The sequence below is a fragment of the Microtus pennsylvanicus genome, chromosome 14 (assembly GCF_037038515.1).
Source record: "Microtus pennsylvanicus isolate mMicPen1 chromosome 14, mMicPen1.hap1, whole genome shotgun sequence".
Taxonomy (NCBI): Eukaryota; Metazoa; Chordata; class Mammalia; order Rodentia; family Cricetidae; genus Microtus; species Microtus pennsylvanicus.
The window spans coordinates 42,339,843-42,484,021 of record NC_134592.1 but is presented as its reverse complement, the minus strand read 5'-3'; the positions used below and the strand labels follow the sequence as shown (position 1 = coordinate 42,484,021).

Genomic DNA, 144,179 nt, shown 5'->3' with positions numbered 1-144,179 from the left:
ATGCCAGGCTAAGCCTTCTTCTCTGAGTGACCTTGGACTTTTGTGACCTTTGACTTTGTCCTGACTCTGAAAGGCTGAGAAGTCCTCAGATTTTGAGGAAGCGACTCTCCAACCCTGTACCTTTGGCAGGTCGGATTCTCCAGCGATTGACCATCCATAGTCTGTACAGCCATGGAGCTGCTTCTGCAGAGAATGATATTGTGAGCAAACTACTTCACACCTTTGAGCTAAAACAATCTCATGGAAAACCTAGGCAGCCCCAGATGTCTTCAGTCTAACAGATGCTGGTTGTGAGTCCAGAGATGAGTCACTGTGGGACTGGAGAGATGCTCAGTGCTGGGGACCAGTCTCCACAAAAATACCACTTGCCAGGCTAGGGGTGTGGGGATCAGAAATATAAGTAAAGAGTAAAAAGAAATGAAAATAGTAAAGCAGAAACCATAAAATAGTACTGGGAAGGGGTTCCTGTGAATACTGAAAATGCCTGCATTTGATTTTCCATACACTTTTATACCCAACACAAAGGGGGCGGGGAGACAAAAGACTGCTTTAACACCGTACAAAGGACAATTCAAACAGTTAATTGCTTCAATACTTTGAGACATCAAGCCATTAGCATTCTGTTGTTTAGGCATTGAAGCCACCCTCGACCAAGTTACCTGAAAGCAGCCCTTCCCCAGGTTAAATCTCCAATTACAAAAGGAGGAACAGAAGTATGCTTGCATATCCTGACCATCTGTCAGGGTGGAGTGGATCTACCTGTATGGGCCGTCTTACTGTCAAAAGAATCAAGTAACCACAACCTGATTCAGCTCTGGTGGTTGATAGCAAAATTGAGCAGCCTCTAACTCTCTGACCTTCAGACAAGGTGAAAATAGGCTCACATTTTTGGACCTCCACAGCTCAGCCGTTAAGAGCACTGGCTGCTCTTCCAGAGGTCCTGAGTTTGATTCCCAGCACCCTCATGACAGTTCACAACTGTCTGTAATTCCAGTTTTAGGGATCTGACACCCTTTACACAGACATCCATGAAGGCAAAAGACCAATGTACATAAAATAAAAATAAATAAGTCATTAAAAACTAATTGATTAAAAAAGAAAAAAATCGAGTCTTTGTAAGCCCCTGTTAGGAGCAGACTTGATTTCCAGATTTAAATAAAAAAAATCTTATACTCAATAGAAAAACATGCAAGATGAATGGAGTATAGTTCTTTATACTGCTTATTTTAGTGGCTGTTAATGTGTACTTGCTTCTGATATTACTAAGATTATCCCCTTGTAAACTGTGGTCTAAATGCATTGAAATTGCCAGTGAGCATCCCAAGCAGTCCATACTACCATGGAAACGGAGCCAAGGACATTGAGATGACTCCTCTAGGGCATAATTTGGTGCTTTGGATACTTTAGATTGGTTGCTCCCCACTCTGCCACCCCCTCTCCGGAATCAATCGTGTTGGCTGTATTTATTTTTATTATCTACTGGAGCACACAATTCACCAATAGTGAAAAGTGCCATTCATCCGTCAAAGCCCTTCTGAGACATGGGTGCCAACAACATGGGCCAATCCATGTGTGTCAGAAAGCAAAGGCAGATTGCTCCGGAAGGATTTGGGTGTTGCTCAAGGATCTGTGAGGTGAGCTGCACCTTTGAAAAACATTATTCGTTGAGAAGAAAGAAGGTATATAGGCCGATTCTTTTGCAGAATACCGCCCAATACCCGGCTCTTAAGAATAACCACTTAGAGCAAAGGTATTCATAACAAGGCACCAAAACTGAGAAGTTCATGCCTGACTGTGTCGTTAAAGTATAACGACCTTGATAAAATTACCTGACCTGAGTTTTTAATATGTAAATGACTGTATGGAGTGGGGAATTGGCAAAGGTTCAGTTTGAGGTCAATGTGTTTGTAAACTAACGAGTCCCTAGATGAAAGATCTGCTACAGAGAACAAATATCACTTCCCTTGGCTGTTTCTTCAGTCCGTGGTGAAGATAGGAGGATGTGTCAAGGTCAAGTCTGTCTTTCCTGCTTAAGAAATCCCACTGGCGACCTGAGCATTGACCTCAGCCACATAAAGGCACAGAGCTCCTCTCCTTTCTAAAATTATTGGAGCTATGAAATGTTCACAGGCTCAAAGCAAATATTTGTGACTGTTTGGATTTTCTATTCTTTCTTTGGAAGTTAACTTGAAATTCTCTGGGCATATGTCAACACACAGGGACAGAGAACAGCTGCTCCTTGCTAGATCACAGCACAGTAACGAAAAGAAGCAAGGGTCAGTGTTGGACAGGATGAACCTAGCTGACCTTCACCATGTACAGGGAAGAGCATGGCTCCAGAAAGATTAAAACACTGACAGCTGAGGTTAACCTTGGTAGGATAGAAAGACTCTTCTACAAATCTAAATAATATATTAATAAATACACTCAGGCACTTCGCACAGGAAAATGGGCAAGGGAAACCAAGTGATAGTTTATGCTAATAGCTATGAAACCGGCACATAAAACCTTGGGATGAATTTGATAATCAGATTAAAAACGAAAAGCTGTTTTACTAACAAAAGCAATTTAATTCTTATTTAATTGTAGCAGTTATGGAAGGTGAGGTGGGCATATACCATGTCCATGGTTACCAGCATTGTTAAACAATCTTCTTCTATTTGGAGACGGTCCCAAATTGTAAGCCCTGCTTCTTTTGTTGTTAATTGTTTTGTATTTGAGACAGGGTCTCATTGTGTAGCCTTGGCTGTCCTGGAACTTGGGTGAGAGCCAAAGCTACATTTTAAGTTTTAATTACTGTGCCTAAGAGAGCCATGAAACAAAAATGCCTCTGATCTGCCAGCCCCTTGCCCACTGAAAAATAGTTCCCGAAATGCTGAGGCTGATGTTTATGGGAGATAACAAGCCTCATGTGTTCACTCCTCTGAACAAGTTTGTTGGACCCATCTGCACCGGATGTGCTTGACCGCATGTGGGTGAGAGGTTCACAGGCAGGAAATGCATCAGGATGCACGCTTGCCCCTGATTGGATACAAGCTGGAGGTATGTCAGGCTGTATGCTTTCCCGATTGGACCTGATGGCAAATACTTAAGTCGTTGTAAACTGTCTCAGGGACATCTTCTGGAAACCTGGCAATGGGCCTAACCAGAGCCCACTCACGAGACCAGCATTTAAGTAAAACTTGCTTCAAGTTTGGCTTTAAACTGTGATCTTATTCTCAAATGGTAGGATTAACAATTGCTGTGTAGACCAGGCCAGCCTTGAATGTAAAGATCTGCCTGCCTCTGGCTTCATAGTACTGGGATTAAAGACATGCACCACCGTGCCCATTGAGTCCTGCTTTCTAAAGAAAAAAATAGAACTCATTCCCTGTGTCTCCTTAGCAACAGAGATGCAGGCATGCAACACAGGCTCCAGGGTTGAAAATGACCAATTGAGACTTGGTTATAGATGAGTGAATCAGAGAATGCAGATGCTTCCCGGAATTCACCTGCTCATGAAAATGTGAGCCTAGATGGTAGCCAAGGCCCAGACACCACTGATAGGTTATTGGGGGGGGAGGTCTCCTGATGACAACAGTCTTCTCAGGAGCAGTGCCATATGGTAACGGGGGCATCCTTGTGATTGCACAGTCTTCAGACCACTGCAAGCACCAATTCAATCCTAAGTGTGCAACTGAGAACACCCATAAATATAGTATTGCTTATTTTACATCCTTGATGGGAATGTCAATTAAAACATAATTTTTAAAATATACTGTAACTGTAGTAGAATTACATCAGTCCCCGTAACACTTTCCTTCCTCCAGCTCCTCTCAGGTACTTTTCCTCTGACTCCTCCTGTGTCCCCTCCTCTACTGTCAAATCAATAGCCTGTTTTTTAAATTATATTGTTATATACATAAATTTATATATGTGTATACACAAATATATACACAGCTACCTGCTGTGTCTGTTTTTGTTGTTTGTGTGTATGTGGTCTCAGAGCTGACCACTCTGCAATAAAGGGGTGCATCCCTGGGAAACGCTAATTCTCCCTCTCCCATCCCTCATTAGTTGCCTGTACGTCTTGATCTAGGGACAGGACCCCAGGAAATGCTCCCCCTTTCACACTAGCTTGTGCATTGATATTGCCATTATTTCAGCTTGTTTATTGCTTGTTTACATAGCCATTTCTAGGAGCGACTTCTTCACAGCAGGCTCCTGGTATTCTGGGTCTTATATTCTTTCTGCTCCTTCCCTGAGACACCAGTGCAGGAGCTGTGATGCAGATGTTGCAACTTTTAAAATGCCTTGTATTATATTTAATAATCCATGGGAGAAAATGGACATTTAACTCACCAAACCTTCTTACAGGATTTATGCTGAGAAAAGAGACTTATGCCAAGGAAATAGTCTAAAGAAGGGAAATGGGGGCTGGAGAGATGGCTCAGAAGTTCAGAGCAGCGACTGCTCTTCCAGAGATCCCGAGTTCAATTCCCAACCACCACATGGAAGCTCACAACCTTGTGGAGTGATTGTTTTATGGCCTAGACTATAGCATGACTTGGTGAATGTGACAGGTATGCTTAAGAAGCCAGAGGCAGGTGAACCTCTGTGAGTTCGAGTTCGAGGCCAGCCTGGTCTACAGAGTTAAAAGAACCCTGTCTCAAAAAAGGGAAAAAAGGAAATGACATATGGATAAACATGATTTAAAATCCCAATGATTAGCAACAGCCTGAGGGTGCAGTACAAGATCAGTGAGTCGCTTGTGGTCCCTGTAGCCCAAAGGACCAGCATTTCTAGGTGACAGGAGTTTGGAACATTCTTTTGTAAAGAGGATTCTGGGAAAGAACAGCTGAATTTTGAGGGACTGCTCCTCAAGTGTGTGTGCACGTGTGTGAATGTGTGTGGGTGTGTATGCACAAGGGTGTGTGATCTATGTGCACATATGTACAGAACCCAGGGAAAGGGAGAACAGGATCCATTCCACATGCTTGTCCTCTGACCTCCTCAGCTGTGCTTTTGTGTGGGCTCACATACACTTTAAAAAAAAAAACAACTTAAGGATGAAGTTCCTATTAAAAGGAATCCTAGTGAATGTGCACAGGAGGTGCTCTTAGTGGCTACAGCTGAGGACGTATATCCCAAGGTCAAGCCAGTGCAGGCGCCTGAATCCTAACAGTGGTTACCTCTGAGAGAGGAGGAGATTAGGGCTAAATTTAGAAAGGAGCATCCTGGGACTTGTAGCTTAGGCAGCATTCTTTCTTAATCAGAGAGTCCTTCTGCAAAAGTTCATTTCACCCATTTTGTATTGACAATGGCGTATTTGTGGTTGCTCTCCTTCCTATGTATATGTTGTCATAAACACTGAGTGGATAGAGAGATAGATGATAAATAGATAGGTAAATAGATACAGAGAGCTAGACAGGCAGACAGGCAGATAGATGGATGATAGGTAGATTTTGTGTATGGTGAGCTTGCATTTGAACCAACAATCCTGTCTGTTTGGCAAACACTACCATTGTGCTACATCTCCAGCCCAGTTGATTATATTTAAAAAAAAAAAAAAAAGAAAGGAAAGAAAGAAGGAAGGAAGGCGATACTAAAAGGAAGGAAGGAAGGAAGGAAGGAAGGAAGGAAGGAAGGAAGGAAGGAAGGAAGGAAGGAAAAAGATACTAACAAATAAATCCAAGGTTAGGATGAGGCAATAGAAAAATTGCCTTTTCTAGAAACAAAACTTACTCTGGGTCATTGAATGAGGAGGCGAAGGGAGATGAGGATGTAACTGAAACCTGAAGAGATGCCATGGAACAATTTCAGATATTTGGTTACAGCGATGAGCACGGTTCTGAACACTGCTTAACAAATCCAGGTGCTCTTTTTTCTTCCTTCACAAGAAATCTACACCACTACAGATCGAACTTTTGAAGGTTGTGCTCAGAGGAAATCAGGCAAGTCCTGGAAGCTGTTGTATGGGGCAAATGTATCTGCTTATTTCAGACCCGCACCACCTCCTGCTGCTGCCTTCTTTACCCTCTCCGTTCCAGCTGAGAAACTGAGGAAGGCTTGGATCTGCCAACAGAGAGGTCAAGGCTGTAGTTTCCGCATCCAAACAGGAAGGACCATCAGCAAAGTATAAAACAATTGATCTTTAAAAATTGACTTACGTCCTTTATCGTCAGTGGGTACTGTGTTTTTATTGCTGTGTAAATGCGCTTTTTGATGACTTTCAACCCCAAATGCAGTTTTTCCAAGTTATTTATTTTAGGGTGTTGCTGTTGTTTGTTTGTTTGGGTTTGTTTGTTTTCCAGCCACGGTTTCTGTATGGAGTACCTGCTGTTTTGGAACTCAGTCTATAGACCAGACTGGCTTCTAACTCAAGAGATTCACCTGCCTCTGTCTTCCAAGTACTAGACCTAAAGTCATTTGCTATCGTGCCAGGCTTATTTATTTTAATGCACGAAATTTTCACAATTTTATGTGTAGTGATTTAAATGAGATGCCCCCATAGTCTTAGACATTTGCATACTTGGTTCCCAGTTGTTGACACTCTTTGGGGAGTCTTAGGAGATGTGGCCTTGCTGGAGGAAATGTCAGTAGGGGAAGGCTTTGAGGTTTCAAAAGCCATAAGCCACCCCAGTTAGCTCTCTCAGCTTCTTGCTGTGGGTTACCATGTGAGCTCTTCGCTGCGGCTACCGCTGCCTGCCACTTGCTCTCTCCACTCTGCCATCATGGCCTCTAACCAGTTTGATGTGGGATTCCCCCTATGTATGCTGTGAATATGTTTTATTACCTTTGGTTAATAAAGAAACTACTTTGGTCTATGACAGGGCAGAATACAGAGATACAGAGAGAGATGGGCGGGGTTAGGGAGATGCCATGTAGCCGTTGGAGAAACAAGATGTGAAGTAACAAACCACAAGCCTAGTGGCAAAATATAAAATAATAGAAATGGGTTAATTTAAGATGTTAGAGCTAGCTAGAAATAAGTCTGGACCATTGGCCAAGCAGTGTTGTAATTAATATGGTTTCTGTGTGATTATTCGGGTTGGACGGCTGAGAAATAAACAAGCAGACTCAATTTACACCTGTTGTAGGATATTTGTACACTGTGTGGAAGTTTAATTGCTGTGATTGGTGTAATAAAAGTTGAATGGCCAATAGCCAGGCAGGAGGTATAGGTGGGACTTCCAGGCAAAAAGAGAAGGAGGAGGATAAATCTAGGCACAAATGAGAGACAGACCCAGTCAGACACACAGAATGAGATAGAGGCTAAATGTCACATGGTAGAACATAGATTATTAAAACTGTGGACTGTTCTAAGTTATAAGAGCTGGTTAAGAGCTGGAGAGATGGCTCAGAGGTTAAGAACACTGGCTACTCATCCAGAGGTCCTGAGTTCAATTCCCAGCAACCACACAGTGACTCACACCTGCAGCACACCGCGTCCCCATCTGTGCTCTATGCCCTACAATACAGTTCGCGAGCTTTGGGCAAGAGGCTGGAGGTTGAAACACACAAACACACAGACAGACAGACGCATGGACGTCTAATCACTGCTACAAAGCCCTTTATTTCATAGCACCATGGAGGCTTAAATACCCAGCAGTCAAGTGGGCCAACAGGTGAAAACCCCAGCCCCTGATCCTCAAGGCACAGCTTTTAGTAACTCCAATCAGAAGGCTCTAGCAGAGAAGAGAAGCTGAAGGCCAGAACTCCAATTGGTCCCAACCCACAACCATCTGTAATGAGATCTGGTGCCTCTTCTGGCCTGCAGGGATAAATATATACATTATATGCAGGCAGAACCCTGTATATAAAATAAATAAATCTTTTTGAAGAAGAAGAAGGAGGAGGAGGAAGAGGAGGAGGAGGAGGAGGAGGAGGAGGAGGAGGAGGAAGAAGAAGAAGAAGAAGAAGAAGAAGAAGAAGAAGAAGAAGAAGAAGAAGAAGAAGAAGAAGAAGAAGAAGAAGAGCTATTTAAAAACAAGCCTAAACTAAAGATCAAACTTTCATAACTAGTAATAAACCTCTGTGTCATTATTTGGGAGCTGGCTGGTGGGACAGAGAAAGACTGGTTACACCAATTCTCTGGAACTGTAAGCACCAAAGGCACTCTTTCTTCTCTAAGTCATTTTGATCATGTTTTATCACAGCAGTAGAGAACTGGTTAACGCATATATATTCAAGGCAAGTTGCTTGTTATGTCTTCTTTTGTTTTGAGTTTTTCTTTTTAAAGTGTAGGGGTGCCACAGCACACTTGAGATTGGAGGACAACATTCAGAAGCCAGTTTGTTCCTTCTCTCAGGGGACCAGACTCAAGCTATCAGGCTTGGCAGCAAGTGCTGAGCCATCTCCCTGGCCCTGTTTAAGCTTCCTTAACTTCAACTTGACAGGTCCATTTAAACCCTGAAGGATGATTCATAGACATCTTTATCATCTATATTTACTTTTCATCCATTTATATCTTTTTGTTTTAATTATCTTATTTGTTATATATCCATTATACAAAATGATGGGTTTCACTATGATAGTTTCATATGTGGACTGTGCTTTGTTCATCACCCCATTGTCTTTTTCTGTCCCCTCCCCCTTCCTCTGGTCCCCTTCCTCTGTCCATATAGTGCTGTAACCAGTCTTTTGCCAACTTGACAGGAGCTAGCATACTCTTGAAAAGGAGCACCTCCATGAGGTTGACTTGTAGGAAAGTCTGTGGGGTGTTTTCTTAATTAATGATTGATGTGGGAGGGCCCGTCCCACTGGGAATGGTGCCACCCTGGGCAGGTGGGCATGGAGAGCAAGTCAGTGAGAACACCCTTCCACAGCCTGTGTGTCAGTTCCTGACCCTAGACTCTGCCTCAGTTTCCCTCAGTGATAGCCTGTGAGTAGGATACGCAAACCAAATAAATCCTTTCCTCCACAGCTCCCTTTAGGCGTGGTGCTTATCACAGCAACTGAAACTAAATGAAGACACCTCCTTTTACTACTATGCCATATGTATAATAACATATAATAACATATCGTTGTAATTATAATATATAATACACATAAAATAATTATAATACATAATAATCTTAATTCCCTCATAGGAGAAAAGCCTTGGGCATGTGCCTGAGTCTGGTTTCTTTCACTTAACATGATGATGTTCGGTTTTGACCAATCTTTCTGAAAATCACAGACTTTCGTTGCTGAATAAAACTCCATTGCTCTATGTACCATGTTTTCTCAACAACTCATCTGCAGTTGAACATCCACACTGACTCTGTAACTTGGAAACTATAAATACTGCAGCCAAGGAAATGATGTGTAGCATCTGTATGGCATATTGACTCGGGTTCCTTTGGGTAAATACCCAGGAGTTGAGCAAAGGGGAGCTGTATTTTCAGTTTTCTCAGGCACAGCTCTTCTTAGCCACTGTTCAATTACTACGGAGGGACATCGTGACCTAGGCAACTTTTATCAGAGAAAGCATCTAATTATAATCCACATTATCTTAAGTTAAGCTCCTTAAGGAGAGGAACACTGACTAACCACTGACTTCTTGCCTAGCAGCAGGTCCCCGGCACTCACCATGTGGTTATGTAATATATAAGAAGCATAAGGAAATAAGGCAGATAAGTAATGGTACTGAATGCAAAATTGTTCTGATGATGGGATTTGTTTGTTTGTTTGTTCTTCTTTTGTTTTCTCTTCTTTTCTTTTTCAGACAGGTTCATAGTATGTCACCCTGCTGGCCTGGAACTTAAATTAACCAGGTTGCTCCAACTCAAGGAGATAAAGAGATATGCCTGCCTCTGGCTTCTGAGTGCTAGTATTAAAGGCGTGGTGACTCGATAGGATTTGAAATAAAATTTATTTCAGTTTTGTTTTTCTTGTGGACGTGGCTGATGAACCAATCTGCCTCCGAGGCTTAAAAACCATCTTATAGTAAAAACAAACTAGGTTCTATGATTAAGCCTATGTTTCTCAAGGATTGGTCTATGTACCACTCATAACCTTAACTACAAATGGTTCTGTACTACCTGTCCCAGGAAACCAGATCTTTGTTTCAAAAGCCAGTTATGTTAGTTGTGGCTCCCTTGTGATACCCACCTTGTCACCATGTCTTTGTCTCAGGAAGTCTTTATGACTAATTTGCTATGCTTTTGTTCTGCTCCTGTAATCCGGCCTATTTTGCCCACCCAATTCTCCATTTGGAAACTCCCGACCCCTGAGCTGTAAAAACTTTGTCCTCCTCATGTCCAGTGCTGACCTATCAAGCTCCACCTTAGAGGGAGGCAGCCTGTGTACATGAACAAAAAAAAAGATTGCTTTAATTAATTGCTTGTTTTAATTAATTTGGGCTGGTGGTCTTTCTCCTTGAACCTTTTGGGATGGATTAACAGAGGCATCGTTGCAGATTTATACACGTTTGATAGTCTAGGTGTCTTGATCCAGTTTGTTTTTTGTTTTTTGGGTTTTTTTTTTTTTTTGCCAGTTAAAGAATTAAAAGTCAGGCTGGGCGGTGGTGGCACAAGCCTTTAATTCCAGCACTCGGTATTATCATTCATAACACAGGTGACCTAGGGTAGGTCCTGAGGCTTCAGCAGGTGGCCTGAGGATTCAGCTTGAGACAGACAGATAAGAGTTTAATTATGGGTAAGGGGATAGAGAGGAAAGGGGGGTAGGTGAAAGATCCACTTGGCTGTGTATGGGGGGGGGGAGATTGGGAGTGTATGGGGTTTGTCTCCTGAAGGGACAGGGTACGGAGGTGACAGGCCAGGTTGGCAGATTAAGATTACAACGCCTGAGAGGCAGACAGATCTCTGTGAGTTCGAGTTCAGCCTGGGCTACAGGACAGACTCCATGGCTACTGAGAAACCCTGTCTTAAAAAACGAAGAAGAAGAAGAAGAAGAAGAAGAAGAAGAAGAAGAAGAAGAAGAAGAAGAAGAAGAAGAAGAAGAAGAAGAAGAAGAAGAAGAAGAAGAAGAAAGAAAGAAAGAAAAAATTCTTCAGCACAGCAAGGAGCACCAAAGTCAGCCGCAGACAGAATCAGCTGTTGAAGAAAGGCGCTTGTTGAGGGTGAGGAAACACGTATACCCAACAAACAAACTGACAAAGACCTTTGCAGAGGGGAACCTCAGAAAGCCAATGATCCAGCCTTTTCCAGAGGGCAGGGCTTTAAATCCTCTGAAGGGTTTTCCTCCCCTAATTAAGATTGGTCAGTTTAAAGAGAGATTGGATGGTTGATTGGCCCAGAGCTGTTGAGTGGCATGTCCAGGTCCCGCCTTGCACTTGTTGGAGGGATGCAGTCCTTAAACAGGGACCTGGGGGTGGGAGACAAAAGCCCAAAAAAGCCTTTGTTTTAAACTGTCAGGCTTTTGTCTCAAGTCAGGAATGCAAGGAAGAAGACGGCCATTTTGGAAATTCAGCCCCCTCACATGCTAGGATTATAGCTGGCTTGTCATGCCCACCTATCATTTCTGATAGCTCTGAGGATCTCAACTCTGATTATCACCCTTGCCTGGCCCTAGTATCTTCCCATAGAATGAACATTTTACCAGATTTGGGAGCCACAACCCATCCTCTGACCAAACTCAGCCACCCATCCTTAAAAAGCCAATTAAAAGAGTCAAATAGTGTAAAGCAAAAAAGGAGACTTTTTCAATATAGCCACAGTGGGAAGAGGAGCAAATGATCCCATGGTTCCCCCTCTTTAAGTCTTCTTTGTGAGGGAATCTGAAGGGAGATTAAGACTTAAATAGAGGGCCAGAACAGGCACACCCAAGGGTTTTCATCTGAAGTGACCCTACACACCTTTGACCCATCATTGTATGGGCTTAGTCTCATCCAGTGAGATGATCCAACAGCTATTAACCCTGTGTGAAGTCTCTTTCACAAGTTCCCTCTCTTACTGGTGATCTTTTCTTCTCCCAACATGAGATTCTTGAAGAAATTCCCCGTTTCCTTGTAGTCCATTGTTTCAATATGATAGCCAGATGAAGAGGCACAAAATGTCTCTTTAGAATAACTTTTTCTGTCAGGCCCAGGCTTACCTAAACCCAGAGGAAGAGATATATCAATAAGGTAGCTAAAAATTGAAAAATGTTAGGAAAGTCATGCTGTCTCCACAAAAACAAAAATCCAGTTATGTCTAGATATTTCCATACCCTTCCAAAATGAAAGTTTTAATTAGAATTTTTTTCCCCATTGTGATTTGATTTCTTAGTGTCAGGGATGTAAAGTTTCAGAGATAGTTCCTCACACACACACACACACATACACACACACACACACACACACACCAAGAGAAAGTATTGTTTCTCTGTCTCCCAAGCTACTTCCAGGCCATTTTACTCCGCCCTTTTTTAAAAAAACCTCTTTCTTCCCCTAGGTTCACATTGTCCCAAAGATACCCACCCCACCCATCTAAAATAACAGCGCACTTTCCTTTCTACTCTCTGATGGAAAAGCCTGGTTTATTCCTTTTACTTCCTGGAGTCTACAGCCACAGCCACAACCCTCAAAGATTTTATAGTACCCTGGGGTCACAGTTCCCTACTAGCCTCCTGCTTCCTGACTATTCTCTCCATTCTTCCACAGGGTCTCAGGGCCATGGTGAATGCCTAGCTTTTCACCCCCATAAATTTATTACCTCTGCAATGGTCTGTCCTATCCCTTTAAGAGACAAGCTCCACCCACTCCTTTCCCTTGCTACTGAGGCAAGTGGATCTTCCTTCTGCTTCTAGCTTGAGCTTTCTGTCTTTTCCATCTCTCTACAGAAGAGGTAGCTTCTCTTTTCCTCCTCCCTCTCTGTTTCTCTTTCTCTATCTCTGCCTCTTTCTCTCTCTGCTCTTCCACTTTCTCCCCTTTACCTCCTTTCCATTTCCCTTTCCCTCCATAACCCACTAAATAAATACCCACTTTCTCTGCATGGCATGTCTCTGTCTCTCACCTGTTGCTCACTGGCTCTCTGCCTAGGCCCTGGCCTGCTGCCCGCTGCCACCCCTCGGGCACTACAGAGTTTTATCATTACAACCTCACCAACGACAAATTTAAACATCCCATCTCTCAGCCAGTTTCCTTCTTCCTCTGTTCCTGGTTAAGCCCCATGGGTTTTTTGACCTGTGATCTTTTTCACTCCTTTGATTTTCATCATACTCAACTGTCCTCCCTCTCATACCCACTTAGATGCCTAAGCCTATCGTTAACATCATCCTACTATGATAGATGCTGGGCCTGATGGCCATTCTCTTCCACCGCATCTGCCTACACAACTCAGTCCTAAATGAAGGCCACCATTCACCTCCCTTGTGTAAGGACCTGCCCACCTGAGTGCTGGCAGAGAAATCGCCAAACCAATTCAGATTAGTATCACAACACCATCTTAATTACAGAGTTCTGTGGGTGATCTACACAGCCTAGAAATCTTAACTTTTGTCCTCTCGACAGCCTGAGATCCCTTTGACTGCAGTTGTTATTTCTCTGACTCACTCTCAGAAGACAATTTGCTGCAGACACTCTATGTCTGACCTTGTTTGTAGAATCCTAACTATATTTAACTGACATACAATCCATTTAGTCTGAGCTCAACGGTTTGTAACCTGAGTTAAAACAAACCCCAAAGGAGTACAGGAGCACTCAAGGGAATACAGACACACATACTCAATTACATTGTGCAAAGCTTTATAAATTCTTAATTGATCCATCTGATAATGTTCCCATAAATTGTCTGTTCTTACCACCCCCTCTTCTCAGTTTTGTTTTATTGTTGTTATTGTTTGTTTTTTGAACTAGAATCTCACTATGTGGCTTTGACTGGCCTGAAACACACTGTGTAGACCAGGCTGGCCTCCAACTCAGAGAGTTCCATCCAGCTGCATCTGCTTCTGCATCCAGGAGTTCTGGGATTAAGGGCATGCTCCACGCACCCAGCCCATTTTGTTGCTGTTTTTACTCTAGATAAAAAGTGTGTCACATTCCGTCCCTCTGAAATCTTACTGCAGTATGCTACCCAGTGATGTAAGGTCATGAAAAAAATAATTCAGGAGACATTTTAAAACTTGTTTTTTTTTCCTTCTTTGTGTGTGTGTACTTTTTGTTCTTTTTCTTTCTTTCTCTCTTTCATTTTTTTTTAATTGAGACATACTATTCTCCATAATCCTTCCTGGCCCCTATACTACATATGTAACCCCTTGAACTGTGTCAATCCTCCTGTTTCTGCCACTTCAGGAGTGAGTCACCACATCCAGTTTCCAGGGTCATTGCTAAATATTAATATCACTGAAGCTTTTTTTAATCAATACACTCTAAGCCCACAGCTGGGATTCATGTCTGTAATGTATCTCCCTTAAGAGTTTTCTAAATGGAGCATTAAGCCTAAATGAAGGTGTTTTGAGTTTGCACAGATTGGAAGGTACGGCACAAAGAGTGCTGGCAATTTTGTTACTGACTCACAAGTGTGAGAGCCAAAATTATGGTTTAAATTTTAATTACGGTGCCTACGAGATCTATAAAACAAAATGTCTCTGCTCTGCAAGCCCCCAGCCCAAAGACAGATGCTTCCTAAGGTACTGCAGGCTGTCGTTGATGGAAGATGACAAGTCACATGTTTTCACTCCCCTAGACAAGTTCAGTTGACCCAACTACTCCGGATGTACTTGGTCATGTGCGGGTGCGAGGAAGTACGTCAGGATGCATGCTTGCCCCTAATTGGATGAAGGTGGGAAGTACACAGCCTTGTGGGTTTTCCTTTTATAAGCAGGTGACCAACATAGCTTATGGTCATTTTCTGGGAACCTTGGAATGGACCTGGCCAGAGTCCATCATCCTGGCCAGAATTTAATTAAAGCTTGCTCCAAATTTGGCTCGAAACTGTGGTAGCAGCCTTATTCTTGCCTACTAGGAAAGATGATGGGGTTCAGTAAGGGTTACTTCTCCAGCTACAGCAAGGTTCTAGGACTCAAGGGGGTGAAGAGAGAAAGAACAATCTGGAACAAAGTGAGTTTCTGAGTTTCCCCATTCACACTGAGAATTCTATGGTAAGATTGCTGAATGCTGATCACCATTTACCAGTGTGCACCATTGTATGCCAGTCACATATTTTGTTGAATTCAAGGAAAAGGAGCTGTGGTCATGTCTTAATCTCTGTTTCTGTTGCTGTGATAAAATGCCCCTGACAATAGCAACTGGAGGGAGAAAGAATTCATTCTACCTCAAAGTTCAAGAGTACAGTCCATCATGACGGAGAAATCAGGCAGTTGTCAATGTGAAATCATAGCTCTCATCTTAAAGGGAATACAAGATATTGTTCTGGAGTCATTTTGAGTATGCCTAGCTCGGGAAAACGGAGTTAGGTTACCCCCAATTCTATGTTCCAACTCAGAAGCAGTTTCATGAAGTATTTCTAGTTTTACAGAACAGAGAAACTCGGAAATTAAAAAAAAAAAAATTAAATACTTTGGTGAGTACATGAGAGAGGCAGGTACAGTGAGATGGGGAAGTTTCTGTGTAGCCCTGAGATGCTACCTGATGACATTCTCAGCCTTGGAGGGTGGAAGACAGTGAGTGGATCTGTTGGGTTTCTATCTATTAGCCTCATGGTGTCAGTTCAGACACAGAAGTAGGAAATGAATGAATTTTCTGGAGGGCTAGCATGAGCCCTAGACAAAGTAATCAGCCATTAGACCTGCAACAGTCCAGTCTCCCCACAGTACTAAAATTCTGGTCAACGAGTCAGTCTCTGAAGACACCACTTCCTTTCAAGGGTGTCTGTCCACATCCGCCAGAGCTTGAAGCCGCTGGTCACAGGGACTTCAGGCTCAAGAAGCAGATGGCAAAGAATGCCTCTTGCTGCTCACCCCCTTTCTCCTTTAGACAGCTGTACAGTCCAGGACAGCAGCCAGGGGATGGTACCACCCACACTGGGCAGGATTTCCCACCTCAGTTAACATGACAATGGGTGCCCAGGGGCCATCTCTGGGGGATTCTCCAGTTGCCAAAACTAACCTGCCCAAGGTGAAAAATGCCATGTTGACTATCAACAAGTAAACAACGAAGCTTTTTGAAAAAAGGAGCCTGGCTCCGGCTCGATGTTTCCAACCTTTGTTCTGACTGATGGGAAAAGGTTTTCATCGACATTTATCAAAATATTACTAGTATTATAAATTCATAGGCATTTTTCCTTAACCTCAGGGGACACTGTCCCAATGCTGTCTTGAGAACAACAGTCATGAATGATTCCCTGGTGAGTCTGAATTCACAGAGGCCCATTATTCTTTCTCTTTTTAATATTCTCCAAGTTTTCACAAAGCAGACATGACAAGTCTTATTATGCACAGATTACAACAATCAGTTCCCTAAATGTAGCCTAGACTGTAGAGCTGGCGTCATGTTCTCAGGTGAAGATTTGTGATTGTAACGATGATGCTAAATTCATAACCGTACTTTCTGTTTTAACTAGGCATGGAGACAAATGCCAGAATTTAGAAGGTGGAAACAGGAGAATTACACGTGTGAAAGCAGCCTTGGCTACATAGTGAGTTTTGGGCCAACTTGGGTTATATAGGACTACTAAGAAGTAGATATTTGAGACTTGAAAAATAACAATATCATCTCACAGTTAAACAGTAGAAAAAGCTCACCTTCCTAATACTCTTAGAGAAGGACTAAAAAATTAGTACTTGAACTAATTATAAACATTTTGTTCTTGACCAAAATAAAAACTCTAAAATGCACAATTTTCCATTTTACAGAATATTTAACAGGCTTAATTCAGTTTTACTTCCATAAATAAAAGAGTGACTAATAAAATAATTAATAGCTGACACTTAACAAAAGACATTTCAGAAGGCTTTTTAAAAATTCCTCTCTGATATTGAGCAAATTAGTCACTAACATTTGTTGGTAAATTTCTTTTCAAAGCAAATGAATCATAATACTAATTTATTTTTGTGTTTTGGTATTTTACCTGCTTATATGTCTGTGCACTGCATGTGCAGTTCTTGAGGAGTCCAGAAGAGGGCATCTGATCCCCTGGGACTGGAGTTACAGCCACCAGGTCGGTGAGGGGAGTCACATGGGAGTCACACAGCCAATGGTCTTAACTGATGAGCCATTTCTCCAGCTCCTTAGTAAATAATTTTCTCATTACATACTTATGTTGTTTAATCTGTATTACTCTGCTCATTGCAATGCTAACTCAACCCAAATAAAGGTATTTTACCATTTTAAGTCCCACTTATTCAATTTTTAACATTGAAATTTAATGCGTAAGCATGCTGTTAAATGCATGGACATGTGTTAGAGCAACCTGTAAAAAAAAAAATTCCAGGCCACATTAGGACAAAATTCTGTGCTAGAACCAGAGTAAGACTGTGAATTGAAAAATGAAAACAAACATCTATGTATTCACTAAGTTTGTTCATTTTTATGACTAATTGTGGTTAATAATTACCATTGTATTTGTGTTCATAGATATATGTAAATGAATTATGTGAAAGCTTCCTTATTTGATAATAATTTATATTATGTCAAATAGTGCTTTTCTAGTTTTGGATTTTTTTTATATTTATTTATTATGTATACAATATTCTGTCTGTGTGTATGCCTGCAGGCCAGAAGAGGGCACCAGACCTCATTACAGATGGTTGTGAGCCACCATGTGGTTGCTGGGAATTGAACTCAGGACCTTTGGAAGAGCAAGCAGTGCTCTTAGCCTCTGAGCCATCTCTCCAGCCCCTAGTTTTGGATTTTTGAGACTGAGTCTCACTGGATAGGACAAGCTTCAAACTCAAGAGCAGTGGTTCTCAACCTTCCTAATGCTTTGACCCTGTAATACAGTTCCCCATGTTATGGTGACCCCCCCAACCGTAAAATTATTCATTGCTACTTCATAACTGCAGTTCTGCTACAGTTAGGAATCGTAATGTAAATATTTGAAACGCAGGGTGTCTGATACACGACCCCTACATGGTTGCCACACACAGGTTGAGGACCACTGCTGTAGATCTTCCTACCTAGGTCCTCTGAGTGCCGCCCTGTGTGTGTGTATATACGGCACAGGGGTTGTACCTAGGACAACACAAATGCTAGCAAGGCAAGCATTCTATCTCTCAACTGTGTCTTTGGCCCTCGTGCCCAAGCTGGTCTTGAACTCATGCTATAGCTCAATCAGGTCTTAAACTCGAGATCCTATTGCCTCTGTCTCCCAAAAAGCTAGAATTGCAAGACCCCCACTTACATTTAAGCTTTCTGAGACACGTGTCTTAGTTAGGGTTTTTTATTGCTGTGAAAAGACACCATGACCACGGCAACTTTTATAAGGAAAACATTTAATTGAAGGGGTTCACGGTAAAGGTTCAGTCCATTACCGTGGAGGAGCGCACAGCGCACAGCGGCACCCAAGCAGATGTGGTACTGGAGGAATAGCTGAGAGCCCTACATCTTGCAGGCAGCAGGAAGTCGAACGACTGTTACACTGAGAAAAGCCTGAGCAAAAGAGACCTCAAAGCCCACCCCCACAGTGACACATTTCCTCCAACAAGGCCACACCTCCTAATAGTGCCACTCCCTTTGGGGGCATTTTCTTTCGAACCATCACACAGGATCACACTACGCAGCCCTGCCGGACCCATAACTTGCTACACAGACCCAGCTGGCCTCAAACTGAGCTCATAGAGATCCACCAAGGCTTTGCCTCCCAAGTTCATGAATTAAAGTTGTGTGCCACCAGGCCCTGCAATGTTTAAACTGTTGATGAAAGTGTTCAGACGTTAATTTTAAAATGTGGAAAGGGTATTGAATTTTCAAAGCTCCTTTTGTGAATATCCAAGCAAACTTTTTTTAAACCAATCCAGTATTTCTATTCCTCTTTCCAGACCTATGGGTGTAGAAATCCCAGAGGTCTAGGTGGCTCCTTGGAAAGGAATTCTCCCTTTTTCTTTTGTTTTCAGTGCTGTCTCGTGAAGAAAGGAGACTTTTTGCCAACACAGCCTTTCTACAAGTTCAAAAGAGGCACTGCTCCCCAACTTAGGGTGTTAGAGTGGAAAGATAGAAAGGTCGAAGTCCTTGACCTTGCTCAGCTGCTGCTGCTACAAAACTGCTAGGCTCTGGACTTTCCACCCGGGGAGGAAAACAAGCTTCTATTTGCATAATCTGCTTGGGGTTGGGTTTTTTGTAGCCCGCAGCCACAGCATCTGAACTGATTTCGTCTGTTAATTCAATCTCAGAGAATTCTCAACCGTCCCCCATTAAGCTTCCAGGACCCACACACCCTTTCTGTGTTGGCCTTTCTTCCTCTGAAGCCACCACTGCAGTCACTTGTCACCCACCTGAAGACCTTTAGCATCCGACTTCAGAAGCCTTGGAAGCAGCAGCAAAAACATATTTATACAAACAGACCTGATCTACAATGATTCGATTTAGGATTTGTTTTTTCTTCCAAATGACTTCCCTCAAGACTTAGGGATCTATGCACAAGAGGAAGTGGGAAGATAGAAAGAGCCAGAGGTGGTGGATGATTGACAGAAAACAGCATTTTCCAGACACAACAGGGCTGAACAAGCTCAGGGTAGACAAAACCTCTGCATGGAGGAGAGGAGGTAAACACTGTTATAATTCTGCTGGGTACCCTGTCACCTGAATACCCTGTCCCTTTAAGAGACAAGCTCTGCCCCCCAGCCCCACCCCAGGCAAGTTGAGTTCCTGCCACCTCTCCTTCTCTGTCTGTCTTCTGAAAAGGCAGCCTCTGCCTTTCTCCTCCTCCCCCCTTCCTCTTTCCTCTCTTTCTGAGTCTCTCTCTCTCTCTCTCTCTCTCTCTCCTTCTTAACCCATTACCCTTATACCTTATATTCTCCCGATACTCACTAAATAAACTCTGTACCCAAGCTCTCTCCTCATGGCCTATCTGTCCCTCACCAGCTGGGGCCTCGGGTCACCAGCTCCATAAATCATAACAGGTGCCAAGTCCCTTCCCTAGCCAAAAAGCTACTTGCAAATGACAGCTATCATAAGGGAGAGGGTCGGTTTTCTTCAATGGAGTGGCAGGAAGCTCATCAACCACACTCCGGGACACCCTCAGGAGTGTAGCAAGCTTTCTTGTTGGACTATGTTTGTATTGCCAGTCCCCAAATAACAACATGGAGACTTATTAATTATGAAAGCTTGGCCATTAGCTTAGGCTTGTCCCCCCTAGCTCTTATACCTTAAATTAACCTTCTTTTATTAATCTACGTTCTGCCAGGTGACTTGGTCACCTCTACTCTGTACCATACGTCCCACCTCTTCAGTGTCTCCCTGGCATCTCCTCCTTTCTTTTTCCCTGTGTTCCTCTCACTCCCCAGAAATTCCACCTATTCTCTCTTGCCTACCTATTGGCCATCCTGCTTTTTACTAAACCATTCACAGCACACATTTTCACACGGTGTAAGCAAACAGCCCACAGCATGGGAGTGTACTAGCCAGCACAAACCAGACTCCATACTGTTGTTTTTAAGAGAGAGAAAGAATATGCAGTTGTGTGGGTCAGAAGTTATAGGAAGATATATAGTGTGTGTGAAATTCTAAAAGAATAAATACAATTTTAAAAAGTTTACAGTGGTTACAAAAGCAATATGCAATCAGTGGAAAACATACTTTGAATTGTGGATCCTTCCCCCGTGGCCCAACCCCCACCATGGAGACAGGATTTCCCTGTGCAGCTCTGGATGCCCTGAAATTTATAGAGGTCCACCTGCCTCTGCCTCCTGAGTTCTGGGATTAAAGGTATGTACCACCACTCTGTGGCTTGAATTCTGGATTTTAATCGGGGTTGGGGGTGTTGTTTTTTGAGACAGAGTCTCTCTACAGAGCCTCGGCTGTCCTGAAACTCCCTGTGTAAACCAGGCTGGCCTTGAACTCACAGATACCTGCCTGTTTTTGCCCCCCACGTGCTGGGATTAAAGGTATAGGCTACTATACCGGGCTTTGATGGATTTTAATTTTAATTGACAACTTGATTTTATCTTTGGATGTCTCACAGATATTTCAGAATGAAGACTTATGAAACCAAGTCTTAATCCTCATTCTTTCAGGTGTGTTTCCCCTTCATTCTTTCCTCAAAGTCATTTCCGTTTCAGCTGTTGTAAGAATTCTAGTTATATCCTCTTTTCCACAGCCCCTACTTTCCTTCTCATCTGCCTCCTTCAGCGCCAATTTTAATCCCAAATCAGTCATCACTAAGTCCTATGGTAAAACTTCTGTACAGTCCCTGTGAATTGACTTCTCTTTGTTTCTTCTCTCACAACCACTAAGAGCTTCTCTGCTGTTTTATTTTGGCCACTGGGACTCACTGTGTAGCCCTGGCTAGCCTGGAATTCACTTTGCAGGCTAGGTTGCCCTCTGCCTCTCAAGAGCAGGAATTAAAGGCGTTCGTTTGTTTGTTTGTAAATTTAATGTCATTCTATGTGTATTGGGTTTTTGCCTGCATGTATGTCTGCATGTATGTGCCTGGTGACCACAAAGATCAGAAAAAGACATCAGATTCCCCTGGAACTAGTGGTAACGGACAGTTGTGAGCTATTATGTGGATGCTGAAAATCAAACCTGGGTCCTTTGGAAGACAGACCATCCAGTGTTCTTAACTTCTGAGCCATCTTTTTAGCCCCTTTATTACTTTTTTAAAAAACAAGGTCCTGAATTAGTGAGATGTCTCGTCGGGTACATCACACAGCAAGCAACCTGATGATCTGAGCTTCATCCTCAGAACTTGCATAAGGGCGCAAGAGCAGAATAGACTCTGCAGAGCCATCCCCTGACCTCCACGGGGGTGTTGGGGCACACACACCCACTCACAATAATGCACTTAAAACTTAACAACAACAACAACTAAACAGGGTCCTGCTATGCGAGCCTGAAACACAAGATCCCCAAAGTCTTGCCCTGAGATGGAAGAAGTGTGCTATCGCTCCTGGTTCTGTGGTACCTTATTTTCCTTCATCCTTTATCTAATCCATTATCCTCACAGAAGCCAGAGAACAGCCAGAAAGATAAAATTGATCATGCCATTCCAGCTTTCTCCAATGACTGTCCATTGTATTCAGATAAAAGTAAACTACCCTTCATATCACCTATAAGGCATTAAATGACTATATCCCACAGATCGATAATCTTCTCCCGTACACATCCCCTTGGTTCCCTGTGGCTCGAACACATTACCCCTCTTCAGGTTCAGGGGTGGGCAGGTGATTCTTTGCTTATACAAGACACATTCAGTATACAATATTCTTTGCTCATTCAAAACGTATGCAGTATACAATATTCTTTGCCAGGCTGTGCCTTCTAGGCTAAATTTGAATGTGTTCTTATTTTCTCCTAGCAACCTAGTTCAGTTGTGTTCGGTTGTTATACACATTGCTTTTCACTGACCGTATCCATTTTCTCACTTCTCTGTTATTTCAAACAATACTCCTGTAATATTTTCGTATTTGCATCCAAGAGTTCCTCTAAATCAGTATGTATTAAACTGTGAGCCACAACATGCTGGTGAAATGTGTGTGTGTGCACGTGCGTGTGCATGTGTGTGTGTGTGTGTGTTTAAAGAAAAGAAAAAAGAGGGGCTGAGAATGTAGCTGAGTTAGTGGCATAGATACAGTCCCCAGCACTGCATAAAACAGATGCCTGTAATCCCAGTGCTTGGAAAGAGGAGGCAGGAGTTTCAGGAGTTCAAGGTCAGCTTTTGTTACACTGAGAGTTTGAGGCCAACCCGGGCGATGTAAGACCCTGTCTCCAAATAAAATAAATGAATAAACAAATAAATAAAAGCATAGAAGAAGATAGAATGTGTGCTGTGTGTCACAAGTATAAGCTTTGTTTCATGAAACATTTATTTTAGGTGTGTGTGTGTGTGTGTTGGGTCATAAACTAAAATAAATCTATTTCTATAAATTTAAAAAAATGTAGATTAGAGAGATGTCTTAAAGGTTAAGATCACTGGCTTCCTTTCCAGAGGACTCAGGTTCAATACCTAGCACCCACTCAGAAGCTCATAATTGTCAGGGACTCCAGTTCTAGGAGGTCTGATGCCCTTTTCTGACCTTCCTGGGTGCCAGGCACAAAAACAAAACATCTATACACATACGACTAAAGCAGAATGGTAGGACAACTTTTTGAGGTTAGAAAGTCACGATTCCAATACATATTTTAGGGACGGTATGTATTGTTTAGGGCCTGACATCCAGTTAGACGGATGCACGTCCGCCATTTCCAGTGGAAAAACATCTAAGCGTGCATGCGTTTCACACTTTGTTCTTGGATCGCTCGCACCAGTTTCCATAAACTCCTGTTCACATAAACAGTACCTTTTCTGCAAAGGGGGGAGATTCTCAGAGTTAAACATCTTACGAACATTTTATAAGAGTGAGTTATCTATGGAGAAAGTCGTTGTTTGGGTCCACAGACAGTGACGGAAACCAGGCGGTCCGCCGTTTTAGCATGCATTCTCTTTTCATAACTTTCCACATCACCAATTTACATTACGGCTAGAAATAAATCTTCTATGTTTATTTAAACACTGAAAGTGCAGAACACATTCATTTTATTGTATAAAACTCCACTGGAAAAATCCTGCCTGCTTAGGGTAGTAATCCCCAACCCCTGGACAGAATGCCATGTTCATGTGCTGTTTTCTATTCTGGGTGCCACTCCGTCCACTGCTGCCCTTTAGCCTACCTTTATTGCACAGACAAGGACTGTAACTTAGCCAACCCTAGCAAGTCAGAGCACACAGCTGTCTCTGCCTAGAACTGGAAGGGAATTGAAAGGCAATCTACCCTGAAGCACTTACCCTATCTCTGACTCCCCATCATCCAAGGCCTGTTCGGTATTAGCCAGAAGACCTTTGTAAAATGCAAATTACTTACTATGAAAGAGGCAACATTTTTTTAGCCATTATCCGTTTGTCGAAAGGTAGGATCAAGTCCTTGAATTTGAATGAGTGGGATAGAAATAATTTAGATCTTAAGTCAGTACAAATGAAAGGCAAGAAAAGATCTGTGTGTGCGCGCGTGTGTACATATGTGGACATGGCCATGGAGACAGAATAGAACATAGGCGCCCTGGATCTGCAGTTATAGGCAGTTCTAAGCCACCTGACATAGGTCTTGGCAAGCAAAATCAAGTCCTCTGAAAGAGCAGCAAGTCTTTCAGCCCAAACCATCACCCGAGGCCCTCGGAAAGGTATGTCTAAAGGGGAACACCTGAGTATCCCTGCTGCGTGGGGAGAAAGAAGAGCAGGAGACAAACACTCGCCACTTGGCATTAGAGGACTCTTGGGAGTGTCGTGAAGCACAACCAACATCCCAGCCCTCCTCAGTTCTGTCTTTCACATGCTTCAGTCATTGTGGCTCCCAGGTGTCACTCCATCCTGTCACAGCATCCCAGAAGCCAGTGCTGGGACACAGAAAGCATCCAAGCTCAGGAGCCCTTTTTTTTTTTTTTTGTCATGATCTCAATTTTATTGCAATTTCTTTAGGACCTACCTTGCCCTTATTTTATTAAGTTTTTTTTTTGATCGACCTAAACAGATATTCTACTTGAGCAAAATGAAATGTATTGCCCAAGCCAGCAATGGAAAGACAAATACTGAATTAAAAAGCAATTGAAGAAGGCAAAGAGCAGGTCTGTGTCTTGGCCAAATAAACCTTTGGCCATGTTGTGAGAGCCACGTTTTTGTTTTGTTTTATTTTGTTTTTAACTGAAGGAGACGAATGACAGTGTTTTGTTAGATAGAAGCCCTTTATGACAGATAAAAACAAGAGGTCTTTTGAAGGGAGGATAATGAAGATAATTGAAGATTAAGCTGTCATTGTGAGTCAAGAATCAGTTGTAAGAAGTGAGCTATAAATAGATCACTTGTCCCATTGCTCAAGAACCCAGGGCTCCTTCATTTTGAAGTATGAAAACAGAGTTCCCCACATCAGGAGCCCACAACTTCTCTGATTCCACATCACTGTCTCAGGCAAGATTTCCATTAAACCCATTTGCAATGAGGTATAAAATGACAAAGTTGCTCCTTTGTTTTTCCCCTCCTCTTGCTCAAATGTCATAGTTCATGTCAACATACTAAACACTAAGAAGCCCCTACAGAGAAGAAACCTGTCTGATTTCGTTTTATTCCCAATGTCCACTGTATTTGACAATGGACCTCCATCCTGAATAACTACTAAAATTTAGGGGGAATCTTAAGTCTCATGAATCACATGCTCTTTTAGGTTATTTTTCAACCAATAGTCCTGGAGGCCTGGTATGCACTAGGTATTCGTGAGTGGGGTGGGAAGTGTGGGAGGAAAAGGTGCAAGCAAGAGAGAACAGTCGATATGGGCTTCCTGTTAGAGCCTGAGAAGCAGATGGTGTAATATTGCGTTAGGAAATTGATTGGGAAAGGATCCGTCTTGATCCAAGAGCCTTGCCCAGTGTTGCTGAAATCACACTACCTCTAAGAGTTGGATACTGGCCAGGTCCTAGGTAGAAGCAGGCAGGCCGCTTCTGAGTAGGACACAGAAGGTCACAGAAGCATGTCACCTGCCAAGAGACATGGCCACTCAGAGACTGATTCAGGTTTAACTCTGCATTGTCTAAATCCAAAGCCACATACTAAATAAATAGCAGACTCCTATCAATGCCACCTACTCAGAAGACCCATGCTGTCACTCATTCCCTTTCCAGTGTGCTTGCTTTCCAAAGGCTCCTGCGGGAAACCAAGACCAGAGCTTGGGACATAGCAGAGGAGTGATAATGCACGTCTTCTTCGGTCTTAGAGAACACGGCAGCAGAACACGATATATCATCTTTAGAGGTGCCGTAGCAGTCAGATGACCACAAATGAACACAAATCTCCATGTATGCATTAAAGTAGCCTACTGTCCTGAGCTTAGAACAGAAGACTAGAGTAGCTTTTCAAAGTTCTGGTTGCTCTGCAGTTCTGAGTTCTGAAAGACAGAAGAGCCGGGTGGTGGCGCACGCCTTTAATCCCAGCACTCGGGAGGCAGAGGCAGGCGGATCTCTGTGAGTTCGAGACCAGCCTGGTCTACAGAGCTAGTTCCAGGACAGGCTCCAAAGCCACAGAGAAACCCAGTCTCGAAAAACCAAAAAAAAAAAAAAAACCAAACAAAAGACAGAAGAATCCTTTACTCATCTAAGAAATGCAAGTGTATGCATCCCACCCAGGGCTGCAATGTCACTGCAGGCCCCAGGCCTTCTCTGGGAAGCTCAGGAGTCTCTAGGGGGAGGAGCTTGATGCACACATGGCCTCAGGAGAGTTTCAGCTGCCACAGATTCCCCCAAAATGGATTATGGATGTTTGAAACAAAGGAGATTAGATTCAGAGTTCTTGTTTTGGAAAAAAAAGGGGGGGGGGGAGCAGGGGATACTGTGGGACAATGGTCTTGTACCCTGTAAAGATTTGTCACTTGTATTGGGTTAATAAAAAGCTGATTGGCCAGTGGCCAGGGAAGAAGTATAGGTGGGGTGATCAGAAAAGGAGAATTCTGGGAAGAGAAAAGGCTCAGTCTGCTGTCATCACCCAGACACAGAGGAAACAAGATGAGAATGCCTCGCTGATGAAAGGTACCAAGCCACATGGCTAACACAGACAAGAATCATGGGTTAATGTAAGATGTAACAGTTAGTTAATAAGAAACCTGAGCTAATAGACCAACCAGTTTATAATTAATGTAGATCTCTCTCTCTCTCTCTCTCTCTCTCTCTCTCTCTCTCTCTCTCTCTCTCTGTGTGTGTGTGTGTGTGTGTGTGTGTATGTGTGTGTGTGTGTTTGGGGGAAGACTGAATGGCTGTGGGACCAGGTGTGACAGAAGCCTCTATCAACAAATTGGCATGCCAATGCGGGATGTGGGATTTCCCTCTGTTTGCTTGAATACCATTAATGAATAAAGAAACTGCCTTGGCCTGTTGATAGGGCAGAAATTAGGTAGGTGGGGAAGACAGAACTGAATTCTGGGAGGAAGAAGGCAGAGTCAGAGAGATCTGCTGCCAGAGATAGGTGCAAAACTTTGCTGGTAGGACACAACTTCATGGTGATACACAGATTAATAGAAATGGGTTAAGTTGATATGTAAAAGTTAGCCAATAAGAAGTTAGAGCTAATGGGCCAAGCCGTGATTTAATTAATACAGTTTCTGTGTGATTATTTTGGGACTAAACTAGCAAGGCAGCCAGGACAAACAAGCAGGCCCGCCTCCTATAAATGTGTGCCAGTTAAATCCACATAAAAACCCGAGAGAGCTTGGAAAGGAATTCTAAACACAAAAGAACAGAGTTAAGCACAGCTTCTTGGTAGCTGGCAATTTTTTTTTTCAGATGGACTCTGCTGGCGGTGAGCTTAAGAGAGGTCTTCCTGACTCAGCCTTGGCAGCAAAAACCATGTTGCTCCTATAAGAAGGCTTCCTGGTTAATTCTAGTTGCAGGAACAGTTCTGGCTCTTTCAGGAAACTGAGCATGGAGTGTATGAGCAAAGTGCTACAACTTGCTTACTGGCAACATAGCCCGCTGTGTGCCTAAAAATGGTAAATGGCTCTCGGAGGCAGCAAGCATGCATCCATCATGTTGGACATAGCAGAGCAATCAGGCAGGGTCATGTTGGCCCATGCCAGCTTAGCATTTTTTTTAAAAAAGGCACTTCTGGTCAGAAAATAATCACAGATATACAATAAAGACAGATTCAGATTGAAAAAAAAGACCTCTAAATGGGTCACAGTGTTGGATAAATGTGCATAAGCTGGGGAGAGAGAAGAAAAAGAGTATAGAGAGTTATAAAAGGTCCTAGTTCTGCCATCCTTCTCCAGACTGTCTGAGCATGCAGTGGCAAAAGGGACTGGAAGCCCATTCCCCTGTTTTCCAGTCTAACACACACACCCTGTTCTTTCCACTCCACACATGTATAACATATTATTTCTTTATTCTTGTGTGTGTGCTGATGATATGTATATGGCCATGTGTGGGCTGTTGATATGTATGTGGGCATATATGTCAGCTGGTGTGGATGTGCGAAGACCAGAGGTTGACTCTGAATGTCTTCCTCAACCTCTTTTCACTTCACTGAGACAGAGTCTGTTGCTGAACTCAGAACTCACCATTCAACTTCCTCTGGATAGCCATCTTGCCCTGAGAATTTCCTATCTCCCTTTCCCAAGTGCTAGGATTACAGGCAAGCTTCCCTGTGCATCTAAACTTTTTTTTTTTTGGAGTTTTCGAGACAGGGTTTCTCCGTAGCTTTTGGTTCCTGTCCTGGAACTAGCTCTTGTAGACCAGGCTGGCCTCGAACTCCCAGAGATCCGCCTGCCTCTGCCTCCCGAGTGCTGGGATTAAAGGCATGCGCCACCAACGCCCGGCTGCATCTAAAGTTTTATGTGAATGTAGGGACCTAAAATACAATCTTCATGTTTAAGCAGCAACCACTTTCTCCACCAAGCCATCTTCTCCCCAACCTTTAAAACACTGCATCTCATTTCTGGTACAGCCTTTATACTCTTTTATACTGGATGGGATTCAGGTTAGCGATGCCCTTTGACACGTCCCTTTAGGGCAAAATTGGAGCTCCAGGTTCCATCTTAGGGGTCTCACACAGATTGCAGATGGTCAATACAGAGCAGTGGGGTTGGAGGTAGGCACTGGGAGATCCAAAGAAGCAGTTAATTCCTTTAGACAGCTCCTTCCCTCTAGAGTACCACTGTCCCCAAATCTCCTTTCATGGACTTTGATCCCACTTACTCTGACCTTGGTTCATGGCTTTACTGAGGGATTCTTGCATTACATTCAGCCTCAGAAGCACATCAGAAAATGAAGACCTAATACCCTCCTGCATGGGGTGGTTATAATAACTCAGTTCATATATATCATCAATTCATACAGTGCTGGGCAGTAAATTGTTGGCAACCCTTTTAAATGGTGGTACTACCTGACAAACAAAAGGCCAGGCTCAAGAAAGATGAGAAGAAAAGAGTAGCTGAAAACAACCCTGTAATCCTTGCTTCTGCTGACCCAACCCCTCCCTCCCCACTCTGGTCTCAAATCGAATCTAAAGGTCCATGGAAGAACTGATAGATAGCCTCGGCACCCAGCCATCTCCTTCAAGCCAGGGCATGACTCCAAGACTGAGGCCACACGGGGTAGTATATCTGGAATTATCCTCACAGAAGCTCTGTCTTCATCTTTTCTTGGCTGTCTCATCTTGAGCAAATGATCTACAGTCCCCTCCTCTTGCTACTCTCCTGTGTAAAATGTCAAATAATAATGACATCTACCTCACAAGGCATTTGTGCCGAGTAGCATGATTGTGTAGAAATGAACTTCAGGGTATGGTTATATTTTATGTCAGAAGAAAAGAGTAATTGTTCAAAAACAGCCTCATCTAGAAAACTTTCTATAGCAATGCACTAACAGGAAGGTAAATGGATTATTGATGAGCAATAATTGTTCAATGTTTTCCTTTACGTTTTGGGTATTTGCTTTTTCCTTTCAACTCTGACCCAGATGTCTTCATAGCACAAGCCCAGACACTCTAAATCAGAACTTCTGGCAGGAAGATTGTTTGTTTATTTGTTTACATATTTGTACAGCCCCGGAGTGGCATTTGAGGAACAACAGGCTACCCACTCCTGCCTTATTGCCCAAAGCTGAGCACAGCTGGGACTAACACTGGTGAGCTCAAGTACTATGGGTCAAAAGGACAGAAACGTACCCTGTCTGGCTCAAACTCTCCCCTTACTTAGGAGCAGGAAAGGTGATGCTGGGGAAATCACCAGTGAGCTGAGAGGACACACAGAGGGTCACGGGAGGGTTTTCTAAAACTGAGAGAGAGAGACAGAGAGAGAGAGAGAGAGAGAGAGAGAGAGAGAGAGAGAGAGAGAGAGAGAGAGAGAATGAGAATATTGTTAAAACTCAGGAGTGGTCAGTATGCTTAGAGCAAAGTGAGAAGTTAGAAACTTCCTATCTTTTATGCCCCTCCCATCTTCCAAGCCCTTCCCATCTTCCAAACCCTTCCATCCTCCATACCCCTCCCATCCTCAAGACCCCTCCCACATTCCATGCCCCGCCCATCTTCCATGCCCCTCCCCTCATTAGGGGCACTTGTAAAGACTTGGAGTTAAACAATCCCCTTTAAACCATCAAGAATCTTAAATCCATACTTCATTTCTGAATATGGAAAAGGTTCAGTTCAGAGGTCAAAACTATGTTTTGCTATGGAATGTATCTTATAGAGTAATTTCTTTAAAGTGTGAAGTGAAAGCAATAAAAAAATTTTAAAGAATGTATATTGGCTTCCACGGTAGCATTCTTTTCCACAGTCCTCATATTGGAACACATTTATACACCCTCCTACATTACCATGTTACACTGAGTTGCATTTTTCTCCAAGGAAACTGGAAGCTCCAATTCCCATCACTATTGGTGGGCTGACTGGATATGTGAGCCTCAAGAGAACAAGGCCAAGGAACTAGCCTTATTTCTCATTAGTACAGCATCAGCTCTGGCAGCACATACACTTTTTGTCTCTACTTTACAATTCTCTAGGCACAAACTTTGAAGAGATTCCCTACAGCCACCACAACTGGATACTTTCTTAGTTCTGTCCTTTAGATCCCAAACTGTCCTGAGAGTTTCTGCTACATCTGACATTCTCATTTCAGCAAATATAAAATAACATCTTCCCAAGACCTGAGTTTTTCTCTTTTGGAACTTTCTCCCTCCCCAACAGGGTGAAGAAAAGGTGATGGAAACCTGGAGCATAATTTGGGGTATTAGTTCTGGGCCCTGTTCTTAGCACCCCAAAGCTGCACCACTCCCCCAAAGTCTCTTTGATTCTCGGCTGCCCTGGGTCACAGCATATTTTCCCATATCTTCCCACTCCACTGCTTCATGCTCAGCACGTCACCAGCTCTGATGATACCAACCACACATGCAGAAACAAATTCTCTGAGATCAGTAAGCAGCAACTAAGCACAGCTATTTCTCCAGCAGTGTGGGTATTATCCAAAGCCTCACAGCCACCCTGACAGGCATCCACAGGAATTCTGAAGTAAAAGGGTTTTTGCTATAGAAACTCAATGATCTGTGAAAAAGATGCCACGTAATTATGACTCTCTTAAAAATCTGCTTCTCATTGAGTGGTGGTAGTGCATGCCTTTAATCCCAGCACTCATGTGGCAGAGGTAGGCAGATTGCTGAGTTTGAGACCAGCCTAGTCTACAGAGCAAGTTCCAGGATGGTCAGGGCTACACAGAGAAACCCTATTTTAAACAACAACAACAACAACAAACCCAACAAATTAATTAATTAAAAATCTGCTCCCCTAAATGAGCAATCACTCTATTTCTCCATTTTCTCACAAGACTCCAGACAACTTAAATATGCTTATACATTATTAATGTAACAGTCCACATTTAACCTTCAGTGTTTACAGTGGGACCTGTTGGACTTTCTAAGGGAAAGGACACTGTGTTGCCCCTTGGAACTGAAGTGGATTGCTCTGATTTGCTTCTATAACATCATGTCCAAGTAACCCACACATCTGAGAATTAGCAAATTATATTTACTTAGATTTGTTGCAGGGAGGCTGCTTGTTGGTTCCTGGCTTCTCAGTCCCGAAATAATCACACATAAACCATATTATTTAAATCACTACTTGGCACATTAGCTCTAGCTTTTTATCGGCTAACTCTTGCATATCAATTTAACCCATTTCTATTAATCTGTGTATTGCCATGTGGCAGTGGCTTACCGGCAAAGTTTCAGCATGTCTGTCTCCAGCAGGGCTACATGGCTTCTCACTGACTCTGCCTCCTTTCTCCCAGCATTCAGTTGAGCTTTTCCCCACCTACCTGAGTTCTATCCTATCAACAGGCCAAGGCAATTTCTTTATTCACCAATGGTATTCACAGCATACAGAGGAGAATCCCACATCACCTCCCCTTTTCTGTTTAAATGAAAAGGATTACAGCAAGAATTACAGTTACAATATTTATATATATTTTATCTTTTATCATAAATAAGGAAAACTATAACTATCAATTCTTCAACTCCATCAAAGACCCCAGAAGAATATATTATTACCTAAGTAAACAAAAAGTACATTGTAAGCAACTTCCAAAACTCTAGATTTGACAAAGACATCTTGCTGCCAGGACAGTCACCCAAAGTTCTTCTGTACCATTGGGGCATCCATCTTTGGCCTACTGGCCCATAGTATCTGGCATACTTTTCCATGGAGGAAGAAATTTCAAAGACAGTTCCACCTATATTGGCAGTTTGTCAGTCACTTTCTTCTGTATCCTTCAGAATGTCTGGCAGACTCTTTCATGAAGCAAGAACCCTCAAGGACAGTCTCACCTTTAGGCAAGTTCAGCAGCCATTTCTCTGTGGGTCCTGCATATTCAAGGAGTCCAGGCAAGAGCAGTTTCTTGCCCAAATGGCTAACAAACTTCATAATGAGCATCTTCAGTGCCCATCTTCCTCTTGAAGCTTATTGGAGCTGCCAGGAGCAGATGTGTTTCACTGTAATGAAAAGTCCTAAATTCTTAAAATACTTTGAATGCCATATTCTGTAGCCTTTGAAAGATTTGAAGAATTCCTATTCATCTCTATACATCTAGAAAATCTAACTAACATGACTACAAGCTTGACTACTATAGACAACTATCTATTAACCTATATTTCTTAATTATACATTACATTTTTAAATGAGCTGCACAAACACAATACCTTAATCAAAAGAAAAATATACATATACACAGAATAACAAAGTTGACCTTAAATTTGTATCAATAGACCAAGATCCATACCAATGTAAATTATTCATCTCTATAGCATATCCCCCTTTAAATGTAAACATTTATAGACAATATTCGAGAATTTGGGTGTAGTTCTATCCAAACTGCTTCCTGCTATTTATTGGGCAAAGTAATTTTTTGAGGGGTGTTTAAGGCAATCTTTCAGGGGGTGGGTGGTCCACCAAACCACATTAGTCTGGAAGTATTCCACAGGTTCTCATCCTCTGTGGAAACAAAAGAAGAACCTCTTTTCCAAAGCAACATGTTCTTAGATCTATATTTTGAAATAAAAAGACCTTTAAAGTATACATGTTGGTTTAGCTTAACAGCCCATAAAATGTAATGTCTTTCTATACTTAGCTCCTTCACAGTCAAAAAAAATTCAAAGAAAACATGATAATATACATAATCCAGACTCTCTGTGAATTTTCCATCTTTATATGGCTTATTTTTTTATTCCTTTTAATCTATGAATGTCTGTACGCTGTCTCTTTAAAGATTTTACCTTTTTTAAACCATTTACTTCCTTTTATAACTGCCTATATTCTTTTTCTTCTCTCTCCAAGCCTATGTACATTTATCCAACACTATTACCCATTTATAGGTCTTTTCTGTCTGAATTTGTTTTTATTGTATATTTATAATTATTTTATGACCAGGACTGCTTCTTAAAATCCTAAGCATTTCTTAAAAACATAAGCTACAGCATTACTTGGGTATAACAGCCCTGCCTGCTTGTTCTACACAGTCCAACATGGTGGAAGTCTGTTCACCGCCTCAGCAAGCCATACACATTGCCCCAGTTCCAAGTATGCAGCAGCTCTATGTCGAGCCATTAAGCAATTTGTAGCACTCTGCTCACAAAAACCCATTTAAACGCTCCATAGCCGAACCTCCAGAAAGAGTTAGAGTTCGCACTGGCAGCATGGCCCCAAAAGCTGGCATTTCAAAAGCATGGGTTTTTTTCTGCTATCATTGAATCAAGCAAACCTCTCTTAAAGGAGCTGCAGCGTGCTGCCACAAGCAAAGCCCATTTGGGAAAAAAATGGGGCTAAACTTTGTTTTTTAGTATCTAGAATTCCTTCCTAAGCCCTCTAAGGTTTTACATGGATTTAGTTGGCCACATGGGCACCAATTGTTATTAGGAGGCTGCTTATTAGTTCCCAGCTGCTTGTCAGATCATACCTAAAATAATCAAGCAGAAACTATATTATTTAAAACAATTTGGCACATTAGCTCTAGCTTTTTATTGGCTAACACTTATGTCTTAATTTAACACATTTCTAGTAATCTGTGTATCACCACATGGCTGTGGCTTACTGGGTAAAGTTCCCAGCGTCAGTCTCCAGCAGGGCTACATGGCTTTTCCCTAATTCCACCTCCTTTTCCCCAGCATTCAGTTTAGTTTTCCCAGCCTAGCTAAATTCTGCCCTGCTATAGGTCCAAATCAGTCCTTTATTCACTAATGGTACTCACAGCATACAGAGGGGAATCCCACATTATAGATTAGAAAATGTGGCTGCTTATTGATCTAACTTCAGATCAGGGAAAGCCCAAGTTAAAAGCAGACGGGAAGAGAAGTTAAACATGCCTAATGCAGATAAACTGGTGCAGGCTATTATTAAAAATTCCTAAATTAAGGGGCTGTCTCAAAAGTTAGGAGCATTTCCTGCACTTGCAGAAAATCCAGGTTCAGTTTCCAGCACCTAGAGGGTGGCTCACAACCATCCTTAACTCCAGTTCCAAGGGATCTGACATCTTCTGACCCTCACAGGCAGCAAGCATACATACATGCAGGCAAGACACTCATACGCATAAAATAAAATAAATCTTAAAAAGGATTTTTTTATTAGAAAAATTCCCAAATTATATTAGAGGTCAAAGGCCAAATAGATTAAAGAAAAGATGAAAGCCGAATAACTGTCAAAGGATTCGCTGCGTCATTGTTACAGGAGGGAGAGCTGGAGGAGACACTAGAGAGAGATCTCTGCTCCAATGGAAAAGTCATCAAAAAACACCATTCCACAATTCATAAAAGAAGAATTGCAAAGTAGGAGAACAGTTATACACGATGTCTATCTTTAGCATACAAACAAATGCAAGTTTAAGTGAGGCTAAGGCACTGTTTTTGCCCCTCCTATGATAAAGGGTGGACTTCTCCTTCTTGTGAGGCTTGCTATCTCATTCCTATCCCCTGGACATGCAGAGACTCTAACCTATGACATCTGTAGCTGTCATACTGAGAAACTGGGAGGGAGCAGGGCTCCTTCTGACCAGCAGCATCCAGTTTCCAGGAGCCTCCAGGACAGGGCTGCCAACCCAGTGTCTGGTGTCGTATCCAATGTCCAGGCTCAGTGCCAGCACAGGCAGGCTTTCTGGTGGCAGTAACAAAGAATCCTGGCAGGATTGGATCCTCATGGAGGCTTTGCCTGGGCTTCCAGCAGCATAGCCTTCCTACCTTCCCAGCCACTTTCAAAACCTGAGGCTCTGGCTTTCCTGAAAAGACCGTGGGCTGCCCACCACCTTGCAGTAAATTCCTGGGTAGTTTGTCTTCCTTGACTGACAGAGTCTGGCATTTCCAGCTAGTGAGTCCTAGCGACATAAAAAACTGGAAATGAGCATACTTAAGTTTACAGATGTGCTAAGCCCTCTTGAGAGTAGCAAGATCACAGAAGGTGTGTAAATCCTCTATCCTAGAGAGGTAATTAGATAAATTATAACAAGGAATATTAAATAGCAATTAAAAATCTGTTCTTAAAAAACAATAGCTATGTCTTGGGCTGGGGATGCTACTCAGTGGGAGGCACTTACCTAGCATGTAAAAGGCCTTAGGTTCCATCTCCATTGCTGCAAAACAAACAAATAAATGAACAAACAAGCAAACAAGTAAATAAAATTTTAAGGGCATGGAGACATGAAAATATTCATAGTACACTAAATTTTAAAATGTTTTCTGAAAAACTGGTTTTTCAGAGAGCATGGTGGCATTGTTTATGTTACCCTCCTTCTTGGGGGTTGATACAGGAGAATGGCGAGTCAGAGGCCAACCTACCTAGTTAGCTCCACTCCAGCGAGGGCTACACATCTCTCAAAGATGTGGGAGGGATATCAGAGAGATGGCTTAGTAGTGGTTATGAGCAGAGGATCCAAGTTCAGTTTCCAGCTCCCACAGCGAGCAATTGGCAAGGAACTGTGTAGTGGTGTGAATGAGAAATGTCCCTGAGAGGCTCAGGTATTTGAATCAAAATGAACACAAAATACTGTAAGTTGTTTCTTTGTGTATGACTTCCATCTATTGCAAATACATCTTTTATTACCTATATCTACAAATCAAATACTGTATTGGACAAATGTATTGATCTGAGACATCAAGTGGAGAAGTTGACTTTTTGCTTAGTTGTGTGCTTGCTTTGTGCAGTGTGGTAACAGATCACAACCAGCAGAGGCAAGAGGGATGAGGCTGGTGAATTTCTGAAGAGATCCTATAACCCATTTGATGAATTTGCTCACCGCTGCCCCTGAATAAAACTGTTCCAATAATCTTTTTATGTTTGTAAATCTGGTTTTTGTTTGTTTGTTTATTTGTTTGTTTCAGAGTGAAGTTAAATATTTATTTAGTGGGTTATGGAAGGGAAGGAGAGAAGGGGAAGAGCAGAGAGAGAGAGAGAAACAGAGAAAGAGAGAAGGGGAGAAGTGGAGAAAAGGGAGAGACAGAAGCTACCTCTTTGAGAGAGAGAGATGGAAAAGCTGATTGTTTAAAGTAGACTCGAGTTCACTTTTCTACCTACAGCAGGAGATTTGAACTGGGGGAAAATTGGTGATGAACTTATGAAGAGCCACAGAGAAGATGGAGACTTGAACTCTTCGACATCCAGGGAACACAAACACACCATCCTTCGCAAATGAGCATGTCTTTGCCTTAGCTGACGGACCAAGGGGCCCTCCTCTCAGGGCCAAGGATCCTTTCTCTCAGAGGACAATTTCTTAGCTGATGAAGCTCTTGGACTTTCCCATAGTATTCTTAGGCTCACTTTTCTGAGGAGAAAATTAAGCCTAGAGGATCAAAACAACATGGGGAAGACCTCCTGCTTATTGCTCACAGATACCCTATTTCTAGGCAGAACTGGGCCTGGGAAGCAGGCCTGCTGTTCTTTTGTTTCTGGAGCTTGAAGACCTTGAACTTTGGGACCAGACAAGCCTGTGCTGCTGTGAAGGAGCAATACAGCAAGCCATTTTATCATTCACTTTCTGTATGACCTATTGCTGGTGCACAGACACAGTTGACTTTTGTGTGTTGGTCTTCGAGTCTAGAAATTTTGTGAATTCATTAACTGGTTCTGGTTATTCTTTTGTGGATACTTTGCATAAAGTTTTACTTCTTCCTCTCTTTTGGAAACAGGATCAGAAGAGTCAATTTATATTTAGACACCATGGTATCGGTGGGACTATCCAGTATGAGTCCAGTAAAACATGACTGACATGGGACATTCACAGGACGATGAGTCAGCACAAAATGGCTGGCACTGGACGCCTGGGAATCCCGAAAGTAAGTAGTGATGTAATCTGTTCTGTAACCATTCCTGGCAGAATGCCACTTCTGTGTGGATTTAGTATGAATATGGCTGTGAGTTCAGAGGCCTTAGTCCTTTCTTGGTGCTTTTACCAAGTCACTTGTGTGCATCTGCCTGTGGATCTGTGTGCCTACATTCATGTGACCTGCGTGCCAATCTCTTCTGGGCCTGCTCCAGCCTGTGTGTGGCCTGGGTGGGCCTGAATATGCACTGTGCATGAGTGCTTGCCTGTGGCAGCCTGCCCACTGGCTATAGCTCAGATAGACGAATTAAATAAAGTCTGTCTTATCTGACCTCAAATCCTTGTACTCGTCAGTCTCCTGACCTGTGACCTTCCTTCTTCCTGGTTCCGTACATTTATCAGTCTGGAGACTTTGTTTCTCCTTTTCTTGTGTATTTGGCTTAAAGCTCTAGTATCACGCTGTCTAGAAGTGACAGTGATTGATATTCTTATCTTATTCTGAACCCTAGAGGAAAAGGATTCAGGGTTCTGGGGTGTGTGTGTGTGTGTGTGTGTGTGTGTGTGTGTGTGTGTGTGTGTTGTTTTGTGCTATGATATTTGTTTGGTTTGGCTTGTTTTTTTTTTAAGATTATACAATATACTTACACCATTTTCTCTTCTCTTTCCTTCCTCCAAACCTTGTCATAAACCCCTCCTTGCTCTCTTTCAAATTCATGGCCTTTTTTCCCATTGATTCTTGTTATATAAGTATACGGACATATGTATGTATGTATGTATGTATACATATTCCTAAATATAACCTACTCAGTCTGTATAATGACATTAGTATGTATGTTTTCTGGACTGACTATTTGGTGTTGGATAACCAGCTGGTGTCTTCGTCCCTGGGGAAGACTATGTCTCCTGCTCTCAGCGTTCCTTAGTTGTCTGTAATTCTTTGTGGAAGGTTGAAGCCTTGTAGACTTTCCGCTATCCACTTTGGCATGTCTATTGCTGTCATTAAAGGTGTGTGTCACCAAGCCTGGCAGTGACTATAATCTTTAATGGATGACGTTGATTTCGTTTGCTGGTATTTTGTAAGGATTTTTGTATCCGTGTTCATATACACATGAATATAGAGCTAAAACTTCCTTACCTTGTGATAATTTGTCTGATTTTTACAAAATAGTAACACCAACCCAATAGAATGAGTTGGGAAGTGTTCCCAACAGTCTATGTTTTGGGGTAAGTTCATGAAGAATTGCTGTTAATTCTTCCTTAAACATTTAGCAAATTCAAAATGGTCTATGTTCTCAGGCTTTGTAGTATGCTTGTGATAACTAAGTCGGTCTCCTGAGTTGATGTAGATAGACTGCAATTTTCCAATTTTTCTTAAATCATTGCCAATAGTTTATGCTTTTCTGTGAATTGTCTATTTCATTTAAATTATCCCATAATAACTTATGAATTAAGGCCTGGCCGTGGTGGTGCAACACCTTTAATCCCAGAACTCAGGAGGCAAAGACAAGCAGATCTTTGTGAGTTCGAGGCCAGCTTGGTCTATAAGAACTAGTTCCGGGACAGGTTCTTCAACTACAAAGAAACCTTATCTCGAAAAACAAACAAACAAACAAACAATAAAAAGTTATGAATTAAGATCATTTATTTCATTGATTGTTTCTAGATGCATATATGTATATACATGTATATTCCTAAATATAACCTGCTCAGTCTGTATAAGACCTTGTATGTATGTTTTCAGGACTGGCCGTTTGATATTGGATAACCAGTTGGTGCCCTCTAGCCTGGGGAAGACAGTATCTCCTGCTCTTAGCATTGCTTACTTGCCTGTGCCTTTATGATCTTCTATATTTCTGTAAATTGCTAACCATACCCCCTCTTTTATTCCTGATTTTAGTAATTACTTGTTCCTTCTCTGTCTCTCTCTGTTTCTCTTTGTCTCTGTCTCTGTTTCTCTCTCATTTTTTCCTTGGCCAATGTATTACTTACTTTTCTGTTTCTGTAACAAAGAACCATGACCAAGGCAACACACAGAAGAAAGAACTTATTTTGCCTTGTGGTCGCAAGGACAGGAGTCCCTGAGGTTGGAATGGAGGCATAGAAACAAGTGCTGAGGGCTGAGATCTTGAACCACATGCATGGCACAGAGAGAGCCGACTGGAAATGGCATGAAGCTTTCTCTCCAGCAAGGCTGTACCACCTAAACCTCTAGCAAACATTGCCACCAACTGGGGACCAAATCTTCAAATGCCTAGGACTGTTGGGAGACATTTCTCATTCAAGCGACTACAGTCGGATAGCTAAAAGTTGTCAGTATTTCTGATGGCTAGTATTGTTAGTGTTTTCTTTTCTTCTTTTCTTTCTTCCTTTTTGCTTGTTATTTTTGTTTGTTTGTTTATCTGTGTAGCCCTGGCTCTCCTGGAACTCGCTCTGTAGACCAGGCTGGCTCAAACTCAGAGATCCTGCACCACCGCCATCCAGCATATTAATATTTTCAATAACTAACTTTTATTTCATTTATTTCCCCTCCTGTCTATTTTATTCTCTCTGCTTCTTCTGGACTTGATTACCTCATTGATTTAGTTTTCTAGGAATATTGGTTGAAGATTTTTTTTCCTTCTTAAAATAATCACTTGGCCGGGAGGGAGGTGGTGGCACACACCTTTAATCCCAGCACTTGGGGGGCAGAGGCAGGCAGATCTCTATGAGTAGGAGGTCAGCCTCATCTACAGAGCAAATGCCAGGACAGGCTCCACAACTACACAGAGAAACCCCATCTCAAAAAATAAAAATAATAATTAATAATAATAACAATAATAATAATAATCACTTGATAGCTACAACTTTCTCTCCAAATTCTACTATAATTCATAAGTTTTGAAAGCTAGGTATGGTAACACATGCCAGCAAAGCTGATGTTTGGAAGAATGAAGAAGAGACCCAGGCGTTTCAGACCAACCTAGAACACACACTGAGATCTTGTCCCAACAAACAAACAAACCTCAGAACACACTTGTAATCCCAGCATTCATGGGGTGGAGATAGGAAAGTCAAAAGTTCCTTCTCAGCTACACAGCAAGTCTGAAGGCAGCCATCCTGACCCACACGGACCCTGCCTAAAACCTGCACAATAATGTTTGGGTGTGATATAAGATGGTTTTCTTTTTTTTAATTAATTTATTTATTAAGTATACAGTGGTCTGCCTTCATGTATGCCTGCAGGCCAGAAGAGGGCACCAGATCTCATTTCAGGTGGTTGTGAGCCACCATGTGGTTGCTGGGAATTGAACTCAGGACCTTTGGAAGAGCAGGCAGTGGTCTTAACCACTGAGCCATCTCTCCAGCCCGAGATGGTATTCTTTTTGTTTCCAAAAACTCAAAGGGACTTTCTAATTTCTATTTTGATTTCTTATTCAAACTTTTTGCTATCTAGGAAGATGTTTAATTTACACAGATCTGAAGATTTTCTTGTGCTCATTAATGACATTTAATGTCATCCCTTTGTGGCCATTCTTTATAGAGCACCAATCCTTTTAAATCTTTATTCAAAACTTTTGAAACTAGATTTATTCATTTTATTTTATGTGTGTTTTTCCCGCATTGGATTTATATACCAAGTGTATACTTGGTGCCTCTGATTCCTTGGAACTGGAGTTATGGATGGTTGTGAGCCACCTGCTATGGGTGCTGGGAACTGAACCTGGGTCGTGTATAAAAATGACAAGTGCTCTTACTCTCTGAGCCATCTCTCTGGCCTCCTCAGGTCACCTCAGCTTGTACGTCCCTGAGATGGATGATGGACATCTGATGTTTCTTTTACCTGGAAAACTAATGATTCCCTTAGTCAGTTCATTAACTAATTGTATGAGTTAGGGAGGGTTTAGTTTCTGTAATTCTTTTACATTTTAGATATTAGTCCCCAGTGGGGTATGTAATTGGTGAAGACTTTTCCTCTATTTTATGGACTGTCTCTTCAAGCTGCTGATGGTTCTCTGAAGCCAGAGGAGGGGCTCAGTGTGTTAAAGAGCACTTGCTTCCCAAGCCTGGCAGCAACCTGAGCTGACTTTGCTTTCCCCCAGTACCATGTAAAAAGCCAGGCACGCTTGCCTGCATTTGTAATTCCAGGCCTCCTACAGTAAGGTGGGAGGCAGACCCAGAAAAACTGGGTAGATGAATACCTGCCTCCTCTCTCTTAAATCTCTTTTCTTTGTGGTGGGGGGAGGTGTTGAGCAGGGTTTCTCTGTGCTCTGGCTATCCTGGAACCAGCTCTGTGGACCATACTGGCCTTGAACTCAGGGATACCGCCAAGGTCTTGGCTACCACCTCCTGGCTAGAAAGGCTTTTTAACTCCATATAGTCACATCTGTCAGCTCTTAGGGTTAGTTACTGTGCAATTGGAGTCTTTTCAAAGAGTCCTTGCCTAGTCCTACACCCCCCCCATTTTTGTTTAAGATTTGAAAACTTCATTTTATGCATGCATGTTTGTGGATTGTATGCTGGGTGCCTGCAGAGGTCAAAAGAGGACATCAGAGTCCCTGGGGGTGTAGGGAACACCAGATGTAGCAGACAGGAAGGGCAAAAGATAAAAGAACGGCAGTTGACCAAAATGGCTTCTCTATACGTAGAGAAGAAAGGTTGCACAGCCCCTGGACTGGAGAAATTTACAGTAGGGGGCAGGAATGCTAACCATACCCTGTAACGGGTAGGGACGGAGGGATGCCGGGAGAACCTGGAAGTCAGGTCTGCTTTGATATCTTAAACAGGCACCTCTGCCATTTGTTCCGGGGTTTGAGACTAGACACTAGTTTGACCAGCCGTGATACCCCTGTGGTCTCTTGCTGCTCAGGATTGCTTTAGCTGATTAGGGTCATTTTGTGCTTCCGTGTATTTAAGTTTTAGGATTGCTCTTCCGTTCATTGAGGAAAAGCATTGGAATTTTGATGGCAGTTGTTGACTCTGTAGATTGTTTTCAGTAATAAAACCATTTCCACAGTATTAATGTTATCAGTCCATGAGCGTGGGACATCTTTCTATCTACTGACATCCTCCTCCATTTCTTCCTTCAGCATTTTATTATTTGTTTGACTCTTTGTTTGCTTATTTGTGCTTTTGTCTTTTGAGACAAAAAACTCTCCACATAGTCCTGGCTGTCCTGGAACTTACTCTAGAGACCAGGCTGGCCTCAAACTCACAGAGATCCACCTGCCTCTGCCTCTCCATGGCTGGGGTTAAAGGTCTGCACAACCACCACCCAACTTCAGCAGAAAATCTTAGTAAGGGCTCATTGTATAGGTACGGCCAGCCATGTGTGGGAAGCTTTCTTCCCCTCTACCATGTTGAGCTAATCTAATCCAACTAAAGGCCCCAGTTTTAATATAGCTGTTTTTATATAGCCACATAGCTGGCTTTTATGGAGTTTTCTATTTCAGAAACAGGATTTTACTATGTGAGCTATCCTGGAACACATGGTCTTCCTGTTCTAGCCTCTGGAGTGTTGCTATGACAAACATGAGCCACCATACCAGGCTTGCTGGAGTATTCAGTCCCCATCCTGAGTTGTCACTGTTAGGGACCCATCAGTAGCATTAGCTACCACGGACCATGAAGAATAACAAAGATACCTTACTCACACAGGAAATTCCAACAATTTTCCCTAAGAAATAAGAGCAAAACTGACCAAATTCTTCTTTTTTTATCTCCTCCCCTCCCCACAGGGTTGTTGGGAAGCTCCACCCAGTCCCACTCCTCCCATTTCAGACTCCGCCCACAAATGAGCCCACCATCCACAGCTCCTCCTCTGGAACTGCTTGAGACCCGGTCATGGCTCTGCCAATTGCTCTCAAGTTTTCTCTCCTGCCTTCCTGAGAGTCACCCAGGAATGCTCTGATTTTCATTGTCCTCTTTATTAAATCTGGATTTATTTATTAGGTCTGATTTGGCTCATTGCATCAGCGGCAGAGGAACCCAGTAACTGGGGATCCAATACTTATCAAGGGTTTCTGGGTGTCACAGCCCTGGATGTCCTGGAACTCGCTCTGTAGACCAGGCTGGCCTCAAACTCACAGAGATCCACCTGCCTCTGCCTCCTGAATGCTAGGATCAAAGGCGTGCACCTCCACCGCCTGGCCACCCAAATTCTCAATTATAAAGTTTCTATGTTTTGAGAACCAGAAAAATAAAACAGTCAAAAGTCTTTAAAATACTGTATAAGATATAGTCTGGGAAGGAAGTGGAGCACACCTTTAAACCCAGCACTCGGCCAGCACGCTGACACTCAGGAAACAGAAACAAGGGTGTGTTTACTAACCAAATCATCCTTAAGCACTTCAACTAGACTGGTTTTTCCTCTGTGTCTACCATCCTTCCTATTCTATGAAATAGTTTATCTTATGTTTTCCATATTTGAAATCACGTTTTCATTTTAGTTTTCTTCAGGCTCCTTTGATCTTATGGGCATGACTTCTTGTGGCCAGTTTTAATTTCAGGAAGTATCAGTCTTTAATATCCAAATTCTTCTGTCGCTTGTGACAAGCTATTTTGTCTTATCTTGTTATTACTCCAGATGTAGGGAAGTAGATGACTATTTACATTACAGAATAAAACAGATAGCAACATAGTATCTCTTCAATAGTGTTTCCAATTACATCATCTGTCTTAAAGTTTCCATTGCTGTGAGGAGACACCGTATCACAGCAACTCTTAGAAAGGAAAACACTTAATTGTGGTGGCTTATAGTTCAGAGGTTCAGTCCGTTATCATCATGGTGGGGAACATGGTGGCGTGCAGGCAGACAGGGTGCTGGAGAGGCAACTGAGAACGCTACATCTTGCAGGCAACAGGAAATCAACTTAGAGAGACACTGGGTGGTATCCTGAGCACAGGAAATCTCAAAGCTGGACCCAGAGTGACACACAAGGCTTTACAAGGTCAGCCGTACTCCAACAAGGCCACACCTCCTAATAGTGCCGCTCCATTTGGGGGCCATTTTTTTAAACCAACACACCATCCTTTCCCATATACCAAATGTTGATGACAGGGGTAGAGAGAGGAAGCCAGACAGGAGAAATCAAGATTTCAAAGCTTTTGTAGCCAGAGTCAAATCTTGTTTTATATTTATAATCAAAAAATTGGGAATGGAATATGAATATTTTTACAATATTTTCTATCTTCTTCTCACAGAATATGAGTAGTGTTCAGGTTTTCCAGGGTTGGCCTGGAGCTCATAACAATCCATCCACCTGCTTCTGCCTCCTGAGTCCTGGAATTAAAGACGTGCACTACAATGCTTAGCCATTTTGTTTTTCTTTTTAGAAACTGTTTCTTTTTTTCTTTTTCTTTGTTTCTCCATTTTGCTTGTGACCGCTCTGTGGTTGTTCTAACCCAGTCGGTTGGTGGCTGGAGCAATGGGAGCTAATGACAGTCTTTATTGGCTAGCTGGACACTCTGGTCTTTGGTTGGTGACTACTCGCTAGGCACAGAGGCACTCCCACACCTTCGGATCAGCCTGTCACCTCAGGCTGAGTGACAGTGAACTCAGGAGCTAGTGCAGTCCGTTCCTTGCTCACAGCCTGTTCAGCAGGGCTTGCTATTTCTTCTGGATTTCTTCAGGATCTCTGTAGAAGTAGAGATCCGTCAGGACCTCCCATGGATGCTCACGGGAGATGCTGGCATGCATATACAGAACTCTGCAGGCCAGCATCCACATCAGACCCAGCCAATGAGCTCCCAGACAGGCGCAAGGGATGGCAGTGTGCACCCTGCCTCGGGAGAACCTATGTTACACTGAGCGACGGGAGACAGGTTGAAATCAGATGCCTTCGTGAGGGACTGGTGTTCAGCCCTGGGTTCCCTGAAGGATGCTCGGAGCTGGTTAACGAAGCAGCCAGCGATTAGAGTGGCTCCACTGGCAGCGGCAAAGGTCAGCCCAGCTCACTGGCCACTGTTCCGGGAGGAGATGTCAATGACATCTGCAGGATTCTCCATGGCAACAAAGGCTAGAGCTGTCCGCAGCCGCTTCTCGCAGCTCTTCGGATTGGTGAAGTAGATGCCATCATTTTGCCTTTTGTAGACAATTCCTTCTAGAAATCAAGGTTAGTCCCACCAAAGTGTGTTCCTGCAGAAAGGCCTCCCCCTTCTTTATTTGCAAGACCTTGAAACTCTGGGCATTTTGTTGTGTGAGGTCCTTTCATTATACCCAGAAGGAAGAATCATGCCCTATGGGCCACTGCTCTTTCGGTAGTGTTGAAAAACCTGCTTAGTTTTTTTTTTGGGGGGGGGGCAGGTGGAGGTTGGAGACTAAATTATAGCAGTGTAAAGGAGTCATCAAACCACATAATAACCACAATACTGACTTGCCTGATTAGTAATATTGAATACTTACTGTCCTATGGGATACCTGGAAGACTCATTTAGTTGAGAAACATAGTCCCTTAAAATGGAGTCTCATTTTAAGGATTCCTTCTTTTTTAAGATAACACAAGCATTATATGCCTTATGTGTGAACATTTCCTTGTTTTTAATATATGTCTTTTTATGATGATAATGGTGACAACTGCTCGTTGTCCTAAAATTCTTAGTTCCAAACCTATACCACTAGAGATGAAGCCTTTGGTTCTAGCATTTGGTCAATTTTGAGGACACACACACTACATATACACACGAATGATATTCTTTTTATTTTTATTTATTTATTTATCTATTTATCTATCTATCTATTTATTTATTTATTTATTTTGAGACAAGGTTTCTCTGTAGCTTTGGTGCCTGTCCTGGAACTAGCTCTTGTTGACCAGGCTGGCCTCGAACTCACAACTCACAGAGATCTGCCTGCCTATGCCTCCCAAGTGCTGGGATTAAAGGTGTGTACCACCACCACTCAGCTACGAATGATATTCTTATTTGAGATTGTTTTCATATAAATTGGATGAAAAAGAGTCAACCTGAGCCTGGAGTCAGAGCTCAGTGGGTAGAGTGTTTGCTACCCCAGAACAAAGACCTCAGTTTGTCCTCCAGCAACCAATTAAAAAGCAGCATGGCTCTCTCACTGGAATCTGGTACTTGCCAAATAGGCTAGGAAAGCTGTCATAGAGCCCCAAGCATCTTCCAGTTTCAGCCTCCCCAAGGCTGGGATTACAAACATACCACTAGACCCAGCACGGTGGTGCAGATCTTTAATCCCAGCACAGTTAGAAACAGGAAGATCTCTGAGTTCGAGGCCAGCCTAGTCTACAAGGTGAGTTCTAGGACAGCCTAAGCTGCTACACAGAGAAACCCTGTCATGAAAAAACAAAACAAAACAAATGCACTACCATTTCCTACATTGACTCTGTCTGTGCTATGGAATACTTTGAAAGCTCATTTAATTGAGAAATGTGCACATAAAAATAAATAAAATGGAAAGGAAAGAGACTCAAATTAACTCTGAAACCTCACTTAAAGATACCTGCAATAATAGCATGAGATGTTTCTATAATAGTCTGTTTTGTCCCTTTAAAAGACATGCTCTGCCCACTCCCCCCCATCCATCCGCTGAAGCAAGTAGATCTTCCTTCTGCTTCTAGCCTGAGCTCCTTCCCTTTCTCTCTCCCAAAGAGGTAGCTTCTCTTCTCCTCTCCTCTCTCTCCTTCTCTCTCTCTCTCTCTCTCTCTCTCTCTCTCTCTCTCTCTCTCTGCCTCTCTCTCCTCATCCCCTTTCTCCCTCCCTCTCTCCTTTTCCCTTCTCTTCCATAACCCACTAAATAAATATCCAACCTCACTCTGCATGGCTTGCCTATCCATCTCTGTCTCTCATCCGCTGTGGACTCCTCGTGGGACCTGCTGACCTGCCGAGGTCTCTCACCCGCTATGCTGCTCCCTACCTGGAACCCATCACCCCTCGTGGCCTGTTGCCCTCTACCCCTAGTGGCCTGCTGCCTGCTGCCCCTCAGGGAACAGTGCCATTTTATTTTTACAATTACAGTTTCCCTTTAGGAGGCTTGTCTGCTCAGTAATTATTTTTATAAGGAGAAAACTATTTTCTAAATGGGATAGATCTTAGATCTGGAAGAGCTAATGAGAGTCTTCAGCTAAGGAAGTCAAAGGCCTTTGTCAATTTTAATTATTGATTGTTTAAATTTTTTTTCTGTCTATTTTACCATTGATCAGAAAGACTGAAGGTTGTAGGCTAAATAAAAGTTCTATACAATAAGTCCAATTTTACAAGTAAATTTATATTATTTGTCTACTAAAATAGTTTCATAATTACTGTGTAATTTAGTCAGAATACCCTAGGTAGAAATAAAGTTTGTACAAAAAGGATTCCTATTCTGCTGTTGATATTAAAACTATTCAGAATTGAAAATGTGGCTCGTCTGGCAGAGGCTTGCATCCAACATGCACTAAGCTCTGGGTTTTATTCCTATCACCACATAAACCAGGCATGCTCGAACATTTTTATAACGCTAGCACTTAGAAGGGAAAACCGGAAGATCAGAAGTTCAGCTATAGAGTGAGGTTGAGGTCATAGAGGAAAATAAAATATGACATTTGCAGGAAAATGGAAACCAGTATATAAAAACTAAATAAACCAGACTGAGAAAGACAAACGCAACATGCTTTCTCTCATATGCAGTTTCTATATATAAATGTACGTTATATATATATATGTCTGTACTTACATGTCTTTGCAGACTGTGGAGCAAGAAAAGGGATCATGAGAGGAGAAATAGAGATCTTAAGGAAGGTGGAATATAGGGTAATAAAAGACGAGTAACAAGGAGGCAGAGAGGGGATGCAGACTGGGGTTGGAAAGGCAAACACCTGGGGCATGGAGGAGGGCAGTGGGGGAGGGCAGTGGGGAGGGCAGTGGGGGAGGGGAATGACTGAGACCAAAATGTAAAGACACGCATGTGTGAAGTCTTGAGATACAATTTATTACGTTTATTAAAAGAAAAGGTGGGGAGGGAGGGAAAACACACAACATATATCAAATCTGAGTACAAAGCAAGGTAGTGTTAGAAACACACAAAGGGTAACCTTGATGTTGCATAAAATAATACCCAATCAAAGGGAAAGTAACTTGACGTGGTGATTCTTATTGTAAAAAGTATGTGCCAGAACCCAAATCAGCTGACTGGGAAGAGGGGGCAATATGGCTTTCTCCTTTTATCCATAAAATAGATAGTGGCTGCATCTCATCCCACTGGCAGAGCTCAACTTCACAAGCTGATGTGATTGGCTAACGTTGCACAGGGAAGGGGAGGGAAATACAAATCCTTGCCAGGTTAGCTACCTTAGATAAGGGGGAAAATTTTCTCACAGTAGAACATTTATATTTCTATATCTTTGAGATGTAAAGACCCAGTGAAAAGTCAAATGTGAGTTCCCGTTTTAAGAACTTAAGACAGGCTGGATGGTGGTGGCATGTGCCTTTAATCCCAGCACTTGGGAGGCAGAGGCAGGTGGGTCTTTGTGAGTTCTAAGATTTGAGAAAACTTAGGTTCCTCAGTGTTCACCTGTAGTAATATGGGCGCAGCGGTGGGGCTACGTCCCCAAAACCCCAGCCACCTGCCCGGCTAGCTTATGCCCCGAAATAATTACACACAAACTGTATTCATTTAAACACTGCTTTGGCCCATTTCTATCTAGCCTCTTCTAGGCTAATTCTCACATATTAATTTAGCCCATTTCTAATCATCTGTGTAGCGCCCCTAGGTGCGCTTACCGGGAAGATTCTAGCCTATGTCCATCCTGGGTCGGAGCTTCATAGCGTGCATCTTCCCTGGAGCGGGCAGCATGGTGTCTCTCTGAAGGCGTCTGCTCTGGAGAGGAGAGCTGTCGAGTCTGACCTCACTTCCTCTTCCTCCCAGCGTTTTGTTCTGTTTACTCCTCCCACCTATCTCCTAACCAATGAAAGCCAAGCAGTTTCTTTTATTTTAACCAATGACCTTCCTCCATCAGTTCACCTTTAGCTCTGAGGCCAGCCTGGTCTACAGAGCAAGTTCCAGGACAGACTCAAAAGCTATAGAGAAATCCTGTCTTAAAAAACAAAAAACACAAAATCAAAACAAAGAGCTTAGAGAAGTCATTACACATGGAACTGTCTTATAGAAGTGAGAGGAAGCCCTGTTTTGTAAGTCAATGGTGTGCTAAGGCTGGGAAATTCTTTAGCAGATCCTAGCAGGTCCTGATGACTCAGGAAACCTCATAATCCCATTTTTAGCCCAGTATTTGTCGGGAAATACAGATGGTATCAGGATCATTTTTTCCTCTAGGCTCTGTTTTCACGGGCTTTAAAATTGTTCTCCTCTGATGCAGAGTAGAAAGAGTGAACCACAAAGGAGGAAGTGACCATATCAGAGGACCGATGAGAATCGGATCTGAGAAAACTTAGGTTCCTCAGTGTTCACCTTTAGCTCTGATGTAGCCTCTAAAGGTTTTAATTAATAGCCTATGTTTATGTCTTTATTTGGATAGTTTCCAAGACGCTTACTAATTTTTGTAAGTTTAAATTGCATCATTTCTGTTGGGTCTCAGAAACCTGGGTCAAATGGCTGACTCGGGTTCCTATTAACATATTAAAATAGATGCTGCCCGCTCTTCCCAGCGCTCCTTATTCCATCTGTCTGTACCCTATACCTTGTACCCCCCCCAAGCTTCCATTTCCCTTCCCCCAGCCTGATTCCTGCATCACCCAACCATTTTGGCCTGCGCCACCTCCCTCTCTTGCTCTCACGGCCCACCCTCTTTTCCTGGTTTCTTTTCATGGCCCGGTTTAGTCCACCATTGGTATTCAGCCTGGACTCCTCCCCTCGGCCTGATTTCTTCTTTTGTCTACCATGAAAATCTTCTCCATAGTTAGGAGTAGTCAAGTCCTCCTCCTTTTACTTCATTTCTTCATTCAATTTCTATTTGGGGGAAGTTACAAACTCCAATTAAAGTAGTCTGCCCCTTTTGGATCTTTGCTTTGGTTCTGTTGCCTAGGACTTCTAATTTGTTGGGGGGGCAGGGGCGGCGCTTGTTGGAGAATATTGGATTTTCTTCATTTTTTAAGACTTGGGAGTTGAGTTATTGTAACTTTGCAATGTAAATTCGGCTGCATACCCAAGGAGGGATTTTTCCAAAGCTTTCTTTCCCTCAATTTCAGTTTCCCATTTTAGGGAAGTTTTGTTGTTGTTTGGTTGTGGTTCTTTCTTTCTTTCTTTCTTTCTTTCTTTCTTTCTTTCTTTCTTTCTTTTTTCCTGAAAATGTCAACATTCTATGTCAGCTTCAAGGATTTGGGTTTTGGGTCAGATCATGTGCTGTTTGGGGGAGGAGTTCTCATGGGGTTTACCCTGAAATCAGTTCCCCCACACTGCACCTAAGTCTTATGCTTAAATCTATACTAAAATACTGGTAACTAAGCCCTAACCCTAATTCATAGACACCTGACTAGATCAATGAACCTTCAATTGAAACAAAAGGGGGGTCCAGGTCCTATAAAGAACTCACCAACAGGGACTGGAGAGATGGCTTAGCAGTTAAAAGCACACTGGCTGTTCTTTCAGAGCACCTGAATTCAATTCCCAAAACCCACATGGCAGCTCACAACTGTCTGTAACTCCAGTTCCAGGGAATCTGATATCCTCATACTAACACATACATTAAAGTTAAATAAATTATTTAAAAAGAAAGAAAAAGAACACACCAACATTCACCTGACAAGATGGTGTGGCGGACTGGGCACAGAGGACTTGTATTGGCACCTGGCACGAGCTTGGGTAACTCCTCTATTGGAGTAGGTCGTTCTCAGGGCCCACACTGGCACCACAGTTGACTCAAAACATAGTGAGTCAGAGGTAGTTCCCACATGGCCTGGGAAATGTGTCCAGGCTGTCCCCAGCAGAGCACAACATTGCAGCAGCACTTACTTGAGCTTTGAGTCATAGAACAAAAGAAAGTCATGCATTGAGGGGACTGGGGAGATGGTTTGCCCAGCAAAGTGCTTGCACCACAAGCATAAAGATCTGAATTTATATCCCCTGTACCTCCATAAAAACATGGTGTGGGGGCCAGGCATGGGGGCCCGTGATTTAGGTCCCAGCACTCAAGAGACAGAGGAAAGCAAGCAGATCTCTGAGCTACAGACTAACCTGCTCTCTATATATTGAGTTCCAGGCCAACTTGATCTACACATTGATCTCCAGGCCCACCAGGGGTACATAGTGAGACCCTATTTGTTTATAAAGGGGGTGGGGGATGGCGGCATGTTCCTGTAACTCTCCAAAGTTGGAGAGACAGTCAGCGGGATCCCTGGGGCATATATATATATATATATATATATATATATATATATATATATATATCAGGTGTTTGCTATAGTATTCTTAGTGGAAGCAATTACACTGCAAATTTAATATATTCCAAATGTTCTACTTCACAGTTGAAAGTATTTTAGGTCAGACAAAAACATAGACAACAAATGGCTATTAAGGGCAAAAACAGCCCTGGAGAATTTGGCTCAAACATTCCAATTCTCTACATCCAGAAGTTAATCAGCCTGGTAGAATCTTCAACATAGGAATGTCTCCCTCCCCATTCTCTACCCTCTCCACCCCCCGTGCCCCTCCCACTTCCTACACACCCAAGGTACCTGACTTCATACCATCAAGTCTGAAGTCCTAGTGACTTTGAAAACCTTTGACAACTGAATCTCAGTGCTTGTCCCTTCTGATGCCTAAACGCTTCCCCATCCTTTGCTTCCAAACCAGGAAAAGGGGGATTCCTAGTCAGGATTCCAGACACAGCTCCCTCTGCTACAGATTCTCCTCTTCATACAAATTTCCTGTGGTCCAAGGGTGTACCCGCTGTGACCTCTAAGCACCAATGGACAGAGATGCCAACATGTTAGAGCTGATGAAACCAGAATTTCCTTGCCTCAAGTGTCTGAATTACACTGTGGCTTTAGGAACACTCAGAAGAGCCACAGCCTCCTCCCTGTCGCTGTCGGCAAGGTTGGGACACGAGAATGCTTGTTTTGGTAATCTCTGAACAGTTGCTGTGGCGTCCTCTAACTGGTCCGCTTGGCTTAGGAGTCTAGCCCTACACCAGATTTTGGACTTACAGCAGGAATTTACTGAGAAGAAGGGCAAAGTCTCCCAAAGGCCCTGGGAATACTATGACCAGTGCACTGGGGAAAATAGATGCTCGTGAAAGTAGGGTTGTTTTCCTTGTTAGAGATAAATGGTCAAGCCTGCAGGGGCCGTGAAAGTGAACTGATCAACCATTTTTAATTCACATTTGTAGAAACTTAAAGTTCAGAAGGATAAAATGAATGTTTACCTCATACACAGTGACCTAAAATCTAAGACTGAAGACTAAGACTAAATTCTAAGATCAAAAGTAAAACTCTATTTTACCCATTAATGATCTGGTACAGTGGTTCTCAACCTGTGGGTGGTGACCCCTTCAGCAAAGCTCTCCCTCCAAAAATAATTACACCACGATTCACAACCGTAGCAAAATTACAGCTATGAAGCAGCAACAAAGATCATTTTATGGTTGGGGGTCACCACAACGTGAGGACCTGTATTAAAGGGTCACGGCGTAGGAAGGGTGAGAACTGCCGGTCTGGTTTCTTTTTCAAATGTCAAGGTTAACTTTAAATCTCTCTGTGTTCACTTTAAATCTTTATTTACTCACGCGCTCTACAGAGAGGACAAGTGGCTTCTATTACTCATCCTCAAAGCGTAGGTAGCAGCACCTGCTTCGAATGGACAGTGACACGGTTAAGTAAATGGTGTCTAAGTAAAGATTCTCAGTCCCAGCAAGAGGGGAGTGGTCACCAAATGGTAGGTGTTGTTTACATCTCTTGCCATTTTAATAGGGCTTGAGACTATATTTTCTTTTCCTCTTCATTTTGTTCCTCCTTTCTTTCTTTCTTTCTTTTTTTTTTTTTCGGTGGTGGTGGTGGTTTTTGTTTTTTTTCCCAGAGAGGGTTTCTCTGTGTCGTTCTGGCTGCTCTGGATCTCTCTCTGTAGACCAGGCTGGCCTCAAACTCACATAGATCTGTCTGCCTCTGCCTTCAGTACTGGGATTAAAGGTCTGCACCTCCACCCCACCTGGCAATATCTTCATTGTGTATGTGGTGTTTAACCTAATTCTTTGTGGATGTGAGGGGTCATGGCTTGCGTCATCTTGAACATTTCACTGAGAACCCATTTATAGTCTTCAAATCTATATTAAATAGATAAAAGGATCTGACATTGCAAGGAATGTATCATGGCTTTGATTTTTATTTGTTACATTTGTGTGTGTGTGTGTGTGTGAGAGAGAGAGAGAGAGAGAGAGAGAGAGAGAGAGAGAGAGAGAGAGAGAGAGAAAGAGAGAGAGAGAGGAGGGGCATGTGTCTGGAGATCAAAGGACTGGTTTCTCCTTCCATTATGGGTCCCAGTTATCAAACTCAGCTCTCCGACTTGTCAGCAAGCACCTTTGCCCTTTGCCCATTGAATCACCACACTGGCTTCTTACAGATTTAAGCACATTTTTTTGTAACATTACCTTTGAGACTCTAAGTGTAAGTAAGGCAGCAGACAAATTACAGATCGTCTGTTTGTCCATGTGTTGCTTTTATTTCAGTTTTGCTGTTGAGCTCAGGAGGCCCTGGCGTGTGATGATGATTCTAGTGACAACATTCTCAGCAGTGTGGCCGCCCTCATCCAGTGTTCGTGGGGACGTAATCCAGATACGGCACGCATGACTCACCAGATCGTGCAAACCACTGGTGTTCTCTATCAAGCCGAGCCTTTTCTTTTGACATCGCATGTTTCAAATACTCACATTGTGGCCCCGCAGGCTTTCCAAGCGTTGTTGTGGTTGACAACACAAAAGAGGTTTTTGTGTCTTGCCTATCTGGACAAAGGTCAGTTCATTTGCTGCCCTCCCAGGCCATATACAAGTAGTTTCTTTACAGTTCAGATGCATATATTTTATTAATCATTCAAGAATTTGGAATTGTCATAAGATAGGATTTGAACAAAATAATATCAGCAAGAGCATTGAAGAGACATGAGTCTGATAAGTAGGAACTCTACGATATATTATACTATCTAATATATAGTATATATTTAATGGTGCTTGACACATAGTAGGTGGGGTTTTTTTTGAGACAGGGTTTCTCTGTAGCTTTGGAGCCTGTCCTGGAACTAGCTCTTGTAGACCAGGCTGGCCTCGAGCTCACAGAGGTCCGCCTGCCTCTGCATCTGCCAAGTGCTGGGATTAAAGGCGTGCACCACCATTGCCAGGCCCATAGTAGGTGTTTTATTGGGACTCTTTCTTTTTTTTCTTATTAAAAAAAGGTGTTATTTTTAACATAGTAAAATTATATACAACCAAACAGTTATTAAGTAAGAATTACAGATATAATATCTAGTCTATTTGTATTTGACAAAATTAAAGAAAATACTCTATTATCTACTTTATCATTTTGAGTCTAAAGTTTTATTAGGGCTTTTTCTAGGGGCAAGTCCTTGTTAGTGACACTACCTGATGTGTTGGCTGAGCTTAAACTCAGGATTCTATGTAACAACTATAGTGCACTGATTCTATCGCTAAGTATTTCTTGGCTGATTTTAATGACTTAATTTATGTTGTAATTAAACATAAAATTAATCATACGCCTTTTCCAAAGACCTAGTCTTGGTTTACTTTTTTAAATGTGGGTGCGAGGATGGGGGTTGGGAGAGGTCTTTCATCTTGTTTTGTTTATTGAAACAGATGCTCTCTATCAAACCTCTGGCTACCCTCAAACCCACTGTGCAGCCAAGACTGACTTTGAACTTTCAGTCCTCTTGTCTCAACCTCCTGAGTATTGGAATTACAGGCACAAGACACTGTGCCTGGCTGTATGTAGACAGATTTTTCTTTGGGCTACCAACTCACAAAAATGACAGGGACTTATTAACTATGAAAGCACAGTCTACAGTTTAGGTTTGTCCCACTACCGCCTCTTATAACTTAAATTAACTCATTTTTAAATCTATGTTTTGCCTCGTGACTTTTTACCTCTCTTCCATCTTGTATCTCCTGTTTCCTCTTCCTGTTTCATCTCCCCTTCTCTCTACCCATAAGTCCTGCCTAACCTCTTCCTGCCTAGCTATTGGCCATTCTGCTCTTGATTCAACCAATCAGAAAGTGACTTAGCAAAGACACATCTTCACAGTGTATAGAAAGATTATCCCACAACAGCTTTAGGCTTACTTTGAAGATTTGCAACAACAGTGTCTAAATTAGACAAGGGGATCCTAGCAGTTGGAAGAAGACAAGCCATACAAAGCAAAAGCTATTCTTCCCTTGGGTTCCTGAGAAGGAGCTATCCCAGCTGGTGGAAGAAATGCCACCCGTCACTGGTGTTACAGAGGTCTTCACTTAAGGTTTTGTTTTTGGCTTTAACCCATTTCACCAACACATGCCAAGGCAATTTTCTCCCCCATGGGTTAAAGCTTTTCTATCCAAAGGATCTTGTGACTGTATCCTAATATAATCCCTTGCCCCATGTGAGGACATTTTAATTGTCATCCTCACTGGAGAGCACGAGATAGAAATTAATCGGCAAACTATTTTCTTCAGCATACAGACATATCCTGACAGAGAACAAAAAAAGGCCTAAGTAAAGGGATTGTATTGGGGACTATGAAACTGAACCCCTCAAGTGTGCCTCTGCCTTCCCTATACTAAGCCCGGCCTTTTCTAGGAGATTCTCATCCTTGCTGAATTTCCTAAGAAAGGTTACTTGATGAGTCATTGGCAGAAGTATCCAAATATAGTTTCCAGAAAATAGAATCATGAGTCCCAGGAAAAAGGAGCTTTCAAAAGGCTACACGCTCACTACCAAAGTGCGACCACTTCCGGCTGGAAACTAATTTCACTTCCTCTTTAGTGACAAACAGAAGTGACATGAAAGGATTTTTTCCTGCTCTTCCTTCCTTTCCCTAAAGATCTATTTCCTATGGTACAGGAAAGCAGAACAGAAATCAGATTGTACCATCCCTCAAAAAAGCAAGCAAACAAACCTCCAGCGGTTTTCTACGGGAACGTTCTTATCATTGCCTCTGTGCCCACATCTATACAGCACACACACACGCCCTCGATGGGTGCCAGACCTCCCAGAGCGGTATCTATTCCTGGACCTGCCAAACTTATTCTCATTCTAGGGCCTTTGACTTTGTTGGACTGTCTATCCAGACATGACGTGAGTTTTCTTCTTCTGCCATTCAGGCCAACTCAGCTGCCAGCCTCCTCTCCTGACAGACTCACTCAGACTACCCATATATATCAATACTATATTGCAGTAACCTGTCCTTTGCTCCCTCGCTGACCCCACCCACCATGGCCTGCTTTGCTTGTTTCCTTTACAGAGTGATCTCCTTTTGCATTGACCTTGCTTACTGAAAGCCACCTCTCTCTACTGAATGACCTGAAGCATCTAGAACTATGTCTGCCATAGCCTAGGAAGTACCTGTTGGTGGAGAAGGATGTGTGGTGACTCAAGATCTTTGACAGAAATGTAAGAATAGGTTCCATTGAAAACAAATGGGAGCCGGGAGGAGGTGGCACATGCCTCTAATCCCAGCACTCAGGAGGCAGAAGCAGGTGGATCTTTGTGAGTTCGAGGCCAACCTGGTCTACAAGAGCTAGTTCCAGGACAGGAACCAAAGCTACAAAGAAACCCTGTCTCAAAAAACCTAAAAAAGAAAGAAAGAAAGGAAGAAAGGAAGGAAGGAAGGAAGGAAGAAAGAAAGAAAGAAAGAAAGAAAGGAAGGAAGGAAGGAAGGAAGGAAGGAAGGAAGGAAGGAAGGAAGGAAGGAAGAGGAAAAAAGAAAAGAAGTGGAGACTGGGTCCTTCTTGTGAATCATTCTAAAAAATACAGGCTAAAGATGCCATTCAAAACGAAGTGGTGACCTTTGATACAGATGGCACAAAGGAGAAAATGCACACAAAATGAAAATGGGACAGTAGTGGTGGGGGGATAGAAGTCTACAGAGTCCTCTGTGGGCTTTCATTAAACTAAAGGACCAGATATTTAAAAAGTCTTAGAATGATTTAGTCCTCTCCTTGGCAACTCCAGTGTAACTTACAATAGTGGGTCTTTACTTTTTTAAAATTTAGTTAATATACCCACCCCTGGACCCGCCTGCGCGCCGCCTCTCCCCCCACAAAACATCACAATGACACATGAGCTTGAAATGATTCTATTTCCTTGCTCTTGTGTCAGGCACAATGTGGCATGTGCATTACACGCAGGATCTTATCTGTGGCCAGGGGATTAATCTTTGTTCCAGATGAGGACATTGGGCCCTAGAGGTTAAACAACTTGTACACATGCTAGACAGTGCAGAGATGGTCTTTGAACGCCAAGCCTTTGTGATAGACAAGAGAGATGGCCTTTGTGACCACAGTACACTTGAAAGGTCTTGGAATGAGAGGTTTTTAAATCCCCACCATTCCCTGTTTCATTACACCCAGCCTGATGTAACTAACACTCTTAGTCTGACCCCTACCTGGGTGCTTGGGTCTTCAATTTGGTTTGATTGGCTTACAGTGCCAGGAACAGAACCTGGCCTCAACAGGCTAATAAGTCCTATCCTGAACCCTTGTGAGTTCACTCTCGGTCTCTCACCAAAACCCCCACCACCTCCTGTTCCCCTCATTGGCTGCTGCTATGGTCATCCCTGTAACAGGAGGCCTAAAGATTCAGCCTGAACATGGAGGAAACATGGGCGTTGTGCTGGGCTTTGTCTTATGATGTAAGATTTATAATAAGTGTGCAGAGAAGAAAGGGTAGTGTATTAGCACAAACAGGGGAGGTCTTTTTGGGTGGAGAGAAAAGAATGGAGAACAGACAGTTGAAGGTGAAATTCTAGGCAAAGCAACAATTCTACAGGGAACATGATCACGTTTGCTGTGTGACACACACCTCTTCTCTTCCCCCAAGACATGGTTGATTATGATACCACTGTTAGAATTGTCCTTTTTGTGATCTTATTTGGGAGATTGTTGTTTTGTTGGGGGGGGGGCTCTATGGTTTTGTTTTCATTTACAAAAATTTCCAGGAGATAGCAAGTCATCCCAAGAAGGCTCAACCAGCTTTGCAACAGCAAATACTGAAACCAGAAAATCATGTTACCCTGTATTTGCAAAGGATTTCTTTTTCCAGGCTTAACAATATATGTCAGTGTGTGTGTGTGTGTGTGTGTGTGTGTGTGTGTGTGTGTGTGTGTGTGTAGACATATATACCACGTATTGCATATATCTAATTCACACATATATAATTTATTTCTTGGCAAAGTTATAAGAATTATATTCGATCACACTCATAAGGGGCCTAGTATGAGGTATGCTATATTCTAGGCCAAGGTCTTTCCCTTTCCTATATTGAAAGGAAATTTTCTCTGTAGTTCTCATGAGTTAGTTCAGGATCTCCTCTGCCAAATGTACTGCTTCTGAGACCTCATACATTGAAAAGTAGCCCTTGTCCAGGCTCTTCAAGAGAAAGGACATGTCGTCTCTGTATTTAGTTGGTCTAAGTTTTAAATGACTTTGCAATTACTATTTCACCAACTAAAAAACCAAACCAAACCACTGTTACGAGAGAAATGAGATAAAGAATAAAAGCGAAAGGGAAAATGAACAAAAGTCTTCAGATATTTAAGAGATAAGATTAGTGGCCAGGCTGGGTATCGGTGGCACACACCTTTGATCCCAGTACTTGGGGTAGAGGCAGGCAGATCTCTGTGAGTTTGAGGCCAGCCTGGTCTACAGAGTGAATCACAGGATTGCCAGGACTATTTCACAGAGAAACCCTGTCTCAAAAACAAACAAACAAAATAAAGATCAGTGGCCAACTGACTGTGTTAGTTTTTCCAAAGACAAAGGACCCAGTGTGTAGATTTGCTCAATGAGCTCTTGCCAGGTGCCACAGATGAGCTGGTGCTCCTGCTGTGTGCTTGGGTGCTCATAGTTACAAATAACCAAATTTTTAAAAAGTGGTCTTATCAATAAGGAACATTTCACATCCCCTCTCCCTGAGTCAGGCGTGCTGGCGTCCTTTACAGCTTTAATCCCAGCACTCAAGAGGCAGAAAGGGGCAGATCTCTGCGTTCAAGGCCACCCTACCCAATCTACATAGGGTGCCTTGCAAGCCAGGGCTATGTAGTAGGACCCTATCTCAAAATCAATTAATTAATTAATCAATCCCTGTAGTGAGGAGCAGCGGGTCGCTTTACCCAAAATAATTACACGGAAACTGTATTCTTTTAAACACTGCCTGGCCCATTAGTTCCAGTCTCTTATTGGCTAATGCTCACATCTCGATTAACCCATTTCTAATAATCTGTGTAACACCACAAGGTGGCTTACCAGGAAAGATCTTAACCAGCGTCTGTCTGGAGTGGGAGAATCATGGCGACTGCCTGACTCGGCTTCTTTCTCCCAGCATTCTGTTCTGTCTACTCCGTCTACCTAATTTTCTGTCCTATTAAAGGGCCAAGGCAGTCTCTTCATTTAACCAATGAAATTAACACAAAACAGAAGACTCTCCCCCATCAAATCCCTACTTTAATAAAAGTTCCAGAAGTAGGCATTTGCTGCAGAAGTAAGCTGAATGCGGTGGCTGTGTGGTACACAGATTGGCCATCATTCCCCTTTCATCCTAGAAAATCCAGGCTCACACATATACAAAACATGGCTACAAATGGCACGTTTTCCTCGTGTGACTCTTTTTTACAGAGCTTTCCAGATTCAACTCATCAGGATTTCTCAGGTCCTAATGGGCAGAAGTTGGGCGCATCTATCTGCACCCCAAGATGATGCTTTCTACCCCTTTCGTGTCATGAAACAACTAGATTGTGTCCCTAGGGTGCAGAGGGTCCTGGATGAGGTAGCTGGCAGCTAAACTGGGAACTTCGCAGGACTTCAGTGTAGTGGCATTTCAATTGTATTTTAATAAATAAAAACTGCCTGAGGATCTGAGAGTAAAACAGTCCCACTGGTCAGCCTTACAGACCAGCTAATGGTGACACACACCTTTAATCCCAGTAGCCACATTAGTTGCCATAGAAACCGGGCGGTGCAGGATTTTAATCCCACTGGCACACGTCTTTAATCCCAGCCCAAGAGAGGATTATGAAATGAGAGGAGACAGCTCTCAGACACAGTCTCATTCTGAGATTCCTGGAGGCAGGGTCGCCATTTCGGACTGAGGTCGGGGTCAGAGCCAGCAATTAACTGCTTTGCTTTTCAGACCTTCAGGTTGAACCCCAATTCCAGTCTCTGAGTTTTTATTGACAGTGCTTTACTTCAGCATTTTAGCTGCACTCTGGTGTTCCATTTGCGACATACCAATGCCCTGCTGGTACATAGACTGGGATATAGTGTTTGTCGCATAGCGATACTTTAATGACAGACCACAGGTCTGGTGTTGTCTGTAAGTCCGAGAAGATTATTTTAGGCCCACGAGGGGGTAGAAATTCATACCCTCTAGCAGCAAGAGAGCTGTGATAACATCCTTGCATCACACATGACTCCTGCTTGAGGTGATGCTGGAACAGAGTTACCGTTCTGTCAGCAGTATTAAAAAAAAGCATAACAATACAATCACAAGCAGCATATAGTACTAGAAAAATGATGATAAACAATTATGCTACTAGTTTATATACTTTTGGTGTTTTATTTATTAATTTTTGGGGGCGATTTTTCAAGACAGGGTTTCACTGTGTATCCTGGCTGTCCTGGAACTCACTCTGTAGACCAGGCTGGCCTTGGACTCAGAGATCTGCCTCTCCCTCCCTTAAGAAACTCTGCCATCACCACTCAGATTATTATTATTATTATTTTTGGTGTTCACCTACATAAACAATGTTTCCTGTGAAACACTGCTGGGCTATTGTGGTGATGACCTCAAATGTGTCCTGTTCCCCACATCTCTGGATTGCATCAAGGCATGGAGTGATTGAACTTCAACAGTTAGGTTTGCAAAAATCCTCACACGATGATGAATGCCTAACAGTTCTCAAGGCATCTCCCAGCACTAAGAGGTGCATGATTGAGTCTGGCAGGGGTGGTGCGTGCCTTTAGTGAGGCAGGTGGAGCTTTGTGAGTTCAAAGCCAGCCTGGTCTACAGAGAGTTCCAGGAGAGCCAAGGCTACACAGAGAAACCCTGTCCTGAAAAAAAATACAAAGGCAAAAAAAGAGAGGTGTATGATTTGCACTCTGGTCTAAGATAAAATGGAGGAGAGAATACGCACCCACATACAAACGCTGGTGAGAGAAAGAACTGCCAACAGGGAGGACTTTGTTTGCCGTGGGTTCAGCCAACAATGTCAGCCATGACTTTTCCAAAGTACCTGGACTCCTTTAACCCTTTTAGCCTTGGAGGAAGCATTCTGTGCAGGAAGAAATTGACATTAATTCAAATGATTTACTTAAGTTTGAAGAAGCAGTAACGGGGCCCACAGGGCACAGGGACTGCAGATCCAGGGATGTGCTGGCCCATGCGTACCAAGAGGCTCTCCAATTGTGGTTCTGACATGCCTGCTGGCTCATTTGTTACTGGTAGGAGGGACTTTGTGGTTAACTGCATGTTTCTGTAATAAATAAATAAATAAATAAATAAATAAATAAATAAATAAATAAATAAAGGAAAGAAATCCCATGAAGAAGTTAGAGATATGACATGCCTAGTTTAATCTGCAGGAAACATTTGCTCGGTTCTTTTTCTTAAATTCGAGTAGAAGGTACCACCAAGCCTTTATCTGTGCAGTGTTAGTTCTCCCTTCATGGTCAGTTTCCAGTCACCAAAATTAGGTCTCTGGATTTCCACCGCTCTGAAACCTTATGCATCAATTACCTCAGAAACACAGATCACACTAAAAATGCCAAAGCAAAGTGGAGGTAACTCATTTTAATCAGGTTTAATCTTTATTTTAGTAGACCTACCTATATTAATAGTTAATTTTTATTCTCTGTTTCATTTATTTATGAATAAATGACTTCTTTTTTAAAATATTATTTAACTTTATGTGCATTGGCATGAAGGTGTCAGAACCCCTGGAACTGGAGTTATAGACAGTTGTGAGTTGTCGTGTGGGTGATGGGAACTGAACCCGGCTCCTCTGGAAGAGCAGCCAGTGCTCTTAACCACTGAGTCATCTCTTCAGCCCCTATTTACTTCTTTCTTTCTTTCTTTCTTTCTTTCTTTCTTTCTTTCTTTCTTTCTTTCTTTCTTTCTTTATTTGTGTTTTTTGGGACAGGGTTTCCCTGTGTAACAGCCCTGGATTTCCTGGAGCTCATTTTAGACCAGGCTGGCCTCAAACTCACAGAGATCCGCCTACCTCTGCCTCCCAAGTGCTGGGATCAAAATCATGCCATCGTGTCTGACGTTAGTTAATTTTTAATAGTGGCTAATATTTGGCAACAGCTGTAAGAACTTCTGTAAGTTAACTGAGCTTGCAGGTTAGCTGTCCACAGCGCTGTCTAACTGTAAGATCCATGAGCTTCCCTTCTCCTCTCTGCTGCCTGTATTACTGTCGTGGAGAGGCTAGTGGGAAAAGTCCAGGGTACCAGCCATTGCTTCCTGTGAGCCTGAGTAATTGCTGCCACTCTGGAGCATGGTTTTGTCTTCTTCTGTAAAGGAGGTTCCCCCGGTCGTTGGCCTGCCCACACACAGGGCTTGTTGACAGGATTAAGTCACAGGTCTCTGCGCCATTTATTTGATTGTTTCCAACCACGCTGTCATTGGTAAAACGCAAAAGGGTTGCGATTTTACTTTTAAGGATGTGGTTTAGTTTAGGATCTCCCACAATGCCAGGAATAGAGGGAAAGCCAAGGGAATTGTTTTCAAGGAGTCTCCCTAAAGGTTGCTAGTATTGATAACCAGGCTGAGCTCCCAACGTCCAGTCGAAGGGGGAGGAGCAATAATATGAGCAAAGGGGTGAAGACCACGATGGGGACACCCACTGAAACAGCTGACCTGAGCTAATGGGAGCTCACCCACTCCTTCCTAACAAGGGTGAGTGTGTGGGGGATGAGACACCAGCATGGGACCAAACTAGGCCCTTGAATGTGGGTGACAGTTGTATGACTGGGGCAGACTGTGGGGCCACTGGCAGTGAGAAGGTTTTATCCCTTCTGCGTGTACTGGCTTTTTGGATCTCTTTCTCTTTGGAGGGATACCTTGCTCGGCTTCAGTACAGTGGGGGAGAGCCTTGGTTCTGCCTCAAAGTAAAGTGCTAGACTTACCCTCTCTGAAGAGTTGATGGGGGATGGGGTGGGGAGGAAAGTGGAGGGCAAGGGAAGACAGTGGAAACTGGGATTGATATGTAAAGTGAAAAAAGATAGGGGGTGTTTGTTTGTTTGTTTGTTTTTCAAGACAGGGTTTCTGGTAGCTATTGAGCCAGTCCTGGAACTTGCTCTGTAGACCAGGCTGGCCTTGAACTCACAGAGATCTGCCTGCCTCTGCCTCCTGAGTCGTGGAATTAAAGGTATGTGCCACCACTGCCCGGCTGAGCTGATGTTTTTTGTTTTGTTTTGGTTTTTGGTTTTTTGAAACAGGGTTTCTCTGTAGCTTTGGAACCTGTCCTGGCACTAGCTCCATAGACCATACTGGCCTTGAACTCACAGAGATCTGCCTGCTTCTGCCACCCAGGAGCTGGGATTAAAGGTGTGCACCACCATTGACCAGCTGAAAATATAGTTTTTAAAAAATATAAATTAAAAAAATAGTTTGGTAGTATTTACTGATTAAAAAAAGTTGCCCCACGAAATGACTCAGTTTGTAAAATGCTTGCTCTGAAAGTCTGAGGAACTGATTTCAGATCCCAGTAACACAAGTAAAAAACCAGGCATGGCTGGGCTGTAGTGGGAGGCAGAAGCAGGCAGAACTCCAAGAGTTCGAGGCTAGCCTGGTCTACAGAAGGAGTTCTGGGACAGGCTCCTAAGCTACAGAAAAACCCTGTAATCCTATAGGGGAAGTGGAGATAGGAGGCTCGGTGGCCATTCAGTCATAAATGAAATGGCAAACTCCAGGTTCAGTGAAAGGCCTTGTCTCAAAATAAGTAACAAAAAAAAGTGATAGACAGAGGAAATCACTGGATGCCAACCTCTGGCTTCCACAGATGCATGTGCACACATGTCCACATACACGTAGATATGCACACACCACATGCACAATTACCTCTGCCTGAAAAGTGTCCCCCAATTCTTTATCAAGCTAAACTTCTTATTCTAAACATCTGGGTTCAATTCACCTCCTCCACTGCCCCATCTACCACCTCCATGACATCTAATTTTATGTATCCACTCACTTCGTTGTGAATGTCCCTTATTATAAGGCCTCTTCTGTGGGGGCAGGGATCTTTTCCATTGATGTCATTTGCCACCACCTCCAGCCCAGTGCCTGGCACACAATGACTATCTGTCAAACAGAGACGCTTATCTGCTAAGAGCCAGTGTTAGGCATAGCCACATGCCGGGCTTTGAGGAAAGAAACCCCTCATTAGGACTTGGCTACTAGTGTCTAAGAGTTATCCACCTTTTTCTCAGGGACCAGGAGGCGATGCAGAAACAACAAAAAGTCCTTGGCTCCCTTGTGCCCCACCCCGGAAGAGCTACCCTGCCCCCCACCTTAGTGGTGACATCACATAGGGCAAGATTCTCTAACCCTTCTCATTCCTCCCCAGTGCTGTAAACAGTTGTTTTTCATTAGCATGATATGGTGAGGGGGGAGAGGGAGGGAGGGGATGGGGTGGGGTACCCCACCCCTGAAGAAAATTAGTTTAGGGCTATCTATGTTCAAGTTCAGGAGAAAATGGGTAACAGAAACTACATTTTGGATTAAGCTATTCAAATCAAGGAAGAGAAAAATGAAGGTGAGAAAGAAAAATGAGGTAAGAGTACAGAAGAAGGGGCGAAGAGAGACAAGAAGAAAACAGACAAGAGGACTCCACAAGTGGCTTTGGGAGAGAGAGAAGCACAAACCAGGTAGTGAAACAGTAGAAGAGGCAGAGGAAGGGAGAGCTGGACCTCTGGCGCCCGTGGCTTCCAACTCTTGGGTAGTTCTCAGCATGTTGTGGAAGGATGGTTGGCTGGCTGAGGGAGGGGGCTTCTCAGGCATCCTGTGCCCATCACTTACCTGCCTGAGAAGCACTGTGAGAGGCCCAGGTGAGGCCATCTCAGGGCTGAGTCTCTGGGTGCATCCCCAATAGTTATGGAATATGGAATGTCAATCACCTTCCAATGCTTTTTCTTCTCTTAAAGTCAGGATTATAGAGAAAATGTATACTAATAGATCATCTTTAGAAATGGGAGACTATTGAGCATAGTAGGCTTTCATTGTAAATTAATAGTGTATTTCAATACTAGACTTTAGCTTTCCTACTGTAGTCATAGTCCTTGCCCAGGTCTCTCAGTCCCTAAGCTGCTGGGGCACAGTAAATTCAGCACTTTGAAACCAACCTTTCAGCTTCCTTCCTCAGTGTTAACTAAAATAGAAACATCAGATTCTCCGTGTAGAATACGATAGTTTGAGATATGTAAAAAATGGCCAAACTGATATCTCACCAAAACTTATTGTGAAGACTTCATACATGTGTTGGAAGATTAAGTAAAGTCTTATAGTTCAAAATGGAAAAACATTTACCCCCCCCCCCCCTTTTTTTTTGGTTTTTCGAGACAGGGTTTCTCTGTAACTTTGTTTGGAACCTGTCCTGGAACTAGCTCTTGTAGACCAGGCTGGTCTAGAACTCACAGAGATCTGCCTGCCTCTGTCTCCCGAGTGCTGCTGGGATTAAAGGTGTGCGCCACCACTGCCCACCAACCCTCTTATTTCTAAAGTTCCTTTCCTCCTATATACATTTTCCCTTCTTTCTAGGTATAAGATTTAATAAGAGAGCTGGGTGTGGTGGCACTTATCTTCAATCCCAGCACTGAGGCCAAGGCAGGTGGATCTCTGTGAGTTCAAGGCCAGCCTCTTCTACTCAGTGAGTTCCAGGACAGCTTAGAGCTATATAAAGAGACCCTGTTTCAAACAACAAAGCAATTTAATAAGATAAGGGAATAGCATAACCAACATTTTAATTAGACAATATTAAATATGTCTTATTCCAAGTTTTTTAATGTTAGCTTTACAGCACACAAGTGTCCTCATTCATTTGAAAATGTCCCTGCAAATTGTGTCCAAAAATGAGACTTGGTAAGCACAGCTGACTGGCTGGCTGACGTACTGGGAAGACTCCTGGAAAATCTCCTTATATTGCATTTTTAAATTTTCTACCTCTCTTGTTACCTGGGCTTTCTAACAAAGGTAGAACAGAGAAGCTTCAGGAATGTAAACCTAGAAGAAGCCTGACAAAACCCTATAGCGTACCCAGGTGACTCAGCTTCTCCTACAACAAGAATATTTATTGCTTCGGAGCACTCTAGCCAGGTGTGGTGGTGCCCCCAGGAGTAGTGAGGTGAAAGCCAAGGGGGGGGGGTGAATTAAAAGAGAGTTGAAGGTCAGCCTGAGATAAGATTCCAGTCCTGAAACACACACCCACACAGGGAGAACTAAATGATGGCTGTCACATGACTTTGTATGGCAGAATGTTTATGAATTCACTAGCAAGCTCCTCCTGCCGTAACTTGTTGGTGTATTAAAAGTACTAAGAATTTAGCCTGGAGTGGTGGAACATGCTGGTGATATCAGCAATCCAGGGGCAGAATCAGGAGGGTCACTGTATGTTTGAGGCTAGTCTGATCTACATAGAGAATTCTAAGCCAGCCAGAGCTACATATAGACTCTGTTTCAAAAGCAAAATAAGACAAACACAGGCACATACACACAAAAACCACCACCAGCAAAAACCCTAACCAGGGCTGAGGACAGCGATTGTGTACATGACTAACGAGCAAAAAGCCTGACTTCAATCCCCAGCATCTCTACTTAACAACAACAAAAAAAAAACCCTAAATATATTAATATGTATTATAATATGATAATATATAATTCCAACAAGGCAGCATTTTATTAAAAGATTTTCCATTTAATTTCATTTATTTTCAACACTTGTGTAGAGAACTAAGAAATGCATAGCGAATCTTTACTTTAAATTCCTGGAATTCTTACATTTTCATCTTACTCCTAGATATTGAGTGATTTGGAGGTTCAGTGAAGATGAGGTCATTGCCGTTAGGTGTCAGGTGTAAAAGTGAGGGAAACAGAATCTTCTCTCAAAAGCCATGCTGAAAGTATCTGAAATGGTTTCACAACTTCCAAAGTAGAGACATGGTCTGCTGGATTGCAGACAGAGAAAAGCAGTTTGCATTTGATCTAACAGCCAAGACAATGGAGTAATTTTAGGAGACACAAAGTAGCAGGGTGCAAATTGCGGCAGTAAGCTCCAGCGTGAAAGAGGGAAGGCCTTAATGCAATTCATCTTCTTACTGGCCAGAACTCAATTTGGTCAATTAATTAGTATTCGTTTTAAAGTACTAGCTTATTTCAACAAAATATTTGGTTTTCCTTTGTATTATACCAGAATCTCTCTTAAACTTCGGTTCCTGCGAATTTGGTGCAAGGGTTAAACTGGTGACCGAGAAGCTGGGAAGGCACCCCAGCCAATGGGAACTCATACTGGTGATGTACTGCTTTCCAGCTCTGATTCATTGGCTGCCTAGGGTTTGTCATTCTATCTCCCGGCGTCTGCAAGCAGCGTGGGTCGGGTTTTCTGTGGTCTAGCTAGCTAAACTGGATTCTGGCCGCCTGCACGTGCAGTTTCAACTACCTTTAGCGCATCTCTGGCTTTTCGAGGAGGCAGCTGTCACGTTTCTGATTGTCCTCTAGATTTTGAAAAACCCTCGGTTCCAATAACCTCATTGGAGGTCTTTGGAAATGCCCGTTGAGACGGAATCACGTGACCGTGTAACGTGCACATAAATACAATTCGGAATCCTTGGAGCGACACAGGGACAACCTGCCAAAAGCTCTAGGCACGTGTCCCAAGGCGTGAGCTGGTTACACGTACACACACGTATGCGGTATGTGGCACCCGTGTGGGACTCCTGGGGTCGAAGGGGAGGCTGACTCCCCCAAGCAGAGCCCTAACCGCGACTGCGCCAGAAGATCGGCGTCGGTAGGCAGGTGTAAGAAGGCGGTGTGACAACGACGGCCGGGTCTGGAGGGGACCTCAGCGCCCCAGCGCGAAGGTCTGGCGCCTGGCTCCCACCCAGGACTCCAGGGCTCCCTAGAGACCAGCCCCAGGCGCCGGCCGCCCTACAGCAACCCGCTAAGGAGCAGCGCCGGGCAGTGACGTCACCGCAGCCCCTCCCCCGCCCTCTCCGCAGTTCCGGCCCTCCCACATCCGGGTCCCTCCAGCCGGTGGGCCGCGCCGCAGCTGCCGGGCGGGGGAGCGGGCGGCGCGGGGCGGGGCCCGGCGGGGGGAGGGGCGGCGCCGTCGAGAGCGCGCGTGCGCGGGGCCGCGCTAGAGGCGGCGGCGGCGGCGCGAGGGGCGGGAGCGCGCGCAGGAGCCAGAACGCCGTGGTCTCCGCGCCGGCCGGGTCCGCAGCTCGGGATCGGGTGGCTGGGGCGGGGGGAGGGGGGCCCAGGCAGGTGGGGCGGCAAGCGATGAGTCCTCGGCGCCTCCTCCGCCTCCCGCGGGCCCCGCTCTCTGCCTCCCGCTCCGACGCCCGGATGATCTGAGCCGCGAGGGCTCCGAGAGCTGGGGGCCCGGACCCAGCCCGGCTCCTCCCCTCCTTCGCCCGGGCCCGGCCGCTGCCGTCGCGGGACCCCCGAGCCCGGCCGCTGTCGCCGCCGCCGCCGCCCCGGCCGATCAAGGGACCCGCCCGCCCGCGGCTGCTCCGGGTAAGCGCGTCGTTCGGGCGAGGGCGGGCGGGCGGGCCTGCGCGGCGGCGGCGGCCAGGCCTGGGGCCTGTAAACAAGCCGGGCGTTTGCCCGGGCGCTCCCGGGAGGAGACGCGACAACTCCACCCCCTGGGCGGCCTCCTCCCGGAGCCCGCGGCTGGCGACGAGGGGTTAACGCGCGGCGGGGGCGGGGGAAGGCTGAGCGCGGTGGCGGGGAGGGGGGCGCGACCCTCGCCCGGGCGGGGCGGGCCCCAGCTGCCCCGGAACTTTCGGGGAGCCCGAAGCGGGGCCGCCCCTTGGAGCTGACCAGCCCGCGAGTCCCCACGATTTGGAGACTCTGCGGCTGGGCTGAAAGTGAGGCCCCTAATTCGGTAATGATGCCTCCAGTTCATTCATTATTCCGGCTTCAAGCAAACCCATTGAAGTCAACGACAGGTTTTGCATCATTTTGGCCGTGTGTCTTGGAGGAAAGTTCTTTTATGTTAGAGTTTAGTTGAGGCGCGGCTCGTTTCTGTTTGGAGGTTGTAAATACACACTCGGATCCTTTTCTTGAAAGACAGCTGGTTGTGGAGAGCCTCCTGCCAACTGGAGTTTTAGATGCTTTGCAAATTTCACCATCCGAAGTTATTTTTCTCAAGCACCGCATGGTACTTAGAAATTCACAGAGATCAGAGTCTTAAGCAACCTGCAGTGCCACCCCCACCCCAAGTTTCCTGCTAGTTGGAATAATGAGCCTGATGTATTTTTAAACGTGGTTAGTGTATAGGAGAATGGCATGGTTTGGAAAGAATAAATGATTTGACGGTATGGAAATTAGTAACTTTAAACATTTGTGAGAAGAAAAAAAATGATTCTTTTAGACGCGGGATTTGAGATTTCAAACATGACCACTTTCTGGATGGAGGAGAAGCCTTTTGGAGATTCATAGAATTTAAACGGTTTCTCTTCTGGGCCTTAGGGTTCCTGAGCCTTCGTTCGTTCACTCCATAGTCAAATAGTGCTTGGTTCCCACCTCCCTTTAACCAGACAGAATGCCCCACTTTTACACTTTTGTCTTTTATATATATTCTGGGCCCTTTCCAAAGATTATTTCTGTAGTTAGAGACGAGGAAACTTGAGACGAGGAAGATAGCAGTTTTACCCCGTTTTTAAATCTTAGATACTGCCTTTATTGGTTTAATGTCTGCTTTAGCGCTTAATAGTTTGAAGCACAAACCACATCCTCCTCCCAGTGTTACAATTCTTTCCTGGGGTTTTTATGTTTGTTTTGTTTTTGCATTGTTGGGCATAGGTCTGACCCAGGGCCTCTCCCCTAGTGCAAGAGTTACATTGTTGCCCCACGTTCTCATTTGTCTACCTTGTATATATTGATTAACATTCAACTGTGTTGGGATGACTGCCTTTGACCCGGTAGCTTGCAGCAGTAACGCATTGCAATTATAGCGACCTACATGTGTAAGTTGCTTCAAACATTTTTAGTTAATATTAAACACATCTGGGAAGTAGTTATGATGGTGGTATGAAATATTAAGACGGATAACATTCCACATTAGTTACCTTAATATGTGTTTGAGAAATAGTATAATTGGCTACTGGAAGCGTCAAGTTGCTTCTTGGGTTTGTATCCATATTTTCACATGGATTGGATAACTATATTTCAGTATGAAGGGCTGAAGAGCTGAACCATAATTATAGTATAACCTGTTGGAAGGAACGCTGCCCTGCTGGAATTATGTAGGAATGGCTGTGCTCCGAAATATTTGTGTTCATGGACAAGTCCTCTAACCTCTGGAGTCTCGGTTCTGAGTCAGTGAAGCTGAGGGGTAGATTATGTCATCACATGTCCACTTGGTGAATTTTTTGTTCTCTTGGCATCCTGTGGCAGTTACACATACCTTTAATGAATACATGCCTGGTAGGTGCCAGCCACTTAGATATTTCAGCCTTCTGCAGCTTATTTTTCTCTGGGCTATAATGTATTTAAGAGAACATGAAGTTTGGGGCTGTGCTTTAGGAAACTTCCTGTGGTGGCCCTCACAGGTCTTTCTCTTGCCATTGGGAAGCCTAGAAGAACTCCTGGGAGAGTGAGGAGGGTGGACATCGTATGTCCTATGGCCTGTTTGAAGAAGTTGGGACCCTCAGTACTTGGATATGATGGGCATAATAAGAATATATATACATATATGGTGTATGTGTATATTTTTGTTGGTTCAAGCTGAGTGTTGTTGATTTTGCCGTATTAAACTTTTGTTTGGAAATTTTTCTGATCCCCCTCCCCCCAAGTGTATAGCAACCTCATTTGTCACCTGGTAAATATTGCTAAGTGGTTGCTAAATGCCTTCATCTTTTTAATTTTTTTAGACCATACCTTGACTTTTTACTGTATGACCAATAGATTGTATTGCTGATTGTGGTTTCACCGAAATTATTTACTTTATAATTTTAAACTAAAGACTGGATTATCCTAAGGTACAAAAATAATTCTGATATTATATTTGATTTTTTTCCTTCAAATGATCATCTGTTGTCTGAGTTATAACCTTGAATACTTTCTATTATTAGTTAAATCAGAAGACTGTCTTAAACAAAAAAAACAGCTTAAGCAGAATTTTGTTAAGAGTTAACACAAAAAGATAGAATGTCTTGGCCGTATGACATACATATAGGGATATACCTTGGGAAAGGGGAAATAGATGATATGAGGTAATTAGGAAAATATTTCTTTGTGTTGTCACGTTTGTCCTGTTTTTAGGTAGCAAAAATGTTTAAAAACTCACTTGCCTCATGAATTATGTTGCTGTTTTTAGCAGGATGTATTTATTTTCTGGCACATTATTTAGCCATTCTCATAAAAGAAGCTTGGATTAATGTATAGCAAAAGAAAGAGTGATTATGGTTTTCCATGCTTTAAGCTGTCTAATGTTTAATGTACTAAATATTATTTAAGTTACATTTTTATAAATGTATTTTTGTTGTTTTGTTTTTTGAGGTGGGAGTCTCACTGTGTAGCCTTGGTTGGCCTGGAACTCACTGTGCAGACCAGGTTGGTCTGAAACTTGTAGAGGTCCATGCACCTGATTCCTGTCTCCCCAGTGCTGGGAATAAAGGCGTGTGCCACCACACCTGGATACAAGTAACAATTTTATACTTCATTATCTTTCCAGAATCCCCCCCACCCCCAGGTGGGAAGAGCTAGAGAAAGTGTTGAGTGCAATGAGCTCATAAACCTTTACCTAAAATGTAGTAAGACTTGACAATTCTTATAAGAAACTGAGAAGTGTAGATTTATATCCATTGATAAATTAGACTGTGGTGTCTCTGGTTAAGAACATTTACTACTCTTGCAGCAGAGAACTGAGATTTGGTTCTTAGCACCAACATGGCAGCTCATAATCATCAATAATTCCGCTTCCAGGGAATCTGATGCCTTCTGGCCTCCCTCCACCAGCTGTAGTATGCAGATACACGTGGCAAAGTATTCACATACATAATAAAAATAAATAATTAGGCTGTAGATACTGATCCATCTGCCCCTCCCCCTAGCCTTGGCTGTCCCAGAGAACTTGCTCAGTAGACCAGCCTGGCCTTGAGCTCACAGAGAATTTTTGTTTGTTTGTTTGTTTGAGCCGGTTTCTCAGTAGCTTTGGAGCGTGTCCTGGAACTAGCTCTAATAGCCCAGGCTGCCTTGAACTCACAGAGATCCACCTGCTTCTGCCTCCCAAGTGCTGGTGTTAAAGGCATGCACCACCACAAGTGCTGGTGTTAAAGGCATGCACCACCACCGCCCGGCTTGAACTCACAGAGATTAATAGTGTGTTTTTAATAGAGATGTTTTAAGCTATCTTTGAGTGAGCGATGAGTTTTCATAATTTAGTTTTTTTGTTGTTGTTTTGATTTTGGTTTTTCGAGACAGGATTTTTCTGCTCTGACTGTCCTAGAACTGGCTTGGTAGACCAGGCTGAACTCAAACTCATAGAGATCCACTTCTGCTTCCCGTGCTTTCTGAGTGTTGGGACTAAAGCATATGCCACCTTGTTGGGCTGAATTTATTTTTTATTTTTATTTATTTATTTATTTTTGAGACAGGATTTCTTTGTAGGTTTGGTGATGTGGGAGTGTCATATCAATCTGTTGATTTCATTGGTTAAGTAATAAAGAAACTGCTTGGCCTGTTAGGTTAGAACATAGGTGGGTGGAGTAAACAGAACAGAATGCTGGGAAGAAGAAGAAGGGAAGTGAGCTCAGACGCCATGCCTCTCCTCACCAGGGCAGACGCAATGAAGCAAGCCACCAGGTCAGACATGCTGAATCTTTCCCAGTAAGACTGGTGCTACACAGATTACTAAATATGGGTTAGGCAAGATAAGTCACCACCTCGTGGTGCTGCACACATTAATAGAAACGGACCAAGCAGTGTTTATATGAATACAGTTTGTGTGTTGTTATTTGGGGGCATAAGCTAGCCAGGCGGTCGGGAGCTGGGGGGCAGGAACATCCAACTCCATAAGGAGCCTCTTCGATGCCCGCTGCCAGGAGCAGACGTGTCTCATTGTCATGAAAAGCCCTAAGTTATTAAAACATTTAAATGCCATATTCTGCAGTCTTTGAAAGATATGAAGAATGCCTAACTGAAATATATCTATATATCTAGAAAATCTAACTAACATGACTACAAACTTGACTATTATTGATTATCCATTAACTACCTATATTTCTAATTATACATCACATTTTTAAATGAACTACACAATCACAATACCTTAATCAACATCAGAAATACATATACGTATAACAAAATTGACCTTAAAATTCATACCAATTCAAATTATTCATATCTATATCATATCCCCCTTTAAATGTAAAAGAACATTTATAAACAATATATGGGAACATGGGTGCAGTTATTTCTCTCCAAACTGCTTCCTGCTGTATGGGGGCGCTGTTATTTAGGTCTTTCATGGTATAACCTGTCTGCTAGGTTCATCTCAGTCAGCAGTTGAGCAAAGTAATTTTTTGAAGGTGTTCACAGCAACCTTTCAGGAGGGCGTGGTCTATCATACCATATTGGGATAGAAGCAGTCCACAGGGTCTGATCCTCTGCGAAAACAAAAGAAGAGTCTCTTTTCCAAAGTATCATATCCTTAGATCCAAATTCTGAAGTCAAGGTATTTTCAAAATATCTTGGATTAGCTCAGCAGCATTTATAAACAAATATCTTTTAGCAGCTGTTGCTCTTTCCTCAGCATTAAAACAATTCCAAGAGAGCGTAATAGCATAGAGTATCAAGATTCTCTGTGTATTTTCCATCTTTGTGCAGCTTTATTTTAACCTCTATTTCATTTATTTATACTTTTATTTTTTGAGACAGGTTCTTTGTATATCTTTGTCCTGGAATAACTCTGTAGACCAGGCTGTCCTTGAACTCTCAGAGATCCACCTGTCTCTGCCTCCCAGGCATTGGGATTAAAGGTATATGCTACCACACCCAACTACTCTCTTTCTTCCTTTTTTTTTACTTTAAGAACTTTAACTTTTAGCCTGCATATATTTTTAACACACTGTAAACCATTTAGACGTTTTCTTCAACTTTGAATCTTTCTTTTACTGTATATGTCTCTTTTTGTGACCACATAAGTCTTTAATTTACCAAGCAATATGGGTAGTATTAAAGCAGTGGCTTTGACGGCTGGATCCAGCCCATTCCTTAGCTTTCCAGCCTCATGGCGGAGGTACTGGCTGTAGCCATTTTTATTGCCACAACTCTATGGCATTTCAAGGTCCTTGCCAGCAAACAAGCTACTACACTCAAATGCTCTCTCTGTAGCTGACCTCCTGCCTCAAAGAGTCAGAGTTTGCCCTGGCAGGACGGCCCAGAAAGCCAGCATTTTAAAACAGCACAACTTTTTTCCTGCTACGGCTGAAAACCGAAAACCATGCGTTCAGCTGTTCATCAACACCGTTTAAGTGTTTCGTGGCAGGATCTCTTAAAAGAGCTGCAGGATTTTGCAGCTAAAGCTGAGTCAGGAAGCCTCTCTTAGATGAGAGCGCTTGCTTGCCTCTAGCAAGCAGAGCAGACCCGAGAAATTGCTACTACCAAGAAAGCATGCTTTACTCTATCTTTCCCAAGCTTTCTCAGGCTTTCTGTGGATGCAGTTATCCACGTGGGTGCCATATGAAGGCGTAAGTCACAAACAATCCCACACCAACTTGGAATTATGATTAATAGAATGGTTATTTATTTAAAGGGGAAAACTTACAGATCACCGTCCCAGACAACAGCCCTCTGCACAGTCAGGAAAGGAGCCTAGTTGCCAGAAGCGGAGCCGAAAGCCAGAGAGAGAGGAGAGGGAACTGGCCACTTTTTTAAAGGGAGAGAGACCACACCCCAATGGGCTGGTATCTCAGGCTACTGGCTGAAGGAGCGGAAGGAGCTCCCGCTACAGTTTGGAGACTGTTCTGGAACTAATGCTTGTAGACCAGGCTGACCTTGAACTCACAGAGACCTGCCTGTGAGTTTTATTTTGAACCTATTGATTCAAGTATATGTAGTATTAATATTTAAGATCTGAATTTTGTGGCAGTTTGGAAATCATGAAACTAAAGTTCTTTGATAAATAGCAGAAAATAAATAATGAAAACTATACTTTCCTGGCAGTGGTGGTGCATAGCTGTAATCCCAGCACTAGAGAGGCAGTAGTAGTATCAGCCTGATCTACAGAAAGAGTTCCAGGACAGCCAAGGCTACACAGAGAAACTCTGTTTCAAACAACAACAACAACAACAAAAAAAAAACCCTATACTTTATTGACCATTTATTTGTGTCAAGCTAATAGTCCTCTAAAATACTTGATGGTAACTCCTCTTGTTTTGTTTTGAGATAGGGTTTTTCTACATAGCCATGGCTGTCCTAGAACTTACTATGTAGATCTCAAGGAGATCATCTACTTGCCTCACCTCCCAAGTGCTGGGATTAAAGGCGTGCACCCTCACCACCCAACTAGAATTCAATTTTTTAAGTTGGCATACACACGTGTTTTAAGCTGGGCATAGTGGTGGAGTCCTAGCACTTAGGAGGCTGAGGCAGGAGATACACAAGTTGGAGGTCAATCTAAACTAGTCAGGAGTAAAATTCTGGGCTAGAACGAGTCCTTCCCCCACCCCCAACAAGCACACACATACATACAGCATATACACAAAAACAAAATAGATTTCCTTGTGGTTCTTATTGGAACCTTCCACAAAAAACTCCTTTCTCCTTGGATACCTTCAGTTAGTTACCCTTAGCTTTCATGACAGGTGTCTATCCATTCCTTTCTGTTTGTTTTTCAGGATAGGGTTTCTCTGTGTAACAGTTCTGGCTGTCGTGGCGTTAGCTTCCTCTTGACAAATAGTTTGCCTCCTTGGTTCAAGCAACCTTGAATAAGTATTTTTAAATTGCATATGTTTCTAAACATTTATACATATTTTTGTACTTATTCTCTAAATATATGCTTAATTTACAGTAGCATTTCCATTGTATTTGTATTTGGTATTAAGTGATCTAAAGGTGACTCAATGTATACAGGAGAGTGGTTATAGGTTCCATGAAGATTCTACACCTTCTTAAATGAGGAATGTGTGGAATACTGCAACCAATGCCTTGTTAAGTGCCGGTGGATAGCCATATATGGGCTTGGGAACCTAAGTGACATTGCAGAATCATATCTATAGATTTAAAAATAGTCTGAAAATGCTCCCAAGTGGGTTCTCTCGTTATTCCTGGAACCGGAATCTTAAAAGCTGAAGGTTAGCATTTCTGAATTGTGGGTTTCTGCTGTTAGAAGGAGTAAGTACATAGTTGTCGTCCTCTGCAAGAATCTCTTCAGAAAGGATGTGTGATGGTGCTTAGCTTTTCATTTCTAGGGCTTTAGAAGTTAAAAACCAAAGATGTTGGCCTGGCCCAGCACTGTTGAGATGGAGGAGTAGAGTTGGTATTGTTGAGTGGCTGAGAGCCTGAGTGAAGAACTTGAAGAAGCCTGAGTGAAGTCGTCTCTGAGCCGGTGGACCAGCAGAGCCTCACGAAAGGCTCCACAGAGGAGAAGGAGGGCAGAATCAGCTATTTACTTAATTTTAGGTCTGTTTTCTTTATCTGTCAAATAGAACTTTATATTAGAAGGTTGTCTTAAAAATATGGTGGAATAATTATGTAAAGACTTTCATTGAGCCAGGTGATGATGGTGCACACCTTTAATCCCAGTACTTGGGAGGGAGAGACAGGTGGATCTCTGTGAGTTCGAGGCCAGTTTGGTCTACAGAACGAGTTCTAAGACTGGCTCCATAGCTATTGAGAAGCCCTGACTTGAACCCCCCCACTGCCCAGAAAAAGAAAAAGACTTGTATTGGCCATGGTGACTCACACCAGCACTTGGTGTGATCTTGTAAGTTTCATGCCAGCTTGATCTATATAGGAAGCTCAAGGCCTGCCAAGGCTACATAGCAGGGTCTTTTCTCAGAAAAGGGGGTGGCAGGGTGCTTGAAATTTTCCATCATAAAGAAAGTACCAAATAATTGTTAGCTATTATGGAATCTTATTTTTTTTTCTTTTTTTCTCTTTTGTTTTTCCTGGAATTCACTTTGTAGACCAGACTGGCCTTGAACTCACAAGAGATCCGCCTGCCTCTGCCTCCCGAGTGCTGTGATTAAAGGTGTGTGCCACCACACTGGGCTCAGTTTATGGAATCTTAAGATACTTAGGGTTGAGTGTGAGTAGAAAATTGAGAACATACTGTAAAGACTGTTGGGTATATAGAGCTTTCATATGCACAGAATGAATGTCAAGTAAAAGAAAGCTAAGTATGAAAATTTTACCTGGCTTTCTGGAGTTGGAAAGGGTCATCCTGGGTTTGGAGTTGGTGATTAAGCAATAGTAGATGATGAAATTGGTGATAAAGAATAGCAGCAATAAAGCAAAGCTGAGACTAATCAATAAGTAGGGAAGAGTTGAGTTGCTATTTTGAAGAGGAGTTAAATTTCATGGTTAGAAACAAGCAGAAAAGATTGTTGTTTTTTTTTAAAAAAAAAAAACAACTCATTTTTATAATGGACAGTAAGGCTTTGTGTCTGTCATGGGTTGTTTAAGGCTGAGCACGCTAGATCCTACTACCTCAGCCCAGACCAGCACCAGTGCTATAACTGGTCTCTGTCCCTTTAATCCTGTACCACCACCAATCCAGTCTATAAATACAAAATTCTCCCCCTAATACTGTTATTCATAGTTTCCCTCTCCTCATTCTTCAGTAATTCCTTCTAGTGCCTTCTATGATTAGATACCAGTCATCGTTTTTCTGTTAAGCTGGACCCTTGTCTCTGGAGTGCATCCATTACTTTTCTTGCTAGATTTTTCCTTATACTAATTTGCAGTCTGGAATTTGCCCCGGCCACCCTTCTTTTTTTAAATCAAAGCTCATTCTTAATAGTGTAACTGTATTATTTCTATGGCTTTTAAGTCATGTATTTTACTTCTAGGGATGTGTATTTTAGTTATGCTTGATTCTGAAAGGGAAAACAAAATAATTTATTTCCAGGGCCTACTGCTATGCTATGTGGCTAGTAGACATTCAGATATTTGTTAAGGAGTAATCAAGGGCTGTCTGACATGTGAGTTCCTGCTAGAGGAGGTGGAGTAGCCTGTGAACTTCCTGGTAGCAGACATATGACTTGTGAACATAGATGTTTAAGTGTGAAGGTTACATAAATCTGAAGTGGGACAAGATTCTTATTGGTATGGAGGTTAGGGTCTCTGATTATGGATTTGACAGCTTCACTCTTAACTTATCTTTGGGCTTTGGGGGTTAATAGGACATTTATGATCAATCATACATTTCTTTTCAGAATATCTGTCAATGCAAATATTATCATGTCATAGTTGTCCTTGTAATAACAGGGGAATTATGTAGTCACAGGAATTTTACAGTGCATTCGTTAAAGAAAAGTTATCAACAGATTTAATTTCAACCTGTTTGCTAACATGTAATCTGTTCATATAGACCTCCAAGCTAAGCTTTACAAATTTTTTTTTTACAAATGTACAAATTGTAAACTAGCTCTAGTATTTAGAAAATGTGTTAATATTCTCTTACTAGATTTTGAGTGGGTAATTCCTTATAATTAGTGACTTCAATTCATTTATTGACTATGATCCTAATGAGATCAGAGTCATGAACTTAATCTTTATGTGCTTTTTATTTTTCTGACCTTGACACTGACTAGTAACAATAAGCATTTGTATAACAGAAACCGCTAGATGATATTTCCAATTATCACTTTAAAGCTTTGCAATATTTTTATGAGATAGATAGCATTATTAGTTATATCCTAACAAACAAGGAAATTGAGGCAGCTTTAAAGCCAAATGCATATTCTGGGACTTTTGAAAGTAACTCTAAATGTGGGTTATCGCACTTTTATTGCTGCTGTTGGAAGTCTGTGGGTGGTAGTGGTGTGTCAAAGTCTTTGTATACAAAGGATATGACCTCAGTTCTATTGTACCAAGGATGTAACTCTTGTGATGAGTTGGAATCTAAGATGGCTGTGTACACTTCTAAAACACATCACTATGTCACATCAGCTTCCTTTAAAACTTTTCACCAAGCAGAGCTACACACGCACGCATACACACACACACACACACACACACACACACACACACACACACACAAGATAGGTAGGGATCTACTACAAAAGAAAGTCCTTGAAAACTGGGTCCTATCTTTACTCATTGGAAATAGATCCTCATTGTGTGCCTGTTTAATCTTTTCAGTCTCTTCTGGTTTCTGATTACATGGCAAAAATTGAATGTGAGCCAGAAATATGTCAGACTGTGAGAAAGCGTAGGTCATGTGTAATTTAGTTTAAATTTAGACTGGTGCTTTGCATTCATCTATGACGTGACTGTCTGAAGTAGAGATGGAGAAAATCATTTTTATTCATGCTATATGTATCTTAATTATTTTAGTGAATATGTTATTCAAGAACTATCTATCTGTTCTCTTTCAAAGAATAATGTAATTGATTACCAGCTTTGAATGCCTAAATTCTTAGTGCTACTTCCTGTAGTATGGTTGGTTGAAAATTTGACCAAATTTGCTTTTACATCTATAGGATATGGTTTGCCTTCCTTTGTTAACAGAATTCCATAGTAAAAGACAAGTAGAGCATAGTTATGTATTTTGTCATGTTTTCTATGCAAATCTCATTTAATCAGGCTTTAGAAAAACATCTTTGCAGCTTGTCATCAAGCCTCAGAATGGTGTAGTAGGGAGTAGGTTGATTGTCCTGCCTGGAATATGGTAGACAGTTAACACTGAGATAGGGAAGACTTGAGATGTCAGGCAGATCTTGGAAGTGGCAGGTTGTTACCAGAAGCGGGCCGCCTGGCTAGCTTACACATGAAATAATCACATAGAAACTGTATTAATTTAAACACTGCCTGGCCCATTAGCTCTAACTTCTTATTGGCTAACTCTTACATCTTAGTTTAACCCATTTCTATCAATCTGTGTATCACCACGAGGTCATGGCCTACCAGAAAAGTTTTAGCACATCTACCTCCAGCTGCAGATTCATGGCGTCTCCCTGACTCTGCTTTCTTTCTTTCAGAATTCAGTTCTGTCTTCTCCGCCTACCAAGTTCTGCCTTATCAGGCCAAGCAGTTTCTTTATTGATTAACCAATGAAAGCAACACATAAACAGAAGGACCTCCTACACCTGCAGGTTCTTTTCTATGGTCAGCCTACAGTCTGCCCCATGTGAGTTTGGATCTTTCATCTCTGTAATGATGCTTCCTTTGGCTTCTGGTCAGTCACAGAACTGTGGATGAGGCTGTGGGCAGTAGGAAAGCAGCTCTCCTCTAGTATAATTCCAAGACCACACAGAGAGTGGCTCCTGCTCCCATTAGTTAGTCCTTGTCATGTCTGAATTGCCTTATAATTTTTAATTACACCATCTACAACTCTGGTGAGTTGGGGATCTCACCAGGTTGACCAGGCTGGTCTCCAAACAACACAAGAGACATTGCCACCTTATTCTCCCTCCCCCTTTCTTTCCTTCTTTCTTTTTGATTTTTTGAGACAGGGTTTCTCCATAGCTTTTGGACCCTGCTTGGAACTAGCTCTTGTAGACCAGGCTGGCCTTGAACTCACAGAGATCCGCCTGTCTCTGCCTCCCGAGTGCTGGGATTAAAGGCGTGCGCCACCACTGTCCGACCTTTCACGTGTGCTAGGAGGCTGCTTGTTCATTCCCGGCCACCCAAACTCTGCAAATAACCACTCAAAAACTGAATTAATTACAATGCTGCTTGGCCAATTAGCTTATGCACATTTTTAGCTCACTCTTGGCTCTTAAATTAACCCATTTCTATTATTTTATATTTTATCACAAAGCTTGTGGCCTACCAGCAAGGTTCTGGCTGCTGACTTGAGTCTTTTCTTGTGGCTCCATGGTGTCTCTCCGACTCCACCTTTTCTCTCCCAGCAGTCAGTGTAGTACTCCCCTTCCAGCTCTACTCTCCCCTATCACAGGCCAAGGCAGATTCTTTATTAACCAATAAAAGCAACACATATACAAAAGGACTTCCTACACCAATGCCCTGCTCAGTGTTTTCATATTTATGATGTATAATTGTTTCTGTGGTGATGGAACAGAATGAACTGTGCATTCTGTAGCCTAAGCAAGATGGAAATGGTTGAGACACTGTTGGCAGGTCAGCTTCCATGAGATTATCTCCTTCTGTAGAAAAGAATCACTGGGCAAGTCAAGATGGTTGCTGCCATTCATTTCCTCCACAAATGTATCCTAATCCTATTAGGTATTAGCCTCTGCTAAATACTGACCAAAAGCCATGCTCTCTTCCTTTATGAATCTGAAATACAAAGGCAGAGATTGCTCTGGCAGTGAGTGCTACTACGGGAGATACAGGCTGCTATGAGCATGAGGCTATTGGTGGATCTTTTCCTGAGACAAGGAAAATGATAGGGACATGATGCTCCTTTTGGGCTATGCCATTAGAGGCAAGACTATCCAATCTAGGCGGCAGTTAGATAGGATTTTTTTCATCGTAAGTTTTTATTCTTTCTTATTTTCCGGGTACTCCATCCTACTTATTAGAAAGTATGTGTGCCTATGTGTAGATTCAGTGACTGTTTGGTTAGGAAGACACATCTACACAGAAGTCTTTTCAGAGCAGCTGCTGTTGGCTTTCCTAGAGGAGACATTTCATGTGTAAAATATTTAGAACCCCATATATTTCATTTGTTGATGAAGCATTTCTTGCCTTAACTATTAAATAAGTTACATTGCTCCCCTCTTTTGAGCAATATACAAGGTTTTTAGCAAATACTGAAGATGTTCAGTTGAGGGGCTTGTTTTAGCAAACAAAAAGTATATTGGCTTAGTAAGTCAACTATTGTTTTTTGGGTCAGCCAAATCTGAATCATTATGCAAGGATTAAAAATTACCAAACTAGGAATTAGCTATATTTTAAAATTTGTATTCAAAACTGATAAATTTGGATCAGTTAACAGATGAGATTGTGCATATCAAACATTCTTAGAAAACTTCACAGATGAAATAGCTCTGTCCCATTTAAATCTCTACTATAATTGTTGGAGAAAATGAATCAGTCTCTAATTTTTATGGTCACTAGTATTTTTTCAGGCAGTTATTCAATATATTTGTAAAATTTACTTTAAAAAATTGTGTGAGGGGCTGGAGAGATGACTCAGCAGTTAAGAGCACTGCCTGCTCTTCCAAAGGTCCTGAGTTCAGTTCCCCAGCAACCACATGGTGGCTCACAACCATCTGTATTGCAATCTGATGCCCTCTTCTGATGTGCATAAGGACTGAGCACTCATGTTACATAAAATATATAAATAAATAAACTTAAAAAAAATTTTTTAAAAATTGTGTGAGATACACCTAGGTAAAACTTGAGGCAGTGACCTTATGCAATATGCAATCAGCAATCATCTCAACAGGTCTAGAAGATAATTGCTTTTTTCTTTTCTTAAATGAACCCTAGGTAACAAAACTCTATAATATGCACTCTGAAACTGTTGTCAAAATCTGTACAAACTGACTAGCTGGGATACCTGTAAATTTGTACCTAGTCTGGCAACTGATTCTTTCTTAATAATTCAGGGCTTAGAAAAATGACCTTTAGCAGAGTAGACCTTTGTTTTACTTTGATTGGTTCAGTTAGTTGATTCTAGTTTCATTCTGAATTTTTTTAAAAAGCTTTTATTTGGGGGCATATTTAATACAGGGGTTCATTTGCATTAGAATTATTTAAAGCTGCTGGGCTGTGGTGGCTCACACCATTAATCCCAGCGTTTGGGAGGCATAGGCAGGTGGATCTCTGAGTTCAAGGTCAGCCTGGTCTACAAGAACTAGTTCCAGGACAGGCTCCAAAGCTACAGAGAAACCCTGTCTTGAAAAACCAAAAACAAACAAACAAAATTATCAACAGCTTTTTGTTGTTGAAATATTTAATTGAAAAAATATTTAAGTGAGGCTATACCGTGAAATATTGGGCAGCTAAGAAATTATCCAGTAATTTCTTTCATCTTTAGAAAAACAAATACAAGTCTTTTCCCTATTAGTATGTCTATTAGTATTTTCCATATTAGTATAGCCATTTTATGTTAAAATGCAGAAAAAGCTATAGTGATAGTCTTAAACAGCTTTATAACTCACATCATAAGTTTGCCTATTTAAAGTTTATAGTTGAGGTCTTTTTATGTTCATAGAATTATGCAGCCATTATTATAGTTGTACTGTGTGCTTGTTTTTCAACTGTTTGGGGGACAAGATTTTTGGTTAGATTGTTTTTTTTGGGGGAGGGGACAGGATCTTAATACTGCCACCCAAACTGGTCTCCAGTTCCTGTGTTTCATCAGTCCTCCTACCTCAAGGAACTGAGACCACAGTTGTGTGCTGTGTTCCCTTTCCCCAGTTTTGTTAGTGTTTTCATGGTCTCTAAGATAAACTGTACTCTCCAGCAGTCAGTTCCTGTTCCTTTCTTTCCTGTTTTTAAAAATCTCTTTGTTGCTTTTCTGTTTATAGATTTGTCTATGTGAATATTTTATATAATGCAATGCAGGTAACTTTGATTAATGTTTTGATTTTTAACCTCAGGAGACATAAATGCTTGCAGGAGAGCTAGTTATAAGTAAACCCTCCCAATAATGATCACTGCTTTCTTGTCTGACTAGAAAAAAATACATGGAAATTCAGAGATTGTGTCCAGATTTAAATCAAGAATTCAACTTGTCTCTAGCATAACTGAATGTGTGCTGTAGGCCGCTAGTGCTTTTGGTGGTTGCTCAGTTGCTTCTGCTTTTTAAAATGCTACTGTTGTAGTCTTTTTGTTTTTCCTCCCCTTCTGAAACTCAGACTTCCCTGAGTTCCACTGAAATGGTTTTCTTTGCAATGTCAGCCTTGAATTTAACTGTTCTTTTAGTCCTAAATTCTATAAGGAAAACTTAAAAGCAAGATGGGTACATTGTGTAACATTGTTCAAGGTGTGAAGGAGTATAATGGTAAGAATGGAATTAGAATGGTTATTTGGATCTCCATCACACTGAATTTATGGACAATAGAATACAACTTGAAGTTGTTTATAGTGTTTTTATTTTATTTTATTTTTACTTTTCAAGTCAGGGTTTCTTGTGTAACAGCCCTGACTGTCCTGGAACTAGCTCTTGTAGACCAGGCTGTCCTCGAACTTAAAGAATTTACAGAGATCTGCCTGCTGCTGGGTTTAAAAGTGTGCGCCACCACCTCCTGGCTATAGCAATGTTTTAATAAACAGAGTTTGCCTGAATATCAGAAGGGCAAAGCTAAGCCACTAGAGTTGAGGCAATGGTAGCACACATCTTTGATCCCAGGATTTAGGAGACAGAGGCAGAAGGATCTCTGTGAGTTGAAGGGCACCTTGGGCTGCACAAGATCAATGTAGAAACAAATCCAAGTGGTGGTGCCTCACACCTTTAATGCTAGCACTAGAGTAGACAGAAGCTCGGTCTGTTTAGTCTGCAGTCGCCCAGCCTTGGTAGAGGCAAGACTTCTCAGGTGGCTACTTTGGTTTGGTTTGGTTTTTGGGTTGAGCCCCAATACCTGTCTCTGGGTTTTTATTATTCTTGCTACAGTTGTTGAAGAAAAGAATAAAGCTGGGCATTATAGGGTACAACTATAATACCAACGTTTGGGAGGCAGAGGCAAACCAATCTCTGATTCAAGGCCACACCTGGTCTACACAGCAAGTTCTAGGCTATCCAGGGCTACAGATGAGACCCTGAGAGAGATGGGGAAGGAAGAGGAGCACTTCAAGCAAAAATGTAATGTGATAAACGTCACAGACGGAGGAGTTTAGAAAACGGTGCTGTGTGATCCCAGTCATACTTCGGTGACAGACAAAATTAACTACCTTTCTGAACTTTCTAGACCCTTGTTTAGGAATCTTGAAGGTGAGCAATAGTCTTGTCTGACATCCAAGCTATTCAGTTTGGAGCTAGTGAGTAGTAAAACCATAGAGTAACCTGCCTGGGTTTGAATACTGCTCATACTGGGTTGTGATGCATTTAATTTAATTATTCCTTATTGATAAGAACTTGGGAGGCAGATATTGGAATAAGAACCTGAGTGATCAGGAACAAGACAAGGTTGGCCACTCTCTCCATATCTATTCAATATAGTACTTGAGGTTCTAGCTAGAGCAATAAGACAACAAAAGGACAAGAAGAGGTCAAACTCTCACTATTTGCTGATGATAGGATAGTTTACATAAGTGACCCCAAAAGTTCTACCAAGGAACTTCTACAACTCACAAACACTTTCAGTAATGTAGCAGGACACAAGATTAACTCCAAAAAAAAAAGGAGCCCTCCTATACACAGATGATAAATGGACTGGGAAAGAAATCAGAGAAACATCACCATTCACAATAGCCACAAATAACATAAAATGGCTTGGAGTAACTCTAACCAAACAAGTGAAAGACCTGTATGACAAGAACTTTAAATCTTTGAAGGAAGAAATTGAAGAAGACAACCAGAAAATGGAAAGATTTGCAATGCCTATAAAAATACCAACAAAATTTTTCACAGACCTCAAAAGAACAATGCTCAATTTCATATGGAAAAACAAAATACTCAGGATAGCCAAAAGAGTCAGTACAATAAAGGAACTTCTGGAGGCATCACAATCCCTGACTTCAAACTCTACCTCAGAGCTACAGTACTGAAAACAGCCTGGTATTGACATAAAAACAGACAGGAGGACCAATGGAACCAAATGGAAGACTCGAATGTCAATCCACACACCTACGAACACCTGATTTTTGACAGAAGGAAAAAAAGAAAGCATACTTAACAAATGGTGCTGGCATAACTAAATATCAGCATGTAGAATGAAAATAGATCAATAGATCTATCACCATGCTCAAAACTCAAGTTCAATGGATCAAAGACCTCAATAGAAAATCAACCACACTGACTTTCATAAAAGAGGAAGTGGGGAGCACACTTGAATGCATTGGCACAAGAGACCACTTTCTAAATACAACCGCAGTAGCACAGATACTGAGAGAAACAATAAATGGGATTTCCTGAAACAGAAGCTTCTGTAAAGCAAAGGACATAGTCAACAAGACAACATGACAGCTTACAGAATGGGAAAAGATCTTCACCAACCCAATATTAGACACAGGGCTGATCTCCAAAATATACAAGGAATTCAAAAAATTTGTCATCAAAAGAACAAATAAGTAATCCAATTTTAAAAATGGGGTACATGTTGAAGGAGGCTGCTTGTTTGTTTCCCGGCTGCCCAGACCCAAACTGCTTGGCCTATTAGTTCACAGTTCTTGTTGGTTAGCTCTTACATCTTAAATTAACCCATTTCGATTAATCTGTGTATTGCCACATGGTTGTGGCTTACTGATAAGGTTCCCATGTCTGTTTCCTGTGGTGGGTACATGCCTTCTCCCTAACTCTGCCTACTCTCTCTTCCGCTATTTGCTTGGAATTCCCACCTTGCCCTATTCGGCCCTGCAATAGGCCCAAAGCAGCTTCTTTATTAACCAATGGTATTCATAGCATACAGAGGGGAATCCCACATCATGTACAGACCGAAACAGAGAATTCTCAACAGATGAATCTAAAATGACTGAAAGACACTTAAGAAAATGTTCGACACCATTAGCCATCAGAGAAATACAAAACAACTCTGAGATTCCATCTTACACCTGTAAGAATGGCCAAGATCAAAAACACTGATGACAACTTATGCTGGAGAGGATGTGGGGTAAAGGGAACACTCCTCCATTGCTGGTGGGAGTGCAAGCTGGTACAGCCCCTTTGGATATCAGTATGGCAATTTCTCAGAAAACAACCTTCCTCAAGACCCAGTAATACCACTTTTGGGTATATATCCAAAGGATGCTCAATTGTACCACAAGGAAATGTGCTCAACTATGTTCATAGCAGCTTTGTTTGTCATAGCCAGAACCTGGAAACAACCTAAATGCCCCTTGACCAAAGAATGGATAAGGAAAATGTGGTACATTTACACAATGGAGTACTACACAGCAGAAAAAAAATAACATTTTGAAATTTTGGGCAAATGGATGGATCTAGAAAACATCATATTGAGTGAGGTAACCCAGACCCAGAGCTACAAATATAATATGTATTCACTCAAAGTGGCATTTAAACATAAAGAAAAACCAGCCTATAATTCACAATGCCAGAGATCCTAAACAACAGTGAGGACCCTAAGAGAAATACATGGATCTAATCTACATGGAAAGTAGAAAAAGACAAGATATTCTGAGTAAATTGGAGCATGGGGATCATGGGAGAGGCAGGGAGGGGAGGGAAGAAAAACATATAGCTCAATAAAAAACAAGAGAACCTGAATGATCAGAGAAGCGGCAAAAAAAAGTGAGTAGTGACCTCCTCTGTCATTCCTCCATCCAAAAGGGCTGAGACCTCTCTCTCTACTTCTGCTCCCCATCTGTCCTCAGTCCTTCGAAACCTCTACGGTTAATTTTTTCTAGCTCTGTCCTCTAATTCAAAGCAATTTTTTTGGCAGAACATGATCAAAATATCACACAACAGGGTTACTTTGGAAGTCCCTTATTAGCCAGCAGATTAGAGCTAATTAGAAAATTACTCAGTGGGGGAAAAGAAAGACTGGTTTAGTCAGAATTATTAGTGAGATTTTAGGGTCAGTCAGTGAAAGTGCCCTCCAGAAGTCAGAAAGCCATGTAATGTAGAATTTGAAGTCAGTAAAGTGCTATGGTAAAGAAATTGGAAATTTGAGGGTGCAGGGTATGAACTATCAGAAGTCATACTATATGTGTGATGACTAGTTGGATACTATAGAGTAAACATTGTATTCAGCTTTTTTGTTTTTTGTTTTGGGGTGTGTGTGTGTTTCTCTGTAGACTAGGCAGGCCTGGAACTCACAGAAATCCGCCTGCCTCTGCCCCTGGAGTGCTGGGATTAAAGGTTTGTGCCACTACTGCCTGGTTTATATTCACTTCTTTAAATTAGAAATAGTGTCAAGAATATTTTGTCTAGTTTATTTTATGTGTATGAGTGTTGAATGTGCATGTATGTCTGTGAACCATGTGTGCTGCTGGTGCCCTTGTGGTCAAAGGACGCACTGGATCCTCTGGAATTCGAGTAAACATGATTGTGAGCCACCATGTAGGTGCGGAGAAGCAAATTCAGATCCACTGTGAGAATGACGGGTTCTTAAATGCCAAACCTTCTCTCTAGCTCTGTGTATGTACAGTTTTTAGGGAGGTGATGAAAGTAGGCTTCCCCCATTAGCTTATAAATTAACTTGTTTCGTTTTTTGTTGTTGTTGTTCTTATACAGAATAAAGGATTTGATTGACATCTTTGTACACATGTTATCACTGTACTTTGCTCTCATAGGCGAGCCTCCTTGCTGCCTTTCCCCACTGCGCCTTCACTGGTCCTCTCTTTGAAGCAGTTCCTGTGGCTGTGTGAGGGCGTGTGTAAAGCATGCAGTGTTTGGCTTTTCCATTTTATTTCATTTAATATGCTTTTCATGTTCCTACAGATATTTAGTTCTTTGTATCCAATATTGCCTAGTTTGTTTTTGTTTGTTTGTTTTTTGCTTTTGTTTTTCGAGACAGAGTTTCTCTTTATAGCCTTGGCTGTCCTGGAACTCACCCTGTAGACCAGGCTGGCCTTGAAGTCAAAGAGATCTGCCTGCCTCTGCCTCCTGAGTACTGGGATTAAAAGCGTGTGCCACCACCGCCCATTCTGCCTAGAATATTTTTTATATAATTCTTTTAAGGACCAATTGGGAAATGTCTTGTTTTCTTAGAGCAAGTAGGGTTCTTTTTTGGGGGTGGGGGCGTTTCAAGGCAGGGTTTCACTTTGTAGCCCTGGCTGGCTTGGAACTCACAGAGATCAGCCTGCCTCTACCTCCCAGTGCTGGGATTAAAGTCATGCCCCCACCACCTGTTGAAGTTCATTATTTTAACAAAATTAACTGTTTTATATTGAACTTGTAATGGAAACAGGTTTATAATATGTGTATTATTTGTTTTAGTAATAAGAATGCTTTGTAAAGAATTTCCATATAAGTCTTCATTACTTTTATAAATTACTCTTATAAAAAACTAGGAGAAACTTATGAGTATTTATTGTTTTTTAGCTAGTTAATGTGCAGATTACATTGGGTGTTTTGTTTTAAAATAATAATTGAATCAAGAGAAATCTAAGAAAATATTTATAATCCTGAGAAGGAAATTAGTGTGACATTCTAAAGATGTTGGCTTTGTAAACTACCAACTAATAGGCCATGTCAGAAAATCTGAGCCACTAATATAAGTATGCCCAACATCAACATGGTCGCTCACAGTCACCTGTTAATTCCAGTTCCAGGGCATCTGCTGGCACAGATTTCTCCTTGATATAAAGTATTTAGAAAACATGAACTGTCAGAATATTTGCTAAACAAGATTTTGCTCATTGTAGGTGCCACTGCTTTCCTGGCTTTGAGTGTCTGCAGTAGGTGACACTAGGGACTCTGCTGCCCCCTTAAACCAGGGAATCAATAGGAACACAGCTGAGTTAATAGACCTTGGGCTTCCGATGTTCCACAGTGCCTGCATCTTCATTCCTTAGAGCTGATATCTATGTTTGTTACTCATTATTCTAACAGAGCTTGCTTATCCTTTAGAATGATACTAGTATGAGATACTTAAAAAAAAAAACAAAAAACTCCTTTGCCAGTAGTGGGAATTATGAATAACCTTCAAGAAGATGGGAGAAATGGCTCATGTAATATGCTTGGGCCTGACTCAACCAAAGAACTCATGCAAGGTTTCTGGCCCCTTCAGACATCCGAGAGTACCAAGCACAAATGATGCATGTATATACATTCAGGCAAAACACCTATATATGTAAATAAATGTAAAAAACTTTTTAAAAAGTAAGGTAATATGACTAGTGAGGTTGGTCATTGTTCCCTGTACTTATTAGTCATTTGTTTTATTATTTATTCATTTAATCACTTGTTCATATCTTTTTACTCTTTGATTTCTTTTGAAGGGTTTTTCCACTGGTAGAAGGTGGAGGATTAGGACTTTTAAGTTGCCTTGGGCCTCACCTAGCTCCACGCCCCTGACTACTGTAGACTCAAATCTCAAAATGATTCTTAAAAGAACTTTTTGCACATTCTAGGAATATTCATTTTTGTTTCATTTATTGCAGATACTTAAAATTGCTTACCCCTCTGAATTTTTTGTTGGTATTGATTGTTGCTGTGTTATTTTGTTTTTGAACTGCATAGGGTCTTGCTGTCCTCAAATGTGTGACCCTCCTGTCCAGAAGGGCGCATCACTAAACACTCCCCTTACAGGTTTATGAGCTTTGTTTTGGGTATAAGAGTTTATCAGCTGCAGCTCTTTTCTCTTCCAGAGTTCGTATTTCCCTCTGCACCAGCACTGCCGCTCTCAGAAAAAGTCCTTTCTGCTGTAAGACTATAGAAACCTTTCCAGGGGACCAGGATGGCTTTGTTATTAAATTCAAGACAGAACTCTTAACTCTTGTGTTGTTTTTAAGGTGCGCGGTAGCCTCCCACTGCAGGGGTGGGAAGGTCAGCTGGTCTCACCATTGCTGAACCTGTTCCCACATTCCCTCAGAAATCATATAGTTCTCTCTCCCTCATCAGTTTTTTCTGTTTCAGCACCACTTCTTACTTGATTGTGCAAATTCTCATGATATTTGAGAATATGCCAGACATCCACTTGCTTGGTGTTTTTTCAGTGTATTTTGAAAAATACATTTCTCATCAAGGTCTGGGAACCAAAAGGGCTACTTGTGATAGAGTTTATAGCTCACTAAAATGAGATGGTAGCCATCTTTACAATGAACCTGTCTTGGTGAAGTCTCCTATTCCAAAGCCTCCTTAAAGCCCTAGTTCTTTCTGACTCTGCTGCAGGGCCTTGCTGTGCTGCCCCTGCTGGCCTTGAACTTGATGTCTCCTCAGACTCCTATTTGCTGGGGTAATGGACATGTGCTGCCGTAGCCAATTTGGAAGTGTCTTATTTGTATCGCTGTTTCTCTTCATTTTTCTAAGTGACGGATCGTAATAGTGTTCTTGTGATTCTTCTATATCCCTATGACCTCACAGTCTTTTCACGTAGATGTTAGGTTTTGAATAACTGCTGGCAACAAACAGTTTGATCTGTTATCATTTTACATCTCTTTATTTTATCCCACTGTATTGACGAGTCTTGCTAGACATTGCTAAGTTACAGGAAAAATAATAATCTTGTTTTTGTATTTTTTTTCTAGGATTGTTCTAATCACAGTGTTTCATCTTTGATTTTAAATATGAATTACCAAAGAAGGGGTAAATGTCTTTTAGGAAATGATATAGTTGTGCCTTCTTTGAAGTTTTTAGGGCTTTTGTTTTGTTTTGAGGTAGTCTAACTATTACAGCCTTTGCTGACCTGGAACTTACTGTGTAGACCGGACTGGCCTTAAACTCAGAGATCCATCCATGCCTGCCTCTGCCTCCTGAGTGCTGGGATCAAAGGTGTGTGCCACCACACGACTCCTTTGAATTTTTAAAGAAACAATGTATTGTTATGATCTCCGATACTGGTCTGTAGCTGTCTTTCTGAAATGAATACTGGTAGTTTATTTAAATTTTTTGCATCAGTTAATGAGCATGTTTGCACAATACTATATAATAGTTGAAGTATGTTTCTCTAGCCACAGGATGTGCAGACAGCATTCATCATTGCCTATTCGATATCCTAAAGAAGTCTGAAGCCAGGCTGATGTGTCTCTTTCTGAGAAGAAGGGGACATGTTAAGTTTCTCTGAATTGTATCCTTGAAATATGCTTTGGTATTGGCCAGTTTCTACTAAATTTAAATTCATTTTTGTGATTAATGAGATTTTATGCTGCTAATTAGAATCTAATGGTATTGTTCTCCTTATAAAACAGTGGTGCTCAGACCCATGGTGGAAGTGGTAAATGGAGCTCAGTCTAGCTCCTGGAAACTGCAGTGATTCCAGGGTGTGGGGGGAGCGACCGACAAATCATGATGGTCAGATATAATAGGTGTTGGTAGTCTGTATTTTTAACTACCTTTTTTTCCCCAAATTGATCTTTCTGTAGTAAAATAATACCACAATTTTTAAGAACAACGGGTTTTTGTTGGTTTGTTTTGAGACAAGGGTTTTTTGTGTAATTCTGTAGGCCAGGCTGCTCTTGAACTCAGAGATTTCCCCTGCCTCTGCCTTCTGAGTGCTGGGATTAAAGCCACACACCAACACCAACCAGCTGTTTTTTTGTTTTTTGAGAAAGGTCTCTCTTTGTATTCCTTGCTGTCCTGGAGCTTGCTGTGTAGATCAGGATGACCTCAATCTCACTTGAGAAATTTGCTTGCCTCTGCCTCCCGAGCACTCGAATTAAAAGGTGTGCACCACCAACCTGGATAATCTTCTGATGGTGCTTGCTGTTGATAGGTCGAGTCCAAAAAATATGAACTATTTCCATGGCATTTTTAAATGATTGGGTAATTTTCTTAGTTCTTTTTTAATTGTGATTTTTTTTTTTAATGTATGAACACTTGCAGGGTTGGAGAGATGGCTCAATAGTTGAGGACTGATTGCTGCTCTTCCAGAGGTCCAGGTTTGATTCCAGTATCCACCCACATGGCAGTTCTCACATGGTGCAGAGACAAACATGTGAGCAAAACACTCAACATAAAATAAAAATAAATGTAATAAATATTTTAATTTAAAAAAGTACAGTTTGTAATAGTGCCAGCATACAAAGGGACAAAATAAAAAGTTGATATTATGAACTGACAATAATGATAGCTTGGAGATTGAAACACTAGGTTAAGTTTTCAAATATTTAAGAAGCATAATGTATGAGACTTGATGGAAGAACTTAGGGAGGCAGCATGTGGAAGAAGACCTAGGAAGAAGCCTGAGGAGCGCCAGTACTCAATGGCTGGGGAGATGGTGGTAAGCCTCCCAAAGAGACAACTTTGGGGAACCTGGCAGAGTATGGAAATTGTGGGGGGCGGGGCAGCTTAAAGGCAGGGAAAGAATGTTTTCAGGAGGGATCATAGTGGGGAAAGGTAGTGTGAGCAGTTGGTTAGATGGGGCCATGAGATGATGGTAAGAGCACTGACTGCTCTTCCAGAGGACCCAGGACACTTCCCAGCACCCACCTGGCAGCACACAATTGTCTGTAACTCCATTTCCAGGGGATCTGATGCCGCCTTCTAGCCTCTGTGAGGACTGGGTAGGCTTGTGGCCCACAGACAGACATCAGGCAGAACATTCATAAACAAAGTAAAAGCACGATTCCCCCCCCCCCCCCCACCCCAAAAAAAGGTATCACTCCAAAATGATACTTTGGAGTATCACTGCTTTTCAGAAAGGTTAGCTGGAAAGGCGGGTAGCTAGAAGAGCGTACACTGAGATATCGGTGGGTGACGTGAATAGTGCTTCAAGACCTGGTATAGAGGCACGTTGTTTTAACCAGTACTCCTGAAACAGCGTGAGTGCAGGGCTCTGTGATCTGGAGACTGCTCTTATTTATATAGTCAGCCAGGGCTACTGCGTGGAAACCCTGTCTCAAAAAAGAAAGTAGTCCCACCAATCAAAAGATGATGATGTGAAGATCCAGGGAAGATAATAGTGTGGGGACCCAGAAAAGTAGCCTGCACTCCAGAGCGCTCACAGAAGGGTTCATCATGGACAAGAAACAGTCTCCATCAGAATAAAAATAGACGAGGTCAGAAGAGTTCTGAGAGGAGTTGGATCTTACTTCCCGACCACTACCATCTCTGTCCATTGCAGTTCTCCATTTTTCATCTTTATTTTTCATTTCCAGAAAACTATTTTCAGAATGCTATTTTAAAAATTGATAGCCTCATTCAGTGTCATCTTGATAGGTGATTTCCGATTTGGAGTTAATACAGTCCATTACTGCAGCACGAATAATAAAACCCAGAGACAGATACTGGGGTTTGAGCTGAAGGTCAGAAAAGCAGAGCAGCCAGCCACTGGAGAGACCTTTTACCTCTTCCTAATCTCTACCAAAAGGGCGAGATCCTGTCTCTGCGGATCCTCAGACTCCACACTCCGCTGAGTGCCTGTCTCTTCCTCTTTATATTCCTCTCTCCATCAGCCACATCACTCCTGTCTCCACCTCCCTAGTGCTGGGATTAAAGATGTGAGCCACCACCACCACCTGGTTCTGTTTCTAGATCAATCTCATTGAAGCCCATGCTGGCCTTGGACTCACTGAGATTGTCTGTCTCCTGGGTCCTGGGTCCTGGGTCCTGGGATTAAAGGTGTGTGTCACGACTCCCTGGCCTTTATGGCTGACTAGTGTGGCTGCTTTGCCCCCTGATCTTCATTCATAAGCTTTATTTATTAAAACACAAATAATGTACCACTATAACCACTTCTTGACTTTTGATGTCAAATACAGCCTTTTATGTATAAGGTGCTACATGCTTCTGATGTATGTGGCCTTTAATCATAAATTTTAGATTTTTTTCCCCTCTCTTGAAAGTATAGGGATTTAAAAAATTATAGACTTATAGGCAAGGAATAATATTAACTCTGAAGGACTTTTAACTTTGTTCTCTGACAACCCTGAGTACTTCATATCATCCTCAAACATATACCTCCCGTATTTTAAGTTTTCTGTTATTTCATTTCCATGTACATGTGATGGCATGTGTAGAATTGGAGCGCAAATCTAGAAATACGGGTCCTCTTTTCAGCCTTACCTCTACTATTTCCCTGTACCTTCTTGTTTGTAAAATTAGATTTTGACAGATTGCTTCTGTATTTATACCAGAACTAAATTTGTGAATATGTATTACTGTTTTTGTATGTTTTCCCCTTTTTATTAGCTCTTCCCTCCCAATCTGTTGCAGTTTTTTATGTGCTTCTCTCTCATTTCTATAGATAACCTTGAGGTAGCTGCCTTAATTAATCGCGGCTTAGGAAATTAAAAGTGTTTTGTGTGGCCAAGTTACCCTTTTCAGGGATGTGACAGTGAGCAGTTTGTGTTTGATGTGTTGCCCAGCACTACTCGTCAGTGTGCACTTGAGAAGCCAGCTGGCTCTGAGGACAGCAGCACTGATGGGCCGCGTACAGTGCAGAGATGGGTGGCACCCGTGCTTTTCTGCCCCCTGCTTCCTGTGCTCTCAGCCAGGTCCTTTGCACTTCTTCTCTGGGCCTTTCTTTTCCATCTTTAGGTTCCTATCTCTTAGGCAGATCTATTCCGGATCCCCCCCTTTTTTTTATAACTAAATCTATTTTAATGCCCACCAAAGGCCCTCTAGTTCCCAACATCCTTCCTGTTAGTGCCAGCTTAGCAGGGCTCTTTGTTATTTGAGTATATCCTTGAATCTTACTATAAATATCCACATTAAATGTTGCTTGCCAGCATGTAGGGCTCCATATGAGAATGATGCAGTACCAGTTGCTAAGAGAGTATCATTTTCCCCACGTTGTTTACATGGGTCTGTTTGACATAGAAACTTGGAGGATTGTTTCATTAGACTGTCCACAGGCAAACAAATACTTGTAAAGTTTGGTTCAATTTTTTAAAGACTGCTCAAAATGGATTTGTATAGGGATGTATGGTATGGTATGGTATGGTATGGTATGGTATGGTATGGTATGGTATGGTATGGTATAGTACTGGTACAGGGAGTGGGGCCCCTTGTTCCGGCCACCTGACTAGCTTACACCCGAAATAACCACACAGAAACTGTATTAATTAAAACACTGCTTGGCCATTAGCTCTAGCCTCCTATTGGCTAACTCTCACATCTTGATTTCACCCATTTCTATTAATCTGTGTTCACCACAAGGTCATGGTTTACCGGGAACGATTTAGCATGTCTGACCTGGTGTCTCCATGGCGGCTCTCTGACTCTAGTTCTTTCTTCCTCCTAGCATTCAGTTCTGTCTTCTCCACCTATCTAAGTTCTGCCCTATCAGGCCAAGCAGTTTCTTTATTGATTAACCAATGAAAGCAACACATAAACAGAAGAACCTTCTACACCATAGTATAGTATAAATAATATCCCCTTACTTGTTTCTTATGCCTTTTAAGGAGCAGTCAAGTTGTTTCCATGTTTGGCTATTACAGTTTTCAGAGGTCAACAGTAAAATATGTAAAGCTTGTTAAAACTATTATTCAGTGTGATTCTGAGGGAATTAAACCTCTTGACTACTAGATTATTACATTAGCTTTGTGAAAGGCACAAGCTGCTGAGGGGTTGCAGGTGTAGTTTGCTATCGACTGTAACATACACCTGGGCATTGCAGGAAAGAGCAGGCAGTGGTTGACCTTTAATGAGTGAATTTCTCAATTTAGATGTTTGTTTCATTTTAAAGGACTCAAAATGTTTACCACAGCACTCTTGAAATTCAGATCAGCTGCTAATATTTGTGATGAGATGCAGTATGTATTCAAGTAGGTATAAGACTCAGAAACTGAGTTAAATTTTCATTCCCCCCCACACACACACTTGTTCATTTAATAATTGTATTAAATAAAACACTGTGTAGTCATCCATGTATGCAAGAGGCCTATGCAAACAATATTTATATTAGTAAAGACTTTCTGACATAGTTATATAATCAGCATCATATTTTTATGTAGTTTACAGTTGGCAACTTTACTAAGTTTTTATAAATTATTCAAACTCTTAAGTAGATAAGATTCATAAATTGCATACTTTAGTTTTGCGGAGTTAATTTATTTGGTAATTTTATATGCATATCTGGTAAATAAGTCCTGGACTTGTTTCTAAAGGAGAGTAAGGTCTCTGTTAGGCAAAGTGAAAATCTAGATTTGCTATTTGTAGGACTATAATAGTGATTGAATAGTATTCTTTTGTTCAGTGCCTTCATTCTTACCAGACTGTCTGACTGCATTGAAGTATCATTCAGAAGGTCATATTAATATGTCCGCTGCACAGTGAAGAAATAGAGGGATGCTAGTCTAGATAAGCATCTATCTAGATTTATTAATCATCTAGGTGTCTTAATCACAACTCACACATAACTGGCTAGTCAACCTCACAAGGCAGTTCACACCCAGATGAGGCAACTTGGCTGTTGGCCTTTAGTAGGTAACTGAATGGCTCAGTTTCTTCATTGGTAAGGTAGGGGTATAATAATGCCAATATTGGCATAATGATTTAAAAACATTAATACATTCATAAAACTTCTGAATAGTGCTTGGCTGGTACCCCTCCCCCCACATGCACCCAGTCTCTGTGAGATGTTACTTCTAGGCCAGTAATCATTCACTAATACTTTCTCCAGTTGTTGAGAGGTGAGGGTGTGGGCTCTAGGTTTTGAGAGAATGTCATGTGCTTTTAAAACATGTCTTGGTTTGGTTTTCTTTGGACTTCTCGGTAGAGAAGTCCACTTTAGAGGAAGCAGTGTTCTCAAGTCCCTTTAATACTCTCATGTTGGACTTCTTCCTGAAGCCATGCTGTCTCTTTTTCTTTCCAGAGAGAAACCAGTAGTTTTATATGCTATTGAGTTTCTGCTGTTAGGCTGTGAGTGCTGGGGGCACACCAATGGAAGTCCTGTCCTTAAGCTGGCTGCTGCCCTCATTATATGTACTGTACTGTGTATTATGTAGAATTGCTTTGCTGCATTACTCAAGATACTGCCTTTTGTTGGGAAAAAATGATAGAATTAAATGTCTATTGTTAAATGCTATCTACTGTACTTTCTAATAAGCAAGTTATTTCCAGTGTTGGCCATTTATAGCTTTTAGTAATGGTCACTACACATTTTCTTGGTAGATAGGACAGTTTCTTTAAAATGCTGTGTGTCAGGTTCTTTAACCAACTACAGTTAGAATCATGGCGTGCTTGAGCCTGTTAATGCAAGTGAACATGTGGAGCAGAAACCTTACCTTTGCTCCCTTACTCCAGCCCTGTAAGATGCAGGTCAGACACGGCCACAGAGGTGACTCTATCACCTGGGCATTGCCTGCCCTTGCTAGCACACTACTCTGGAATGGTCATGGGATCGCTGTGCTGTCCTGTAGTGCATCTTCCAGCTTTTGCTGTTAGTACAGTCACTGGAGTTCCTGTTTTCCTCACACTCTACCTGCTTCTGGTGTGTCAGGCGGGCAGGAAGTGACTTTCTTAATCGCCTCCCCCATTTCTAATGTGTTTAAAGTATGTTTTAAAGTGTATTACACAAAGAATAAATGTGTAGCTCATTAGTAGAATAGCATTAGTGAGGTTTTGAGTTTAATCACTACCACTCCCAAAAGCATATTATGTACAAATTTTTTACTAAAGGACAGACAAAGCTGGTGTTCAGGAGAAAAACCTTATTATAACTGACTCCCTTGCTCTGGTAGAAAAATAATACTATATAAGCATTGCTTTATAATAAACAGCTTCACTAGATTAAGTGTGGATAGTGTACTAGACAGGCTGCAAGTGCATTATACATTTATTCTTTGTAAGAATCCCGTAAGATTAGCACCTGTGCCAGGCATGATGGTACACACCTTTAATCTCAGCACTTCAGAAGCTGAGGCAGGTGGATTTCTGTTAGTCTCAGGCCAGCCAGAGCTATACAGTGAGACCCTGTCTTTTCATAGTTTTTTTGTTTTTGTTTTTCTTTGATTTTTGAGACAGGGTTTCTCTGTGCAGCCCTGGCTGTCCTGGAACTTACTTTGTATAGATAAGCTGGCCTCAAATTCAGAGGTCCCTGTCTTTGCCAGAGATTAAAAGTGCTGGGATTAAAGGCATGAACCACCATACCCAGCTGTCTTTAAAAAAAGTTTAGCTGGGTGGTGGTGGTGCACACTTTTAATCTCAGCATTCAGGAGGTAGAGGCAGTCAGTTCTCTCTGAGTTCAAGGCCAGCCTGGTCTACAGAGTGAGTTCCAGGACAGCCTAGGCTGTTGTTACACAGAGAAACCCTGTCTCGGCGGTGTGGGGGATTAGCGCCTTATTACACAGATGAAGAAAGCAGTTCAGAAAAACTAGTATGCTTACTGTGGTCACACTGTTACAAAGAGATAGAGCTGGTCAGGTCTAACTTTATAACTTGTATTCTTCGGTGCTTGGTTCCATTGGGGAAGTCTTATGAGTCTGTGGTTCATGATCTTTCTTTTGCTTTGTCTATGAAATGAGCTTCAATTTGAATTTTACTCCCCCCACCTCCGAGTAGTTATTTCTAGTAATCATATTTTGAGCTGTTTTTCTCTTTGACTTTTAACCCGTTGGCGTCTTTTCCCATCCCTCCCCGCCGTTTTGGAGGGTTTGATGAACAGTGAGGCAGTTTCTCTATGATGTATGTAGTCATGGTTGCCCTGGAATGCTTCTCACAGAGACTCCTGCCTCTGCTGGGATTCTAGCATGAGCCACTACACCTGGCTTTACCTCGTCTTTTACACTTTTTGTGTAGTTCATCTGATTTTTTTCCCCTATGCTCTGCAACTTTGGTATGCCTTATAAAATCACATAGGAATTTTAAAACTGTAATCCTTTGAGTTTTTATTGTGTGTGTGCGCGTGTGTGCACACACATCTGCACACAGTGGAAGTCAGAGAACTTGGAGAAGTTTGGAGCTTTCTTTCCCGGTGCATCAGTTGGTTAGAAGGAAAAAGGAAATAGTGGGGAGAGGATGTCTGCAAAAACAGAATTTTTTATTTCTTTCCCAAGAAGTTTCTACACTATTTCTCTTCTGAGTTTATCATTACTGGTATCTTTAGTCTCCTAGTTTCAGAACATCACCTGGACACTGTCCTTCCCTTATTACATACGTCTTCTCTACCTCCTTTCTCTCCAGTATTCTATTTTACTTTAAGATTTTCTTTAGTTTATAACTCATTTGATTACTTGGACTGAATTATTAAATGCATTATTAAAATATTGCTTGACAAGAGCTAGCCTACATCTTGACCCACTGTGTCTGCTTTGTGGGTCCATTCCAAATCAGGGAGCTGGCTGGTAAGTGTTGGCAAAGGACTAGATGAGCCGAACTAGACCCTTCGGATCTTTTAGGATTTATACCTGGTGCTCATAAAGCATATAATAATGATACTTATTATTACTGTTAGCTTAATTATCAGATTAATTCTTTTAAATTTTTTGTATAATAAGATTTGTCATTAAAGCGCATTATTACTTGAAAATTGAAGCTGACCGCTTTAGTAACTGACTGGATTTGTCAAAGACTACAAAGTCTGATGAAGGGAGTAGAATCTGAGCTGGACTTCAAAGGATAGATACAGGTGGGTTTTTTTTTTTTTTTCTGTTAGTAAAGAGATGAGGCAGGGGATTCCAGTTAAGGAGTATGACCTGCACAGTGCTTAAAGAAAGGCACTGAAGCTGGGCAGTGGTGGCTCACGCCTTTAATCCCAGCACAGAGGCAGGCGGATATCTGTGAGTTCGAGGCCAGCCTGGTCTACAAGAGCTAGTTCCAGGACAGGAACCAAAAGCTACGGAGAAATCCTGTCTTGAAAAATCCGAAAGAAAAAAAAAAAGAAAGGCACTGAAAATTTGGACCAGTGTGAGTAATTTACAGAGTTTTCTTGTTATGGAAACAAAATGAAATAGCTTGAAATCAAACTTTCAAAATTTCTTAGTACTCAGCTAAGGTTTCTGAAGTAGGAGATACTCATATGTCTTATGAATTAACTTTTTTATTGACACACAACATAATTGCAAGGTTACATATGATGTATGCACCCTGGAATCTTGCCTGGTTCATGTAAGTTAATGGTCACTGCTGGGTCTCCTTAGTATCAGAGAGAGGCAGACAAACTCCTTTTCCTGGTGACTTCGTTCCCTTTGCTGCTTGTCTAAGTGATCTCTATTCGATCAGCCGCTCCCTTTCTTGTTAACTGCACATTCCAGGTCAGTAACATAGTGCTTATAGCTATAGCCCATGAGTCTTTACAATTTCCTTGTATCTCAGAGGTGCTACAAAAGACTGTTGGGTGTGTGTTTTGTTTCATGGAAAGATACTGACTTTCTTATTTCTCTTCCTTTACAGACCTAGAGGATCAAGTCATAATGGGAGCATTTTTAGACAAGCCAAAGATGGAAAAGCATAATGCCCAGGGTCAAGGGAATGGGTTGCGATACGGCCTAAGCAGCATGCAAGGCTGGCGTGTTGAAATGGAGGACGCACATACAGCTGTGATTGGCTTGCCAAGTGGACTTGAGACGTGGTCATTCTTTGCTGTATATGATGGGCATGCTGGTTCTCAGGTTGCCAAATACTGCTGTGAGCATCTGTTAGATCACATCACCAATAACCAGGATTTTAAAGGCTCTGCAGGAGCGCCATCTGTGGAAAATGTAAAGAATGGAATCAGAACAGGTTTTCTGGAGATCGATGAACACATGAGAGTTATGTCAGAGAAGAAACATGGTGCAGATAGAAGTGGGTCAACAGCTGTGGGGGTCTTAATTTCTCCCCAGCACACCTATTTCATTAACTGTGGAGACTCGAGAGGTTTGCTTTGTAGGAACAGGAAAGTTCACTTCTTCACACAAGACCACAAACCAAGTAATCCGCTGGAAAAAGAACGAATTCAGAATGCAGGAGGCTCTGTGATGATTCAGCGTGTTAACGGTTCTCTGGCTGTGTCGAGGGCCCTTGGGGATTTTGATTACAAATGTGTCCATGGAAAAGGTCCCACAGAGCAGCTTGTCTCACCAGAGCCGGAAGTCCATGATATCGAAAGGTCTGAAGAGGATGATCAGTTCATTATTCTTGCATGTGATGGAATCTGGGATGTCATGGGAAACGAAGAGCTCTGTGACTTTGTGAGATCCAGACTTGAAGTCACTGATGACCTCGAGAAAGTTTGCAATGAAGTAGTTGACACCTGTTTGTATAAGGTAGCTAGACTTTTTCTTTTCAGTCAACTTTATGCCATTAGTTACTGTTCCTTTTAATTATTGTGGAGCCTGTAGATATCAAAAATAAATTTTTGGCACAATTACAGGATACTCTACCAACTGTGAAAATATAAGGATACTTTAGAAATTAGCCAGTTACCATCTGTGCAAGAGCTGAATCTAAATGCTTGGTCTTTAACCATGGGTACTTAAGCTTTTGGTACTATAGAAGAATATTAGAGAGAAAGAGGGTGGGGAGATCTGGAGCTCTGTATCTGTAAGCTCTGGATATGCTTTAGGACGCTAGTTGAGTGTTTCCACCACTTGAACATGAGTTCTGTAGCATGAGAACAGCAGAGTTCAGTGAGTGTGGGTATGGGGCAGTAGAAATAGCCTTGGTTGTGGGCGCAGAAGGACCTCGGTGAGACCCTGTGACTGGAGGTCAGCTCGTGTTTCCTGAAAGAACAGAGATTGCCCTGTCTAGTGGGACTGCTGGGAGGAGGATCAAATAGGCTCATGTACATAGAGAAGCAGATAAGGAAGCTTGAAGACAGAGAGGGTTCTGTGGACTTAAGAGTCAAACAGACCTGGAATCAAGGCTTACCTCTGTTGCTTTGTACTCTTCAGTCCTAAACAAGTTCAACCACTCTCTGCTATAAAATACAGAGAATATATAACTTCTAGCCTCTGTTAAGGACTTACATGTGCACACATGCCTGCCTGCATGTGTGCTCGTGTACACTCTAGTCTGATAGGTAATACATAGTCGATTCATGCTCGAGAACTCAGAATTCATTTCTACAATATTACACAGCTTTAGTCGCAGCCCCCAGACTAGAAAAGCTGGGGCCTTGGCTTAGCATCAGTGTCGCTTGTGCCACACTGTTGTATTTTGTCAGTGATGCTTGCTGACTACTATTTGAAAGCAAACGTTTATGTATCCACACATTCATCTCAATGTAAAATCTAATTCTATTAGAAGTAGAATTTGTGTACCTTCCAGCTTGTGTGTCTGAAGGGCAACAGTGATAGTGTGCTGTCAGTCTAGCTTCCTTGTAAACGGTTTGAGGTATTCGTTTAATGTGTATAAGATCAATGTTTCTGTATAGCTGAATTAAATACTAAAAGTAAGGAAAATGTAGGAAGGCTATCAATTCAAGTGTTCTATTTAACAACAGTTTGAATAATGATTTGAATGTACTTCCAAGTTAAATCAGTACTTTTATTATATAAGTAATGCATAATATGTATTACAAAAGTATAAACTTCTAGTTTTCCTTCTGATTTCATATTTCTACTGCAGAAATAAATGCATTGACCCCACAGTGTGTTGTGACTAAAGTGTAAATTTGTGACAGGGACAGTAAAGACTAGTACTAACAAGCTCCGCCATATTACATGGTGTGTGCAGCTGCGTGATACTGACATGGCAGATGACTTCAAGCAAAGTGGCCACCAGAGAAGATTTAGGGAAATTTTTGTTTTATAGGCTCTTTGGCAATAATTTTCTCACAGAGGATGTAGCCTGTAATGATTGCTCCTTATAATAGTTAATATATTATATGGAGGCAACTGTCCCCCACCAACATGTCTGCTTTTTTCTCCTTAAAAGTAACTTGTTTTGTTTTGTTTTTGTTTTTTGAGACAAGGTTTCTCTGTAGCTTTGGAGCCTGTCCTGGAACTAGCTCTTGTAGACCAGGCTGGCCTCGAACTCACAGAGATCCACCTGCCTCTGCCTCCCGAGAGCTGGGATTAAAGGCATGTGCCACTGCTGCCCGGCTAAAAATAGCATTTTTATAGACACAGTATAGTTATGATTAGCATAGGTATAAAGATTCTCAAGGTTTTAAAAAGTAGAAAGAAAACCAAATATTTTCTTGCCCTTTCTCTTTCCAGGGAAGTCGAGACAACATGAGTGTGATTCTGATCTGTTTTCCCAATGCACCTAAAGTCTCAGCAGAAGCCGTGAAGAAGGAGGCAGAGCTGGACAAGTACCTGGAATGCAGAGTAGAAGGTGGATCATTTAACAAAAAATAAGTAGCTTTCTTTAAAAAACAAAACCTGCAACAGAAAGTTTAACACTCTAAAGTTTTTAATTCTTTACATGCCTTTAACATCTAGTACTTAGCATATAAAAGTGGAAAGGGCATTTAGTAGTAAGCATTTAGATGTCCGCCCAAGGCACCCTGTCAGATTAGAGATAACTAGTACAGCCTCATGCAAACATGAGTTTTCTGGTTAGGAAACTTCTGTTCTGAATGGTTGAAGTGTGGATCTAAAATTCTTGCTGACCTCACTAGTGTGAGGAGTTTTATGCCCAGAGAACACAGTTGTTTCATTTGAGTATTTCATCTTCCTGTGAGAAAGCCATGTGCGCTAACTTCAAATCTCCGGAATAGTTTGTGTACGACCTGTGTTTGGTTGGTTGTTTTCTGGGTGGTTTGGGTTTTTTTGTTTGTTTGTTTTGTTTTTGATAACTTGGAAGTCAATGGTTCCTAGCAGCTGTCACATCCCACAGCTTTCCACACTTAGTTTTCAGTTCTTTGACGGCTTCCCTCCTAAGCCATGAGCTCTTTGACCTTACAGCACAGACCTGGCAGGAATCAACTCTCAAATGAGATCAGGAAAGTGGTTTGGAACTGTAGGAGTGTGGTTCTTAGATTTCTGCAGATTATTTTATAACAGATGGAAAGCATTTGTACCTCAAAAAAATGTGATGCTTTTAAATATTGGAAGAAATTTATCTTTTGTTGGTGGGGTGGGTAGATAGGTTGGTTGGTTGTAGAACTGGGGACCAAATCTAAGGTTTCTTGCACAGTGAGCAAGTACTTCCCCCTGAACCCCACCCCAGCCCTTCCATGATCTTTGATGAAGCTGCTCACTAAGCATAAGCATAAACATTGTCTCCCCAGACACTAGGTTCACTGTGTGGACAGATACAGTAAGCACGGAGATTATGCATGCCCTATAAACAGAAACACTTGAGGGTAAAAAGCGCATTTTGCTCTCCTGATACCGTAATTGGCATGCAAGCATCGACCTACCGTACTATTGCATCCCGTTGTGTCTTCATTATTAAAATTAGTGTGCATCTTAATTTTATTTTCTCATTTTATTGCTTGATATCATTTGTAATCTGTCTATTAGAGTTGTGCTTGGTTTGGGTTGTTAGTGTACCTAGAGATTTGAGGTTTTGTTACTATCCTCCCTCCCCTAATGGTAACGTCTGTTTGTATTGTTCAGTATTTCATTCATTAATTATACTAGTCAATGCATTTTTCCTCACTATTTTCAAGGGTCTTGTAATTTTTCACATCTTAAGTTATTTCAATTGTTATTCTAAAATATTCTAAAATACTCTAAAAATACTTAGAATGTTACAGAGTGTTTGGTCTAAATTGCTGTTTAGTAGAAAATTATGAAACCAAAAAGATGTGTATGGGGTAAGTTGATGTTGCTGTTTTGGCACCTCAGCCTGGGAATACTTTTTATTGGTATAAAGAAATAACACATAACTTAGTATTTTTACTATGGAATAGGATCCAGTTTTAGGAATGAATTACTATTTTTCTCTTCAGTGTGCTTATTTGAAAGTGAGTTTTTGGTGGAGTTATAAAATAGTCACTGCATATAATTTTATTATAATAAGTTTTATATTTCATGCTATCAAGTGGCAGTTGCCACCTGGGCAGAGTTTACATTAATAGTCAATATTGTACTATGTTCAACTGTTACACCATGCAATTGGAGGTAATGTGTCGTAAATTAAGTATGGTATTTTAGAACTGATGAGATGCAACTAGAGAGAAAGTCGTGTTAAAGTTGCTGCTACTTAAAAGCACAGAAGGAATGTATCTTTGCACTGTGAAAGATGTATGTCTAGTGAACAAGTACGCAGCTTCTAACACAGACACCAAATACTTTTCTCCTTGTTTAAATACATGCCTTGACTAAATTGCTGTGACCTACTAAGCCTGATTTATTTATTTTCAACATTTTTGGCTTCTGTGTCTACAACATTGAAAGGACAAAGCTCCTCAGACCCTCCCTCCTCCCACTGTGTCACCTTTTACTGAGGGAAGGTGATGAGGAGACTCTTGCTGCCTTAGTAACCAGATGGCTGTTGCGCTGCGGTCCTTAGGCAGTTTAAGATTATACTCACCTGTGTGTGACTCTCTCCTCAGCTACTGGCCTGACTCCCTGAAAAGTTGCTAATCTGGAGGAAACTGAGGATTCCTTAAGCTTTCTTGAGGAAAGAGGTGGATCAGGGTGTGTTTGTCTCTGTTTATGAAAGAGTTCTTGACATTTCTATTCTTTATGGCAGCACCAAGTTTTTGCAGTCTAATTAAAATGTATAGTCCAAGAACAATTGCAGGAATTTTTCTTAACATTCAGAACTTTTCTAGAAGGTGAAGGAAGCAGAATAGTGTAAGTGTTCATAACAGTTTAAATGACTGTCCCACATCAAATAAGAGATTCTAATTGTTTCTAAAGTCTTTATTATTCTTAAAAGAATTTGCTTTCCTGTATTCTTAACAATTAAAATATCATAACACATTCTAATGAAGATGTAAGCTACATCAAATACAGTGGGTTTTTTTTTTAAACTTAGAACCGAAACCATCATTGGTTGAATTTATCAGTGTTCATTTCTCCTGTATCCAGAGCTCAAACTAAATGATTGTATTGGCTTAGTAGACACTGTGTTGTGTGTTGCCCGTCTAGATTGTGAACTTGTGTAGCATAGGCAAGCATCAAATCCCTTTATTTTTGTATAGTAGATCTTCAGCACTAGCACCATGTAGAACATCAATATGCCAAAATGTTAAAGACTATACAATAAAGGAACTTGGCAAACCAACTCTGAGATCCTCGCTTTTTGTTCAGATTTAAGACTGCTTTATTTTGTTCATTTTTTTAAGGAAAAGAAGGCATAATATAATACATGCAAAGTTTGGCCTTTATTTTAGGAGAATAATTTTAAACCATTTAAAGAGATTTCATGAGAAGCGATGTCTGTCTTTACGTGTGCCTTTAATGGTGAAGAAACACTTTGAGGCTTGATACAGAATGAAGTTTTTGTGTTATTTTCAGAGGGATTTACAAATGGAGAAATAGAATAATTTCTTGCTCTGGTGGCCTAGAAAATACCATTTATTATATATATTGAGAAGCAAAGTGCTGTGGTGCCTTGGGCTGGGATTTTCACTGAGAGTAACTGTGCTTAGTCTCCAAATGAGGTCTTGTACTTAGTTTAGAGATGGGATGAGGGTCTTTGTTTACAGCTCACGTTGGTCTCTGATAAGAATTACTGCATCTACCTGTTAGCGCTGCAGATCCCCTCTCTGTGCCCTCAGAGGAGTCTGATGTGAAACTAATTCTAAATGCAGCTGTACAGTTACTAAGTCTTTCTTTCTGCTCTTAATTGTTTTGTCATGAAATTTAGATCCTTTCATTTAAAGTGTTGCTTAAGTAACAAATGAAGGCAGTGGTGTGTGTTTATTTATATGTCATTTCCTAGAGGGAAAATTGATATGCAGAGTGATGTTCAAGTATATCATTCATTTGTTTATGCTACTTAAGTCATGTTGCCACTATAAAAATATAGGTTAAAATTTGAGGAACTAGTATATCTCTAATAAATTGCCCTATACTTAAAGGTGCCTTTTCAAATCTTGAGTTTTTATTTATTTATTTTTATGTGCAATGTATTTTACAGAAAACCCGTGTCCTGTGTAAGGACAGGAGTTGATTTCAACAGTAACTAGTTAACATCTTAAAGAAAGTCATTTATACCCACCTTGATTGTGTAACACATCAAGTTAACACAAACTTTTTTTTTTCACATTTTTATCTTGTTTTCATTCATTGAAGTTGATGTTTTGTGTCTTTTTCTGTATTTGAAGATGAGTGATTGTTTTCATAGTGGTTTAGAAAGTCTCGCGTGTAGGACAAGTAATTCAGCTGTAATAACCTAAGGTGTCTTTGCTTCAGTGTTTAAAATTGAGTTTTGATAACACTTACAAAAAAGGTACTTCTGATTCCCAGAAATCATAAAGAAGCAGGGGGAAGGAGTCCCTGACTTAGTCCACGTGATGCGCACGCTAGCCAGCGAGAACATCCCCAGCCTCCCACCGGGGGGTGAACTGGCAAGCAAGTGAGTATGTTCTGTGTGTTCAGCCTTTGTCTGTGGGAGCTATGCATTTACTCCGAAGGTTCATGCTGTGCCTTCACTGTTAGGAAGTGTGCTCCTTGATTGGGATCAGTGCTTAATTGTCACTGTTTATAATTGTACTAAGAATTGTCCTTAGTGGAAACTTGGGTGACACTGATTTCCACAAGGAATAAATGAGATAATGGAGTGAGAGATTATACATGACATAGCATGCCTGCAGAAGGGTAAGTGGCTGTAGTAGTGGTGGTGGTGTTTTCTGTCGTCAATCCTTGTACAACTTAACACTCCAAAGACTGTCTTCAGTCTGGGCAGTGTTTGCTTGTTTATTGCTGATTGGTGTTTGGTGTCAGAAAGAGTAGACAGACACTTTTTTCCTTTGCTTGTTTTTCCTTTTTTGTTGTTTCATAGAGCCATACTAGTTTGTGTTAGATATTAAGCTTATATCTGTAGTTAACAATATACATTGTGTGGGGCTGGAAAGATGGCTCAGAGGTTAAGAGCGTTGCCTGCTCTTCCAAAGGTCCTGAGTTCAATTCCCAGCAACCACATGATGGTTCACAACCATCTGTAATGGGGTCTGGTGCCCTCTTCTGGCCTTCAGGCATACACGCAGACAGAATATTGTATACATAATAAATAAATAAATATTTTACAAAAAACAATGTACATTGTGCAATTCAGGTGAGTTTTTGTTTGTTGCGACAGCATTTCCCTTTGTAGCCCTGGCTGTCCTGGAACTCGCTGTGTACAGCAGGCCAGCCTTGAACTCACAGAGATCTGCTTGCCTCTGCCTCCCTAGTACTAGATTAAAGGTGTGCACCACCACTGCCAGGCTTCAAGTGTTTCATTTTGTCTTGTTTTAGTTCAATGCTTGGCGTAAAGAAGGATATTGTGGCCATTTCTCTGATTTTCTATAGTTTGCACATACTGCTATCTTTATTCTTTGTGGTCATTTCACCAGGGATTCTAAAAGTTCCTGTTGAAACTTGTAGTTTTTGAAAACTTTCACATGACCATCTTTGATATGACTGTCTATAAAAAATTTTTTCCCATCAGTTTTAGAAGTGTGAAGGCTGTAACTGTAAAAGCACCATTCGTTGCATTACAGACAGACAGACACAGAGGTGTGTGTGTGTGTGTGTGTGTGTGTGTGTGTGTGTGTGTGTGGTTTGTTATACTGAAGAATAAACCCAATGTCTCACACTTGCTAGAGAAGTTCTCTGCCATTGAGGATTAAAGAGGTATTCCTCCACACCTCTCTTTTTGTAGAAGGGGGAGGGGTCCCTTGTTTGTCCTGGCCGCCCAGAACGGAAATAACCGCACAAAAACTGTATTAATTAAATCACTGATTGGCACGTTAGCTCTAGCTTCTTATTGGCTAACTCTTCACACATTAATTTAACCCATTTCTATTTTTTTTTAATATTTATTTATTTATTTATTGTGTATACAATGTTCTGTCTGTGTGTATGCCTGCAGGCCAGAAGAGGGCACCAGACCTCATTACAGATGGTTGTGAGCCACCATGTGGTTGCTGGGAATTGAACTCAGGACCTTTGGAAGAACAGGCAATGCTCTTAACTGCTGAGCCATCTCTCCAGCCCCCCATTTCTATTATTAATCTGTATATCGCCACATGGCAGTGGCTTACCAGGAAAGATTCAGCATGTCTTACTGTGGTGGCAGATTCATGGCATCTCTCTGACTCTGTCTTCTTCCTCCCAGAATTTAGTTCTGTCTTCCCTGCCTACCTAAGTTCTGCCCTATCAACAGGCCAAGGCAGTTTCTTTATTCATTAATGATAATCACAGCACACAGAGGGGAGGGAGCTTCCACATCACCTTTTTTCTTTGAAGGAGACAGGCAGACATGACCTTCTTGTATAGCCCAAGATTTCCTGACTCAAGTAACTTTGCCTCAGCTATTCAGTACTGGGATTAGGCATGTACCAACACACGGCCAGACTTTAAAACAAAATATTCAAAAATTAATCCTATACTTGTCATGGAAGTATTCAGTGTTCTAGTTTTTGTAGAAGTTTTTTTGAAGGAATGTTAAAAGGAAGCAAAGACAAGATGTATGTTGGATTGTTCTACTTTGACATGTTAAAGGTGCTTCTACTTGGAAACTATGGTACATTCTCAATTGGTATGTCTTCGGATTGGTATTGCTGTTGCTCACTTGTAGCCGTTTAATTCAGCTCAAATAGAAGCAGGACCATATAGACTTTTTAGTCTGCATACGTGTATATGTGTGTGTGCTTGCATGTGTGTACGTGTGAGCACATGTGCTTGGAGGCCAGAGGTTGCATAAGGCAGAAGACAGGCGACATCTCCCTCTGTTGCTCTCCACCTTATCTTTGAGATTGGTCTCACTACACCCAGAGTTCACTAACTAGCTGGCCAGTAAACTCCAGGGATCCACTTGTTCTTGACTTCTTCCAGTGCTAAAGTCACAGATGCAGGACACTGTGTGGGCACCGGGGTTCCAACCAAGGTCTGTGCTTGTGCAGGAAACCCTTTGCCAGTGAGCTGCTGGATTTCTTGGGAGGCTACTTTTGTTTTAATTTTGTAAAGGCTCCTGCTCCCGAGCCTGGTGACTGTCTTTGATCCCCAGAACCCATATAGTAGAAATAGAGAAGAGACTCCTGCCTGCTGTCCTATGACCTCCATACATATGTGCACACAGTAAATGAGCTGAAAAGAAGAAAATCACCAGTTGGTTTGTTAACTAACTGAAATAAACTGACTTTTGCTCCAGTGTTATTTAGATCAGTGGAGTGTTAAGAGTATTTCATGTTAGAGAGACTGTCTCTGCTTTAGCATCCGGACACAGATGTCTTAAAGACAGACTTGGTATTGACAGCAGGAGCTAGAATCAAATGTATTTGAAGTGTATTTAAAGTTTTAGTGAACACTGGACTGGGGTTATTAGCTGTGATTTACTTTCTGAAAGATTAACTTTCTGCATTTTCTAACATTTAGGCGGAATGTAATTGAAGCCGTTTACAATAGACTGAACCCTTACAAAAACGATGACACTGTGAGTAGTGTTGGCTCCTCTGCTCTCCTGTCCTCCCTGGGGGTCTGCTCTAGTGCACAGCCGAGTGGGTCAGTGCTGCTGCTCTGGGCTCGGCTGGCCGTACTCTACAATCAACTTCAGAAGACCTGCCTTCCTTTTTTTTTTATTAAGTTAGGGATCTCTTTCCTCAGAATCTTGGATTATTCTGAGTTTTACAAGGAGCAACAGCAGAATTCAGAATGTTCATCGTGAAGCGTTTTTCTGCATGCAGATATCTTTGCCACAGTCCCGAGGCCGAACCCACACTGAGACACTAGAGAAGTCCCTTGCAGCTGTTAGTGCAAAGTCACTGAGTGCAGCTGTTACGGGCTGCGTACTGCATTATGAAGCTCTTAACCTCTTCACTCCCACAATGCAATAAGCGTAATGAAAGTGGAGGTTTAAAATAAGTTAGGTAAAGCTTTTCTAGTAATTTTGTTGGTTTAATGATACATTTGTTCATACTTGTACTAAAATCATTCAAATATTTTTTCAAACCAAAGGATTTGTTTGTTTCTTTCTTTGTTTATGCAAATTTTTGGTGGGTGGGGCCAAGGCAAAGTTTTCTTATTTTTTAACTAAGCAGATTAAATATTAGTTTTCATATGTAGACATAGATATTTTTGAAACCAGCTAAGTTCTGTAATTGGCATATTATAAAACCGTGTCTTTCTGCACTCTCCAGGGAGTGGTGCATCTAACGCCCTGTTTGTCTGTTCTCCCCTATGAAGGACTCTGCATCAACCGATGACATGTGGTGAAGCCGCTTATGGCCATGGGTCGCCTTCGCCGCCAGAGGAGAGCACAGCTCATTTTGGCCGAACCTTTGAACAGCCATCATCAACTTTAAGGAAGAAGGGGTACGACGTGGCTGAGGGACTACACCAGAGCTTGAGCGGTGGAACAGCTAGCCCAGAACGGATTTTTTTTTTTTAATTGTAAATTTGAGACTTATGTAAACGTGATTTCAAACCGTAATTCATGTTGTAAATCAGACTCCAGCAATTTTTGTTGTATGATTTTGGTTTTTTGTAAAGTGTAATTGTCCTTGTACAAAGTGCTCATATTTAATTATGAACTGCTTTAAAATCACGGTCAACGATAAAGGAAATGTTTGGCTTGTTGTGTGACACAACAGATAGAGTCGTGCTGTGGACAGGGAGAGCAGCAGCCACAGAGCTCGATGCTCATGTGCGCATGATTATGAAGAATTCCAAAATCTTACAAAGCTGAACACCCAGGGAGTTATGGAAAGCTGTCTCTGTGTTCTGGCGAGGGACTGGCTTGTTCACGCAGCCGCTCCTTCTCACCTGTCTCTAGGATGGCCTCTGCTGCAGCCGAGAACACTGCAGGTGACACCCAGTGCTGATGAGAGTGTCGATTTGGGGCTGAATGCCTTGATTCTTTGCACCTCTTTATGAGTCCTACATTCAGTTACTAATTGGTAAGCAGCAGCTTCCTACACAGTAGGAGACTGCCACATTTTTTTTCCTATCATGATTGGCTGGGCCTGCTGCTGTTCCTAGTAAGATATTCTGAATTCCATTTTATCAATAAAGCTTGGTTTAACAAACAAGAAATTTAATCATGTACGCGTAGTTCCTCTTGCCCCGGCTTTCAGAACCCCATGCTTTTATAAACGGGACATGCCTCCTAGGGAAAGGTGTTAGTCTCCTTAAATCGGATGGTGGTGTTACCCAGGTACAGATGGATTGAGAAGTCAGTCTGTGTTGTCCTAACCTGTTTTTAAAATGAGTTTCTTCCAGGCTGCTTGCTTGTCAGTAAGATGTGCATCAGCTTGGGTTTACCTACTGTTAATGAAAAGAATTGTCCAAGTTCGACAATCTTAACACTATGATAGATGTGTGTGTGTTGAATGTGTGTTTGTCTGTAACTTTTAATTGACCCACGTCTTTAGAATCTAAGAGGTTAAGATGTATTTGTGATTTGAAATATAGCATGTTGATAATATTTAGCTGTTGGCCTTTAAAAATAAATTTCAAAGCTTAAGGAATTGTAGATATAAAATACCTAATTTAATTTAGGCTTCACCCCCTCCGATTAAGCATGTAAGAGTAAGTTTTCTGGTCTGTCACATCATAAAGACTACTGTTCTGTGCCCGTCTGTGTTTCCGTCTCTGTAGGTTGAGTGCTGTATTTACCAACATGTGTCCGAGTCCCCACTAGGAGCCGATTCAAATACGTTAGATACAAAGTCACAACTTTGTGTACAAAAGTTAGTGTAATACATTTTGTTCTGTGTGTTTTCCCCAATCTTGGAAATAGACATGTTTGTATATACAGCCTTAAAACCACTGTAACGTTAAGGGAATGTAGGAGAGCACTGAGAAGTGTCGCAGACTTCAGTAGCTAGAATACCAGCGGACTCTTCATTATCCCTCTCGTGAGCTGATGTAACTTCATTGTATTTAATTTATATCTTAGTCCAGCATGAATGAAGAAAAGCTGAAATACTCTTGATATTTAGAAATTCATAACAGCTGCAATTACAGAACCAATTCCAAACCTAATAAATGCTTAATGTCTAAATCTGTGGGAGAGTTGGAAGTATGGTAATGTTCGAGCTGTGGCTTGCAAAGATGGGCCTGTGCATTTCATGACATCCAGTGCTCCTAGCACAGACTGGGCGCTAGGCTGACAGCGGAAGCTGAGATCCTAACAGATGACCTGAGTCCTTCGTTTTTAGAAGTAACCTGAAAACCTTTAGTTTTAGAAATTTCAAAACCTCCAGCCGGGGTTTGCTTATGGCAGCTTTTGAAACTGCCATGGTGGGAAGCTGTGTTTCACACAACAGCAGCCTAGTCAGGTCAGCCTTGTTTGAGATTGTCTCAGCAGAAAAGGAAATTCAATTGCTCTTCTGTTGAAATCGTTAATTCTGAAGACTGGAGTAAGAAAGTGCTGTGATCTAAGGAGACTAGATCTTTCCACGAGTCAGCACCACACTGGTCATTTTGCATTATGGAACTGCAGGAAGGAGGTGTGTCTTGTAAAAGCCGATCATGCTGACTTCCTGGGAAAATGGCCGTGGTGGAAGCCAGCAACGCTTTTTTGAAGGGGGATGTTCATGCCTGCATGGTACACTTTGTTCTTGTCCCCCATCCCCTTTCCTGCTAATTAACATCTCAGGACAAATGCCTCAAAATATTTCGATGTGTGGGTTTTGTTTTGTTTTTTTTTTTATGTGGAGAGGAAAAATTGTGTGATGGTAATATAACAGCGTATTCTTTTATGTCAGTGAAAATTTCAGTTCTGCATAGCAGTGTTTTGCTAACTTACATTAAAAAGTTTTGAGTAAGCCAGTGGACACCTTTAATCCCAGCACTGGGGAGGCAGAGCCATGTGAATCTCTTGAGTTCAAAGCTAACCTGGGCTACAGAGCGAGATCCAGTACAGGGCTACCCAGAGAAGCCCTGTCTCAACCCCTCCCCTAAAAATGCTTTTCATATCTTACTATTTTAACAAGTGATCATAAGAGTAAAATAAGCCAGGCACAGTGGTACATGCCTCTAATTCCAGCACTCTAGAGTCTTGGCCGGTGTGACTGTGAGTTCAAGGCCAGTGTGATCTACAGAGTTCACAGAGTTCTAGGACTGCCGGGGCTACACAGTGAGACTCCGTCACATCTCATCTTCACTTTCTTGTAGCGTATCCTTCCACTGATAGCAAAAGCATCTCATGGCCAGCATAAACTTTATAAAAAACCAAAGTGGTCACTTGCTTGGCTTCAGAACACTTGTCAAACACCTTCAGTTACTGTGTGTTTATTTGACTCTAGATCACGAAGCAGCTGTTCTTTGGATATCACATAGTATTAGGAACTTGGTGGGAAAGCCAGGTGTGAAGGCTCTGCCTATGATCTTAGCACTTGGGAGGCTGAAGCAGGAGGATCATGGGTTTAAGACTAAACTGGCCACAAAGTGGTAACCTCTCTGAATTTTTTTTAAATTAAAGAGTCATGTGATATAAATAGTTTGAATTACAGTACTGCTTACAAAGACCGTGTGTTTGAGCACATTAAACCAGCTAAGCTCTGCTTTCCCACAAAGTGTTCAGTGTTAGCAAAATACTGTTCTAGGTTAAGTCCCTGGGGACTGTAAAGAGATGAAGTAGGTCCTTGTTCTCAGGGAGTTCACGTTTGGGCAGAATTTAGAATCCAGTGTATGTATTATAAGTGGATCATTCATATAAATAAAGAAAAATGCATTGCCTGCCCCTTCTTTTCCTAGTACTTTGTTCAACAAAGTAGGTCACCACCTGGAAGAATAGTTGCTGTTCCTTTGTTCCCCAAAATTGTTTAGTTTCTTCTTCCCAAAAATTGAAATCATTCAATAGAAGATTCTGCTCAGCATAAGAGTAAATTGGACTGCTGAAGGGTGTCTTAGTATCTATATGGAATTCCTGGTTCTCTCTTGGCCTTGACTTTTCCTGCTGACTACAGCAAGTCACAAGCAAGTAATGGATGTCCTAGAGTTCTCCAACCCCCAGGATGAGGTGGGATCTAAGCTTAGGGCCTCCTGTAGGTTCTTCCTTAAGACTGTGGTCCTCATGTTACAGCACCGGTGTTCATATGAAATCGTTGTGCTATCTAATGCGCGTTAGTGTTTTAGAGTAGCCATGCTTACTGCCTGTCCTTACTGAACAAATTAGCCTGGGAATTTAACACATGGATTCCCAAAAGACTGATGAGTTGGCTTTGTTTTAGTTTTTAATTTCATGCTATGCTTCTAGTTCAAACTTCGCTGATTTTACAGTATAGATTTGGTATCCGAGAAGATGTAAATATTTTAGCATGTAAATGTTTCTCATTTAAGGTTTTTGTTTGGAGGGACCTTCAAGAATGTTATATTCTCACATATTCTGGTAATGAGATAATGAGATGACCATTTTAAATTTACTAGTCTTCTAATTAGATTTTCTTTCAGGCATTTGAATGTCTTTAGAAGCCTGATTTTACTTTTTATCTTACAATAATGTGCTGTTCATTTTGGTTTGCAGTTGTTTTAAATTATATATTATTTCAGAATATGCTTGAAATGTTTAATACGGTGTTTTCATGTTGGTCAGTAACTCACTAACCGCCATTACCGGGAGAATGCCGTGTGACAGGCATTGGCTCTGCTGTGTTGTCAAATGAGCGATTTCCATTCGGGGTCAGTTCAACACACATTCTTTGTTTTTCATCTGCATGTACTCAGCTGTTGGCTTCTGTTTCTTCCTATCCATTTAAACAGCATGGTGGAGTGTCAGAAAAACTCAGATGGAGCCGGGCGTGGTGGGTCACAGCTTTAATGCCAGCACTCAGGAGGCAGAGGCAGGTGGATCTTTTGAGTTGGAGGCCAGCCAGGGCTACATAGAGAAACCCTGTCTCAATCCCCCAAAAAAGAAAAACTCAGATGGTATTCAAACTGGAGTTGCTTTTACAAGACAGGAAAGCTGTTTAAGTTGAAATAATAATACATGACTGTTTTTCCTCCTTATTCTTCATGAAATAACCCCACACACACACTTCCATTTTCTCTCTTCCCTTGGTGCCACCCCCCCCTTCTTAAATAGGCCAGTTCTATTCTCTTGAACAAGGAAAACCATGTATTACCTCATCAAGGCCACGTAGTAACTTTATTTTACTGGGTTAAAAGTAGGAAAACTCGGGATGTGGAATAGTGGGGGGCGGGGCACTATAATTGCCTTGGACCTGGCTGTCACTGTTCCAGAACTGAGCGTCACAGAAGTCAGCCAGAGACAAATGAGTTTGCTTTTCTGATCTGCTGATAGTTACTGATTCAACCCAAACAACTGAGAAAGAAACTGTTTATTCACCCACATCCACTCTTTTGCTCTTCATTGCTCTAAGTCCATCAGTTTCTACTGGCTGCCTTCCCATTAAACTAAATGTTTAAGATAGTTGTTCACTGTGTATAGTCCTGACTAATGAAAGACCCCCTAAGTAATATCTGTTTCTGTATGGTCCTGTCTGAAGTGAGCTAGTTCATATAAAGCTTGGGTAGCTATAGAACAAACTTAGATCTTGGTTGCGTACATCAAATAGCACAGGTTTGTTCTTGAGGGTCTTAAGCTTTTGGGGGTCACAACCCTTTGAATCTGACTGCACCTGGGAAAATGCATATGATGTATATAACTCCCCAAGAATGTCTCTTTGGCCTGGTCAAGACCCTCTCTTATATCGTGGGGCACCGTCCTTCTCCAGCAGAGCTCAAACTATCCCAAGAGCACAACAATCTTATCAGAAGACAGTGTCTGTTTTACTTTGAAAAGAGAAAGGAGGAGAGCCAGAACCTGGCTGGAATCTGGTGTGAGGGTGTTTTTTGTTTTTGTTTTTTGTCTGGCTTGGGTTTTCCCCCCTGAGGCCCTATGTTGTGGGAACCTATCTGTAAAGGTGGAAGGAGGCAATGAGGCCAGCTTTTGGAGGATGACATCATTTAAGATTTGCCAGTCTTGTAACTCAAAAAGTAGAATGGAAATTGAATGTGTCTGGCGTGCTTCTGACCCTCCAGAGTGTAGATTAATTTGTTAACATGTTAACAGCACGTTAGCTGTCGGGTCTCACTCAGGCTTTAAGATTTTCATTAAATACTAACTTAATTTTGGATTCTAAGGAATTAAGTACTTAATAAAGAACGTTTAAAATGAGGTCTTACATAGCAGTGTAGAAGGTTGATGATACCGCTACAAAGATACCATAATTGCATTGAAAAGTGATTGTTAAATTTGTTGCCAAAATTTCATGTTCAGTTCTAGCTTGATTTCCGTCTGTGGAAGTAGAAACAGAATTCATTATCTTACCCGGCTAGCCCTGAACTAACGCCATAGCATATCTGCAGGAGAATACTATGTAGCAGCGATGCCCAGCACTAATTAGTTTTACAATTGTAATTACTTCACATCATTTCTATGAGTGTTTTGAGTGGGGAGACATTGTACATGTTACAAGCATGTTGCATTACACATAAATTCAGTTTTTTAAACTTATCAATGTAAGAACTGCAGAAATATTTTTCTTAAACATAATATGTAACAGAATTCTCCACTTTGCAGTTTATGTGACCCACAGTTTTAAAGAAATTCCATAAATGTATATTTTGTATTATGTACCATTTCCTGGTCCAAAGAAAATATGTGAATTTAGTTCTAATTTTAAGACTGTACTTTTGTTTTCTAGTTCTCTGAAAAACTGCATTCCGCCTGTGGATGGTTACAGATTGTATGTGAGATGGGAAGTAGAAGTTTCTAGTTTGCAAAATCGGTGCCACTAAATAAACAGGCAATTGCATAATGTGTGTGTTCATGATTGTTTGCTGCCAGGAGCGTGTGTGTTGTGCTGAGGAATCTAGAAATCTGGGGATTAATTATTACGTGAACTTAAGAGAATTTTTTTCCCTGGTGGAACTTGGTAAATTGGCTGATCAGATCAATGAAATCATAATTTGAACTAGAATTATCCCCGATTTTTGGGAGATAGTTGATAGCCACAAAGGTTGGGTTGGTGGTTATTGTTATGAAGACTCCAGACATAAAGAAGCCAGTTGTTGTTCCTCTTGGACAAAAAGAGTGGAGACTGGGATTGGAAGTGATCTGGAGAAGGCCTGTCAGCTACAGCAGCCCTGGTGTGTGTGTATGAGGAGGGTGCAGAAGGAGGCGCTTGCTCGGCTCCTAATGTTGGCTCTAGCGGATATTTCATCTTCACCCAGGTCTCAAAATGACCTCCAGATTTCCAGTCTGGGCTTCACTTCCACCATTAGAAGTTTGAAAACTGAGTAGGTGATTTAATGGAAGTTCTGTACGTTGCAAGCTGCTTCTACTCGATGCTTGCTAAAATCTAGTCTTCTGAGATGTTCCTTTCCTTGTCAGCCCTTAGTAGCGCAGACTGAACTTGCTGTCAAATCAAATGGGATTCTAGTTGAAGATAATACTCTTGGTGAACTGCGTTAGAGGACAGAAGGTTTACAACAGAACCCACCACATGGCCCCAGAAAAGATTTTGCTTCACTGATTGCCTGGAGTCAGCATGAGATTGATATTGTATGTTTGTATTCTAAGGGCTTTTTATAAAATGATTTTATGGTGATAGTTTTATTGTTGCCTCCATAGGATTAGCTGCTCCAAGACTGTCATGGCTTTAGCTTTTAGGTGCAGGCTGGCATCTTCCAGACCAAAGTGCTCCTACTGCTGTCTCCTACAGCTGTCTCCTACAGCTGTCTCCTACAGCTGTCTCCTTCAGCTGTCTCCTACAGCTGTCTCCTTCAGCTGTCTCCTACAGCTGTCTCCTTCAGCTGTCTCCTACAGCTGTCTCCTTCAGCTGTCTCCTACAGCTGTCCTTAACAACCACATACAAAGTGTTTTCCGGAAGTTAATTTGAACCAGCAGGATTTCCAATATTTGGCCATTATTGATCTACTAAAGAAGTTGTTTTAAACTCTTCAATTTGATGTCCTTTGAAATGAGTTGTTTTTAACCAGCTAGGGTGTCAGTAGCAGGTATTTTTCTATTTGAACGGGTGAGAAAAACACGGATGTATCTGTATAGAGGTACCTACATGAGCAAATTTGCAAGTAGGGAGTTTGATAATAGGCAATACTACGTTTATACAGGTTTGGTATATCCAAGCCAGTGTACAGCTGACACGTCACTCCAGGGTGTGTTTCTTCAGCAGTGGTGAGGGAAGGAAATGGGGCCACGCCGAAACGTTCAGAGCGCTGTTCTCTCATGGACAGTAACTGAAGATGACAACACGGTCACTCATCTGGTAAAGGTACTCTCACGCCCTGGCTACCTGAGTTCAATCCTTGGGACCCGTGCAAAGAGAACTAACTCCACAGAGTTGGCCTCTGGCCTCTGCACGCATGCTGCGCTTCTGAGCGCGGTACGGGTCGGAGTGTATTATAGATGCTCATGTCCTTATGCAAATTCAACTCCGCAGTCACCTTGACCTTCAAAGAGGCACGGGGATTGGAGACCACATCTGCCTAAGAAATTTCAGTCCAGGAGGAGCAGGGATTCATGAAGGGAACTTGTGTACAGCAAGTCTCCATAGTGAGCTAGGAATGTGATGTTAGGTTTTGAAGATTACTACATGGTTGGCTCTCGGAGCAGTTCATATTCTGATTTTCTGGGTAGAATGTCAAATGTTTTTGTTTAAAAATCTTTTGTTCAAGTATAAAACTTAAGGGTTTTCATGGGGAAAATGATTGAACTCTGCAACTTGAAGTTACTTAATGAAATTAAATAATGAACTTGGCCAGGCGGTGGTGGCGCACGCCTTTAATCCCAGCACTCGGGAGGCAGAGGCAGGCGGATCTCTATGAGTTCGAGACCAGCCTGGTCTACAAGAGCTAGTTCCAGGACAGGCTCCAAAGCCACAGAGAAACCCTGTCTCGAAAAACAAACAAACAAACAAAAAAATGAACTTGACATTTTCCTGTTTGATGACGAAGAAACAAAGGGAATGTGGAGAAAATGATACAATGCTTAAGGTTAGGAGAGAGTTGATTTAAGGTTAAAAACAAGGTTACAATTATTTAAGTTGAGAAAACTCTACTTTTCTGATATTAAAGTGAAATTAGTCACCATAAATCATCAGTATGCTCATAGTGATCAAAGTTGAAGAAATTACAGATGCCCCTCTACTACCAAACCTCTGAAGCCGCAGTCTGCACCTAACCAACAAGATGGAATGACTTGGAAGCCTGAAAACCAAGCACTTTACAGGGACTGCTTTGTGGGGAAGTTCCCACTGAAAGTTTAGCTCCTCCACAGGGAAGCCTGCACCCTCCCTTCCCTCTCCTTGGCTCATAGTCAGCTGACCCACCCTTCAGATCCCCACGCTGGGGCTGGGCATGCAGCTCTAGAGAGTGCTAGCCCAGCACATCACGAGAACCTGGGCTGAGGGCACACCCATAATCTCAGCACTTGGGACAAGAAGGCAAGAGGATCAAAAGGCTAAGGTCCTCTGATACACACCAAATCTGAGGCCACCTGCATCACTAGTGACCCTGTCCCAAAGACATCCCTCGGCTGCTCTACAAAGCCTCTAATGTCTGGTTCCTCTGCCTTGACTCACCTCTCTCTCCCTTCTGCCTTGGCCACACCTCTGGCTATTCCTGACTGCACCTGTCTCAAACCCTAAAATTTTATAGGCATTCGCTCTTACTCCTTCCCAGATGTCTCATTGGCCAAAGCAGGTCCCAGGAGAGTTCAAGGAAACCTCAAAGAACAAACCCTGGTCTTTACTGGGGGATCCAGTGTGCACTCGATTGAACAGGGTTACATGTGTGTCTGTGCTAACGAGACTGGCCTTGTGTGTGTCGAGAATACAGTCTTGTCTCCTACTGCGCCATTTCATTTGTGGGTTTTTGTTGAAGGTTTTTCATTGTGTAGCTAGCCCAGAACTATGTAAATTAAGCTGGGCTTGAACTCACTGAGATCCACCTCCCAAGTGCTGGAATTAAAGGTGTACACCACCATAGCAGTGATGATATAACCATGTGAAATGGCTTCATGCTGTAAATGCTCATTGTGGTGGTGGTTTGAATAGGTTATGCCCTCCCCCCATACTCAGGTGTTTGACTGTTTGGCTGTGAGGACTGGCACTATTAGGAGGTGAGGCCTTGTTGGAGGAAGTGTGTCACTGTAAGGGTAAGCTTTGAGGTCTCATACAGTCAAGCTATGCCCAGCACACAGTTTTTCTTCTGTTGCATCTGGCTCAATATGTAGGACTATTAGCTCCTTCTCCAGCACCATGTCTGCCATGAGGATAATGGACCAAACCTCTCAAACTGTAAGCCAGCACCAATGAAATGTTTTCCTTCAGCCAGGTGGTGGTGATGCACGACTTTAATCCCAGCACTCGGGAGGCAGAGGCAGGCAGATTTCTGTGAGTTTGAGGCCAGCCTGGTCTACAAGAGCTAGTACCAGGGCAGGCTCCAAAGCTGCAGAGAAACCCTGTCTCAGGGAAAAAATAAATAAATATTTTCCTTCATAAGAGTTGCTATGGTCAGCTGAGCGGTGGGGGCACACGCCTTTAATCCCAGCACTCAGGAGGCAGAGGCAGATGGATCTCTGGTGAGTTCAAAGCCAGCCTGTTGTACAGAGGGAGTTCCAGGACAGGCTTCAAAGCTATACAAAGAAATTGGAAATAACCAAAAAAAAAAAAAAGGCTCTATGGTCATGGTGCCTCTTCATGGTGATAAAATCCTAAGACACTCATAATGAGGGGAAGTGTTCTGGTGGAAGAGGTTAAGTACAGTGATATTGGAGTTGCATAAACCCAGTTAACTAGGTATCTATGCAAAAGCAACAGCTGAGCAAAGGAAAATATGGTGGCAGGAGACAAGATGTCGGACTCAACAGGAATTTTCTACTCCAAGGCCCCAGGGATGAGAGGTTACATTGAAGCACATGCCCTATGAAAAGGCCTTTTATGTTCTTTGCTGCTGCTCCCCCCACCCCCGAGACAGGGTTTCTCTGTGTAGCCCTGGCTGTGTTGGAACTCACTTCATAAGCCAGGCTGGCCTCGAACTCACAGAGATCTACCTGCCTCTGCTTCCCCAGTGCTGGGATGAAAGGTGTGTGCTGTCACCACCACCCAGCTTGTTCTTTGCTTCTTGAAAAGAATTTTCACTATTGTTTATCGAAACCTTACTTTCCTCTCAGACTCAATGGTATTTTAATAATCCACAAGAGGGCTGGAGAGATGGCTCAGTGGTCAAGGGCAGCGACTGCTCTTCCAGAGAACGTAGGTTCAATTCCCAGCACCCACATGGCAGCTCACAACTATCTATAACTCCAGTTTCAGGAGATCTGACACCTTCACACCAATACACATAAAGTTTAAAGACAGCAATAATACACAAGAATCATCATCCTGTGCACCTTAGCCCTAGATCTAGCTATGATGACTGATATTGTTTGGCTGCTTGGTCAAGAACATACACCTGCTAGATAACCCGAGTGGAATGTTCTAGAACACAGAAGTAGCGATTACAAACATGACTATGGTTCTGGCAGAACTGGGCATGGTGAGAAAGTGCTTTCCATGACCAGCACCACCTTGCTGGCCTGGCTAGCTGTGGGCCAGCAGGTGTCAACGGTCAGGCTCTAACTTGAACTGTGCATACTGGATCAAGCACATGCATGCAGAGGGGCCAAACCACAAATGCTGTTGGAGCTTCCTGTGTACCTTTGGGCACTGCTGCAGGCAGCCTCGACCCCAGCCCACAAATGAAGCCCCAGAAAATGGGGATGGTTTAAGCTAATCTCAATTTGATGGGCTGCTGTTTCTTCGTGTTCCTTACAATGAATACCACCTCTATCTGGTTCATTAAGAGTTTGTTTTTAGTGTGACATATGTGTTAGGTGAATATTGTCATGCTGTCTCTTGCAGCTATTGCATAAGCCCACTCCTCTGAGTCTTGGGACCAGTCTGAGTCTGTGTGTTTGATACAGCATCCTCTTGCCCATGGATGCTCCACTTTCCCGGCATCATTTTTATAACATCACCAGCCTTTTTTTTTCATTGTTTCTGCTGTTTGATTTGTGTGTGTCGGTGTATGTATGTGGTGGTGGGGTGCATAGGCCCAAGCACATGCATCCAGAGGCCTGAGTACAGTCTTCCTCAGTCACTCTGCCTCCATTTTTTGAGATGGAGACTCTTGAGACTGACAAGCTTGCCATTTTGGCTACATTAGTATGCCTATCATCTCAATCCTGGGGTTACAGTTACAACATGACCATTCCAGCTTTGACATAGTCGCTGGGGATTTGAACTTGAGTTCTGTCTCCTCCATGCATAGCTAGTGCTCTTATTCCCATCTCCCCAACACTAAAGATTACCAGTTTTATTTACAATGGATTGAGTAGCTCCTTTTCTCTTCCTGTCTTACCAGCCATGACCAAAGATGGAGACAGAATAGCCAAAAGGTTATTTCCTGTTCCTGTTAGTTGGTGAGGACCAATGACAGATTCCTGTGATGATCATGGCTCCTGACTTCCCATTCTTTTTTTTTAAAAGATGTATTTATTTATTAAGTATACAGGCCAGAAGAGGGCACCAGATCTCATTACAGGTGGTTGTGAACCACCATGTGGTTGCTGGGAATTGAACTCAGGACCTTTGGAAGAGCAGGCAGTGCTCTTAACCACTGAGCCATCTCTCCAGCCCCTGACTTCCCATTCTGTTTTCTGATTAGTCAAAAAAATGGAGTCTGTGAGTCTTCTTTACCAGCAATTTGCCTTTCCATGCTTGTCTTCTCCAAGAAAGTGTTAGAAAATAAATGTATAAGACACCTAACACACTGCCTGCCACACAGAAAGCAGCAAACAAAAAACAGCATGTGCCTTCTTATTGACTTGTTACTTTAAGCCTACAGTGAAAAGGATACAAAGTCTATTAGAGGGCTAGGGATAAAACACCTGCTTATCCACAAGGCACAGGACCAGGGCTCTGATCCCCAGAACCCATGTAAATGCTGGGCAAACATGGTGGCCACCTGTAATTCCAGAACAAAGGCAAGCTGACTAGCTAGACCAACAAGAATCAGTGGGTTCTGCATTCAACAAGAGACCCTGCCTCAATAAGCAAAGTGGAGAGATTATGTGCCCACATGCATACGTATGAGCATCTTTCATGGACACCATGCATGTGTATTTTTTCAGTCCATTAGAAATCTCTCTCTCGTGTGTGTGTGTGTGTGTGTGTGTGTGTGTGTGTGTGTGTGTGTGTGAAGGCTACAAAACAGGTTGGAAATGGGTAGATTCGGGTAACTAGAAAGATCTGTCCTTAGCATATATGGTGGGGTATGGTGGGTTTGAATGAGAAATAACCCCCCTCCCAGGGTTCAGGATTTGAACACTTAGTTCCCAGTTGTGACAGGGCAAGACAGTGCAAAGATTCCACCATCTTTTATTTTTGTTGAGGCCATGTCAACTTAAACTGCAACTTGATCTCCTTGACAGAAAAACCTATGGAAAATTACCTTACTCTGTTCCAGGATCTGAGGCAGGGATGCCCCAGCTAACTTAACTTCTGTTAAGCACCTGCTTATGCAAACTACCTCCTACAGCTGCTGAGCAAGATACCAGAATGTGGTTTTTGCCTTTAAAAGCTTTTTGGTCTAAATACTTTAGGGGCTACACTTGGGTCCCCAAATACCTGAGTGTAATCCCAGCTGGATGGAACAGACTTTCAATTGTCTATGCACTGGATCTGGTCAGCTGTAGTCGACTCCCTGTAATATTTTAGAGGCCCCAGCGAGATCGCTAGACACTGGATTCTGATACTTAGATGCCTCAGGACCGCCAGGGTTGGAGAAGAATAAACCTGCTGCAGAGGATTCTTAGGGGTTATGTACACGGATATGTTCCAGGGCCCCCTCTCTGATCCATCACTACCAAGCACTGCAGAGTACCCAACACTGCCACCTGAAGGAGAAAAATTGTAAATTGAAAGTCATCTTGTCTGAACACCTCCAGGGGTAAGTTTGGTCTGTAGGAGGCACCATCTGGTTAAGACACAAGAGGGGAAGTTCAATGTGACCATAGACCCTGTGTCTGGGATTTGTGTGAGACATCGCTAAACTCCCCTGCTCTGTTGAGGTGTATGAATGTGTGGTGGCCACCCCTGTTTGTCTTCACTGTATGACTGTGTTTTGCTATCTCTTATTTAGGGGTCACTGTTGCTGTGATGAAACACCATGACCAAAAGCAACTTGGGAAGGAAAGGGTTTTTTAACTCACTATTCCATATCACAGTTCATCATCAAAATGTATGAGGGGAGGAACTCAAGCAGGGCAGGAACCTGGAACCGGAGCTAATGCAGAGGTCCTGGAAGAATGCTGCTTACTGACTTGCTCGACATCAAAAGCTTTGTTCGCCCAGCCTGCTTTCCTAGAGAACATGCCCACCAGCGCAGGGATGGCGCCACCTACAGTGGGCTGGGCCCTCCCCATCAATCACTAAGTAAGAAGAAGCCCTACAGGCTTGCCTACAGCCTCATCATGGAAGAATTTTTCTTAATTGAGGCTCCCTCATCTCCAATGACTAGCTTGTGTCAAGTTGACATAAAACCATCCAGCACACTCTGTGTGATTCCGTCACTTCTGCTGGTTGGAGAAAACAGTTCTAAAATTGAAACGGGGAACGGGTTGTCCCAAGACCACAGTCGTAGCTAGCAGAGGTGTTGCATGATTTTCTCCAGGCTCACAAGCCTCTCCAGGGATGCCCACCCATGCTGTGGTGTCCCCTTCTAATGGTGACTGTGGCCACATATAGGTGGCTGGCTAGTGCTGTTGGTATGGCAGTACCTGCTGCTTTGGAGTCAGCTGTAGTCACCAGCTTCCATGGAATAAACAATGGCTTTCTCTGGTGTGGGGCACCACCCCCACCCATCCCTTGGCTTAAGACCTGTGCCTTCTTCTTGGGGACCCAAATCCTTTTAGCCCCACCAGGTCACCCAGAGAAACCCAAAAATCTCTATCTGTTCTCATAGCCCCACCTGACACTGGAAATTGATCTCCCTGCCCCTTCCCACTCCTGAATGCTCAATTCCAACTTGTTTGGTCGCTTGGCTAGCACTTGGATCGCACAGTCCTGGGGTCCCGATCCTGGTCTCTATGTGGAGGGCCCTAGAGTGATTGGAGGGAGAAGTAGGTCCCCAAGCCATGTGTTCTGTACTCATTTCCCAGACTGCTCTAAGCACCTGGTTGCGCCTGGCAGGAAGAAGTAATTCCCCAAGTCATGCCCGGGGAAAAAGCGCAAGTTCAGCTCCTCCACATTGACAGCTTGCGTCTTCTTTTCCTCCGGTGGCGTGGATAATTCAAAGACCCCCAAACCCTCCAGGCTGCAGGTTCTTATCAGCCGGCTGGAAGCTGTTTTAAAGTAAGAGGGCATTGGACTTTCTTTTCTGCCAAACATTATTGGGGGAATTAAAAGAAGCAGTCAGAAACATGCCAATTGATCCTAGGTAGATCAGGTCACTCAAGGACCGCTGTGTTTCTGGAAAGGCTCTGTGAGATATATTGTATATTTACTCCCAGAGACCCCAAAAACCCAGCAAGACACTGATACCACATTTGTCATGAAGTTGGCCCCAGACATAAGGAGAAAGCTCCAGAAATTAAAGGGATTTGAAGGGATGAATAGGTCTCAACTTTTGGAAATTTCTCAGAGTTTATAATAGTCAAGATTCAGTCAAAGACAGACAGGGAAATAAACTATTCCCATACTGTGACCACTGCCCTTAGGGAAACAGATGAGAGAAAAACGGGGGCAATAGACCAGGAGAGGGGATTCAGGGACTCACCAACGTTGCTTTATGGTGCCCTGAGTACAGATCTGTTGGAATTTAGGCAACGATATGTTGTGTCCCCCATCCGGGTGACAACTGCTGGGTCCTACCTGGTTTATTCTTCCATGCTTAGAGGGAAGTGTGAGGATTAAGAAAGAAATGGACAAGAGACAACAGATAGAGTCAGGAGGGCATCAGGTAAAAACTGAGATTTGCTTCATGTTTATGTACCCCAATCCAGAAAGGAGGGGGAAGGCAAAAGACTTCTTTTTTTTTAATATTTATTTATTGTGTATACAATATTCTGTATGTATGCCTGCTGGCCAGAAGAGGGCACCATACCTCATTACAGATGGTTGTGAGCCACCATGTAGTTGCTGGGAATTGAACTCAGAACCTTTGGAAGAGCAGGCAATGCTCTTAACCTCTGAGCCATCTCTCCAGCCTGGCAAAAGACTTCTTTACCAAGATACAAAGAACAAAGTAATTACCTTCTCAATACCCAAAGCAACAAGTAACCACACCCTAGGTCAAAGCATCCTGTTAGTAGCCCTGGCTTAGGTCAAACCTCCTGCCATAACCTTGAAGGAGCAAGAATAGGCGTGAACGCTCTGACCTTTAGTCAAGGTGGAAAGGATACACTTCTGTGGGTTCCCATGAAGATGTCCACGAAACACCCTGCTCCAGTGTGTGGATGCCTCCTCGTGGCTCTGACCACAGAGGAGGAATGTAGACAGGCAAAGAGAAGACCTTTTTAGGGGCCTTCCAAGCCTTAGGGTACAGAGTCTAGCCAAGAAGTCTCAGTTGTGTGTCCCTCAGGGCAAGTACCCAATCTACAACCTAGATAAGGAAAGCCATTGCTTTCCCCAAAATTATTACAGCCACTGTAAATCCCCCACCCTCACATCGAAAAGAAGAAGGAAGGAAGGAAGGAAGGAAGGAAGGAAGGAAGGAAGGAAGGAAGGAAGGAAGGAAGGAAGGAAGGAAAAAAAAGGAAGAAAGAAAGCAGAAAGAAAGAAAGTGCAGAAATACCTGGGGGTGATTGGATGCTTCCAGCTATGGATGATGGGATTTTCTGAGATAGCCAAGCCCCTTACCAGCACTGTGGTTATGCAGCATTTAGAATGGACTGAGACAGAGCAGAGGGTCTTTGGGGTGGTTTGAAAGGAAAATGTCCCCCAAAGGGAGTAGCACCTTAGGAGGTGTGGCATTTTGGAGTGTGTGTGGTCTTAGAGGAAGGGTGTCACAGTGGAGGTTGGTTTATACATGCTCAAGCCATGCCCCAGTGAGTCAGTTTACTTCCTGTTGCCTTTGGGTCAAGATGTAAGGACTCACGTAAGGACTCGGTTCCACCACCATGTCTCCCTGCACGCTGCCGTGCTTCCTGCCATGAAAATAATGGACGGAACCTCTGAACTGTAAGTGGCCCACCCCAGCTAAATCTTTTCCTTTCTGAGAGTTGTCTTGGTCACAGTGTCTCCTCACAGCAATAGAAATCCTAACCAAGATAGTCTTCAAAGCCTTGCCAAAGGCCCTAGTGTCTGCCTTGGACCTGGACCTCCCAGACGTCACTAAGCCATTCATTCCACTTGTGTGTGGCTGAGGCCAGAGGTATTGCCAGTGGAGGTCTTCATGCAAACCCTGGAGCTCTGGGAAAGACCGGTGGTTTGTCTGTCCAAGGAACTTGACCTATTTGCAGCTGGATGGCTGCCACACTCCTGCTGGTAAAAGAAGCTGACAAATTAACTTTAGGTCACAAACTCTTGCCGACAGTCCCACACTCTGTTGAGTCCCTCTGTAGGGGGGCACTCGAGAGATGGGTGTCTAATGCCCAAGTGACCCAGTGAAGCCCTGCCTCTAGATCAGTCCTGCATTTGGCTACCCAAGATATCAGCCCTTAACCTTGCCAGTCTCCTGCTAGCTGACAACCCCACGGGTCCTCTGCATGATTGTCTTGAGGTGACTGACCTGAACCAGCCTATCAGACCTGATATGACTGATGTCTCGTTGGCAATATCAGATGATGTATTGTTCGCAGATGGGAGCAGTTTCATCCAAGACAGGAGCATGTATGCAGGGGCCGTGGTGGTGACCCAAGGTAAGAGTAATCTTTAAGCAGGGTAACCTCAGCTCACTGAGCTGAGCTGTTAGCTTTGACTCAACCACTCTGCTGGGGAAAAGCCAAGGCTAGCGTCGTATACGCTGATAGCTCATATGCTTTTGCCATGGCCTATGAGCATGGGGCTCTATTTAGGGAAAGAAGATTACTAAAAGAGATCAAAATAGAGAAGAAATCTTAGCCCGATTGGAAACTATCTGGTTCTCAAGAGGGTGGCCATTGTCCATTCCGTAAGATGCTGAAAGGGGATTCCCCAGAAGCCAGAGGCAATAGAGTGACTGGCTTGGCCACCAGGGAAATTGCCCTAGAACCAGTGGAGTCTAGCATACCTGACCACCCGGAATACGCCCTGGAGCAAGAGGGACTGGGCAAAACAACCCCTGGCCAAATAGGATAAACAAGGATGGCGGGAGGCTACTGGTTATAGCACTCACCAAACCACCCACCTAGGAACAATAAAGACTGCACAGCGCCCCAGCTGCGATCAGAGTGACTTGTGTCATCCCTTGGAAAAAAGTCACTGAGGACAACGGCAGATGGATTGTCACTTGGGCCTCAGACTCCTTAGAGATAAGAGTGACCAGAGTTTACTAATCCCGATGCACAATCCTTATCAGTCTCAAAATTAGACACAGGAATTCAGCAAAGCCAAAGGTGGGAAACCCTTGTTCAGCTGGACTACTACTCTCCTACGTCTCTTCCAGGGATGGAACAGCAGGGTCGAGGGGAGGGACAAGGGTGAGTAAAGTGGTGGGGAAAACTGGCTAGGAAAAGGCCTTCCGAGATTACAATCTAATGCATGACAAGGTACCTATATCATGTCCTAAATTACCTGGTTTGCTTATGCTGACTACATGTGCCTCTCCCAACTCACGGGAGTTTTATTTCTAGACTGAAGAGTCAGGTTGGCCTCACAGAGGTAGTACTACAGAACTGAAGGAGGCTGGACTTCCCCACCCCCACCCTACCCCCTTCTTTTTATTTGTTGAGACAGGTTTTCTCTGTATAACAGTTCTAGCTGTCCTGGAACTAGCTCTTGTCGACCAGGCTGGTCTCGAACTCGCAGAGATCTGCCTGCCTCTGCCTCCCGAGTGCTGGGATTAAAGGTGTGCGCCACCACCACCACTGCTCCACTAGGGCCCCCCTTTTATGAAACAGAGGGAACTTTGCATGGCCTTAGGAGAAATTTGCTGTTTCCGTGCCAATCAATCAACGGTAGTTAAAGAAAATCTTAGTCAGAGAAAACCTCAAGGAATAGAAAGAAAGAGTACGTAAATAATATAATTGGTGTCAGTCTCTGTTTACCTGGTCTCTACCTTACTATCAGCATTTGCCAGACTATTGATTGTTATCCTCATCGGGCTAACAATGGGACCCTGCATCCTCAGCTGCATGGCCAGCTACATCAGAGAATAAACTAAGGTAAGCTATTGGTCCTCAGGACCAGCTATGCCCTAAAACAGGACAAGTCACTGTTCTGACCACACCCATAGAACTAGTGAGGAATGTGGCAGGGCAAAGCAGCACACAGGTTCCTCCCTCTTACGTTATCACCAAGGCCACTTCAGCTTTAACTAGTATCTGATCTCCTTGGTAGATCTCCCGTGAAAAATTACCCAACTCTGTTCTAGGACCTAAGGCCAAGATGCCCCAGCTAACTTGCTTGCTTGTGCAAAGCTCCCCCTGGAGCTGCTGAGTGAAATACCTTTAAAAATTGCTTGGTCTAAATGCTTAGGGCTACACTTGGGTCCCCAAGTACCTGAGTGTAGCCCCAGCGGCTGGAATAAAGACTTCCAGTTGGCTATGGACTGGATCTGAGTGGTTGTCTCTGCTGGGCATCCTGTGATAGCTCATGGTGCTGTTCGGAGCAATAGTTTAGGTGGTGTAGTCTTCCTGGAAGAAGGTCATCACTGGGGGTGAAATTTGAGACTATAACTTTGCCCTGCTTCCAGTTTGCTTTCTACCATTTGCAGTTAAGGATGCGAGCTCTCAGCTCCCTGCTATGTTTTCCTGCCACGATGGCCTCTCATCCCCCTGGAAGCTTACGCCAAAACAAACTCTCTAGTAAGTTGCTCCAGTTTTAGTACTTTAGCAGAGCAACAGAACACTAGCTAATACATGCAGGCCAAGCAACAATTGTGTCAACTACCTGCAACCAGGGTTCTCACTCGCAGAGCCCACACACCATTGCTGGTTATGTTTTGAAGTCCAGGCCATCTCTATTATGGCTATTGATGATTTCTTATTGTTTGGTATTGGGGTGGTAATTTTATGGGATGCTTTGCTTTTGAAATAGGTTTCACTGTGTAGCCATGATTTGACCCAAACTCATCATCTTTTCCCCAAGTGCTGGGATCACAGGTAAAGGTCACCCCACCTGGCTTCTGTGATATCTCCCATCATAGTCTCATCTTGCCATTCAGTAATTTAAATGTTAAATGGCAAATTTAGCCCACAATTAACTGTAGATCATGGGTAAATAGAAAAGGTAATATTTGAAAATTCAGATGCATACTGTGGTGGTTTGGAAGAAAATGGCCCCCAAGGGAGCTGCACTATTAGGAGGTGTGGTCTTGTTGGAGGAAGTGTGTCACCGTGGAGGTGGGCTTTGTGGTTTCATGTATGCTCAAGCCATGCACAGTGAGACAGACCACTTCCTGTTGCCTGCAATCTGTAGAACTCTCACCTACCTCTCCAACCTTGTCTGCCTTCACGCTGCCATGTCCCACCATGATGATAACAGACCGAACCTCTGAACTAGAAGCAAGCCACCCCATTAAATGTTTTCCTTTATAAAAGTTGCCATGGTCATTGGTCTCTTCACAGCAATAGAAATCCTTAATGCATGTACTCTAAGACCATTGCTCTAGCTAATGTATTTTCTCCAAGATATACCATGGCCTTCTCTAAAAGTCCTGTGGGTCATTTCCTTGAAAGGTTATACATGGATGTCCCACTGCTGTCAGGCTGGCCGAGAAGATAACTTAACCAAGCGATGCTGCTAGCCGCTCCCTGGCCACAGACTTGACACAGTTCCATGGAGGAGATATTCCATTTTCCTAGGTCCCAGAGTGAACTGCACATGGACGGAGCCACACCTATAGTTTATAATTTACATATAGTGTGTTTGAAAGTTAAGTTCGTTATGGTAAGCCAGGGAGAGAGGGCAGTCACTTGTCAAAACAGAACATAAGTATATCTGTCAACAACAAATGGAGAACCTATGTTAGTCCCAATTCCCCAAGAGAGATCTGATTGGCTAGCTACTCAACAGCCATTACCAAGAATCTTTGCAGGGCTGAGCTCCCTTGTTGGACCCTCCCATATGCAACAGGCCAAACTATGAGACAGCTGCCTTTGACTCGGGTAGGTGCCAACTTCTGACATAGAGCAAAAGGACATGTAAGATAAAACCAGGCCCCCGATAGAGGCTGTGAGTGTGATATTCATACTCAGTATTTAAGTAGGAGATTTTATTCAACATTCAGCCATCCCTGCAGCCCCCTGTGCTAACTGTAGGGAAGAAAGTTTGAGAAAAGACTTGTAGCGGCTGTGGAGGAAGTGTCATGGATGCTGTACAGAGAAGATGGAATGAGTGGAGAAATGGCAGCTGACTGACAAGTTAGCTCCACCCCAAGAAACACAGGAGTCAGCTCTTAACTTAGGACTGTATAGGGAGATTTCCTTGAGAGAGGGTCGTTGCTATGGAGACGGAAGACAAGCCCCATCTGAGGCATGTTCTCATGTTCCACTCAGTTATGCTGGACCAAGAGGGCTCAGGAAAGTCAGGCTATGATGTGCAACGGTCTTTGTAAAACACAGGAGTCTCCAGTGCTATCCCTAAGGCTGCTTGAGCTAGAGGGACATTTCATTTAGCCGAATGTGCGGTGCACGCACCAGAAACTTCCATGCGAGCAGGCACATTAGGAAGATTTGTGTGGTCTTGGAGTTCCAGTACTTCATCCTTCCTGGCCTCCTGCAATCTATGGGAATCTAGCTGGGTTCTTTGTCCCCAGCCCCTGTAGAGCCTGCATGGTGATCGTTCCATGCCTGTGGAAGGCTCACTTGGGGAGCCAAACGATTATGTAGACGAGGTGACCCTGTTCTCAGATAGAACTGTTTGTGGATCATGGAAAGTCACAGTGAACAGCCAGGGATACTTCAGGCAACAGCAGAAGCTGTCTCTCAGGTCCATCTGATTCTATAGCGTGAATCCACCTGTTAGGAAAAAGCCTAAGATGAGCCACTCCACCGGCACAAAGAAATCCAATCAGGCCAAATCAAACCAAATTAAAATGCCCATGTTTTATTAAATGCAGCACTCTCGGGTGGCCGAGAGCATGTCAGGGGAGACAGAAAACCGGGGAGCACATGCAAAACCCAGGACCATGTGTTCTTCCTTTGGGCACCCACTTAAATACCCTGGGGAGGGGTCAAGACTTGGCATGCTGGGATTTGGAGTCCAGACCAATGCAACTCCCAGGCCAAGGGGCTGGGATGGAGGCCAGGGGCTGGGGTGACGCTCCCAGCTTAACATTAATGCTTTACCCTTTTCACTCAAAAAGAGCACATGACGGAAGCATGGCTGGAAAAGTTATCTGTGGACTGACTTTGGGAGAGAAGGACCCTTCACCTTTGGAGATACAGAAGCCAACATGGCTACCCCTGAGGAGTGAGGAGAAGGGCCAGGACTGCTGACTTGACAGCATTGTGGCTATCAATTGTGTCACTTAGACTGAATTTGGCCTACGTTCTAACCAGTTGATTGTGATCAGTCATTTTAGACGGTGAACGGACAGGGTACGCGGCTGTCCCAGAGTCCAGGAGGAGGGCTTGTGGGCTCAGTGTCACACTCTCCATCCCTGCTAAGGTGTCTGGTCTTTCTGATGAGAACAGAACATAGAAATTGACCAGGTAGAGCAGGGCCTCCAACCAAGGCAGCAGTTCAAGGATGAACATCCCCCAGAGGCCAGGGGTGTCGGAAGAGAGCTGTGGTCTTGTGTCTTTCTTGTCTTCTAAAGAGACCCTCTGCCTGGCCTGTATGCAGTCGCATGCTTGAAACTGAGAGGCGGCGCCCGCACACCAGGCTGGGGCTATAGACTCCAGCTCACTCCTCATCCCTCACCCAGGTTTCTACCGTAAGTCCTTCCAAAGTAGGCTCCGGGCTAGCAATTCAATGGCCCCCTAATTCCTGGACCCCCTTCCTGACACGCAGGAAGCTCCCCCCCACCACACACATTTAAATTTCCAACAATGCATCTATTAAAAAACTCGCCAAAACTCACCCCATGTGTTCATGAATTCCATGCTTAGAATTTTCAAGGCAAGAACCTGAAGACACCTGGCTCATGGCAGCTATGGTGGTCACTAAGTACAGAACCTAACTCCTTGGGAAAGGAAAGGCAATCTCCTCAACTATGTCTTAATAATCCTTACCACTGTCCCCCATGGGCCCTCTCCCTCCCAGGTGCCACACATCACTGCTCCATTTTATTCCCTTGACTTCTTAGAAAGAGGGAAGCAGCCAGGAACTAGCATCCCACCAACTCCTCAAAGGCAGCAAGACCACAGAAAGCCTAGTGAGACAGGGCCGTGGGGAAGCTTGATCTCTAGAAAAGGACGGGCAAACCCTACAGAAGTGGATCCTGAGAAAATGCATTGGTTTGGAGGGGACCCAAGCCCCTCCGTTGCCATGACAGCTTGGGCTCTGTTGCAGCCCCAGTGGGGTCTGACACTCATTAGCCCACTCCCGAGAAAACCCAGAGGAGACCCACAGAGCACTTACAGCGCAGAGTCCCTGGGGTTCGAGTCATGTCATTTGTCCATCCCTTTGTCACCTGGGATGAAAGCAAGTTACTAATTACTTCTGTCTATTTCAGTTCATAGGGCACAGGTTTTCCATCCTGGCCGTTCAAATTCCAGACAGTGACAGAGAAGAAGGGGAAAAGATGCAGGCTAAAACCTCTAGAAGCAGGGGACACAGAAAAGGCTCAACACACCAGATACCACCCACAGGCTGCTTGCTCCCTGGCCTCAGCCTGGTAGCATAGAGCCAGGCAATGCAATCAAACAGATACCACCCAAGGCTGGCATTTATAGCCCACCTACCCTAGCATAGTCAGGTGGTTTCTGAGTCCTAACATTAAAATCTTCCAGATAGCACCGGGACACAAGGGTACAATTGCCGTGACTGGGCTGGTCATATGGCTAAGCGGCAGAGTGCTTATCTATCATGTGTGAGGCTCTAGGTATGAGCTCCAGCATGGCAAAAAAAAAAAAAAAAAAAAAAAGAAGAGGAAGAATGGGGGGGGGCAGAGAAAGGGAGGAGGTGGGGCAGAGATGGGGGGGGGTCGTCATCATTATGTAAACAAAAAAGGTTTGAGAAGGCATGTGACCAGTAGGATTTGAACCTAAGAAGTCTGCCTTTAAGACCATCTTAATCGTTCTGGGGTACCCATTTACAGCATTCATTCTAATTTGGCCTGGAACAAATAACGCACATAGGCAGTTAGGGCGCAGCAGCACCCTGCGCCCACACTTCTGCCCCTTCCTTTACCGATTCTGGATAATCGCTATAGAGGCAGCAGTCAATCCCACCCTATCCAGGGCTAAAGAAAAGTGAGCTGCAGACTCCTTTGTTCCCGGGGTAAATTCTATTTCCTCTTCTATTGTCTCGGGCTTCGGAGTGAGGTAACATGACACCCAGCGTCTCCTGCTTTTGAAAGGAAACTTCGGTGGTGGTTGGTAAATTACCATTCACAGCTCTGACTGCTGGAGTCACCGGAGAGGAGAGAGAGCCGCCGCACCTGGTGTCTGTAATTACAGGCTTTCACCGGAGGAAAGAAGGGATGAAACAGCCAAATACAGCTGAGCGCCGAGAAGGGGAGGGTTGGCGCAGGGCTGGGCAGGAAGAGCCAGCAGCTGAAGATGCTGCCCGGCCGCCCCGCCCCAACTCTGCACCCTCCTCTCCTTCCTTGGGGCTTGTCTGTTTCCTTTTCTCTCTGTTTTCGCTCATCTCAGAACTCTTTGTCCGGCTTCCCACAGCAGCGTCAGGCGGGTCATCACGAGGAAATCAAAGCTCTTGAGGCATCTGCGTCTTGGTGGCAAGCAACCTGTGTTTTGCTTCAGAGGCGCCCTCTCAGATGTTATGTCTGAGAACTTGCCAGAACACTCAAGCATTCCCTTCAGAGACAATGCTGGGGGACTTAACAAAAACAGACCATGATGCTGGCTGTTCCCTAAGCCAGGCCTCTCGTCACCCCCTTTTAATTCTGAAGTGGTATGAGAACATTTTGTACCTGGAAAGCAATCTAGTGTCTTGCACCGGAACTGTAGCTGGCTGGTTTCCTCTCTTTCCCTCTCCTCCCCTCCCAGCTTCTCCCCAGCTCCTCTCCCCCTCTGCTTCTCTGCTTTCTGTCTTCTGGGCTGGATCAGAACCTCATGCAAGCAAGCTCTCTACCACTGAGCTACATTCCAACCCTGGGGCTATTTAACTTATAAATTAAAAGACATCAGATGTATATACGTGAAATGACAAGTCTACTTTCAAGGAGAGGAAAAAGAGTTTATTCCCAGCTTAATATAAGTGATCACGGCCCGAGGAGAGATTTGGGATACCTCACAATGACACCTTTCACAATGGAGATTACTGACCTTTTATAGATGATTGTGAGCCATCATGTGGTTGCTGGGAATTGAACTCAGGACCTCTGGAAGAGCAGTCAGTGCTCTTAACCTCTGAGCCATCTCTCCAGCCCAATTACTGACCTTTTATAGCCGCAGAACAAAGCCGTCAAAATGTCAGATCAAGATATCAATCAGTTATTTTGGTGGGAGCTTCAGGGTTACAGGAAGGTTGAGAGTCTACCTTAGGTTTCGAATGTGACATTTTTAGCTCTAGGGTTGCTGGAGCCCAGAGGAGGTCTCCATAAATTTTATCGGGCTCAAGAATGTTAAGTCAATTACAAAAGTTGAGGTAAATGGCTATTAAAAGGCTTAAATAATTCAATGTGATTTTGATTCACAGTCTATAACGTTTTGTCTCTCCATACTTGCAGTGCTTTAGCAAGTCAAAGGCAAGCATCTGCAAGATTTCTGAACCAAAGCTTCCTGTCTATCACAGAGGAAAGTGAGAATTCAGGTTGTATGAATGATACTTCAAGGGCTAAGCAGTTATGGGTTGAACCGCACAGGGTAGAACATTTCTCCCACAGCAGCAAAGCCTCCGGCGCTAGGATCCTTGCCCTAATGCTGACTCTTTGCTAGGCAGAATTTCCGAAGAATGAGCTCGAAGATTCAGTTTGCTGTCAGAGCTGTTACCCTCCGAGCAGCCCACTTAACACTTTCGGGGAACCACCTAGCCAAAGATCTGTCTTCTGTTTCCGTCTCTCTAAATTCTGAAATAGGAACTCCAAAGATTATCCTGGCATTGAGGGTGGGGCATCTGAGCCACGTGACATCCTTTGTCTTTCCCCGGCCTTGAGATACTGTTTCTTGAGATAACTGGCACTCCGGAACTGCCTTTACGGAAAAGCGCTGACTCCTTGCTTATGGCCTCAGGTAACTGAAAGTGGGAAGATGCCAACTCTGTCTTTATTCCACGTCTGTCTCTTTTACTCTGGACCAAGCTTCTGCTTAGCTCCACACAGACATGCCAATCACTTGAAGAGCACCTGGCAACAGCTCGCCTGCCTCACTCCCCTCCAAGACTGAAGGTACAAACAGAGATGAGGCATCTGTGACCACTCTTCATAGTCCCAGTCCAGACTCCAAAAAGGCAACGGTCGTTGTCCTAAACGGCTGCCATCTTGGATCTCAGAACAGCTGAGCTTCGCAACCAAGCAGGAGCAAACATCTGACACCGAATGATTGTTTCCTCAATTCACAAGGACTCTGGGCTGGGGAGGTGGATCCATGCAAGCATGGGGACCTGAGTTCAGATCCCCAACACACCCAGGTAAAAATCCTGAGAGTGGTGGTCACATGCGTAACCTTAGTCAGGGAAAGGGGGAGAACATGCTGAAGGAGGGCTTGCTGGCCAGCCCGTCAGTCATGGTGAGCACCAACTTAAAAAAGAAAAGGCTGAGAGTCACAGAGATCAAAGAAGACAGCAGATGTGAGGCTGTCCAGCTCTGGAGACCACACTCGCATGGACACCTCTGTATAAACACACGATGAATGCCAGCCTACACCCATCCCTTCCTTTCTTCCCATCCCTTCTCTCTAGGGCCAGCAGCCTTATGATGTCAACACACACACACTGGACACACACACACAAATAGTAAGGACTCCTTCACATCACCTTGAAGAATGAGAAGAAAAGATAATGATCAGCCAGAGGATACCTTGATATTCCTAATTTCTGCTCCAACTCCCTCTTTGGGCTTAGCTTGGAATGGGCTCCATGACCTAGGATACTCTAAGCTCATGTCGTAGTTCCTTAAATTCTAATAACTCTGCTCTCTTTTTCTCTGCAGAACAAGCTTACCTCTTTTGCTGGGACAAAACATTGCCACCCCCCACCCCCTAGCCCCCCCGACACGCACAACACACTTCTTACTCTCTTTCTCCTCTCTAACTTAGTTAGGCAAGGTCAGAAAACCTGCTGGAAGAGGCCAACAGTAAGTATTTTTTGCTTTGCAGATTCAGTTTCTTGCAACTCAACTCTTTTTGCTCTAAGTGCAAAGCCCTCACAGACACACAGTACGCATGGGCATGGTTGTGCTTCAATAAAAGTTTATTTTACAAAACTTTAACTCTGCTGCTCGTAGTTTGTTAACCTCTGACTTGTAATAGAACTTTGCCTCCAAAGTTTTGTTTTATTTTATTCTTTAAAGATTTATTTATATGTTGGGTGATGGTGACAACACACGTCTTTAATCCCAGCACTCAGGAGACAGGCAGACCTCTGTGAGTTTGAGGCCAGCCTCGTCTACAGAGCAAGTTCTATGACAGCCAGGACTACATGAAAAACTGTCTCAAAAACAAAAAAGATTTATTTATTTTGTTTTATGTGTTAACGTCTTACTTGCTTGTATGTATATGCACCATTTTTATGTTAGTGTTTGTGGAAGGTAAAAGAGGGCATTGGTTGGATTGCCTGGAAATGCAGTTACAGATGGCTGTGGGCCACTGTGTGGATGCTGGGAACTGAACTGAGGTCTTCAGCAAGAGCATGTCTCCAGACCCATGCTTTTCATTTTAGAACAAATGTTTATAACAATAGAAAAAAAATGGTTAAACTACTTTGCACATGAAAGTGTGTTGTAAGAGGAGCCTGCTGCTTTGGGCCACTCTGTTTTAAGAGGAGCGAGCGGGCCGTGTCCTGCCGCCCAGCTAGCTTAACCCCCGAAATAACCACACAGAAATTGTATTAATTAAATTACTGTTTGGCCCATAAGCTCTAGCCTCTTATTGGCTAACTCTCACATCTTGATTTAACCCATTTCTAATAATCTATATGTCACCATGAGGTCGTGGCTTATGGAGAAAGATTCAACGTGTCTGACCTGGCAGCTTCATGGCAGCTCGGCTCTATCTGCTGCTTTCTTCCTCCCAGAATACAGTTCTGTCTTCCCCGCCTATCTAAGTTCTGCCCTATTAGGCCAAGCAGTTTCTTTATTGATTAACCAATAAAAGCAACACAAATACTGAAAGACCTCCTACACCAAAAGTGAGCTGAAGCCAGGCAGTAGTGGCCCAGGTCTTGAATCCTAGCACTCAGGGAGGCAGAGGCAGGTGGATCTTTATGAGTTCAAGGCCAGGCTGGTCTACAGAATGAGTTCCAGGACAGCCAGAGCTACACAGAGAAACCCTGTCTTGAAAAAAACAAAACAAACAAACAAACAGAAAAGAAGCTGAGCTGAATGTGCTATAGGGTGTAAAAGTCACTGAACATGGGCTGGGCTCGAGCTTAGTGGCAGAGCCCACCACAGGGCCCTGGATTTGACCCATAGCACTGGGGGCAGAGGGGCTTGTTTTGAATTCAAACACCAAGAATTTATTTTGTTCTTCTAGGCACTCTAGTCGTACCTACAGAGAGAGCATGTAGAAACTTATCCAGATGTTGAATGGTAAGAGAGAGAGGATGAGGCAGAGGATTAGAAAATCATTAAGACTGGATATCTGAACTGCGTTGACAAAGTGGTTCTTCCGGAGCAGCGATTGCCAGGACTCATGATCGGGACCATTAGTAAAATGCGGTTCAGTAATTGACAGGCTTGTGATTAATGTTCAATACACAGCATTCTTTTCCCCCCCTCCCCTCTAGGATCAATTACTGGAACATCATTAGAGAAATAGCAAGAAGTTAACTTACTCTGAAAATACCCATTGTTTCTATTGCTGTGAAGAGACACCATGACCGTGGCAACTTTTACAAAGGAAACCATTTAATTGTGGTGGCTCTCTGACAGTTCAGAGGTTTAGTCCTTTATCATTATGGAGGGGAACATGGTGGTGAGCATGACCTCATTCAGGCAGACATCTTGATCAGAAGACATCAGGAAGTAGACAGTCTCACCGGGCGTAGCTTGAGCATATATGAGCCTGCCTCCGCCTCCACAGTGACATACTTTCTCTAGCAAGACCACACCCACTCCAACAATGCCTCCTAATAGTACCACTCCCTTTGGCACTATTTTCTTTCAAACCACTACATCCATATTCGTAAATTTCTTTCTTCTTTTCTCTTCCTCTCTTCCATTCTTTTTTTTTTATGTTCTATTCTTTTTTTTTTTTTTTTGGTTTTTCGAGATAGGGTTTCTCTGTGTAGTCCTGGCTTCCTGGAAATCACTCTGTAGACCAGGATGACATCAGACTCATAGATCCACCTGCCTCTGTCTCCTGAGTGCTGGGATTAAAGGCCTGTCCCACTACTGACTGACTTGTAAAATTCTTTTTACCTTAAAAAACAAACAACAACAACAACAAAAAACTCCCAAAAGAGGCTTTGATGTTCTCAGCATTATATTTTTCTTTTCTTTTCTTAAAGACTTATTTTGATGATTTTTAATTATGTGTGTGTTGGGGGTGGTGCACATGAGTGTTTGGAAGCCAGAGATGTCAGATCCTCCTGAAACTGGAATTAGAAGTGGTTGTGATAGAAGACTTCTATGACAACCCTAACCCTCCAAACCCCGCACCCCACAAAAGGATAACAACCTAGTCACCAAAGGGAACTCTTAAAAGTGTGGCAGGGATGCTGAAGGGTGGCTCTCCACAATGGATGGCTTCCAGCGGTGGTTCAGGAGGGGAAGGATTCAGTTCTATTTAAGGGGCCGGCCACTGAGAGTTTGACCACGCTCCACTGAGTATATAGATAACACAAATTGTTTTTTTTGTTGTTGTTGTTGTTGTTTTTTTTTTGTTTTGTTTTTTCGAGACAGGGTTTCTCTGTGGCTTTGGAGCCTGTCCTGGAACTAGCTCTGTAGACCAGGCTGGTCTCGAACTCACAGAGATCCGCCTGCCTCTGCCTCCCGAGTGCTGGGATTAAAGGTGTGCGCCACCACCGCCCGGCTAGATAACACAAATTGATTTGTTTCTCTTTCTATCTCTTTTGAGGTTTTTTTGTTTGTTTTTTGTTATTTTTTTTTGTTTTGTTTTGTTGAGACAGGGTTTCTCTGTGTAGCTTTACCTGTCCTAGAACTCGCTCTGTAGACCAGGCTGACCTCAAACTCACAGAGATCTACCTGTCTCTGTCTCCTAAGTGCTGGGATTAGTGTGCGCCACCAGCTTCCCAGCTTTTTATTGTTATTTTTACCTTTATTTGGTGGTGGGGTCACAAGGGTTGGGTGCAGACATGGAAGGACTTGGAAGTGAGTGTGATCGGGTACATGATGTGTTCTCAGAAGATGGTGAGGAGTCACATTTTGTAGAGGTTTATAAAGGCAAACCCACAAGGCTATGCATTTCTCCCCAGGTCCAATGGGGGCAAGCATATATGCTGATATATTTTCTGCCTGCGTACTTCCCACCTACACATGATCAAGCAGACCCAGTGCAGAAAAGTCAAACAAATTTGTTTAAAGGAGTGGAAACGTGTGGCTTGTTATTTCCCCTAAACAATAGCCTCCATCAATCTTGAAGTATCTGTCCTTGGGCAAGGGGCTTACAGGTAAGAGGCACGATTGCTTTATGGATCTCTTAGGCATTGTAATTAAAACTTAAAACATAACTTTGGCTCTCACAACATCTTGGTGTGGGATGGGAAAAGGCTGGTGGCCACTCCTACCTTCAATCCGTCACAGGACGTCTATTGACACACATTCCTTTTTCTTCTCTTCCAGTTTTAAAAATTCCAGGAAGGGATCCTGGTTGGCCCTCTTTGGCTTCATTATCCTCCCAGTTAGTAGAGGGAAGGCTGGAGGTGGATCACAGATACACCACCGCAGCCAGCTGGCTGAGGTGAACGGTAGGCTCAGACTTCATCCTGAGCGGTCTGTATGCAGAATTTTCTCTGTGTGGCCCAGCTTGCCCCATCGTTATCGGAGGAGACAGCAGTGACTTTGTATACCTGTCGTGTGTCATGTGTTTCTGTGCCGACTCATGGCTCACAAATCTGATCTTCTCAGGCAAACTGTGCGTTGGGTTAATTTAATATCCTGGAAATTGGTCTGGGCCAGAGTGTGTGGTGATTTCAGATCTCTGCGAGGTTTTTCCTAGGGAAACTCCTTGAAGTGTCAGGCCTGGGAGGGTGCCTGGAACCCATCCTTGCTGGCCCCTAAGTGCCCGTGCCCCCCCCACATCATGCCGGCCTAATGCAGCCCCCTGGGGTTCCCTAGGGCTGATGATCTAATCATCAATGGGGCATGATTCCATTCACGTTGAAGATGGGTATTAAATCCTTTTGCTCCTGGTCTTGTCAAGA

The 144,179-nt window shown here is 42.8% G+C and overlaps 1 protein-coding gene and 1 pseudogene across 1 annotated transcript; one reads left to right on the top strand and one right to left on the bottom strand.

Annotated features, from left to right (window-relative positions):
* Window positions 1-44,775: 44,775 nt before the first annotated feature.
* LOC142834721 (small ribosomal subunit protein uS2-like) lies at window positions 44,776-45,503 on the bottom strand (annotated as a pseudogene).
* Window positions 45,504-68,796: 23,293 nt separating this feature from the next.
* Ppm1a (protein phosphatase, Mg2+/Mn2+ dependent 1A) lies at window positions 68,797-119,186 on the top strand. Its single transcript, XM_075947832.1, has 6 exons — window positions 68,797-69,162; window positions 101,786-102,639; window positions 104,536-104,653; window positions 108,688-108,796; window positions 111,799-111,856; window positions 112,606-119,186. The coding sequence occupies exons 2-6, from the start codon at window positions 101,806-101,808 to the stop codon at window positions 112,633-112,635; spliced, it is 1,149 nt and encodes a 382-aa protein (XP_075803947.1). The 5' UTR covers window positions 68,797-69,162; window positions 101,786-101,805; the 3' UTR covers window positions 112,636-119,186.
* Window positions 119,187-144,179: the final 24,993 nt, after the last annotated feature.

Excerpts from the sequence above, each read along its gene's own strand:
- Ppm1a (XM_075947832.1), top strand. The coding sequence starts at position 101,806 with ATGGGAGCATTTTTAGACAAGCCAAAGATGGAAAAGCATAATGCCCAG. Across the intron at positions 104,654-108,687 it reads CCTGGAATGCAGAGTAGAAG|AAATCATAAAGAAGCAGGGG; the intron begins GTGGATCATTTA and ends TCTGATTCCCAG. Across the intron at positions 108,797-111,798 it reads GGGGGTGAACTGGCAAGCAA|GCGGAATGTAATTGAAGCCG; the intron begins GTGAGTATGTTC and ends TCTAACATTTAG.